Source organism: Streptopelia decaocto, assembly GCF_964273445.1.
Source record: "Streptopelia decaocto genome assembly, chromosome: 3".
In the NCBI taxonomy this organism is placed as follows: Eukaryota; Metazoa; Chordata; class Aves; order Columbiformes; family Columbidae; genus Streptopelia; species Streptopelia decaocto.
The window spans coordinates 44,768,514-44,894,679 of record NC_138656.1 but is presented as its reverse complement, the minus strand read 5'-3'; the positions used below and the strand labels follow the sequence as shown (position 1 = coordinate 44,894,679).

The 126,166-nt window shown below is 39.3% G+C and overlaps 1 protein-coding gene across 1 annotated transcript; it reads right to left on the bottom strand.

The window, feature by feature from the left end:
- Positions 1 to 21,854: 21,854 nt before the first annotated feature.
- On the bottom strand, positions 21,855 to 114,174 carry GALNT2 (polypeptide N-acetylgalactosaminyltransferase 2). Its single transcript, XM_082047840.1, has 16 exons — positions 113,979 to 114,174; positions 63,472 to 63,562; positions 56,919 to 57,072; positions 52,139 to 52,237; positions 51,493 to 51,560; positions 50,582 to 50,647; positions 47,566 to 47,687; positions 41,510 to 41,597; positions 37,748 to 37,835; positions 36,870 to 36,973; positions 33,690 to 33,816; positions 29,478 to 29,570; positions 29,198 to 29,281; positions 27,284 to 27,410; positions 23,628 to 23,747; positions 21,855 to 22,346 (listed from the first exon to the last, which is right to left on the bottom strand). The coding sequence occupies exons 1-16, from the start codon at positions 114,093 to 114,095 to the stop codon at positions 22,191 to 22,193; spliced, it is 1,704 nt and encodes a 567-aa protein (XP_081903966.1). The 5' UTR covers positions 114,096 to 114,174; the 3' UTR covers positions 21,855 to 22,190.
- Between the last annotated feature and the right edge of the window lie 11,992 nt (positions 114,175 to 126,166).

Sequence of the window (126,166 nt, the reverse complement as noted above, 5' to 3'; positions counted from 1 at the left end):
ATGTGAATTTGAGAATTCCCCAAATTTCATTGTGGTGTGATGTGCAAATGTAGAGCATGTAAATCATAACAGGAAGAATCTAGCAAAGGTTAGTAAATTACTGACTAGCCCAAAGAGCTTCCTTGCACTGACATCTGTTTCCTCCAAGTCTTATTTTTTTTGGAGTAGACTTAGAGGCAGATCTCACCTGATTACCAGGAGAGTAAAGTGGCCAACTCCATGGTGATTCTGCTCCCAGTAAAGCCTGGAGACCATCCCACATGTCTTGCTCTGCCTATAGGTTTCCTAACCATCCCTTTTCCCTTCTTAGTCCACAAGGTCTCCACCAAGGAACCATGGGAGAAAGGACGAAGCCTTGTGCAGTGGGGCCTCCTAGCCTCCAAAGGGAGGAGAGGGTCTGTACCACTCTAATCTTTGGCAATGCTGAGCTACATGGGAGCCCAAGGATGAGTTCAAAACTTGTGGCCCTGCAGAGAATGGAGACGAGCCCTCTTCAGACTGTGGGTGGTAGTTAGTTCTTGTCAGTTGTGTAAGTAAGTATTCAAAGGGGGAGAGGAGCTAGTGTGAGGCATGAAAAACAAATGTTCAGCAATATAAACCCACAGTTTCCAATTTTTTTTTTTTTTTAATGGAATTCCACAGAGGTACCTAAAGGCAAATGGTGTTCTTGTTGGTCCCTGCTTCTGACAATGCCAGCCTGTGCTGGCATATGCAACAGGAAGAGTAGCTCCAATTTCATTGTATCATGTAAATTTATACTGTATTCAAAACTGGGGCAGTAAGGAAAGGAGGTTTGGCTGGAACTTTGCTGATGTAACTGTTTGAATGAAGAGTAGCTGCTGGGAGCCCAGCTTCCTTGCAACGCCAGAGCATTTGCAAGGTGCACAGGCCCCCAGCAGAGATGGGGAGGTTTGCAAGGCCTCCTCAGAGCCACTTGGTGCTTCTGAGGAGCAAGCACAGCACTCTCCACCTCTATTGTAGCCCCTTCAGATATGTCTGAAGCCCTTGGTCAATTTCTACATTACTAAGCATGCTTAAAGGCTCAGATCTAGGCTGTCCCATACAGAAAATGCCTTTTTTTTCTGGAATGATTATTTTGCCAGTAATGTATGCTGTTAATTGTATGGATTACTTGAGCTGAAGTCATGAGGTCCTAGCTTTTTGCCTCAGGGACTTGGTCCTGAGTAGTTTTCCCTAGAATTGGTGTTGACGGGGAATTACACAGTGGCTGACTATTACAGGGAAGATGTTTTAGTCTCCTTTTTAAAGGGGAAAAAAATGAAGACAAAATTATAGCTTTGCAATGAATTTCATTTTCTTAGCCTTAACCATCCCTCATCATTTTGAACTGGTGCCCTAAACATACACAAACATTCCATAAATAAGCAAAAATATTTATATATATTTATATGTGCAAAAATGCCTACATTTGGCTCTCAAAGCCAGCGAGTGAAAGCCACCAAAGCATAGTCTATATCCACAGATGACTATTCCACCTCATCTTCTCCATTTATTGACTGGGAATGAATAGGGGAAAGTTAAGATTTCTCCTTGTTGAAAAGTATCTTGCACTTTATGTTACTACAAACAACGCAAAGTAATTAAGGAAGAAACTGAACCTTTTTTTTTTAAAAGGCAAAATTTGTTAATTGCAGCTCAGTTTCTGGAACATTTCCTTTACCACAAACTGGCATACTCAGATTTCGTTCCCCACCGTCTCACAACGTTAAAGCTTCTCCCTGTTAAAGGAAAAAAAGGGGAGGGTGGGGGGGAGTTAGTCTCAAAGTAGTGCAAGGATGCTAGTTACATAGTGTGTGATAATTGTGCAATGACTTGTGAAATGATAGCAAGTTTGCATTGTTTTGGAGATTTTTTTTTTTTTTTAGCCTTGAGACAATCTGTGTAAGAGATCTTAAACTCAGCAGTAGCTAAAATGCAGTGGAAATGCCAACCAGGTCACAGAGGAACAGCTCTACGTTTTTCAAGGGGGAGAAAAAAAAAAGTTTGAAGCTAAAGTAGACAAGGGAGCAGCAAAGCTCGTTTCTCTCCTGCTGAATTAAACTTTCATTTACACCTACTTCTGAAAACTGAAAATTACTCATTTATGGTATGCAAACCTTGTTTCAAAGAACTGGACCATCAGTAAGACATACTGACCACCTTCTATGCACAGTACTTCTTTCAAGAAATGCGTGTTGTGCCACGATCCATTCTTGAAAAGCATTTCTTTTCTCAGTGTGTAATATAACACTCACTAAAGCTTAGAAGCCACTGGGAAATGGTTGCCACTGCTGTTGTCTCAGTTGAAAAATGCTTCAAGGGCTTTCAGAAACTCTGACACTTTTTACTTCAGCCCATTTTTGTACTTGACATTAGGGCACAATTTAAAGAAATCTCGGTTTTCCATTTCTATTCTCTAGACCCAACCGTTCTACATTTACAAGGTAGTCTGAGAATCCAAATTTATAGAAGTTTCAGTGTCCCTAATGGGTACAAGTTCATTTTCTTTTGACAGTTCCTAGAGAAACATTAATTTAGCTGTTTCCAGACTGACATTAAAAACAACAACTCTCAAAACAGCATTCCCATTCTTTACTTCCAGATACACTTCTGTATTTTCTTTTCTTTTATCGACTGAAGAGGTTGGTTTCATTTTTCCTTTCAAACATTTATTTAGTAGTTTGTCTTGAGCTCGTGAGTAGTGAAAGAAGCCTCCAATATGTGAGTCTTACATGTCATTGTCCCATAGTCCTAGAACTGATTTTACTGATCACTAGGAGATTATGCTGTGCTAATAGTTCTGTGCCGATAGTTTTGTGCATCTGTGCTACTTTCCATGGCAGGATTGCAAAGTGTTTTAACAACCTCAGCACTCATGAGGCATCATTAGCTCCTAAAATAGAAGCTTCCCCTTCCCTTATCAGACACTGAGGCACAGGACAGATAAGGGAGTGATAAAACTGTAAAGTGGAGTTTGCACTCCTGCTGAAAAAGTCTGTGTTCTGCATTTTCAGTGACTTGTTCAAATGCACTTTTCCAAGCTAGAAATGAAAGCATGCCCAGCATTATTCCACCCTGAAGTAAGAGCTGTGGGATTTTGTTAGCACCGGTTCCTTACTCCATATAGGCTGATATGAGTCAAAACCAAGTTGCCCCAAAGGTAAGAGAAAACTGGATAAAACAGCAGCCCAACATGCCTGGAGGAGCTTAGAGGAGATAAACAGAGTCTGAAGCTTTGCTATAGTCCAGTAGTCAACATGAAATTGAGATAAATAATTACTGACTCGAGAAAACTCACTGAGGCTTAGGTGGAATCTGAAGTCTTCCATCCATCTCTTGTGGAGTTTGCCGTGGCACTTTCTTGTTGCTGGGACTGATGTAACATTAGTTGTTTGTAAAACAAGAGCTCATCTCAATCGGGTTGAGCACATTCAAGTGCCAAGGACTGTTAGCAATGTTTCTCAAAGGCAAGGAACTCTAAGCTCAAAACATGTATATATTTGGCCTGTCATTAACTAGGGTATTTTGCACAGACAAATCATGTCACTGTCTGCTCAAATGCAAGCCCATCACCAGTGCACCTTGATATATACTCCTTCTTGTAACAGTTGTTCCCAAACCTACCTTTGTTTCCAGAAGAATTATGAACTGGAAAACTCCCATATCATCATCTCACAGTTGGGAACAGTTGAGAATGTCTGTGCTTTGTACAAAAAGGGTCTCTTCTTCTGAGAGAAGTGTCTTCAGGAATCGAGCCCTGGAGAAGTTTCTAGCCCTGTGCTTCCCTCATTCCATGCATTTAGAGCACATCCATATCATCCCACAGGTTCTTGGTCAGTCTGGGAGAGGTGACAACACAGACTTGGCCTTTCAGTCTACTTTTATATAATTACTTTGCTGCTTCTTTCTGCTAGTTTGCAAATCTCAGATGAAACAGGGTATTGTTTCTGAAGCCTGTACTAATTGCAATCACTGTGAAGGTGTTGCCTGCTTTGCCCCATTAGTGCTGCCCGTCATGTTCGCATGGATCTAAAACAGGTATCAGTATCACCACCCCCAATGCTCCCATAAGAATGGCTGTAACATTCCTCAGCGCTGGATCACTGTCAAAGAGGAACCTTTGACATGGTCAGGGAGTTTTTGGGTAGGTTTTTTTGCTTGTTTTTTAAACCCTTCCGTTCTGATGGGTGTGGTAAGCAGCTGTTAGGTATCACATAAAGGCCTTAAGTGGTAAATTCCTTTTATATCACTTTTCTGAAGTAATAATTGCTTGTATTAGATGTCAAGGTGGTCCACACAACATGTAATGCAAAAATCTTATCCATAAAAACTTCACTCTGCAGAAGTGCTCATTTGATGTAGCTGCAACAGCCCTCGAATGCATGGGGGACCTGGATGAAGTGGGAAAGGATGGTAACACCACCCTGTAGGGCCAGAATGTGCAGCTCCTGACTGGATAAACAAAGCGGAGGGCAGGGGGATGAGTGCAGTTTGGGATCCAAGCTCCTTGAACAGACAGACTTCATAGTAGAGCTAGTGTTGTGTTAGCAGGGAAGACCCCAGGCCCATGCAAGTTTGCTCCTAGCCATGGGAACTCTGTTTCTAAAGTAAAACAGCTGGCAAATGCTTTCACCTGTCAAGTATTCACAGTGCGCTCTGGTCTTCAAACAGAGCATTTTGTCCTATTTTCACTACTTACTAATAAAAGCCTAGAAACCAAACAGCAAAACCCAGTACACGAAGTTCATCTGAACAGAACCCCAACTCACTTGGTGTCAAAGTAACTTTGTGGTCTTGTTCTTGCATTAATCCTTGCGAAGGCACATGCAAGACATGACCTCTGAACAATTTGCCCCTCTCCGTGAAACAGAGTTGCTCATTTGATGGAACACAAACTGCAAAGTCTCTTGGACTTACTTTTGCAACCCGGGTTTTTCTTCTAGCTGTAAGCCAAATCTTTGCCTGATATTTCAGTACTGAAATTAAAAATAATTTGTTCCCGTGGTCTGGGGCGAGGTTAGAGACAGCAAAACTCACATTAATGCTAGAGATCAGTCTGATCCCATGTGGGTGAGGCTAATCAGCACAGTGATACAAGGAGGAGTTTCAAGGGGAACAGCAGGTTTGAGGAGGCAGAGGCAAGTTCAGAGGTTGGGGATGCAGAGGGAGAAGAGCCAGGTGATCCCTACCAACTCTTATCCTTCCAGCATGTGTACTCCCTTCCCCTGTGGCCTTTGAGTTCAAAAGGCTGATGTTCGATACAACCAGTCGGCACAGCCGCTTTAGCGACACAAGCCCAGCGCCACCCACACGGCCGGCCCCGCTCCAGCCCTGGCCTTGTGCTGTCCCTCAGCAGCAGCCACCAGCCCCAGAGCCCGAGCACCGCTGCACGGACACGCCACAGTAGAAACGGGAGCAATGGGGATTCTGGAAAAGGAATCTCCCCCTCTACATTTACTTTTCATTTATTTTCAATATGTGCAACTTAGATGCCATCAAACGCAGTGACAGTACCAAGTGCACAGACGGGCCTTAGCTGGCTGAGGGCTTTCAGGACGACTCCATCAGGCTGTGCTCACAACATAGCGGCTGCAGTTCCGTTGCAAAGTTCCATATTCTTTATCATTCTAAAGTTTTCAGTTGAAAGTTGAAATTCCAGAGGTAAAGCATACACTGCAGTTGCCTTTCTTTTGTTTCCTTCTTTTTTTTTTTTAAAGAAAAACTTCTCAGAGCGATTTTGTAACAGCCAGGTTTTTCAGAAAGTGCAGGTGTGTGACCTCTCCGCGCTAAGAGATACACAACTGTGTTTCTGCATGGGATAGGGAACTACTTTTGTGACACCACTTTTGTTTTACACAAAGGCACGCTTGCAATAAATTTTTACAAGTTTTGTACACCATGAGCTAAATTCTGAGTTCCAAAAATGTGAAGTGTGGCAACAATAACAAAATGGATTTATAGTATCACTCTGATATCTTGTCATGTGATTTTTTTTCTTCAACAAAGTTTGTTTACAATCAACAACTTTGAAATACAGTCAGATATATTGCCGGCTGCTTTTCTGTCTCATTCTTTTCTGGAATAGGTGGGAAAGGTGTTTGGTTGCCCTCTGGGTGTCTAGGTGAAAGGATATGGAGAAAATACTGGTAGATAAAATTACAGGCTCTCACTCCAAGACCCTTAGAGGCAAAAGCCTGATATCTTTATCCAGCTGTTGAATACAGGGGCATTTCCTTTAGAAAGAACTGAGTTTAAAAAGCCTTTGAACATAGTCTGCACACAGGCCTAGGAAAGGGGGCTGGTGCCCACCTCCTGACACCCACGAGCGATGCTTCCCAGCCCCCTCAGGGCAGGGAGGGGGACACAAGGATGAGGCAGCTGTCCTGGTTCTCAGCAGTCTGAATGGTACCAGCCCTCTGTCCATACTGCTCCGACTCTTCCTGGCAAGGTTTGTACCATCAACAGTACCCACCAAAACCATGCGGCATGCGGCACCAGTGGCATTTGCAGGCAAAACCAGACACGCATCAACTGCAAATAACCACTGTGTCATAGCTCCAAGTCGACAAGTTACTACGACCTGGTTTAAACCTTAATCCAGAATGGGAGGCAGCCTTGCAGGAAAACACATAAGTGGGACTACGGGGGGTCTTTGCCAATGACCACAATAAAAATGCCCCCCACACCTTGGGCTTGTGTCCCTCCTGCCCCCGTGGCTGCAGAGCATCCTCCGGGTACCTGCTAGTGTGGCTCAACACTGACCTCTTGCTGCGGTCTGTCAGATATCTGGAGTGTCTAAGTTGCTCAGGGTATTTCTTCATAGTAACTTGTGGTTTTTTTTTCCACAGGAAGAAATCTAGTTTGCATCTAAGTTGTCCAAATAAATATCTAGATTTTCAGGGAAAATAAAACTCAGAGAAGCAACCAGCAGTGTGCTCCTTGATCTATTTAATGTGTCTATGGACCCCATCTCTAGGAGGTGAGTATTTTTCTTAAGTTGCTTAGCTAGTAACAGAACAGGGGATAGCAGGATATTCCGGCATGTTCAACATAGCCAAGCTCTCAGAAATCTTTTCAACAAATAGGTAGCTGAATTAACAACTGTAGTGTGTTGGTCTTCTAGACCCATCACACAATCAGCTCCTCTAAGAAACAGGTTCCTTTTCTCCTTTGCCTTGTATTTTTTGCACCACAACAGTCACTGCCGAGTAGCTGGGGAGCAACCCACTGGTGTCTACTTTGAGACATCACATCCAAAACCAAGAAGTGATCAAACCACGCTGCTTGCCTGCAGCACACAGCAGAGCCTGGCTCATCCCAAACGAGTGCCGAGGCTGGAAACATGCAGGTACATCATCGGGGGGATGGACTGGCACAAACACCCCCCGGCAGGTGTCAGGGCTCCCCGAGATGTGAACAGCCAAACACAGCACCTGCAGCCACGGGTGGTTTCATGCATTGCTCCACAGGCACACAGGGGCAGGAGGGACCTACAGGGATGATTACAAGCCCCTGCAGCGAGACGAGCTGCATGCCAGTCAAGAAGTTCAGCTGTGTCACAATCCAAATGAGAATTTCTCCAAGCTCGCTGTCACGGTTGGAAAGCCAAGCCCAGCAGCACGTCGCTTTGCTCCCTGGATGTACCGTGACCAGAGGTAACGCTGTGTGTAATCAGCACGATCAGAGTTGTGAGAAGCAATGCAAATCATCTTTAACACACTAATCGAATAAACAAGAAATTTAATTTGTGAAAATATGAAATCCGAGATCTCATTAACACTCAGAGACACACACACATATATACATAATCTCAGCACTGTCACTTCAAACAATGCCATCCATTCAGATCAGGGCAAGGCCTGCAGTAACTCAATCTCCTGTGAAACTATTCTCAGGAGAATTTGCAATTAATAATTCCGACGATGTAGTCATTCTTAATTAAGCCATACTTAACATTCTATTTTACGGTGTTTTCTAATATCCTGCTCCACTTGCCCCTCCGTCCCCAGAGAGGAGCAGAGCAAAAAGCATGCTGAGCCACAGCCGCTGCAGAGGGGGACACCCCCAGCCACCACCCAGTCAAAGTATCAGACGTCTTCATCCAAGACTTGAAAAAGCACTGCACACATGGGAATGAACGGCATCTCATCAAACCCCTGCAAAGCAAAGCCACCTCAATTCTCTTCAGAGACCATCTCTGTGCTCCAGTTTCCTTAAGATCACAGCAAGGGTCAGATCACAGCCAATCCCAGTGTTGTCTTTGGGAGCGAGGGTTTAAGAAGCCAAAAGGTTGTAAGGATTGAGAAGCCGGAAACCTCTCTGCCTCTTCTGCTGCTCCCAGTTCCTCAGCGGAGGCCTTGGATGGGATTCCCCAGAAACATCTGCACCAGAAATACCGGCACAGGATTCAAGTATTTTACCGATGTTAGCTTTTTTTTCATAATTTGTTTCCTGTTACAGGTTTTGCCTGTGAACCTGCAACCCCCCCTTCCTTCAGCCAAAAAGCAAGAGCAGAAACAAAACAGGTTATCAGGCTCATGGGGAATTCACAATGCACAAACCTAGATGAGCATGACCTCCCCAGATCAGTCAGGCCAACCTCCTGCAGCGCAGCCCTCGCTCCACACTGGCCCAGAGGCAGCTGCTCCCAACTGTGGCATGAACATGCTGAGGTGCAACAAGCCAAAATACACTTCTTTTCGTAATGCCACGCCTTGGGGCTGTATTGCAACCTTAAAAGAAGGGTTAGATATTCCTGCTGCCAGATTTGGCCTCCCCAAGAACAACAAGGCAGGATTTAAAATCACAGTATTGTCTCCTACCCTTTGGGGAAACAGCAAAGCAAACCGCTTCAGTTTCTTCTGGACAGACACAAAATTTAAAAAACGAACAAACCCACCACCACCAAAAACAACCACATAACAAACACAGACAGGTACAACGATGCCAAATAATAATCTACAAAAATGGAAATTTGTGAGGGGAAAATAGGGGAAGGGAGAAACATACAATTAATTTGCTGTAAATAAGATTAGTATCTGCGGCCAGCCGCACCGAAATAAACTGCAAATCACTCTCAAGAATTGGAAAAATTTATTGCCTACTACTGTACCTGTATCTCAAAGACTTTTAACATTGAAACTGTTGGAGATAAAGACAAATATATGAACTACTGTACATATGTATCTCTTGAACATTTGGACTAAAAAAACTGGTCTCCAAACATAAACAACTCTATCTCCACATGGCTACAGAAGAAAGCCCCATCCAACACTGGCAAAAAACAAATGTCATTCTGTACCTGTCAGTTTTCCTCCAGTTTGTGCATGCTGTTCCTCTTCCCATTGTCACTCTGATTCATCTTTTTTCAGTCCTCTTCATTACTGTGCCAAACAACCCACTACTGCCTAGTACTGAGCTACTTCTGAGATTGGATGTGTCACGGTTCAGCCCCAGCCGGCAAGTAAGCCCCACGCAGCTGCTCACTCACTGCCCCCACAGTGGAATGGGGAAGAGAATCAGAAGAGTAAGAGTGAAAAACACTCATGGACTGAGACAAAGACAGTTCAATAAATAAAGCAAAAGCTGTGTATGCAAGCAAAGCAAAAGAAGGGATTCAGTCACCGCTTCCCATGGGCAGGCAGGTGTTCAGCCATCTCCAGGACAGCCGGGCTCCATCACATGTAACGTTTACTTGGGAAGACAAACGCCATCGCTTTGAATACAACCCCCCCCCCCGTCCCATTCCTCCTTCTTCCCCCCCAAATGTATGCTGAGCATGACATCGTATGGTATAGGATAATCCTCTGGTCAGTTGGGGTCAGCTGTACTGGCTGTGTCCCCTCCCAGCTTCTTGTGAACCTGACATGGCATGAAAAGCTGAGAAGTCCCTGACTGCTTAGCAACAACAAAACATCAGTATGTTATCAACATTATTCTCATTCTAAATCCAAAACAAAACAGCTACTAGGAAGAAAATTAACGCTATCCCAGCTGAAATCAGGGCAGGATGGGAGAGGCATCCCAACAACTAGCTTAATATTAGCATAGCATTTTTGTGTTGAAATAATCACCTTTTCCATTCCTAATCCACGATTAATATAGAGCAGGTAGAATGCTCTGTTCAGAAAAGCAATTTTGAAAGTGCCACTGCAGAGTTCCACAGTTTGTCTTTTCAGACACCGGATAATGTCAAACATTTACTAAACTGAAGAGACATGGTGACCCACAGTCTGAAGCCAGTCTGAGCAATCAATGCTATTAAATACTGCAAAGTCAGGTTTAATAAACTTGTTGAAATAGTAGAGATATTAACACTTTTAATGAAGAAAATTCGTTACTGCTGCCAGGAGCTTGGTGCATGTTACCCTGGACTGGAAAAGCTCTGACATATTTGAAAGGAACTTTAGTAGGACTCAGACCAGCTGCTCAGCATCTGTATTCCTTACAAGGGTCTTGGCCAATGCAATAAATAGACATTAGATAGTTTAAACAAATCATCTTTATTCAGCAGCACTCTCTTGCCCGGGATAACAGCAGCCAATTTCAAGGCATTGTGCACTACAGTGATTTTAGAAGCTGCTTTTACATTGCATAAAACATACCTGCCTTCCCCTGGCAAGTATGCACAGAGCAGGTGTAGCCACTCGAGTTGAGTGCCAGCAACAGTGTTTTATTGCTCATGCAATGAGCAAATGATATTCCTGACCTTTTGTTCCCACGAGCCACCATGAACAACTTGTTTCCTTGTGATTTGCCCAATAACATCACCAGCAAATTTAAATGGGAACATCTATAGAGGCAGAGTGGTTCAGCAGACCAGTTGTAAACCACAGACCATGAACAGCTTGCAAGGTGCTGGGATGAACATTTCTTTGATCATCATCATCTCCCAAAAGAGCTGCCTGCAGGAGAGGTGACGGGGCACCCTCTGAGCAGGGGCACCAGGTACCTGACAAAACCAGGCTGCAAGGGAGCTCCCTGCTGCAGCTCAAATTGCAGTGCTAGAAATCCTGTCCTGCAGCTACATAGGTGGGGACCCAACCTCATGCCTGTGCATCAGGTTTAACCACCAGGATATGCCAGACCAGCCAGACCCAACTCTTCTCCCCATGTGCTTGCCCTACCTGTTGTCACCTCAGTTTTACAGTTCCTGGTCCCCACCAGACCTCCTTTCATGCTGCAAATAACCAAATCGCTTTGACTCTACCCAAAAGGGAGAAAACTAGAACAGGAAGAGAGAAAGATTTCCTCCTACTGTTTCTTTTCGAACACCAAGGAGTTATTTATGGTTAAGTTCATTGTTGCAGGACAGCAGAGCCTTCTCCCAGCTGACAGTGCCTCTCCGGCAGTGACAGCCTTGCAGCAGCCTGCAGGATTCTGTTGCCTGAGGTAGGTTAACCCAGTTTCTCATGTGGTTAATGAAACTCAGCAGTGGATGAGTTTTGCTGTAGCTGCTGTCCTTGGGGACCTTACACAAAGGCTGAAGCACCCAGGAATGCATGAGCGGCTCTGCCTCCTTAAGACAGTTTTGCTTAAAAATGGGTGGTTGCAAAGTCATCTTCCCCCACTGAAAACAAAGCATAACATCTTACATGGAGTCATGTCCCAAAGAAGTGGCAAGAACAGCAGATGTGTAGCTGCTCAAAGCCGTGGGGAGAAGATAGAGCAGGAGTGTTTTAGGAAAGGGTGGTAAAGGGTCAACTGTCGTGGAATGTTTTGGACCTTTGGCACCTTCACACAGGCCTTGAGTTTCATGGGGTGTTCCCTGAGCCTCTCAAGCGGAGCTCTGACCAAAAAGCTTTGCTGTAACTTTGCAGCAGCATTCGGGAAAAGACAGAGGACTTGCGTTTGGTGTGGCTGCCAAAAATTAATTAAAACAACAAAAACAAACTAAGGAGAAGACTGTGCATATGACAGGGTTCATCAGTCAAATCAGGTAGAGCTTGTGCTTATTACATGCGTCAGACCAAACTCCTGCAGCGAGCTTTCTCTACCTTTCCACCTCCTCAGGGCTAATTTAAGAGCTGTTCTTGGCAGCCCATCATAATCACAAGAAAAAAAAAAAATCAAATTCTCTTCTGCCAAAAGGAAGAAACTGGAACAGGGGAACCAGCAAGAAACTTGTCTTGCTGCCATCTCTGTCTTTCCTACAGAGACTTGTGCTCCAGGGCATCCAGTCAAAGCAAATGCAGCTGCCTGCAGGAGGGACAGCTGGAGCCCCCCAGGAGAGAAGATGTGCAAGCAGGGGCTGCTCTGCGGGGATAGGGAAAGCCCCTTCCCACAGACAAAAAACCAGCAGGGACTGGTACATATAGGTGAACACAGAAATAACCCTATCATACAGAGAAGCAGACAGACAAGCATTTTCTCTGCGGATACCTTACGCTCAGGCAGCCTTTTCTGTACCTACAGTCCCCCAATCTTTCCTGCAAGAGGCAAGAGTGGAAACCGCCCCTGCCCTGAAATTCAGGCCCTGGCAAAACAGAACGTGTCAGTTCGCTCACTGAGCTCTTCACACATTGCAACCGCAGATCGACAAAATGCTTAAAACACATCGGTGGCTACTCTTGCTCCAGCCTTTGCAGACTCAGGGAGCGAGGCCGATGTGAACGTCACCTCCAGCGCCAATAGTCAGGCAAATCCAGAGTGGAGCAAGGAGGCTAAAAGGTCGGGTTCAACTCACATGGATTTGGACCCACCCTTTATGCCCCCATGAAATGACCTTTCGTTTAACCAGGTCAAAATAAGATACGCCTTTTCCTCTCAACATTAAAGTGAATGCTTCTCTCCTCTTTTCATCTTTCCAGAAAGCTGATCGATGGTCCTTGCTTCAAGGGCATTGCTTGTTCCCAGCAGGCTCAGTTCAGCTCCACACAGGCTGGGCATACCTTCAGCTTCATTGCCAGAAATCATTTTTATCCACATTAAATGGATAACAATGGTATAGTACTGGCACTGACAAAAAACAGTGGGGCTGGTTCCCGCCAACCCCACAGTGCAGGAGTCCCCAGGCTGCAAACGCTGCTTCCCCTTTTTGTCGTCATTTCTCCAGTGATGGAGCCCAGCGTGTCTCATCTTGAACCAGGGCCCTCTTTGTGCCAGGTGAGGACATTCAGAAACTCACATAAGCCTTTCTCCAAGCACTGCTTGGAGGTCTAAATTCAGATGCAGCACAAATATTACCACACCCAGGGTAATGGAAAATTCCATGGCATGTTTTCAGGGGTCCAAAAAACTTGTTTTCTTCAGAAGTCTGTGCGAGCTCTCAAAATCTGTCCTTAGGGACTGTGCAAAGAGACACCAGAATGTCAAAGATGCTGTCTTCTACCTAAGAGGCTATTGAGAATGCTGATTCTTACTGGTTTATATCCGTAGGCATATGGAATTTAATCCCTGAAGGCACCAGATTTCTGCTATTCACAATAAAAAAGAAAATTAATTTCCTGACCTTTCCTAGGCCCATTTTTTTATGTTTAATCTTTCTAGGTGAAAGTCTGAAATTTAAGAACTGTTTGCCAATGTAGTATTGAAATAAATCAAAAACTCTTTTGGATTTTCTGCAAGACGTTAAGGAGACTGCTTGGTCAGTAAGCTGTAGCAAAGAAAGGTAATTTGACATGAGAGCTGGAGATGGAATTCTCCACCAAACGTATTAAATATCAGCTGCTCGGTAATTACTGCTGGGTGTTCTCAGCTGGCGCTGCTGCCTGGCCCATTCCTGGCAATGCTCTGTTGCTTACCCACCTGCTCTTCTCCAAGACGCTCTGTGCATCCCTGTGTGTGTCCAGCCTCAGGTTTGAGCTGCACAGAGCGGTTCAGCTGGAAACTGTCAGCCAACATGGACCAAAGGATGTGCTGACCCAGCATCCAGACTATGAAAACAGCAAATGCCTACGGAGATATCCAAGGAACAAGATCAACACCAAGTAATCTCTCCTCCACCTGCCCCACCAAGCTCCCATCAGTCTGACTTAATTAATCTCCTGGTGCATATTTTATGTGTGTGCTTGTTTTACCGCCCTTTTTTTCACTGAAAGGCTTTTCACATCCGTGAAGTAATTTGCAACAGTGTGAAGTACTTACGTTATCAACTTGGTATCAGAAAACATCTTTTTTTATGTCTTCTCATTCACTGTTTGTAAAGAACAACCAAGTTTTAACTCCCTGTCTGTATTCTCCTTACTGTTCATGATCTGACCTCTTCTTGTACAGTCACCAGGCCTTTCTAGCTCAAATGAGATGGAACAGGACAATTCCTGCTCCTTGCTGATAAAGGACTTTTAACAGGGAAATAAAATGACCTGTGGCATCCACTCTATGCCACTTGCCTTGTAGTTGAGCTACGTCTGCCTCCTTTGTTCCATTTTACCCACACCTCTTAAGATTTACCAGCATACTGTGTGCAAATACTTTGATCTATTCCAGCACATAATCCTGTTATGAAAAATGGGAACCACAACAGGTCAGAGGTCCCAGGTGGATGAACAATTTTGGGGATGTCCCCTACACAAACTGACAGATCCTCGAGAGTATCAGTTCAGATCAGTAGCCTGCAAGCACTGCTTGGGGACATCTGGATGTGTTTTGTTGTTTTCATCCCAAACCTCCCCCCTGTATTATCACCTACTGGCCCAACATTGATTTACCTCACTATGCTGGATTTGCTCTAAGTCAAGGAAGATGTAGCACCCCTCAGGATCACTGACTCAAAGCCATGTCTTTAGACCAGCTGTCTGTCTCTGCCATAGAATCATAGAATCGTTTGGGTTGGAAAGGACATTCAGAGGTCATTTAGTCCAACACCCCTGCAATGAGCAGGAACATCTTCAACTAGATCAGGTTGCTCAGAGTCCCATTCAGCCTGGCCTGGAATTTCTCCAGAGATGGGGCATCTACCAAGCCCAAAGTGCAACATGAGTGGTAACCATCAGTGGGAATCCTACTTAACTATTATAACAGCCATAAGGGCCTTATCCTATTTTTACTGGAGTTGAGAGGAGGGCCCTCATTCTCCATCATCCCTCCCTCTGCCTTGAGGACAGCTCAGGGAACAGCCATGAATGGTCTGGAAAACCTGGTTCTCAGCTATTTTAAGAGACTCAGTCTGTAAGGGGAAAAAGGTTGAGAGACAACAGAATAAAACACCAGAAGCTCTGATACAAAGAAGAATGTTTTGAGGAACAAAACTTAATTAGCAGAGAAAATGGCTGAGGGGTTGAAGCTGGACATTCAGTCTGGAACCAATTACTCATTAAAACAAACTGATTTGGAACAGCTGACAAGAAGAGAATTATTAATAGTAGATCAGCTGAAGAATAAGATGTCCTAAGTCTCAAATTCCTCAGTTTTCCATGATACTTAACTGACTACATTTTATTTTTAAAAACTGACTGTGCTAAACACTTGCACAAATTGTACCCAGTCTTTTACATGCAAGCTGAACGCTCTTTGTTGGAGGTCACATCCAGATAGAAACTTAGGAGCTAGCACAGGTATCACTGGTAAAGATGTTACAGCTTATGCTGTAGAGCACAGGACAGCCAGATCTCGTTTTACCTTAAACTAGAAATTTACTAACTTTGAAATACATTCTAAGCTGCATCTCCTTCTCCACACCCTCTCACTTCACACGTCTTTCTCTTCTACTTTACTTTTTTTTTAGAAAATCTTTTCTACATAGACATCAAGATACCAGTAACAGTTTCATCATCTTTTGTAGTTCCTACTATGAGGGAAGCCTGGACCTCGCCAGTGACCTAAAGACGCCACCCTCTCCCAAATAACTCATTCAATAGGAGAAGCAAAACCGATGCCTTCATACAATTCTGAATCCAGCTGGCAGAGCCTAACACCAGTATGGTTTGGGCCATACCACACAAAACACAAACTGCATACACAATGGAGTATTTTCTTTCTCAAGATTGTGTAAACCAAAGTGTTACGTCCCTTCCAAGTAGGGATGTCCCTATCAAACATTAGCTTGATGTTGAAACGGAGAGTTTGATGCAATTTAAAAACTAACTCCCTCCTCTCTTGCCACTACAGGCACCACGGACTTAAGACTCAGGTATCAGCAATAAAGCTCTTTTGGTATAAGCAGTAATAGTTATTATTCTTAAAGGCATCTCAACTGGAAAGCAAAATAGAACATAGCTCAGGCGCTCTCATGAAAACAAGAGGCTTTATTTTATGGCCTAGTTACGCCAAGCTCAACCAGTTTTCAGCTACTGAAAGTAACTTTTTTTCTCCAGCCTTCCTCACGTCCCACACCGGCTCACTGCCTCACCACCAGGCGCTCCTCATGCTCCTTCCAGCTGCTGCTGGCTCACAGACCAGCACAGGACAGCGACAAAACCGTGCCCCAGGTCTCACAGAGATGAGCAGGGAGGGACAATACCGTAAGCAGGTGCTGGGTCCTGCTGCTCCACAGGATGGGAAAACTGCTTTTCTGTTTCACTGGTGCTGGAGGGGGGAAGTCCAACATCATCCCCCTCACCTGCTTTTGGTTGTGAAACTCTGCCACCCTCTCTGTGCCAGCTCCAGCATTCTAAACCCTTCAAAAAGCCAACTGAGCTCTCCAAGACAGATAGAAAAAAAGTTAATATTGTCCTGATGCTTTATGGACTTGTCTAATGGAACAGGCCCCGATGCCAGCACAAGGGAGGAAAGGCAGGGTCCACGTCCCCCTCTCTTCCCAGCCGCCACACATGGGCTGGCTCAGCAAGCACGGAGCTGCCACCCAGAAATCCGCTTCAAAAACAACTCGCTGGACAGGAAGGTGGGTGGCAGAAAAGTTTTTCAGAAGTGGTGTTCACCACACAACCAGAGCACAACAGACACCTGGTTGTCATTTTCTAAACCTTTTTTTGCCACAATGCCCAGATTTGCCAAAGGTGAGGTTTAACTAATACAGGTATGGCAAAAAAACAGATGTTTGCTACTTCCAGATCCTTTTTAATTTAAAAAAACCCATATAAAACAACACAAACAAACAAGAAAAGCTAAACCACACACACAAAACAACAAAAAAGAAATCCAAAAACAACACCCCCACCCCTCAAAAACAACAACAACAAACAAACCCAAAAAACCCTTGGATTGAAAACATCTGCTGGGTAGAACTAGTGACTTTATATCGAATGGGTCCCTCTTCCTGCATACAGAGCAACAACACGCTGCTGTGCTGCAAGAAATCAAATCAAATAAAATCAAAAGGGTATTTTGCACCCATTCAGACAACCTTTGGAGGGCTGTACAGAGAGAACATCTGTGGACTGACTTTATTGCCAATTTTTAAGCTTGATTACTAGCATATCTTAAAATAGCTAGTGGATGTTAAGCCGTAAATAAAATGTGCAGTCTGACAAAAGATGCTACCCTGACATTTGTGCTCATTCTGTAATCATGGTTTATTATGCCAGACTATTTTTTTTTCAGTGGTTTCTATTAATTTGGAATCATTCTCTACAGGAACAAGCCTCTTGCTGGAGTCTTCTCTAACAAATTATTGCTATGAAATTATTCACTGTATTTCAGGCTGGATGAGGACTACATAAATTTTGTAGATTTTCTACATTTAATAGACATCTAAGTAAGTCAAAGTAGACATTGGCATTTGTATACAAAAATATAACATTTTAAAATAGCTAAGGTTATGGCAGTAGCATTTGGGCAGGAACTGGACAATGGTCTATAGGACCTATCTTAAGACAACAGTCCTTACCTCAGGCAGATTTCAGCCTTTCAATCTCTCCCAATATTTGGCTTCCTTTCCAAACACATGCAGGCATCTTCTTGAAAAAATCTGGACTTAAAATATGTTTCACTTAATCCACAGAGGAAAAATGAAACATTCCCTTACAAATGTGGTATAAATATATCTGATTTTTATGCACAGTGATAGGCAAGCAGAATAAACCCATGCATAGAAACCAGCTACAAAGCATGACCTGAAATTCCAGCAAAGAAGCTACACTGAATGGGACACTTCTTCATATCTATTTGGATATAAGGTAAAGGAAACAATGGAGTTTTGGTGAGAAGTAATGCAAAATCTGCTGGATGGTTCATTCAGTCCAAATAGTTATACTAAGAAGCTTACTGAGAAGAGTACCCACTGAAAATGCGTAAGACTCTAGGCAGAGACATAGAAGACAGACTTCTACATTTAACATTTGATTAGATTAAAAGCTTCTACTGCCAGAAGCCTGTTTTAATTATCTGTGAGCACTACCTGTCAGCCCATAGCTGTCAAAGGGCATTTCAGATGGAGAATCCTCACTTCAGTTCTCAGATACAATCTGCAAATGGAAGGTTTTTTCTTTTGTTCACTGCAGTTTGACATGGTATTTTATTTTTGCCAGCCATAAAGATCTATTTGCTTGATTTAACTTAGACTTCTTGAAACATGCCAACTAGTCACTGACTTCTGGCACACAGGCAGAGTAAGTTTGTACCCAAGAACGCTCTTTTCCTATAGCCTGATAGGTAAAAATGTTCCTGTCAATACAGAAATGTTTTAATATTTCCTATAAATGCTTCTGCACGTTATGTCAGCTGGTCACGTCCTTTGGGCTAAGTGTAAAGCTCAGTTTCATAGACCAGGAGCAAAGATCCTCGTCCCATGTGCCACGGAGAGTGGGAGAGGAGGATGTGCCCCAAGAACTGACTTGAGGCAATTCTGAAGCTGGACAAAACATCAGACAACAGATTGTTGTGGGTTTTTTTTTACTTCATTAATTCTCCTTCCCCTTCACCCTCCTGGAGAGCATCGTACCATCTCCTGTGGCAGGTGATGCTGCCATCGAGCCCCATGCCCCAACTGCAGCTGCATGGACAGATTGCACAGTTTCAGAGCTGCTCATCACCCACGGGGGAGGATTTGCTCCTTCCCCAGCTGTGCCAGTGCAAGTTCATTTGCAAGCTCTCTAAACTAGACCCATGAAGTGTTTGACTCCCCAGACACCTTTCTTCTTGTTAGAGAGTCTTTTTATGTTTTAAATATGGAGTATTTAAGATGTAGCTTCAAGTGCACCTCAGACATCTGAAGTACTACCCTGCACAATACAGAGCAGAGATACAACATGAGCAGATGAGGACAGGCACCCCCATCATCTCTGAGTCCTTCCAGGCTGCAGGAGCCCCTGCCCTGCTCAGCACGGTGGTCTCTGGCAGAGGAACAGTGGAAGCCTCAAGAAGATCTGGCCTGATGGGGCAGGAAGGAGGCTGCCTTGGCAGTATATTGTCAGTGTTAAGTCACTCCTCAAGGTAAAGCAGCTTCCAAAATAACACAATTTCCTCAAAGTTACCATACTAATTCAAATACAAATTCTCTTTTCATAAATGCAAATACACACCCACATAAACACACTTTTAGAACAGGAACTTTATGAAACAACCAAGTCAACTGAAGCATTTGAAAACTACTTCAATCTACAAGCTCCAGGCAGACTTCTTGTTTTTTCTCCATTATATTAAGCACCACACGTTTATCTATAAAGCATTCTTCTTTATTTAAGTTAAACAATTTTTCAAGGATGGTTTCCATCTATAAAATGAACAAAGTACAAGCTCTGTACAGCAGACTTTTCAAACCAACTGAAAAAACAGTTTCCAAACTATGTTTTGAAAATCTGCAAAACAAACAGTATCACCATTCTTGCTCTGAAGATGGTAAGAAAAGTTCTCAGGAGACTCCATCACAACTTGCTTCAAGGGCTCTTACTTTATCTTTCAAATGGGCGAATTTCTTGAACATTAAAAACCCCTAAGATCACAGTAAGTAACTTTGGCACACTGTCATGTAAACATAACAAAAGGATACCACTTCTTGTCTGTTCTTTCAAAGAAAAGCAACATACAGCTCCTATATTCAACCCCCTATGCACAGTATCCATGGGGAATTAGTGAAACTATTCCTATGTTATATGATGGCAGTTGACATTAAAGACATAAGAGGAGAAATATGGATTTTTTACTAGCAATTCTGATTCAGAGATAAAAGGCAGGTCAATATTCAGAGTTGCAACTGCTGATTTCACTTAGTACTACCCTTACTATCAAAGTTGCAAATACCTCCACAGTTAGAAGCTGACTGGTTGAGATTTTTCTTTTAATTTCTGTTTCTCAAAACCTCAAACAACTGACTTGCTGCTGAGCCCTTACTTCAGTGTTCATTTTTCAAGAATATGAAGAAATCTACTGCTATGTTTATGAATCACGTTCTTCAAGGTCTGAGCTAGGTTAGAAGTCTATAGATAGGGGGAGAATAAAAGCTGAAAAATAATTTATCCACTGTATGGCCTCTAAAACAGGCAAGTTGTGGAGCAAATGGATTGTGAAGAAGAAAAAAAGTGTTAATTATTCATTTAAAAAGTCACATGATGGGTAGGAGAAACTGGAATTAATGCCCCCATCCAAAAAGTACACAGGTACTTGCAAGTTGGCTTCAGACACACAAGGTATTCACAGGCATATTAACTGGCACAGTTAAAGCCATCTTGCCCAGAAGAGTACCACTTGTACACCTAACACCGAGATGCAGCCAACAGAAACTGAAAAGTCAGGAACTACTCTACTTCCAGGAACAAGGAAAGAGGGTACCAGTATACTGCAGTACAGCAGATGTTTTTCATCTCCTTAGGATCAACTGTTACATTTTTCCGAGATCTATCATCTTACAAAAACCACATCCTGGCACTGCATGTCTGCACTAATTTTTGTCCATGCTATCTCGCTTTTTAGTACTTATTTACCTTTTCATTTTAAAAGCTCATTGAAGCATTTGCTTTTAATAAAGAAAAGTATATAGTCTATGCAAACATAAGAAAGAACAGGTCAAAGTTGGATTTAACTTCGACACTCCTATTTAAATACAAAAATGACTTCAGCTGGACTGAAGCTGCAAAATGCACTGGTTCTCAGATTAAAAACACATAGGGTCTGCTGGTATCCAGGCTGATTCCCAGAGCCAAGCCTGAAACCATTCAAAAGCTCCATTTACAGAAACAAAACAGAATTCCCCAGTAGTAGGTCTATAAATTAAGCAAGTGCAATTCAGAGATATTACATAGCTGCTCATCCTTGCAAGTCAAAACTCAGATCTTGTACTGTCAACAGTGACATTAGTATTTTGTCTTACTTCTACAACTCAAAAGGGGAGTTTAAGACAACTTCTTTTCATTAGGGCCCAGAATAAAGCTGTGCTGAACCCACACAACTGCATGAAAGATCTGCATTGTTTCTATAATTTTGTAACAAAGGAGGAAGTATTTTCAAGACAAAGTACTACAGAAATGATCAACACAAATATAAAGTACAAGTTTAATGTTATCCAGAGCACATGTAATGAATTTCCAAGTTGGAATAAACAATCCGAGCAATCACCTGTGCAGATGCATTGCCTTTTTCTGCTATTTTCTTTCTCCTCCTGAGCTTCATGATCTCCAGTGAGGGTAAAGTGATAAGAAGTAGATCCAGTTTGCAAAGCAAAAGCATCCAGTGTTAGCACGGACATCATACTCAGCAGCACAAAATCTGCACCTTCATAAAGCTTCACTCACCTCCAGTTTCTGGTTATACATATGTTGATCACTTCATTGATAATTATAGGGTGATGAAAACTCATACAAATTGTTGGGAGCTGACAATATATATACTTTTATATATTTATATTTATAGTCCATCATAGAAAAGTTCATATTCAAATTACCAAGTACACACAGGAGAAAAAAAAAAACCTTTCAAAATGACACTTGTGTTTCTGGAGATGACAAACCATGACTTCTATGCAAATGGATTTTTCAAATGACCACCTCCTAGTAATTTTTCCCACCCTCCCTCCCACACTGTTCCCCACAGGTGTTTCTTCAGATCCTTTTTTTATCATACATCAGTTGTTCCTAGAGTTAATTATCTGCTGTGCAAGTACATAACTGAAGACAGAAAGGAATTGTTGAAGTCTTCACACCAAGAAGGAATTGTGCTGCAGTCATGTTCAGTGACACCTTTGCAGTGCTCCAAGCCCCCTGGATCCTTGGTGTCTGCTTCAGCACTCTCCTACTTTCAGATAAAGGTGGAATACTGAGGTATATAAGTTCCGTGGAAAGTTTTAAGAAATACATCAGTAATTCAATCAAAACTTTGCCCAACGTCTATGAATTGAAACAGCGTTTCGCTTTTAAGTCCTTCTACTGCTGCAGATTAAGTGTGAATTTCCACTGCTGTGACAAAGAAGGACTGCAGATCTCAACGGTGAGACCACCATTCTTGGCGTTTCGGCTGTCTAGACAAAGGTTGCTGCCAACGTGCCTCAGTTTAGAATTGCTTTCAATTTGTTCCCATTTCTGCAAGAGAAAATACAGTTATTGAGCTGGAAAAGCAGGGAAAGGGCGAGTTCTGCGTCCTGTCCTTTGAAGCCTCCATAAGCTTCCCTGGCTCATGCTTGGGAAAGCTGTGAAAACTGCAGTAACAGTATGCAGTTTAGGTGATCCTTGTGGTTATGGCAAGCCTTGCCAAAACAACAGTTCGTTCAACTAACACTCTGCAATAAATACAGAAGACAACAAATCATTTTCTTCTACTTCAGCACTTCTCAAATATGCTGTCACACCACATTACCTGTGTGAAACCTTCGGTCTGAAGAAAAAAAGAAAACAAACACAAAACCCGTCCACATAACACTACAATTCCGAATGTAGAGAATCAAGTAGCACAATTACTAAAGACAACTTTACAGAAATCCAGAAATCTGTCAGACACCTTTCAACTACACAGAAGACAGGCAGTCGATCCGTGCTGTCAGAAGCTCAAGGTGATGCCAAGCATAGGCTAAATCCCAAATACAGTATGTTAAAAAAAGTTTTTTCTGTTTTATTTCCAACATACTGTGCTTTTAAACCTTATCAAGAAAATCTTGCTTCCTTAGTTGCCTTTTCTGAAAAGTGGCAAGAATATTCTTCCTTCATCAAGGAACAGCATTTTAGCTTTCTGTCTGCAAAAACCAAGGTAGAAAAGCAAGGAAGCTGGCAGCCAATCTGAACTGATGACTTAGCAGAAAGAAATGAATTGTTATACGACTAGATCAAAAAGAGGGTATGACTCTGCAAATGTGATTTTCCTCAGGCATAGGAAATAGATGAAGTTGCAATGCTGCATTAATAAAAATGAACTGAAGGAGTCCTGTGCTGTTATGAACAGGTCACAGCTGAAAACAGGAAAGCCAAACCACACTCTTCTGAGACACAGTCTGCATAATCTTCAAACTTCACTGAATAAGACCTTTCAAAAATACATTGTGGAACATATATTCTATTTCAGAAAACAGACATAGCAGTTGAAGACTGTTACACATCAATGCTGTTGGACGAAACCTTTACATAAGGCCACTGTTGTGGTAAAAACTCTCTATGTTCATAAAAGATTGCTGCTGGTCTGTGAAAAGCTCGGTACACAAGCTCATTCCTGCTGCTCTGCCTGGATGTCACACAGCCTGATTTCACACACACAAACAACAGCGAGACAGAATGAAGAGCAGAACAGACAGAAGATGAGATTGCCAGTGCAGGTTCCTGCACTCCCATTTCCAGTCCTTGCTTTGCATTCATATGCACTCACGTCATACTGACCTGTCTGCTGTCATTTTCCCTACAGCCCTGAAGTTTTATTAGTGAACCAGGTGCTCTGTCCACAACAGTAAGGCACAAATCCATATGTTTCACTGACTTGTCCTTTGTTAAGGCCCATTCCTAGAAAAATGAAGAAGAAAAAGTGTACAAAATTGTGTATACTAACATATGCAGAAGGTACACAAGCTATCTCTGCATATAAAGCACAGGTTAAAATCCTGTCAATAGTATGTATGAGCATTAGAACAGTTCATTGCTTCCCTTAGAGCAGGAGAGAAAAGTCATTTTCAAACAGAGCAATTCTAATTGCTTCAGTATCCCCAAGTGTGCTCAGGACTGGGCTGGCTGTTTGCTCCCTCTGCCGGCTTTATGGAAGTACAGCATGTACTCACACGTCGTCAGGTTTAAAGTATTTGTCCAGTTGTATTTTTACCTCTGTATGTGTGTGTTACACCCTCCCCCCCCATATCTACTATGTAGGAAAGATTTATATATAAATGTAAAATATATATTTATACATTATATATATATATATATATATATATATATATATAAAAACCCTAAAACCTCGGTCTGCATCATCACTGGCCACCCTACCCACACACTAACCAAAGCACGTGTACCACAGCAAGGCAACAGTAGTTCTTAATATGATAGAGACCACCAGAAAGTAATACACAAGAAGGCCAAACTCAGGGGGGCAGCGAGAGCACATTACTTCCTATCCAGGGCATGACGTACAACAGAATTTCCTTTAAATATGCAATTTTTAGTTGGGGAGCAAAGAAAACCCCATTCTGTATGTTCTGCTGCTCAGCTTGTTTGATCTCAGTGTCCTATGTGGGGCCTGATCTTGTGCTGATGTTCAGATTCTCTCCGTGCCTTTCTCCCCAGAGTATGGCCTCTGGAATCCAGATTGCTCTTCATTTGTCTAATTATCCTTTAGGAAGGAAGCTAATCTATCAACTAAAGCCACACTAATCACCCAAATCATGCTTGTCATGACTTAAAATGGCACGATTAGCTTTTCTCCAGCAACTAAAGAGGACTTGGAGCTGTATAATACAAAACCCTAGATACACAGGCCAAAGCCTGGCCACATTTAAATGTTATTTTGCAAGCAGTGTTTCAGAAAGAAATTAAATGGCTAATAACACTCTCCCCATTTTTTTAAATTATTTTCTGATACCATAATAACCAAATTTTTGTCTTGAATAACCACTTTTAAACTCAGCAAACTTAACAATTATTAAATTCCTTTGAGAACAGATCCACATGAAACAATCAGAACTTCTAACCCATGCACTTAAACTTGATCACTGTTATACAGGTAGCAAGCTATTAGATGAATAACGACATTATGTAAAACAAAGCAGAGGCAGGACAACTCCGTATCCCTTTATTAGCCTCCCAAACCCTTAAGATGAAAAATTTTCCTTTCAACTATCAATATGTTAATCTCAGATCAAAATTACTTGCCTTCTCCATTCTGTCCAGTTCATAAGATGTCAACAAGAATCATTAATAGTTACTTTTAATAACGTAAGGAATTAGGTAAGTTATTTTCAGAGCTGATCAGGAATCACAAATGCCCCTGAAACAGATGACCCCCTTATAAGATTTATACTGAACAGAGACAGTTGAAAATACCACCAGGGAAGTGGTAAAACTTGTGTTTGAGAACCCTGAAGTCAGGGCAAGTTAGAGCCTTTAAAATATTGCTTTATACATTTTCACCCTTCCATCAAAAGGCTGCAACAGCCCCAGACACAGCAGAAATCAGGCAAGAAATTAGCACACCAAAAAGCCAAAGGTACTGCTTCACAAGAGCTCCCAGGTCTGCTGCTGGAGACATCTACATGAGGGACCTGCATGGTATGAAAACCAATGTGCCTCCAGTGATCAGGAACTCTGACCAGCTATAATGGAGACGAGCAAGTTCCACTATACCAGAAGTAAAACTGCAAGCAGTGTATGTGCTCATGGCACAAGCTGGAAATAGGATAACTCTATGTAACAATTTAAAATCAGGACATATGAAAAAACCTGTGTCATAAATCAAAAATATAAAGTTAGTAGAACACCACTAACTTGAAACCTTCCCCTTGCACCTACATGCATTTGCCTTTACCTTTAGCTCCTTATCAGAACCTTACATATTTGTACATAATTGTCAAACATATCACAATTTCTTCAGCCTGTTATAGGTGCACATCTGTCTTTTCAGTCACTGAATTCTACAAGCTTGTGAGGGGAGGCAGGGGGCAAAAACATAAAAGGTGAAATTTAAGTCAAAATGGGATTTAAGTTGTGCTGAGCATAACCCAGGGTATGCTCTTCAAATTATAGGAAATCGTCTCCACAGCCTACATCTGAGTACTCTTAATCCCAACTTCCCCCAGCCCCCTTGATAAGAACAGGTGAAAAACAGATAGCAAAGATATAAAGACTCTGGTTTGCTTCCTATCCCCTCTTCTCCCATGTTGGTCATTCCCTCCAACTCAATACAAATTCTGCTCATGGTGTTCGGAAAAGGAGCGTAGTTTCATAAAGGTAATAGAAAAAGCCTCCCCAGATACATTCTCTTTAATGATAGGGAAGAGAGGTATATATCACATATATAATGTCAATGCATTCAAATCAACATGATTCATCTTTCAGACAGTAACTTCTTAATTTTATACTTTGTCCAATTTTTGGGTTTTCCCCTTTTAATTTTAAGCAGATCGAGCAAAATTCTGATACTCATTCAACAGCAGATTTGTAATTGGCCAGCCCTCTGTTTTAACAGAGGTACTTGAAGCATTAATCATAGAATGTCCTGAGTTGGAAGGATCCATCAAGTCCAACTTCTGCCCCTGCATATGACAACCCCACAGTTCACACCATCTGTCAAATCTTACATTTGATTTATAGTCAGGTTGATTCTGGAAATAATTTAGTGACAAAGCAGCACACAAAACAATGAGCACCTATGCCTATATTCTGTGAATGATAACTGCATCACAACTGCATAAATAGATGCTTTGAAATAATTTATGCTCTCATTTGCAGATTTAACTCATTTAAGAATAGGATTATACAGGATTTGTTGAAACACTCCCTTTATTGTGAATGAATAGATGACGACATTTAAGCACCTCTGTTTTCTAGAAGAGCCAAACAGGGATTTAAGACAGATTTTTCTTTTTATACTCTACTACTGCAAACTGGAAATTACTAATAAGGCATCATAGGAAAGCATTCTTCTGTTTTGCTGACCTTATAGCATATGCTTTATACAACCCTTTTCTTAGATGAAAATAACCCCTCCAAAAAAATCAGACACACTAATTCACTGGAAAAAGACTCATGGGAAGAAAGTTACGGGCCTCTAGTATAAAAGCAAATATTAAAAGACACAAAGGAAGGGGATAATCTGATGCACGCTGAATTAATCTCTTGGGTCAGATTCCAATCTTGAAAATGCAAAATTATGTTTGAGGGAGAAGTTATTTAGCTAATTTGTTATAATAACAGACCTGCTGATTTGTGTTCATCTTCCTATCACCAGTACACAATACCTGCTCGAGTTAAAAAGTTTCACTTTTTAATTTTTTTTTTTTTTTTTTTTTTTTAAAGATCACATACTGTGGGAAAAAAAATGGCATACAGACCTGGTTTCCACCAGCATTATGACATTCATAAACTCCAACAACACCATCTGCAAAATGGCCCAAAGTGTCAAGGCAATTGGTACCCTGCTGCAAAGCCCCAAAAGCTATATCTTGATGATCAGGTACCCTAAAATAAAACCAGAAATATCTGCTTAATTCAGTTTCTTTATTTCTTTTTTTTTTTTTTTTTTCCTCCCCTTTTCTTTCTTATCTCCTTGTCTTTACTCAGAGTATTTTTAAAATGACAGATTTAAGATGAGTGATGACTACTATCTGGAAATCTCAATCATCTTCTGAGGAGAGAAGGCAATTATCTGATCATGAACTGATCAAACATGAGTAAATTTGCAAGCTTAGGACAGAATAGAAATACACTTGTACCAGAGAATGAAGATGAACATACAAACTCAGCACAAAAAGCAAATTAAAGACGACTTAACATCATAATTTAAGGTCACTCAAGCTTAATGCTATCAGTTAAAGCCATCAAACCCTCTTCATCAGTCAAGCTAGTTTGTGGCAGAAATATGACATTATACATTTTTCCCAGACTGTTTTTACTGAGGTGTTAGTAAAAGGGTTAGGAATTTAAAAAAAAATTATATATATATCTATATCTCAGTGTTTTGCTGATACCTATTTTCTAATGGTTGCACATAAAGTACACTGATACAGTATAGAAACAGCTAGGCAAAGCCATTCAACAAAGTACAGTTGTGAGGTACAGTCTATGAGTTCATGCCAAAGAGTAAAGCAAGTACACATTACTTCCTTTTAAAACTTCTGACTATAATGTGAGTATAATAATTCAACCCAGCAGAATGAGCACATGAGAGAATACAGAGTAAGATGACATTACATTGAAGTAATGCTTATGGCAGTACATTTTCCAGGAGAGCCTGCAAGACATTTTTTCTGACAAATTAAGCAAAAATAAATATCCTCTGACACTTTTAAGAGAAAATAAAGAATAACTTCCTCAGCATCATCATGGTTTATGAGACTCTTTAGTATGTGTATTTCCGTACATGTTTCACTATGGCTGTAATGGCTGGTGCTTTTGCATTCCAGCCTGTATGCCACTAGCAGTTACCTGATTCTACTGACATGAAGTGCCCCCAAGGAAAAAAAAAATATATATATATTCTTATAAGCCGTATCTTTCCATCACGCTACCAATATCAGGTTGACAGGCAGACAAACTAGTTTATAGACTCAGATCTGACAAACATACTTACTAACAGGTTATTGAAAAAAACCCTTTTTATCCTTTCAAAAAGTGTTTCTCTTTGAGGATTTTTCATTAGCTACAATGCGTTCATGTTACAGAAACTGTTAGCAATGTTACCCCTCATTTCCTCCTTCTCATACCCCCCAGAAGTTAATGACTATGCAGTGACAGGGAACAAGAGACAGAAAGAGCAGAAAACTCCGCATCTTAAGAGTCTTTGGCATCTACTCTTGTCTACCAAACACAAGAGCCTCTGGTCTGCTGCCTCCTGGTACTTGGAGTGTGCTGAGATTCAGTCCCTTCACTCGACCAGGCGTGTGCTCAGATGAAGACAAAAGCTTTGAAGGGATGACAACAGGATACAGAGCAGTGCACTTCTGAGCAAACAGCTTGTGTAGGAGACTAACTTCAGGCTCAGATGAGTTGGGTCCTTTGGACCCTCTTTTCTAAAATTTCTGCTGCTGCAGTTGCAGTAAGCAGAAAAAGCAGCTTACTAGGGAAAAATGGCTGTTTAGGAACAGAGCTAACAAAAAACAAAAGCAAATAAGCACACGTGAGGCATTGCTTTCACAACTAAATTTAAAAATATCATTTACATCCAAGAAAGGAGAAAAAAACTCAATGATTTCTGGGGAGGGCAAAAAAGAGAACTCCACACTATCTCTGACCCAGCTAAAACTCACCGTAACTCAGGATAAACATTTTCAAGATACCACTTGAAGGGTTTGCAGCTAAGTCTCTTTCTGAGTTCCATTCGGCTCTGAATACTAGAGGAGAAAAAAAAAGGAGTCGTTTTTAAAGTCAGGCTGCTGTCTTCATACATGTTAAAGAATACACAGAAAAATCAAGAACAGTAGAACTGTATATTCAAGGCATAACATGAGAGCTAGCACTACTATCACCTTGGGAGGTGCTGTCTCATGAAGAATAAATGAATAGGGCAAAGAAGCACTTGCGACTTACTTGCCATAAGGTACATTCCTGGCTGAAGGCACTGCTGCGTAATAGAAATTTTTATACTCATCCATCCAGACTTCTGCCGCCCTGCGTGTATTTCTAGAGACAATCATATGAAATACATAGGTTATATTTTAACTAGCTGCAATTAAACCATGTCATTTACCCTTGGGATGATTGTAATCCTTCCTAGTACTACACAATCAGCTGCCTCAAGCCAGGCAGAAGATTCCCTGCTAAAGCATTGATTTCAGTCATGTCTTTTTCCACACTCATCACTGCTTCAGGTTTTCATCCAGAATTTAATACACATCTTGGAGTTCTTTCTGCAAACTTAATGGAAATTATTCAGTATTACTGTGGGGTTTGTTTGCTTGTTCGTTGTTTTTTGTTGTTGTTGGTTGGTTTGTTGTTGTCCTTTGTGTTTGTTTCTGTTTGGCTGGTTGTTTTTTTGCTTTATTTTGTTTAGTTGGTTGGGTTTTCATGGCTTTTTGTTGTCTTTTTTTTTTAATAAGAGTCAGTTGAGAGAAGCCAAATTCAGTGAGTATTCAACCTGGATAAGCAAGCTAATTGGAAACATAAAAGTCTCAACAATTGGCAATATTTAAGAATGTCTTTTACCTTTCTGAAAACAGATATGCTAACATAGGTAAGTTGTATTTTCAGTCTTTCATATCCCTACCAACAGGGCACTGAAAGTTCCAAAAAGACATAAGCTGTCATGACATTTAAGGCTACGAACCAAGCAAGTCTGCTACAGCTGAGGTAACAGAGGAGAACCAGTAATCAGAAAATATTTTTAATGCTTTAAAATCTGAGAGATTAATTACCGCAATAAATGTGAAAAACACTAACCCAAATTCTTTACTTCTAATCAAACATATCTCTAACTAAAATTCCTGTATTTATGTAATTGGTGTCTTTAAGTCTCCTTCTGGACTGCAAGAGGGTAAAGCCTTTTTCCATCCCCTGGCTTCCATGTAAAACTCATTTACTTCTATTGTAATTTTAGGCTTAGAAAATTAAGTTTTATTTCACTTGCAACTGCCATGCTCTGAAGCTTATTTTACATTTGGCAGTAAATTCATCTAAAGCAAGTGGAGCAAACTAAGTGAAGCCAATAACTTAACTGGATTTGCCTATTCAAAAGACAAAAAATAGTCAAGATAAAGTGAGTTCTTCTCGCAGGTCACTGAGAAGGAAGGATGTGGGGAAGAAAAAAAAAACAACACGAGGCAGAGCTCATTAGTTTTTTTTGTTTGAGGACTGATTTTTCCTTGCAAAGATTCCTTTAAATTATCTGTAAGCAACATCCCAATCAATCCAGATCAGAAAGCTGCCTGAGTTTATCTTCGCCTGCAGCCCCTCAGGCCCGTGTGAGTGTCAGGCAGCCACCCAGCACCTGCCCTCGTTGCTCAGCAACCAGCTTGGCTGCCCACAGGCCAAACAGGTTTTGGTGGTTGGAGAGGAGATGTTCAGTTTGCCCGAATTTAATGACTCCAAAGGCACTTTCAAGGCCAGAATCCATTCCTGCATCATGCTTCCCCATCCTTGAGGAAGAACAGGTCAGGATGAATGCGACAGGAGATATATATATATATATATATATATACACAGAAACTATATAGATGCTGAGAAACTCCTAAACTAATAAAACCCTCAAGAAGGCATGGAACTGAGGAACATGGTACACCCAGCACTTAATGCTGAGTTACAGCTAATGAAACCCATCAGTGAGTGATCAGAGGCAGCTTTGCATGGAGCAGATGAAGGTCTGCAAGGTTTATCAGTTTGTCTGAAGTGGTATATTAAGGCCATGTGCACTGGTCTAACAAATCCTGCCAGACACAAGCTGTCTCTGCCCACGCCACACAGCCAGGATGTGGCCTACCCTCTCCTGAAACAGGACTCCAAGTCTCTCATCCAGAGCCACCAATTTGTTTGGCTGCCAAAAAGCAGTGCATACTGCCTAGTCAGCTGAAACCAGGGTGCTTACCCAGAGCACTCCAAAACAAACTGCACACAGTCACTGGAGAGATGATGCTATAAGCTAAACAAGTCCTGACTGCAAGACCAGCACAGATCCCAGGCACCACATTTCTTGGCACCGTGGTCCTACATATATAATACCTGTATTACAAGGTATCCCATTACCTCAGGTTCCTCATTCTGTCGTTGCTCAAATGGATATTAAGGCATTCTGTTATATTGGTTTGACACCCAAGAAAGCTGACTGAGGAGGAAACGTCAAACATATGGCAACTTGTCAAGCCTGCTTTCAAGTGATATGCAACTTTTCTAGGTCAATTCAAAAATAATTTCAATGAAACATAGAATGTTAATGGCATTTCAGAATTTGAGACATCTGGACAGCTAAGGTCACAGGTCATTAACCACTTGCAGAGAAAGGTAAATCTAGAAAGGGATCTAAGTACCCAAGACATCAGTAGTTTGCAGGCTTCAGCTATCCTCACCACTCAAGTACACATTGGATCTCTTTTCAAACTTATTTTGAACACAAATGACCGGAAAAGACAATGTGACTTTAAAAAACCTGTCCTATTAATTGTCAGGACATGTAAATGATCAAATCACAATGATGATTTGACTTCACAACAAAATTCAAAACCTGTAATTCCAGTATGAACACAGAATCCTAAGCCCCTGCTAAGATGATGCACTTCTGATGTCTGCTGTATCCTTGCACACATACAGCCACACCTTTTTCCGTTCCTTCCTACTTTTCAGCTGCATTATGTTTAAGCACCTATTTACGTAAGAAAAGCAGCATATTGAGAACAGCCCAATGACGGAAAAGTAGCAGAGGAGTGGAAAAACTACACAATTTATTTTTATTAACCATGCTTCTTGTTATGACATTGTCATTTTAAAACCTACCATGAAACTAAACCAGTCGTGTCCTAAGCCTACATAATTAATACAGTTTAACTGGTAGATCTTTCTATCCTTCTGATGTAAACTATAAATACTGGAATAAAGATATGATGTATTAAGAGAGGATATTTCATTGGTACCTTTTGTTTTCCCATAAGTACTATTATTCATTTTTCACTGTAGCATCAAATATAGATCCCAAAGAACAGGGGACCACAAAAATCCCTAGTATAACTACTGGAAGACAGCACAATGACTTTATTTTATCAAACTATTAAATTCTTCGGAGTCACCTTGGTGGCATAACCAATGTGGAAAAGAAGAAGGAGGTTCCTCAGTCTAAGGTGAAACACAAGTCCAAATATATCAGCAGCTTAGAACATGAATTCAAGTACATCTGCGCTCTCTGCACTGCTTTATGTCAAACAGAGTCTGGGCTTCATATTCCTTCAAGAACAAACAATTTTATTTGCAGCTCTTAGCTCACAGAACCCTTAGCTGAGACTTTTACTTCTTCAGCCCTGAGTATCAAGTCCAATTCTTTAAACAAAAACCTACAGTGATTCTTCAGCTACAACTGATAGAGCCTTGGTCAAAACACCTACCATATATTTATGCAATGCCTTTCACCCATATCACTTAAAATCCACTATGAAATCAGAATTGCTATTTTCATTCTATAGAGGAGAAACTAAGGAAACAGCTCAGTATTTCAGCTACTGCTGTACATTTTATCGACAGGCATGTTTATCTAAGCTCTTAATACCGCAGTTTCTTAGGACTATAGAAAAGGCATTTTAAACATAGCACAGGAAAGGCAAATATGATATAGAATGAACTTGCCAGACTGGCACAAGTGCCAGAATCACTCCACATAATTATTTGCATATCACATACTGATCATATATTAACAAAAAGCAAGCAAAGTATATTTGTACCTTAGCATATTCTGGCTCTTAGTGAATGATGAAACTTTCTATAAAATAAGGATTTATGAGATAGTTCTGAAAATAAAGCCTTCTTTACAACAAAATAAACACAAAGTTTTCAGAATTGATAGAACGCCAAGTTAAATATTTCCTTCTTTTCCAGATTCTTGGGCTGTGTCTACTAGAAGTTTCCCTTTTTAAACTCTCAGGTTCTTCCCTCAATCTGTGTAGTTGCCTCCAAGTCATTAATTTCCTTGTAATTAATATTTTTTTCATGCTAGATAACATTGAAGGTATTTTCAAATCAAAGATCCTTAAAATGAAATTACTGCCACCTGCTGATCATTTGAAGAAATCCAAACCACTGCTATTTAGCAGAATGCTTAACAGTTACCTTGCAAACACGGTACCACTCCCACCGGGAAATGTGTAAGGATGCTGTTTGCGGAATACGTGTCCCACTCTGCTGCAAGGGATAATTTCTAGGCTCCCACCACATTGCCAAACTCTGAATGAGATCTCTGAAATAAAAACATGAAAGACCACCATCAAAAAATACTGTAATTTTGTAGTATACAATTTACAGGGAAGACTTTTAGTGATTATTGCTAAGATCAATAAGATAGCTTTCTGAGAAATTCTAGGATAAACAAAGGCATATCAGAACATTTATTACAGGTTTTCAAATTAGACCCAAACCTTGTAATGGTCCACCCAGTTCTCCACTATACTCCAATCCTCCTATATTTATCAGAAAGTATTGTAAAGATCCTGAGAACTTGAGTTTACAAATTCAAGACAAGAGTGAACAAACCTTGATCCACGTTTTGCAAAACAAGCATGTGTTACCGTCAAATTTAGCAACAATATGAAAATGCACCATGGTAAGAGCTGTCTCTTAGTTAATTTAGGTAAAATACTGCAGGCCCATCTTGAAATTTGTGAAGTTGAGACCATACTAACATAAGAACAAAACTTCATATAACAGCTGCTCTGTATATGCTTGAAGAAAAAATACTAAGTTGTATAAAGCATAAATATAACATATAGAATTATTCTGCAAGTCCATCTAGCAGGTTTTTTGAACATAACATCAAGCCACTGATTCAGAGATAAGCTAGAGAATAAAGAGGCCCAACAACTATGTATGTTGAATTTTAAACTGCACATCACAGATTTCTGTTATTTTGTGCATGTGTCATTTATTGCCAATTAAATCATATGCCATGTGATTTTTACTCATCTTCAGTTAGTCTGGTAGGTATGAACACATCATTAGCTGTTTGCTGTACTGACTGACTTTGGGGTGCCTTTTCTCTGCTCCCTGAACAGGAAAAGTCTTCATCTCCTCCTTCCCATGGAGAAAGGGAAACAGAATGCAGCAGGAGAAAAACAGTTTTTCGCATGCTGTCTTCAGACCTTGAGTGAGGAGCTGTTGCTTAGGAGCTGTTGCTTATGTCCTTTCCTGCTATCAAGGCCTCAACTGTCAAAGTATAAAAGCAGTTGCTAAATTTTCAGAAAAAAAAAAAAGTCACTCAAGTACATGCTTGCAGCTAATCAGATATTTAAGTGCTCTAGTGGCAAAAGAGGTTTTCAGAGCAAATGCAAGTATTGCTGTAGTAATCAAATACTCTCTAGAACGCTAAAAAAAAAAAAAAAAAAAACTTGTAATATTAATACAGTTTAGCAATATACAGCCAAAATAGTGAGAAAACAAAAGCAAAGAAAGTAATTGTTCAAATACATAAGAGGTTTCTTCATGTGTTGCATAGAAAGGTCAGACACCGGACTGCAAGGATGTCTCTTCCAGCCTTTAAGTTCCTTACAGGAGTGTTAAACATTTTTACCAGTACAGGTTAGGGGATGAAGGGAGGAGAGCAGCCCCGCAGATAAGGACTTGGGGTTCTAGTGGATGAAAGACTGGACACAACCAGCAATGTACACTCACAGCCCAGAAGGCCAATTGTATCCTGGGCTGTATCAAAAGCAGCATGGCCAGAAATCAAGGGAGGTGATTCTGCCCCTCTGCTCTGGTGAGACCTGGAGTCCTGCGTCCAGGAAAGACACAGACCTGTTAGAGAGGGTCCAGAGGCCACCAAGATGATCAGAGGGATGGAACATCTCTCGTGTGAGGACAGGCTGGGAGAGTTGGGGTTGTTTAGTTTGGAGAAGAGAAGGCTCTGGGGAGACCTTATTGTGGCTTTTCGGTACTTAAAAGGGGCCTATTAGACGGGGACAGAGTTTTTAGAAGGGCATGTTACGACAGGGCAAGGGGTAATGGTTTTAAACTATAAGAGGGAGATTCAGGTTAGACACAAGGAAGAATTTTTTTTACAGTGAGGGTGGTAAATACTGGCCCAGGTTGCCCAGAGAGGTAGTAGATGCCCCATCCCTGGAGACATCCAAGGCCACGCTGGACAGGGCTCTGAGCAACCTGATATACATGAAAATCTCTCTGCTCATCAGAGGGTGTTGGACTAGATGACCTTTGAAAGTTCCTTCCAACCCAAATTATTCTGTGATTCTATGATTTGGTTACCATGTCTCCATACTTAGTGTGCTTCATAGAGCAAACTTTGCCTTGCGGGGCAAGCATATGCTTAATGCATGTGCATATTTCAGTGACTCAAAATACTCATGGGTTTTTACAAGTTCAAGAACTGGACCTAAAACACACTACTTAGAATGTCTGAGATGCATCTCTACCCTAAAATACTAAGTGACAGAATGGAAGTCTTGAGAAGTCACAGTTCTGCTCCTCCCAAATATTTTTTTGTTTTAATACAAGTATACTGGAGAAAAAACTTTGTACAATACTATAATGCAAAGAGAGAAAAAAACCTACTAAAGCCAGAACTAACCACCAGGTCAAAGAAGAAATGGCTAAAGCACAAGTTCTCTCAGTTGCTCCTCCTCCTTCTCTAAATCCCACTCAAACATCTGAAAATAAGGAACTAGAAAAAAAAAAGCCTTCTAAACCATAATTATCTCATAGTGCTAAATAAGGGTTTAAAATTTAAAAAATCACTAAGTTTAGATGCCAGGCAGTATTGTATTATTAATGTTAAGAAGCAGATTATTCTTCAGTCAGCTAAGTATTAATTGATTTCTTAAGACGTATGTAAGAACATTAAACTCGTGAACTCCTGTGTTCCACTTTTCAAGATTAAATTTCAGCAACATATTAAAACATACCTTAAATTGGCAGCATTTAAACATTATTTTAATCGATAACTTTAGATGAGTATGTGACTTTCAAACAAAATAGCATGTTTGAAAACAATTTCCTGTCTACGTCCTGTATTTCTTTATCACCCAACTTCCATTATGAAAAAGTTCACTGCTTAATGAACAAATACTATTATTCTCCCATATTTAGCACATAAATCCTACCTTGCTTTAATTCTTTCATTGAAATAAATCATCTGGATTTTGTTAATAATGCATGTGAAGTTTCAACTCTAGTTTTAACCCTCTTTGCTTTTAGGTCACAGAGTCATGGTCTTCCTGATTTTGTGTAATGATGAAACCTGCATTCTTTCAAGACTCATCCAAAAGTAAATAATTTACATACCTAAGTTTTCTCCACCCCAAACATCCATCATCATGTCATACTTCCCTAGTTCTTCAAAATAGGATTTGTCCATCACAAATAATCCACCAGCTATCATGGGTGTCCTAAACAGACAAGAAAAATTAAATACTTACAGAACCATAAACTGTGAGGTAATTATTATTTGCATCTCAAGGTTAATATCTCTCTGAAAAAAATGCAATACTTTCAAATGCAACTAATTTTGCATCTATCACTTTAAATGTTATGTGCATACACTTTCTATGGCACATATACCCTGTTTCCCCAAAAATAAGACCTACCCTGAAAATAAGCCCTAGCATGATTTCTCAGGATTTTTGAGGATGCTTGAAATATAAACCCTACTCCAAAAAGAAGCTCTAGTTACAGTTCACAAAAAAAGTCAATTTAAATAGTGTCCAGGCAGCTATACATGTAAAAAAGTAACATCTTTGGAGCAAAAATTAATATAAGACCCTATGTTATTTTCAGAGAAACAGGGTAACACTACAACCACCTTCTGAGGCAGTTTCCAAAGCCCCATTTGGCTCACATGCTCTTTATGTAAAGGGTCACAATTTGTACCAGTAATAAAAACATTAAAACTGATGCTGTAGTTTTAGCCCTCAAAAGGTACCAACTTAACAAAAAGCAGATTGTGCTTCATTTAAAGGGTAAATAATCTACCAGCATGCTTTAAAGTATTTTTTAAAATACAACTTATTTCTGAGAGTCTCATAATGCTACACAATAATGAAGTTTTAATATTAATGAAAGATATAGTAAAGATCCCTTTCAGAGTCAGAGAATATGATTTCTAGCTTTGTTTAGTTGCAAACTACAATCTAATAGAGGGAGAAGTGGTGGTACAGACATACTTTATGGGAGCAACTGGATTTCCTTGCCGTGCTCTTCTTTGCTCTGGTGTCATGTAATCCCACTTGAACACCAGGTTCCAATCAAAGCCTTCAAGAAGAAAAATATTAGAAAAGGACGTTAAAAAGACTCTGGTCATCATGCGACTTGTAGTAACATAATGTTGACTGAAAATACCGGGAACTGTAATTTAAATTAAAAGTTTTAAATGTGTACAAATTTCTGTGTAGAAAACAAATAAGTAGGAGTCTAGATAAATGGTAAAGAAGTTGACAGGACAATAAAAAGTAATATCTAATACAAAATAGCTTTGATCTCTCTTGCTGCCATCTACTGCACATAGTAAGAAACCCAGTCGGCAAGTGACAAAGCAAAAGCCTCATATTAATCCAATGTCTCATTTCATCAAATAGAACACCATATGATGATCTTCCAACCATTACAAATGCTCCCAAAAGTCTTTTACTGTACAACTGCATTTCAACTTGATCACATATGTTTACACAGGCTTTATGCAGCAGTTAATATTCCTTTATCAGCAGGAGCTCTCTATGGTGAAGGTCACAACAGGTTATGTAGCTCCCACTTACTAACATTCATTTATATTCCTGCTTTCCCACTACACACTTCTAAGTGCATCTTTATTTAAATCTGAGACAAGTGCTACAGAGCCAAAAATCTTACTTCCTTTATGTAAGTACCTATATGTGTGTACACACAGCAACAGCTGGTCTGGTCCTTCAGTGAGTTAAGCACAGCAGCACATAGCAACCACTAGAATAATGACCAATAGGTCACCTACAGCTATATTCTATCCAACAAGTATTTGAATCACCACCTTTAGGCAACAATGCACAGCTGGTGTAAGACAAACTTCCTATAGGAAACACTTTCATAACCCTTTTTAAGATGGGTTATGCCCAGGAGCATGAACATCTATTAAAAAGCTACACAAGGTCCATCTCCCTCTTCCAGTACACCTAGCAAACCAGCCTCATACAGACTGCCTGCTGCCAGACATTTATATCCTATGAGGTCATGTAATGAATGATTTCCAGATTTCTGGTGCACAGATGTCAATAGTTTTCTTTCTCCAGCATAAAGATAAAGCAATTACCTTGTGGGGAAGTGGGGGAAAAGTGAAGGTAGCCAGACAACAAGTACAGTCCTACAAACTGTCTGTATCCGTAAATGTGCATACTAATGATTGATGTGGAGAGTTGAAAACTAAACCGTTTTCATTTTAACTCACAAGACATTTATCACGCACAATACAGAAATTACCCTGAACAGTCTTTACAGCATGCATGCCAACTCTTTCTCTCCACAGTTAAGTATTTCATGAAGTGTTGCACTGTAAAAATGAAAGACTGTTTAACTACTCCAAAACTCCAAGTAGCAAAACCGTAAAATGACTACAATCGATAGTACCATAAAGCCTCCAGCATGAAAAGTAAAATGAGCTCCAGTATTTCCATGCAGTTAAAAAGTCGCATTTCATCATACATACCCAGCAAAATTACTTGCATCTGGGAGAACTTGAAAAAAAACTACTGTTCTCTGGCAGAAGCGGTACAGATAGAGTTACGTATACTCTAGTGAACACAAGGGGTCTCTTTTGGAACACAGCACTCTGTTACAAACTCTGAACATGTGTATAAATTGTCTACCCATAAAAACTGTCTCCATTTTCACTGACTCTGGGAAAAATCTGCAATCAGATAATATCAGTAATTCTGTAAAAGGAGTTTTTCTAAACACAAGTGCATATCCACTATGAAATTCTATCCAGTGTAAACTGCATCATAGGCATACTCTAAATTATTAGATCTCAGTTAACTACAGTTTATTCCAGAAATTAAAGTGTTTCTCAGGGCAGCATAAACACTTTTGCAAATCCCCCCTCAACAAAAAATTTGTAACACGAAGTGCATGGATTTAGTATTGGCTAGACTTGGGGAATTTTTTTAGCCCTGTCTCCTTTAAAACCTTTGTAGCATTTGCTAGGTTGCTTGTCTTGGGTGATTAAGTCCTTTCAAAACAGACCAGGCACAAATGCTGTCCCAGCTGTCTCAACCCTCCATGCTTCAGATACTGTATCTCAGGTTGAAAGCATAGCTTGGTTTTCCATGTTTAGACTTGGCCCAGCGAAAGTGTCCCATGACATCAAACGTGGTAGTGCCTCTAACATGGTAATCTGTCCTCTGGGAACTGAAAAGAAATATATTATTCATGTTTCAAGAGACACCCAAATGGCCTTAAACACTGGTATGTGCAAAATTTCTATTGTTAATATTAAAAAACAAAAAAAAAAAACAGCTTCTCACTCCTCAGGCCAGAAGTACAGAGGTTCCACGCACTTTAAAAAAAATTAAAACATCTATTTCTGTTGCATACAAGGGGAAAAAATGAGCACTAAAAATTAAGAAAAAGAAAAAAAGGGAAACATAGTTCCAAAGATAAAGCAGTAACAAGTGAAATGATCTCTCAATCTTCTTTCACTTCACTTGGGAAGAATTAAAGAGTGCAAACCTTGCAGGAACCAAGCAAAGGTTTCAGTGAAAGAACTCCTCCTCCTACTGCAGGCAACAATAAAAGCCACATAATGGTATAGAGATTTCCATGCTTGAGGCATAATGAATAGATTGGGTAAAAGCCTTAAGGTTTTAATAAAGCTGGCACTCAGATAATAGCACAGACCTATACATTAGCATACTGTGAATATATGCACTGTAGGTGTTACTTCAGGATGTTAATTAAAAGGACATAGAATCTCTCACCTCCACATCACTGACTGGAAATTGCACCCTATGTGACATTATGCAAATATTGCTTTTATTTTAGTTTACTGGAACAACACTTGGAAGCCAGTTAGAGACTAGTAACTGACAGAATAGGCTTGGAATTAGTTTTTCCTTCCATGCTCAAGAAAGCCCATTCAGAAAAAGCTGAAACGCTGCAGAAACAGCACTGCATAATTTCTGTATTGTGGCTCATTTTATATCTTTGTGCAGACAGTTCAGTCAAAAAAAGGGAGGGGAGGAAGAAGAACAGCTATTTTAAATACTAGATTCTTGCTTACAGTGAAAAAAGGGGAAGATTTTTCTTGGGGGCAGAGAGAGTTTCACAAGTCTTTTTACTATTTGCTCTCAACGGTTTACACTAGCTAGACACAGTGAAACTGTAATATTTCTAAATTCAATTTAACAGGAAATTTTGTAACTGTAAAGGTATAAACACCACAAATTTCAAGGTCACATGATACTTTCTTCACAATTACAGATCATGGCTAACAAACATTTATTTTTAAAACACATTCCAAAGCTTTCTGCTTATTCAGAAGATTTTAATTTTTTTTAAGCAAACCAGCATCTTGAAAAAGCTCATAGGCACTACATTGCTGATGGGCTTTTAAGCTAGAGAGCAATTAAAGCCTGTCTTATCTAAAAAGAGAATCATAAGCCCTGGCCATAAGCTGCTTCTGACATGTACACAGTCCTACAAACATTGGAGTGAGCACTGCACATAGGTAAAAGGCAGCACAAACTTATAAGAATTAGAATAATCAAGATGACCTGTTTTAAAGCAAAAGACAATAAGGCCAATTAAAATCCAACCCTAGAAACAACTGACCTACAGAACTTAAACCATGAGCAGGAAGAACCATATGTTAACTGCCCATTCCACAACTGCAGTGATTATGAGCTTTGATTCTTGATGCTTTTTTTTTTTTTTTTAATTTGTATTCCAGTACAGGTACATACCGCCTTTTAAATCAGCTGACGCCCCCACATACTGGAAGTTGTCCATATTAATTACATCAATAATAGGAGACACAACTCTGGTCTTGTCCTAAAATAAATATTAGAAAGTAATATTGAAATAATGAAATCAATATATAAAGATGCAGGTAGGATGAGATATTGATCAGTTCAGCATGATTTCATGAGCACATCTCCCACAGCTCTCCCCTTACTTCAGCTGATGGCTCTGAAGAGCCAGTGCTGTGAACAGCGTCGCTCAGCCCTGCTGCAGAAAACAGAAACCACACGATGTGGCTTTGAATCCCCTTTCTGATCCAGTCTACTCAGAGTAATCGCCCTCTTCTGACTTGCTCTTGAAGAAGGCAGCAAACTTGTAGTTTTAAAGGCAGTCAAGCAAACAGTGCTTCCATTCTTACTTTTAAAACCAGCTCAAAGAAAAGAAGCATCCAGGCAAGTCATATTTTCCACAGCAAATCTCTAGCCATGCGGTCTACTATGGTCTTATTGTTATTTCAACCTTTAAGGAACACTTAGGCCGCCTTCCTGCAGTCAGAAAAGTCTTAGGTTAATGCTACCCCATTTCACACTAGAAGAATCACACTTCACAATCAGATACTTAGATAGGAAAGAGAACCTAAAAAAACCCTCAAACTGCTGAATGCTCTTAATCTCCAGCAGCCAAGATTCCAGCAGTACAGACACCACATTCCTCTGACCAACCATGGTCTCGTATACTGTTCTGAGTGAGGTTAATTACCTTGGCTGATGTTTTTTGTCAAAATAGTTTAAGAAAAAAACCCAGAAGTCTCTCCAAAAACTCAACATTCATCAACCAGCAGGATCACAAGACATCAGTAGCCTAAAAAAAGCACTCATCTAATATTAGAAATGCAATATCACGGTTAAGCCAGTTTGTTTCTGTGACTTATTGCGGGGCATTTACATTTACATAGTGAGGCAAACTTCTACTCTAATTTTATGGAACATCTTGCTTGAGTTCAAAATAAAATTTTGAGCTCCATAATTTAACATAATTCAGAGAGCACAGATAACTTCGGAACAGTGTATCATCAAATCTGTGAATACAAAAAAAAAATTTGAAAAAACAGGAGATCTCAGTAACTGTTATAGAGAAACAATTGTCATGGTTAAAAAAACCCTACCAATCTAAACATTGCCATTTTAAGAATTTATTTCACAAGTTTGTCTTCAAATGACAATACATACATTCTCAACAGCAGTTCAGCAATGTATCCCCCCTTGCTAGTCAGCATTATACAGAAGAGACTGGAACCAAACTAGTATGGGAATAGCTTGAGCTCATCACAAGAGACTTAAAAGCAACTCTTATAGTCAAATTCTTTGCTTGGTCCAATAAGTACATTAAACACCTGCTTTCATTTATTTAATCTTAATTATTCAATCTGTGTTTATTTTAATAAGCTCAAATGACCTAGTAAATAACAACTAAGTAATTCGGCCTGAGTGAGCAAAAGGTCAATAACTTCTGTATTGGCCAAAAGAACCCAAGAGAATACAAACTGAAGCCAAAGCTAAAAAACAAAGGCTCACTACTGATTTCTACATTCCTTTTAAGTATCACTGCAGTTACACCACCCAGGTCAAATATCAGTTTTTATGAGCAATGCAATAGAACATCTAATCAGGTCTGCTACTAAGTATTAATTAGCTTGGTCTATGGCAAACTAGAAACACAGACAAAGATGACCCACCTGTCCTGTTTCCCCATCAGTCACACCTTTAGCTCCTGTTCTGTGAGCTGCAGCCCAAGTCCATGTTTGTAATGAATGGCAAGCATACAGTTTTGCTGTGCTCCGCTTGGGAGGCAATTATGATTTACTGCACCTTAACTGCAAAACACTAAATGTGCTTGTGTGCCCCCCTACACCACTACAGAACTTCAGGTACACCCATGACCTTATTTTAGGCATTCTATATCCAGTGATAGAATTAGAAAACGCCTTTATATAAAGACTGATGAGACAGAAGATATCCAGCCTTAACCAGTTATTCACACTACATCCATCAGCATGAAATACAAAAATGAGACCAGCTTTCCTCCTTATTCTGTCTGAAACTCAGACAGCTTACACATCGATACCCATCTCCAAAAACATTTTCTGACAAAAAAACTTGCATTTTCTCAAATGGTTCTGCTTGGCACAGCTGAATGTGGTGGTGAAAGCTGCCCAAGCTACCAGGTGTCACGTGAGATGGAGCTTCAGCTTCTCTCCCCCGTGCTGAGGCTTTTATTGCTGCTCTGATTAGTTCTGTCCATCTCAGTGCGACATCATCCTAACACCACTTGCTACACCTAACTATTACTTAAACAACTTACGGTTGTTACAACAGACAAATGCTCAGGCTGTGAGCATTCAGTTTGATGTACAACCAACGCTTTGTTGGCTTGGAAACATACTGTTCCTTCCATTATTTGAAATTATAGATTTACTCGGCAGCAAAGCAGACAAAAGATTTGTACATTCTTACAGGGATGCTTTGCAGGGCGCTACAAAGCTATTAATGCAGAGTCTGCCAAAAAGAGCTTCTGGGTCTCTGAAGTGCAGGAAATTCATTCACTTAAATACTCAAAAGCATCTGCTTCCTTTAAATTATCCTAAAGCAAGACACTTATTTATCCATAGTGTGATTAAATTAGAAATCTGACGTGCATTTTAGAAACAAAAGCACGAGCAAAAAGGAACTCTTCTTTTTGTAATCTCATTGTGTTCTGAGGGGTTGACACCATAATTTACATACATAACATACAACTGGTGAACCATGTGTTTCTTTTGTGAGGATAATGGAAAGAAATAATGTGAATACTGCAAGTATGTAGTGCCTGGAAATTAGTAGAAGACTACTTCGTTTTAATATTTCATAAGGAGGTTATGTATGCTCTAGAGAGTTAGACTATTATGTACTGTTCTCATAAATCACCAGGAATTATCCTCAAAATTCTGCATACAGTTCTTGCTCCTCCCTCTGAAAAATCTCAAGACACTTCAAAGATCAAGTTTAAGACTAAGAGAAAATAAAAATATTTTCCTTTCAGCGTTATGCCAGTTAAAAGTTGACTCATTCAAGGTCACATCTGAGACATATAAAAAAGGAATCCACATCTCATTTCTTAATCTTAGCTCTTTCTTCCTTTTAAGATCTTCTGTTTAAAAATACCTTCCTAAGAATGATATTGGATTTACAGCTATGCTATGAAAACAGATAAGTTCAGTTCTGCACCAGAATCTTCCAATTTTTATTTCTCTCATATAACTGGTATAAGAACAGAACAAAGTGACCAGAAATCATTAATGGAAAAAAGCCAAGTAAACAAGTGTTCATGAAACAGCTAGCAGTTACCAATGTTTTCAAGATTTTGTATACTTATTACTATGTTGACATTTTAGGAGAATCAAAACTCCACTGGCTCTTTATTCAGTCTCCCCATACCAACAAGCACACACACACACACAAATCTAGAGGGCATAAAAGGCAGCCTTAGGGAATCAGGCAGGAAACCATTCTCTAGGAAGGAGCAGCTACAGCAGCTCCAGGTTACACAGGTATCTGCATGTTATGAACTCATAAATATTCACCTTGTACATATGTTACTTCTGCTTTAAACCTTTGCTCGAATTGCTGAAGAAAAACCCCAGCAGTGTCAGACCCCTCTGGGAACGCTAAGCAAGCACAGTCAATAGACAAAGATAATCTAACCAGGAAATCATCTCACAGAAAACTGTGGGATGGATCATCCTTCAATTGGAGAGGAGAGCTTGATGCCTCAGGTGCTCTTAACACAAACAAGAGGTCAAAGACATGGCTCTCTAAAGTGGTTATAGCACATCAGATAGAACATTGTAGAACTGATTCAATTCAGGCTGTTTCTTGGAAGCCATACATTTTCATATTGTGACACACACAACTAATCCCACAAAACTCAAACAGAATTAAATGCCAAGTGGGCAACTCTGGAACAAAAAAGAAAAAAAAAAAGCCTTGCTCTCCACCACATACAGAAGAGATGCAGCATCACATCAGAAAACACTGTATGAATGTATAGTAGCCCTGACCTGAAAAAGTTACCTTTGAGGCCAGAGCAGAAACGAGTTCATTTTATTCAGCTTCTTGTCACTGAGACTATCAAGAAAATGCTGCCAATTAACATCAAGTAACATACTGTCTGCACTATGAACAAAACCAATTTACAATAACAAAGAACTATCATATACTATATGTAAACATTATCCATACCTTAGTTATTAGAATGAGCAGAAAGCTTAGAAGCTACTTTATCAAACCTCACACCTGTTAAATTAGGAATCTCCCCAGATGAAAATAAACTAGAATCCCACACCACTTACTTATTTAACAGTACATCAAGCTTTTAAGAATGGAAAACTGTATTCACTCAGCTGAAAACTATTAAATGGCACACATGCTTAGTGTGTATCATGCTGACAATTGTGAAGAGCAAGTATTGAAGGATCTAATAATTCATGTGCAGCTAAAAAGTAGATGCTGCACGAAGTAAAATATACACCAGTTTCACCCAAGTTATACCACATGTAATGCTGGATGTTCGCAAAATTGTTAGCAAATCAATAAGAGGTTTTACATTCTGTTATGATGAAAAGGTAGCACTTTTTCATATCCCAGATCAGTTAGAGAAAGCTAAATGAGTATGCCCTGAAATAAGTCATAGACAAGAAACAGGGTAAATGGCAAAACAGCTGTCTTGCTAAAAGCAGGGGTTTGTTGATCAAAGCTACCATTTCATTCTGATTTCTCCAACAGGTAGATGCTTCAAACCATTCACACTAAAAGGCTCAAAACCAGTTTCCACATCTTAGAATCTATTAGAGCTTTAGCTGCAAGCATTCCACGTCCTTCTGAGGTATATTTAATGCCTTCAAGTTTATTTTCCTACTTAATAAAGAAATTTCCCCAACTCTTTTGAGGTTGCAACACTTCACACAAACACAAAAATAGAAGCAAGTTCTATGTTACTCACACTCAAGGGCTATGTAGGCTCCAGGTACTTTAGTAGTGCCCAGGTTTGAGCAGATTAAAGCTATTTCTACTCCAAAATAGGATTTTAACTGCTGATATGTCTTAGGCGACTTACAGTATTTCTGGAATACGCAGTAAAGCATCATAGAATCAAACAGCATAAGGAATATCAGACATCAATTGATAGCTTCTCCATCTGCATATTGAGTAAATGGGTTTTACTTTATTTCCTCCCTGTCCTTTTTGAGGAAATGCAATGGGAAGTATAGGGACAATAAGTGAAGAACTGTGCATTTATAAGACAGAATAGCTTAGCAAAATCATTTTTTACAGAAGCATTTTGAAAGGAAGCCCTTCCAGGAAGGGGAGTTTGCCAGAAAGAAAATGAAATTAAGAAAGACTCTGTCTTGAGCATTCCCCAGTGCTTTCTGGGATCACACTTGATTCACTTTCCACTTCAACTGAGTTCCTCCAGAGCATGTTAACAAGTATAATCAACCCCTGGAGAAAACTGTATACTTTCACTCTCAATCTTCTCAATTGCTTTTCTAGGACACAAACTAAGAATTTTTACAGAAGCTAAGAGCACACAGTCCCTCCTAATTTCCATGAGAACTTTGGTTTCACAGCCCAACCTCTCTCCTATTATCACACTCAATCTTAATGGGGCATAAATACTCAAGTAAACTGAATTACATTGAGATATATTTGTTGAGGAGAACTATACTTTGCTCTAAAGATTTTCAGAACTTACTGAGGTCCCTAAAGAACCTAAGCAGCATAGTTGTGAATTGCTTGTAAAGATAATAATAAATATTAACATTTTATGCTCCTGTGTTCACAGATTAAATGAACAAAAAGTAGGTTTTAATCACAGAGCACTCCAATCATGTCTATCAACTCACTTCAGAGAAAAATCTTCCTTTGAAAAATGTATAAAATTAATGTAGTATAAACCAGATGGCTTTTAAACTTTAAAGCTACTCCTTCAGGAAATTACTTTAGAAGAACTCTTTACTAACCTCAGCTACTCTTTCCAGAAGTGGTTCCAGCCAGTGTTCGTTGCATTCACAGTGACTATCCAGGAAGGTCAGTACTTTCGCTTGTGCTGCATCTGCCCCTCTGACACGGGAGCGCATCAAGCCTGAAAGTGAAGATAAAACATTAAAGTACTTACTGAGGAAAACAGTCAACACTAGTGAGAAAATATTGCATTCCAAGTTAGTAGTGAATTAAATTACTCTAACTCAGGACAAACACACAAGTTCCATTATCAAAATGAGAATCTAGTTAACTAATTCAGTGAAATGACTTCACAGCAAACAGCCTGGAAGCTTTCAACCTACTGCACCCCAGCCTACGGGTTTCAATCTGATTTAAGTGGAAGAATTTAAGTAGCGTTTCAAAAAAGTGGTACACAAGTACAGCTGGGTCTGCATTACAATAAGTGGTATTTATACTGATGTTACTCAAGATCAGCCCTGAAATGAACACCTTTCTCCCAGTTCTACAACAGAATTGAGAAAAGCCCCATCATTAACGTATCCTACTCACCTTTTTCCTGCCCCCCTATCCTAGTTCTCATCAGAGTCTGTCCTTTTACCAACTTCTTCCAGAAATAACCATGCTTCATTAATTCATGTCTGGGAGCCTTCCCCCCAGGCCTTTCAACTGCCTTTTCCCTGTGTTTCTTGCAACTCTCGTTTTGTGGTTTGGTGGATTATTTTGGTTGTGGTTTTGTTTTGGTTTTTGTTGGTTGGTTGTTGGGTTTGTTTTTTGTGTGGTTTTTTGTTTGTTTGTTTGTGGGTTTTTGTTTGTTTGTTTGGGTTTTTTTGTTTGTGTTTTTTTTTGGGGGGTGGGGGGGGGGGCATTGTTTTTTAATCTTATCTTACAAAGATTCCTTTAGGAAGAAACTTCTGGTAAAGCCAAAAGGTACTTCTCTACATCTCACTTATTTGCCCTGTTCCTTTCCTTCCTTCCTTTTGAATATTATTTCATTGGATGATCTCGCCATTCCTTAAAGCCCCTTGCTATATTTTATAGATACCCCAGAACATCCTACCGTTTACTCCAATACAGAAAATAGCAAGCTTCCTCCCATTTCTTTGCAAATTTCCTCCCTATTTTTCTCTAGCATTTTTCAAAATGTATTTATTTAATTGTGCATTCAAGACCAAAGTCAAGTAATTACTTCCCCCATACCCCTCTTTACATTGTTTCTCACCAAGTTCCATGGAAAACACACAATGTTTATAATTTCAATTTTTTCTCCCCAAAATTTGAGGTGACCACGTAGTCATTGAGTACAAACACGTTCAGGCTTACAGAGACTTCAGAAAGTTCCCTTGAACATTTATTCACAAATTACCATGCCCCCCAAAACACATCTGTTCCCATAACAAACTCTGGTCCTACAGATAAGACCAAAATCTACCATCACACATTTCTGAAAGCAAGGCAGTCAATGTCATCCCCTACACAGACACTTCCCCTTTCTTTAACTTTTATTTAAAACACACTGCTTTCCTCTGTTGTTCATACTAACGTGGTACTCTTTGTGTCTTACACACTCGTTGATTTTACAAATTCTCTTAAATTTTAATTTATATGTATTTTAATTTATATGTATTCAAGATATCAGTATCAGCCTACGCTTGAGAATGAAAAGGAAGGTGAGTATAAAACTCAACCATAACAAGCTAACAATCAAATGAAATCTTAAAATATTTTAATTTAAAAATTATCACCTGGTTACACATATACATGCCTAGGCAAAACTTTATAAACAGTGCAGTAGATCCCACAGGTAATAATTTAATCCTAACCTCATAAAAAAAGCAAGTAAGACAGTACTGTGCCTTCAATTTGCAAATAGATTTTCTTTTCTGACACAGTAAGAGATTTATCAAAACCTGTTTCATTTTCTGATATGTTGATACATATTTTAAGTACAAATGGAAATTCATTTCATCTGTATATGCAGTACAAAGTTAATATCAATAATTATTAAAAAAAAATAATCAAAAAAGTGTTACATTATTCCATGTTTCCATTACTATTACCTCCATCTTTGAGTGCTGTATTGATCAGAACCCCACAATCACAGCATGTCATAAGAGGCCTGCTTTCCTAACAAGCCTTGTTTCACAAGTATATCCGAAATAAACTACCTAAACACTAAAAGCCCATCAGTTTGCAATAACTAATTATGGGACATCACAAGTTTTGTGCATGTCATTTCCAGTTTCTGACAATCTGATGATTCTATCTGCCCCAGCCAGGCCAGGCTGGCAGCCTAGAAGATACAGTGCCTATAAAAACAGACAAGCCCATTTCTGCTAACTCAGTCAGCTATCTCAACTGTCAACTCTCAGTTATTATTTCAAACAGCTGTAGAGTAACAGTTGCCTGTACCTAATACTTTAAGCTCCACAGCCAGGACCAAAGGGGTCAGTGATATGAGACCATAATTTACATAGCAACAAAGAAGAAAACAAAAACCTAAGATCAGTTTGTTACAGGGCACACTGGCTTCGGTAAAACACGCACACATGACCCCAGCCCTCCTGGCTGTTCAAACCCTCTCAAGTTCACCAAACTCTTTGCTGGGCGGTCCATCAATTGGATCCTTAAAATGATCTCTATAAGGGAACCAGCAAAAAAAGGGGATATTTTTAAGCTGGATGGTTTCAAACTTTCATAGCTTACAGTGAGAGCTTATATACAACGGGAGCAGCCTAACTGAAGATTCAGTACAGTAAGAGAAAGGAGAGATGGAGGGTAAAAGCCAATTTCTCAAGTTGATGAAAGCCAACAAAGGGTAAGTGCACACAAAGCAATACAGAATTAATCAGAATTACTTTTTTTACTTGTACAAATGCAGTTTAATTCCTTCCCCAACAAATTGATTTACAAAGTGAAAATTCCCCCTCCAATATGGAATATATAGCAGAATCTTCCCTGAAAAGACTTGATGCAGATTAACAGATAAGGCAGCACAGTGGAATTTGTATCATACTCTCCTCAGATTAAGCCTACCTTCTCGGCGATCATTTCGAAGAACCCGCACTTTTTCTATTTTTCCCAAGAGGGAACCATCCTCAGCTTTAAAAGATAAAATAAATTTAAAAAAAATCAATATATGAGAACAATATAATATATAAATACAGCATAAGAGAGGCTGTCTTCAAAGAAAAACAAAAACTTTGTAGTATAAAATGTTTAAGGTCATAAACAGTTAAATACAAGACATATGCTTAAAAATAAAAACCTACTTGTCTCACCAGAAATAAAGAAAAGTTACCAGGCTAAGAAATTGCTACCCTATAATGTTATTTAAAGCTAATTTAATTTTGCACTCTTGAAATATTTTTATTTAATTATGTTCTTTTTGCTTACTTTCTCCATTGCATAAGAAAAAGAACTTTCATAGGATTAAATAAATCGCTTTATTTGCATATAAGAAAGTTCACTTTTTAACTAACATTAAAGCTTAAAACTATCTTAAAGTAGCCATAAAGTAACAATGCAAATATAGACATTAAAATCCTTTAAGGAATGTTGCTCATAGGTCCATTTCAAGTGTTCCAGTTTGTATTGCGATGTCTTAGTACTTATAAAAATACATTTAAAGCAGTGCTACAAAAATATTTTGTGCAAGCATCACAGGTTTTATTTTTACATCAGATAACATACTATGTCAAGGTTGTTTTCAATTATATACTCTGCTCCTTCAGCTAGCAGGAAGTAATAAAATATATCTGAAGTATTTATCAGAACTCTTTACATTTCCACAAGGACAGGTATGACAGAAGTAAGAACTGGTTTTGGATTAGTGTCTGCAAACTCCTGTTCACGTGACCTGTTCTTAACTGAGTCACCTACTAGCACATACAGAAAGTGTTACCAGAATCAACTAAATAAAGTTACGACCCTGCAAAAGTACTTACGATCATTACTGTAGTCATCCACTAGTATGATTTCCTTAATAAGATGTGATGGGCTTTTTTTAAGGACACTGAAACATAAAAAAAAAATATTCAATACTAAGCAGTCTTAACTTTTCATAACAATGTCATAAAAGCAGTTACTTCACTAAGTCATAGTAGAACTCAGCCAAGAATCTTATCTTCAAGAACGGCTATTGACTTATTCCTACAGAAAGCATTTGTGAAGAGAGACACACGTAGGATTGTTCCCCCCCAAATTCCAGCCTCCAGAAATGGGTGGATTAGACAACTTGTAACATGGAAGTCTTGCAGGTCAAATATTCCCTGAAAACACATCATCGCTGAATTCTTCTTGAAACTAGTTATATAGCCAACCTCCAAACATCATGTACTAATTGGTTCCACACTTTCATGCATTTGTAGTTAAGGGAAGCAATTTCGTTTAATGCCACTATTTCAGCACATAAGAATTAGAGGCACAAATGAAATTAATGCTCAGCTTTCCCTCTACAAATATTTCAGAAAAGCATGATGGATTGTTACCTCCCTCCTTTATCATAAGCTATTATCTGACATGAGCAAATGGCCTTCACGGGAGAGAGAAAAAACAAAACAAAAAAATCATCAAGGTCTGTCTTAGGTGTACCTGACAACAGTTCGAAGCAAAGCAGATCTTGCCTCATTATGAAAGGTGATCACCACACTGGTGGCTGGCAAATCTATCCGCCATTGTTTCCGTTGACACCTGGAAGACATAATTTGGTAGCTGTCTTAGTACACACCAGATTGAGGTGGCAGTGTCAGATATTGGCAGGTTCAGAAGAGTCATCACTGTAGTATGTCATAAGAACCTTTCACATAAGAGTATGAAACCAGAGTGCTTATTTTAGTTTAAAAATCATTCAACAAATCTAATCAAATTAGCATATTTTCAATGAAAATGCCCAGGTTCACAGGCTACCATGTCTTCTTTAGAATGGCACATGCTCACTTCTCCCTTCATTTTTAAAGTTCCTGTATCATCCTGGTGTTGCTCATAGATAAAAACAGTTTTCTGTTCTAATAAGAAGTTGCAAGGATTGTAATATTCAGAACCTGAAAAACAAAGCTAGCTGTGACCACATTGAGCCAACTAAACACAGAACTACATCATTCTAAACCATAAAGATAATGAAAGTTTTTGTCTATATCAACTGATTTTCCATCACCTCAAGTAGCATGAAATTATTACAGAAAGCAAAAAAAAGCAAATCCCAAAATACCTCCTCAAGGACTACATAAAGTTCATCTGTTTAAGTCCACTGACAATAAACCTGAAAAAAAAGGATACTGCTCTCATTGTATTAGAAACAAACAGTACTAGAAAACACTGTAGATCAAGTTCATGCTGAAAGCATTACAGTTTGACAGGTCACAATAGTGATTTTCATTCATGCAGTAACATACACTTGTGATGTGTTTCTTCACACATCCTTTATTTAAAATTAGAGGTAGAGTTTTAACAGGCCTAGTTGCCTTCAGAGGGGATAAAACCAGCTAGTATACACATACACAATCAGCAAGTAATTCTGTATTCTGTGCAGTATTAACCAAACTAGCTCTTAAAGGAAGAGAGGCAAGTTACATTGCTATCTAAAGTTCTAAAGCCCATGCCAAGCCCACAATTGCCTTATCTAGCTTTGTTTCTCAAATGGCAGGTGTACAAGACGGCTTTGCCAGCAGCAACCAGCACTGAAGGAAGAAATCACCAAACGTGCCTGCGTTCCTGGAAAGAGTTAAGACCTTCTCTTTTGTGAGCTTCTGGCAATTCATCTAGACAGCTACAAGACATTCAGCTATTGTGCACCAAAAAAGATTGGGGTTTTTTTCCTGTTAATTTTCAAATTGCTCACAGAGGCTGGGCCTACTGTGCATGCAGTTATCATGTGAGGCACTTGCATTAGAATAATTTTTAAAGTCACATTAAACTTATAGTGATCTCTTGGCAGATGAGAGTACTTGAGCCACTCAGGGTAGAATTACTCAAGGCAATGAAGCCTCTCAATTCTAAAAAAAACTCAAGAGAAGAGCACTACTGCATATTTCTGAGGGAAAAATTAAGATTTATAAACATCCAAATAAAACTGGAAAAATGTTCCACTGAGTATTTTTGGTCTCAGCTCTTCAAAACTCCCTGCTGTAACTGACTCAGTAGCAGTCCTCCTATTTTGCTGTGTCAATAGTGCCACAGTTGAAACTCAAGCCAAAGAAACAAATGTCAGCACTTCTGGCACAGAGATTAGACCTTCCTTCTTCAAAGTTACACCACTTAATTTTACTACACAGAATAAGAAAATAGATTTGGATAAAAGAGAACTGGAACTGAAAAGTTCAGTCTAGACCTTCAAAGCTTAGCATAGGACATAAAAATCAATTAAAACATGAAAAGTACATTGTTTTCCCCAGAAATCTGTGTCACTACAGTTAACAAATTTTCTGAAATCTCTGTGGCCTGTTTAAATCATTTTTTGACAGAAATACCCACTTGAAATCAGAGAGCGAATGCCAGTGTGCTTCTTGCTTCAGTGCAAGGAGAACATTCACCTCAACAAATATGTGGGTACCAAAGAGACAGGAACATTTGCTTCTTCTCTACTCAAGAAGAAAACTTAAGTGTGAGCCCAGAAGCTTCTAATAGTTGCCAAATAAGAAAGAAAACAGGGTAATTCCCAAGAATCGTGCCAACACATCAAGTAAAGAGATGTGACCAGAAACCACAGGTCCAAAGTAACCAAGATGGACAAGGGTCCAGAAAAAACTGGAATATTTCACCCTTCATCCCACTTGGGGGACTACTTTACACTGACAGGAGGACAGCTCTGGAAGTTTCCTATTACAACTGTGACACTCTGTGGATCTCCAAAATCTACCATGACAGCAACGGCTCTCAGTTACACATCCTAAACAGACTGCAACAGAAGGAAACCCAGAGGTTTCTCAAAGCTGTTGCAAGAGGCAGCTGTGAGCATCAGCTGGAGTGAGAATATGCATTCCTGCTCAGACAACCTATCTCTGCTTCCTTTCTTATATTCTATCTGCCTGCTTCTCACTTCTTCCCGTTGCTTAAAATAAAGGCAAACAGCTCAAAAAGGTGAATCAAAGTAGTTTCTAGTACTGCTGGCAGGCTTTCACAAAAAGCAAGCAGAAAACTTTGGTCTTAACCTGATGCTAGTAAAGGTTTGTCCAGCTTGACTAAACAATCCGGTATTAAAAGATAAGCATAACTGCACACACATTTACATATCGAATGTAGAATCCTGATAAACTGCTTCTAAATAGCCTAGAAAATTCCAGCAATTAAATAGTATTATTAAATGGTTATTTTAAAGTCAAACAGGCTCTTAGACACATCAATACAAGTAATGAAAAGCTGCTTAAGCAGAAACAAGTGTTCCCTCATTCAGGTTTCTTTCCTTAAAGAAAGAGATCCTAGCAGCTCCGTAAGAGATGTCAATCTTAACCTAGTTGCCTCCAATTTTTTTGAAAATAACATGCTTCCAAGTGTCATGTGCTCAGATTTGTAACATATTCTTCTTCCCACAGCTACTGCTCTTGATCTTTCCATTGGACAGTTCCCAAACAAATATTTCATGTGATTTTTTCAGTTTCTGCAGCAAATACCCTTGCCAAAGTAGAAGGAAAACTAATTACAAAATGGCAGGAAAAGCATCATGGGCAATTTGCAGGAACGATAGCTTCAGTTTTGGATTTGGTTACTTGGTTTGGTTTTTTTTCTTTAAAAAGATGGCCATTTACAGACTGATGGGCACTTAAATCTGCTCCATGGCAAAGTCTCAGCAATAATCACAGCACAGATACAGCCTTTCCACAGAAACATCTCTCTCCCTATTGTAGGGTACTTTTCGAGTTCCATTTAGTGAAAAATCACAGGCAAGTCAGCATATAATCATGACACAGACAGTTAAAACAAACACAGCCACTGTAACATAATTTGTCTCTTCTAATCTCTCATTTGAATTCTTCTCAGAAGAGAGTATTCCTTTGTTAGAGTCCCATCAGAGGTTATTAAATACCTAGAAAAACTCCAAATTCAGCATATCTGAATCACAGAAGCTTCTGTAAGTTGGTGGCTAATCTCTGCTCTTGAGGGAAAATACCTGTTCTAAGAAGTTAGAATGTGTTTCTTGTGAAAAAATGAATAAGTGACGAAGAAAATTCAAAAGTCATTTTAAACTCCTCAGTACACCATGGGCATCAGACTTTTCACTGCTTTTATGGCAATAAGTGAAACAGTAGATTCTTCCTACTTTTCCATTCAATTAATGGCAAATTATACAATATTTGCTTTATCTACAAATCATATGCTTAAAGGAATCCAAAACCATACTATTATACTGTGTCATTTTTAAAACCCTTGTAAGTGTCTGAGTTTCTATACAGGTCTCCTCTTCTACACCATTCCTGATTAAAGAACTTTATAGAGGAAAACCAGCCACCTTCCTTTTCTCTCTCCTGGTGTCTCCTCCAGCTGCTTTTACCTACAGAGCTGCGAAGTTCATTCAAACTGCAGAATTAGTTAGGCAAATTAGCTACGCAAAGCTGGCTAATTTTATGCTTTGAGAATACGCTCACCTAGTTTTTAAAACCAAGTTCAACCTGCTTTTGTTATTTTAAAGTTATGGAAGTCCTAATGAGCAACTTTAATACTAATAATTCTGCTTAAACAAGGTTAATGTAAGTCACTTAAACCCTTTTTTAAATTTAAGTCTTCCCTACCCACAAGAAAGTAATACTTTTCCTTACTCTGAAGTATACTGTTTCCTGAATCTGCACAAGCAGCCTTACGTAGCAGAAGTTTTTAAGCATCTGAAGTGTGATTCTGTCCTGTGTTCACCAGGGTGTGCATAAATGAATTCTTTTAGGCCTGAAGTTGACAATGTCACACACTTAAAAGAACAGAATCATAGAGAGACTGAGATCAGAAGGAGCCCCATGAAATCTTGTCGTCCAAACTCCCTGCTCAGAGGAGGGCCAGCCACAGCAGGTTGCGCACTGGGCTTCGGATATCCCTGAGCCTGGGGACTTCACATCTTCTCTGGGAAACCTGCTCTACTGTTTGATCATCCTCACAGTGAAAGACACAAATGTAGAAACCAAGAAAAGCCATCAGATAAACAGGAACAAAAGACTGAAATGCAGCATCAGTTTGGATTATAGAATACACACCAACAGAAGTCATGGAAACAGAAAAACTTGAATAAGATTCATTGTTCTTTAACCCACTGTTCAGGGATTGCACCAGAGCTCACTGTTCCTGTCATTTTGAAAGCTGGAGATCTTTTGCTTTTGAAAAAACACCTGCTGCTCAAAAGCCGTAAAAACAAAAAGGTTAAGCCAAGTCAAACATGGCTCAGTTTGGCACTTACTGATCATGCCTAGTGTCAGGAATGCTTCGGTCCATTCGCAGTTTGTCACTTTCTACCTGATTGAACTTATTCCGGGCATATGGATCCTGACCAGATCGCACCATGGTAGCGCCAACATAACCATCTTGATCAAAGTCTTGCCACCGAACTTTTCCTAAAATACAAAAACCAGGAAAATATCCAATTTAATCTTTGCAATATAAAGAACAGCATTCAGCAATCCAAACATAAGTGAAGAAATAGTTTGCTTTTAAATTTTGCAACAAAGTAATTAAACCTCACCAGCATTGTTACTAACAACAGTATAGCAGTCACTTTTGTGTATTAAATTCTTCTATAACATCCTGCAAATTAATATAAAATTGAACAATTTTATGGATCTCAGTTTATACAAGTAATCACCAGACCATGCCTCATCTTGTCTGTTTTGTTTGTTGTTTTTCTTAATGCCAACTACCACAATTTCCATAAAACAAACAAACACACACAAACACAAAAAAACACACACACAAAAACCTGCACAAAAATGAACACATATTGACAGGCATTAATATGGCAGATGATCTGGCTATGAAGTTATTCAAGAAACATTTACTTTTCAAGATTCAGTCCAGGCTTCAAAGACACTACATTCTAATTTACTGTTTCATTACAGAAGTAAAAACACAGTCAGTTATAATCAAACTATTTGAGGAACAGGCTTTTTAGAAGTACAAGATCAGGTTATTCTCAAAAAACAGTATTTCATGTAGGCACAGCACTAGGTCACTCTCCAGTATGACACAACTGCAACCTTCTCTACACTCAGAACTGATTCAGAGATTAATCCCTCTTTAACAATGACTGTGGTATAATGTGACTGATTGTGGCACTGACACAGAAATGTAGTTTAATTAGCATCCAGCCCCAAGAATGAAATTTCAAGATTTTTGCCATCTTCTAGTGTAAAGCAATGGTATAGTTACCAAATATCTTTAAACTATCAGTTCTTACCTCTGTCTATTTACAAACAAATGTATGCTACCTACAGCAAACATATCATCTTTAACTAAAATCAGAGCTCAAGTTCTGAGCGCAGGGCAACAAAGATGATTAAGGGAGTGGAGCATCTCCCTTATGAGGAAAGGCTGAGGGAGCTGGGTCTCTCTAGCTTGGAGGAGACTGAGGGGGTGACCTTATTAATGTTTACAAATATATAAAGGGTGAGTGTCAGGAGGATGGAGCCAGGCTCTTGTCGGTGACAATCAATGACAGGACAACGGGTAATGGGTTCAAACTGGAACACAAGAGGTTCCACTTAAATTTGAGAAGAAACTTCTTCTCAGTGAGGGTAACAGAGCACTGGAACAGGCTGCCCAGGGGGGTTGTGGAGTCTCCTACTCTGGAGACATTCAAAACCCACCTGGACACATTCCTGTGTAACCTCATCTAGGTGTTCCTGTTCTGGCAGGGGAATTGGACTAGGTGATCTCTTGAGGTCCCTTCCAATCCCTAACATTCTGTGATTCTAATGCAATAAATACGTTCTTGTTTTAAGATGGACATGTATCAGAATCTCCTGCAAGCATGATGTGCTGAACACAGTATGCTGTTGGCATTAAAAAAAAACATACAAAGCAAAATCCATCTTTTGCGGCCACTGTTTACTACAGACGAGAGGAGTTAACATTCACTGTTTTCGTAACTACTCATACGCAGTTTGAGCTACTTTCAATTAAGGTCAGGAAGCATCAGACTGCAGACATGTCACTCCATTCAAGTTCAGCTTTTAAAGATAACTCAGGCATACCCTAAACTAAGCTGATATACATAGAGGAAATACTACTCAAGCAGCTATTCACAAGAGTCAGAGGTTGCTTGGATGTTTCAAGGTTTGTCTTTGCTCTTCTCTCTCAACCTGCACAGCATGGAAACTAAGGCAGGTGTCCCTTACAGCTTTCTATGCATAAGCCATGCCCCAACTATGGTGCATTAACTCCCACTAGAAGATTCTGATATTGAAAGAATGCTTTCCACCATTAAACAAAATACTTGTATGTTGTTTAACCAGACAAACACCACCAAATTGATTAAAAATCCCTAAAACGTCAGGATCATCCAAGGACCTCATCTACAAGAGCAACTTGGACCTAAGGTGTGATTTAGTTATCAGATGGTAGTGGAGGTTGTAAGGCAAAAATATCAAGGCTGGGGAGGAGTTGATTTGGGTTTGGCTGGTTTTTAAGAAACTTCCAACATCCAAGTCAAGTCACAGAGTAAGAAAAAAGTGCCCATAGTTTTGGATTACTGGTTTAAGAACGAGCCAGTTAATACTAAGTAACTATTTTTACATCTGAATTATCATCCCAAAGAAGTTAAAACATGCACATGCACACACGGAAGACAGACCTAGACAGTTAAACAAAAACAGACTGCAAAAGATTTAATAGACACTTGGTGAAGTACCCCAGAGGGAAAACTACAGGAAAATAACTGGATGGAGAATTACCAATTTTCCTATTCCAGTTACTGAAAGAACTCTAAAAAGGAAACTTTCCAGCTGCTGTTGGTAGCCCACAGACTGCCAAGAGTTCTTCTTAGCCTTTCAAGTTCTTTCTTCAAAGTATTTCCAGAAACTTACTTTGAAACAAGATTACATGTCAGGCAGCTACCACACTACAAATAACCCAAGCCAGAGTTATTTACAAAAATCACACCAAACCTTGCTTGCAACAAAGCTGTACAAAATGCAAGAGTGGTTTGTTTCAGGAAACTAGAAGAAACAGAGATCACAAGAACATCTACCTGTGTAACTTTCTTCCTTAGCATTTCTCAAAGCTTTTTGTAACCTCGCTGGTAACTAAACTATATTATCACCTGTGCTTCTAGTTTATAATATAGCTTCAATCTGGAACACAGGTTGAATATTTCCTAAAATACAGGACATGCCATGTCACTGTGTTTCCAGCCTACAAATAAAGATTCTACTGAATTTTACAAAACAAAATCCACACTTAAAATGCATTTATATAGGACTTTCAACTTTCAAACACTCCAACTTCCAACAGATTTTAATGCTCTGCCTGCTTCAGGACTGCCACCCCATCCACTCCTCCAGGTGCCTTCCATCCCATGGAAAGAGTAGCAAAGAGGCCATAAGGGCATCACAGAGATAAGGGTGATGGTGTCCCAGTCATTCTTATTAAACAGGTTGTTCTCTCTATGAGCTACAATGTGCAATGTGGGCTGCCTGCCCCACATGGTTACAAGTGCCAAAGGCTCAAGTTAACTGCTGGGAAATGTAAGGCTGATCCAAAGCTAAAGCAGACTGTTCAGACTTAGTTTTGCTAAAAAGCTTGTATTTCTGACAATTTGTCAACTAAATTTTGAAGTGAGAAGTGGTGTAACAAACCTTTTCCAATAATAGGTACTGTTTCTGTTGTATGGTTCCCTGAGGTACACAAATAGAAGCATGTTTGATTTAATTCCTTCTGGGGAGTTGGCTGGCTCTGTAGTTTCCCAAGTTTAAATGACTTTGCCAGGTGGAATGAGCATCAGAAAGTGCAGCTACAGTTTTTCAAACTTAAATCAAGCAAGTTTGTAACTTCAAATTCAAGCAAATGTGTGTTCAGCTGTACTAAGACCTAACATGACAATAAATGAATCTTTTAAACTCAAAAGTAAATGAACTGCAGAGTTTGCTACTAGAGTTACATGGGGGTGGGAACAAAAAACAAAACAAAAAAAATTAAAATCAGTGAACTGGCTAAGAACCTGGAACCAGGGTTATGCTGCAGGGCTAAACTTGGTTTTGACAAGCAGCACTTATTTTACAGACTGCTCTGAGACTGAGGGGCTGAATAGAAACAAGGAAAGGTGAAATCCAGTGAAGCTGCTTCTTTTTGTCCCAGGTATTTCCCAACTCTGAAGTCTTAGAGAAGGCAATCAAAAATAGTGTGATTCACTGCTATTATTTTTAATAATAAGCTGGTTGATTTCAAATAGGAAGCACATTTTGATTGTTTTTGCTCTGTAATAAGTAGCTGTATTTTTAAAATAGTGGTAGTTTGGTACTTTTTACTCCATTCCAGTTTCTATCAGAGTTTGATACAAATAATTTAAAATGTATCATTTACCATTTAACATTTCCAAAGCCTTTTAAAATCAGCAAATGAAACACTAATCCAGAAAACAGAGCATAAATTCAAGAAGAAAGGAAGGAGACAGCTTCGTAGGGCTATATTTACTGAAAAGGAGTGGCATTCCATAGAATATAAGAACAAGTGAACTTGGCTTCAGGAGCCAGGAAGGAGGCAAAGCCTGGCTCCAGCTCCAGCAGAAGGCCCTGTCGACCATGTGCAATATGAATCAGACCTTCTAGGGAAAAATCCGATAATAGTAAGAGCAGCTTGAAGTGAGATAGAAGAGAGAAAACAAAAAAAAAAAGCATAACATATCTGCATGCAACCAAGTGGAAGGCAACAAAGAATAGGAATGGATGGATACAAAAGTCTCCTAAATAGCTTGCATTCCCTTTTACTGACTCTGTACAGCTTAAAAGCAGTAGGATACTTGATATAAACACGATTATTTTTACTTACAGAAATAAGTAGAAAACTGTCATCACAGAAAACTGGTTATGTAGTTCTGTTTTAGTTACCCATATAGATAATTCAAGGCTGCTCTTTAACTATTAAACAAGACCTAACACCACTATTTTCACAAAGCAAGACAGACTTTTGCAGCGTGTAAAAAAAAAGTAACCCAATGACAAAGGATATATACACTCTGATGTACAGAAGGTAAAAAACACCACACACAAACAGTTTTATCTTTTATATAAAGCCATTTTAAAAATAGTGATAATAAACAATTACTTAACTCTGAGATGTTCTGAAAGATACTATAGTGCATAATGCTGAACCTAAAATATGGGTCTCTTAACCTCAGGGGAAAAGCAAGAAAGTTTTGAAACAAAGCCCTCCTAAAATTTGATCACTGTGTTTTAAGAGTGCATAATTCCATCTGTGTAGCCTTTGATGTTTGATTTGAGACTCTCATACTACTATACTGCAAAGATTCTCCTGCCTGTTAAATATAAAGCCATAAGAGATTCCTGACCAACAGATAAAATGAAAAAAAGGCCCTGATCTGTTCTACTTTACAATTAATTTTACTTCTAGCTTCAACTCTTCCAGCTTCTGGTATCTCTCCCTTTCAACCTGTGACACTTCCCAGTTCTTTTGATACTCAAATGGCTACTTAGGGCCACTGGGAAAGGAAGGTCTTATAGGAACTGGATTTGGCCTAGAATACATAAACATTCAAAAAGGGGAAATAAGAATAGTAGCTGGACAGTGCAAAGTTGGCTGACCTATAATCACAGTAACAATATTGACAGAGGTTTCTGTTAAGGGAAAAAAATACTTGAAAAAATCTGCCAGAAACTAAGTTAAATAAGCCAGACTCTTCAACTTCTTAGGATTTATTTCCCAATTCATACACAAAGGTTTTGCCAAAAAAGCATGTATATATAGCCAGAGTCTTGGTTCCCCTTTCCAGAAAGCAGTTAAGACAAGGTAGGCCAAAGGCTACAGGAAAAAAAGCCATGAATGTCAAACAGCTTATACTGCACAAGGAGTCTAAGACTGTAAAACAAAATCATACCTCACACATGACTGGGGATGGAAGTTTCCAGCTGCTTAAAGGAAAGTTTACCTTGGTCAGCTCTTTCTTCAAGACCTCATAGTATTTCAAATGTTTGGCTAAGACAAATTCATAAGCCAAATATTAGCATTAATAGAAGAAGACTGTAAAACATATTGTGAAGCTATCTGATCAGAGGTTGTCCTTGTATGGTAAACTTTTTCAATACAGCGTAAAATATTCAAATCCATTTTACTATTTCTGTATTCCTTAGTACCTCAGTTCCAGCTATATTAAATCTCATTGATGTGAAATAGTTCAACAGCAAAATAAGTTGATGGAAGCAGTCACATGAAATGATTCTGTAACACTTGATTTCCTAGCTCATCCTCAAGGCATTAGACCATTTCCCTCGAATAAAACAAAAATCATGTTGCTCTGTTATTTGCCAGCATGTGACAAACAGTGAGCAAGTCTGACGAAAAATTAGGTATGCCATCCCCCCCGACTCAGGAAAATCTGCCACATCAAAAGGTAGACAAAACCAAAAAAGCATGAACCTTGGCTTCAGTCAGCAGCAGAGTCTGGAATAGACTTGTCTGTTGCCTGCAAGCACCATTCATCAAGAACAACGCACCAAGTTTTGTACCAAAGGCTTACACAGCACCTCAAACATAGTGCAGCACAAGACAAATATACTAGCAAAGAGTCACTTTCTCTGTGGTTTTAAACCCAAAGAAGTGGTGAAGCAGTTAAGACTTAAGGAAGCTGAAGCTTTAAGTAAAGAGAAATACATGCTGCTAAAATAATCCTAGCAGTTCCAAACTACAAAGAATTACTCGAGTCAGAACAACTGTTGTGTTTTATGGCTTTCAAGGATAAATGTTTTACAGCTATGGATCTTTCATAACAAACAGTACTGCAATACCTGGAGGTAGTGTCTCCACACTTTGTGCTTTGTCCTCCACAACATTGCCACGCACATCTTTCCTTTTGGGGTCGATATCATTTGGGTCCTCCTGCAAAAAGTACATAATCTTTAAAATAGTCTCCTTAATCGCTTCAATTTTATGTTTTCAAAGCAAACAGCAATAACTGAGTTTCGTGGATTTTAAACTCATGAAGTGGTCCAAGAGTTGTAGCTTCAGATTTTAAGAGGAAGTATAATTATTTCCTCAATTACTTGAAAAACAAAAAAAAAAAGTACAAAAACTTAAGACAGGCTTTTGCATTTAATTTATGCATCAATTCTTATTTGGAAAATTAGATGTTCATGAAGGAAATGTATTAGCAAAGATGGAATATATATACACTTTTTTTAAAGTCAGTAATGCTTAAGTAAGCAATGCAGACACAAACATAAACAAAACCTGAAGAAAACCCTACTGTAGCAAGTAACAGCCTAAACAGGAAAGTTCCATGAAAAAGAGAAGTCAGGTTATCTAGCAGTTATATCCAGAGTGCAGCCTTACTGTAAGAAAAAAAACCTTCCAAAATATCTTCAACAGCTTTTTCATGTGTTCATTTCAGCATAGCTTATTCTGGGCTTCACAAGCAACTCCACCAGATTTGTGATTCCAGTAATATTTATAATATTTAGAGAGGGGAAAAGTTTCATCTCCCACCCACCTCCAATTTCCAACACTTATTCTGAATCTTTAAATCTCATTTTCCTTTCATCAACAGAAAACCACACATACACTCTTTTATGCTCATTACCACAAAAATACTAGATATGAAGCTTGAATTATCCCATTATACATTTGGAAGAAGCAGAGAAAAGGGTAACTTAAAAAAATGTGTGTATATACGTACACACAATTAGCAACTCTATTCTGATTTGCACACTATACTTAGCCAACTGATTAAAGTGCCAGCAACTTGTGTAGTTCTTGCACACTTGCCAAAGGAAATTCTGTTTCCTCTTCTACATCTGCACTGAACAAGTCCCAATTATAATACTGGCTGTATTTGCACAACCCTGCTCAGCAAAACACCTTTACAACATCATGTAAGAATACTATGCCTATACTAATCAATAAGCGCACCTATAAAAATTACCAGGCTCCAAAGCCAAGCAGTGCAGAACAGTTTGTATTTCTTGTAGGAATCAGAGAGTCTCCAGCACAGGGTGTACAAACTGGGTACTGCAAGCTGTCCCTGCCATCCTGGCTCCTGAGCTGCATCTGGGAATTCTTTAGGTAGAATACTAAGTAGTTGGAACAGGCCAAATGTATGTTTAGGAACATTTCAACCACAAATTATATCATTTCAGCATGTCCTCAGGCATGTCTGAATTTTCCAATGCAAATTCAGCTTAAGTATCTACACTAAGTAGGCGTTAATATTTGGAAATGTGTTGAAAAAAGGCATCAGATTTCTAAAATACTGAAATATGAAATTGAATACTGATGCTTTTCTGTTATTGTTAACCATTTTCAGAGAAAGCCAGCCATACAAGCACTAAGTCAGTTAAAAATGAAATGCCACAGATGCATGTTTTTCATAGCATCACGCATTGAGGATACCAGAGAGAATAAATTTGTCCAGATTCTTATACTACATTTCACCACGTTGGTACATGCTTTGGGCCACTGAGCCTTGTGAAGGTCAATAACTTTGCTTAAAGAAAGACTCAAAAATGGAAAAAACAAAAAACAAAACACACCAAAAAAGCACACAAGATATTCCAAGAAAATTATCATGGCTCATTCATGCTGGTGAGGGAAATTACCTGTCACTGTGCACCAAGTCCCATCAGCACATTGTAACAGAAGCTTTCTGTGGTTCCAGAAAGTTGTATTCCACTAGTTATATGGCTTTGTACACCATTTTAAAGATAGCAACACTATGGAAATGCTTAATAAGTGCCAGTATCAACTGTAGCTGGAAGAAAAATCTTCCCAATAAGAATGTTGAGCTTTGCAAAATTCCACTTGCCTACGTAAGTTGAAAAGTAAACACAAAAGATATATTGAGCAACCAAAAAAATCGCAAGGATTTTTCCTGTAACTAAAAAAAAAAAAAAAGAAAAGAATCCTTCCTCATTTTCTCCCTTCCCTTTGAGTCTTTAGGGGAAAACTCTGCCTTCTGATTGATCCTAGCTGAGGAGCATGTACCATTACACATGATTATTTATCAAGTTCTTGCACTTTGGGTTTCATTGTCATGACTTTGTTTTTTTAGTAAACAAACTACTGAAGGCAAAGTTAGATTTAGCGATCTTATAGCTAAATGCATTTTTGAATTCTTGTAAATTTGAGGCTTCTAGGAAACTACTTGGCTCCAGCCTTCAGACATGCTGAGGGGATCCAAGCTGCCAGGGTGCAGGTTTCCACCACAGATTGCTGGATGTTCAGCTTGCCTCCTGGGACTCCCTATAAAACAGCACAGTGATGGCAGAGTATCGATATTAACCTTGAACCTTTGTGTCCTAGATTAGGGCTTTGTGGTGTTTTTCTTCTCCAAAAGAAGCCTATTTTAATTCTTTATAGACTACTTGGCTAAAACTGATGTTCTGTTGTATGCACTAACTTTTCACCCAATAAAGCATCTGGAAAGTACATGTGGGAAACCCACATTTTAGGGGCAAAGAAAATGTTATATCCTTTAGTGAGAACTCAAGTTCACAAAAGGAGAACAAAGCATACACTAAAACCAAAGACATAAATACAACCAGTTTCTTTACATCTCTAGCTGTAAATTGCTTCAGCATGTTAATTTCGTGCAATACATGAATGAATCATATGGTCAAATGACATTCCTGTGTTGTCATCAAAGGAGAGAGTTGCTTTTTCAACTTGCTTGGAGTGAAACAAAATCCCAACTTCTAATGTGATCTTAAAAAGCCACTTGCACTGGATGAGTAATCTTGGTAGAAGATAATGATGCTTGTACCAACAAAAGTAATTCACACAAAAAAGCTAAGCTTAAGGCAAGACTGAAAGCAACTGAAACAGTTTAAAAGGAGGCACAGCTCTTTAATCATGAGAGCACGAAAGGGAGTTTTAATGAATAAAAATTAAAAAGAAAAGGCTAATGTCTTTTTCTATATTAAAATACTATTTATACTATAAGTACTTAATACTTAAAAAAATACCTTTTTCCTGACATACTATAAAAGCTGACAATATCAGGCTACAATCTAAACATGTAAATGCTGTAAATACACCTGGACAAACATATTGAGCTTATTAAAATGCTAGCTGGCCAACTAGCAGGGATACTAATGAAACAATAGACGCACGTGGAACACCACTAAAGTAATATATTTGTGGTTGTTATTCCTGCAGTTATTTTTCTCAGGCCAGGACACATACGGCAACATCCAATAAGTACATGCCAGCTACAATGCACATGTTGCAGGGATTTGGCATACATTCCTTTTATACATCATGTCACTGTTTCTCATTAATTCCCAATTCAGTACCAGATGACATACAAACAAAATTGGAACGTTTCAACTCCATTCAGTGGGAAATCTTTACAACAGTATTGTAGTAATCTCTATCAAGTAAACCTAAATTAAATGTAATTTTTAAATTCAATTATCTAAATACCTTTGCTACTTGAAGAGCTCAGAAGTTAAGGTGATGCACATTTATTTACCAGCTTGCTAAAAACACTTCTTGCAAGCCATAACCCCAAGTAATTACAGTTAGATTGAAAAATACAGGGTTTTTTTTAGACTGATTAATCACTGAAAAGCAGCAACATTTTATTTAAGGATATGGTAAACACTATGTCCCAGAAAGCCTACATCAGTCTACAAATCTTGCTATTATCACTTTTCCTGCTCAACCCACCCACTCCATTAAGATCATGCTGTAGACTGAATTTGAGATATGACAAAGACACCGTATGAAACTCCGTGTTGAAGAGCTAGTCTCAAAAAAATTGTTTCATGAAATGATTAGTTGCATATTTGCAGCTGCTCTGACTGGAGTGCAGAAAGGGAGGATGAGGTAGTACAAATGCAAAGCAAGATTCAAACACATTTTTATAGCATTTCCACGCATCTACAACACGACAATCATATTCACCAATAAATTTAAGATTAGTGCCATTGGAGTTTAGAAAGCTGTAATTATACGCAGATGTGCATTAGCGGATAATTCCACTACTATTACTTAGATCTTCCCAACCACTTACCCTTCTGGTCTCTGTGTATTTGTTTGCATTGAATACTATGCTCCTTACAAGCATCGCAAAGCAATTAAGGTTTTGTCAACTGGTATTTCATTTGGCCCCAAAAAAATATATTAAACTGATCCAAGTTCCTAGGTATTGCTCCTGCATAAAACACACTTAAATCACTACTGTTTTTCCTATTTCTTTCCTTCATTCCTCTTTTTTCTTTTAAAGCTTCGCGTATCACAGATTTGACATTTAACTGCTATGTATTAGATCCCATTATAGCAGAGATTTCTATCCTACACGGGCTTCCTATCAACAAGAGAACAACTTACCAACATATAACATCATTAGATATATTAAGACATCACACGCCTTACAAGTGGCAAGTCAACACAGACTTCAGCAAAGCTCTTGTGGTTGGAAACATCTGAAGTGGGAGGTGAGTGTGCTTCCCGTACCAGCTGCTCCTCTCACAGACAACCCAGATGCTGAACAACATGCAACTTCTGGGCACAGGAGGTGGTTGGGAACTGTGACTACACCACATGCTACCTGGATGGCTGCTCACCGGCTCTTCCATGGAAATGGCAGCAAGCCAGGTAAAAATATCTTACAGGCTAACGCACAGGGCTACCCAAGGGCTAACACCATCCAGCCATCCTAGACACATCAAACCAACTGCTTTGCCCATCATCATGTACCAGCACAACTTTTGAAAAAAGTTCACGCAGAATACAAAGCAGGGAATTACACAGAATAAAACACAGTTCTACTTGCCCTAGTAGCACGCACTCAGATAAAATAACTGACAAATGTGGCTTACTGGGACAAAATACACACTAAGGTTTAATATCTGTTTTGATACTTACTTTTCAAGATGTTGGCCAAGGGCCAACTGCAGACAGATTTTCTTCTACTCATCATTTTCTAAGAGGAAACTGAATACTGGCAGCATCTTCAAAGAGCATCATTTGATCCAGCTGGCCTAATACAAGACTTCACTGCATCATGGAGCACAGACCAAACCAGTTGATGATTTTGGAAGGGGTGCTCTTGCTGCAGACAACACTCCTCTCAGCACTTCATATATTTCTGATCATGTACTCGGGGCCAGACACACAGGAGCACTTTGATGTTATGTAGAGCAGCACTTGGCATTGCCACAGTTTAATGCCTGCTACACTTCAGATGCCTAAACCAAGCATGAAGGCTCCTTACAGAGCTCAGTTTTGTGAGAAAAGGACTCAGAGCCAGGCAGAGTCAGGCAGCTGCCTAAGCCACAGGTGCAGTCCCAGCCCAATCTTCTTTGCTACTGCTGGCACTTAATATCTTCCTCTTCCCACTCCACCCAATTCAGCTTACAATCTTTTAATTAGACATCACATTAGATGCTCATGGACTAGCTAAGCAGGCTCTGAAGTGCCAGTTCCTCCTAAGCCAGGAGAACCTTCAGCAGAGAACGGAGTCCGGTGCAGTGGTTTGCTTTCTGACCCAATGCTCGCTGCCTTCCAAGAGGTCTTCAGAAATGAGACTCCAACTCTCTCTTGCTGTAGCTAATGAATCCAGCTTTCTTACATGCCAGGCAAGCACTCTAGCAATTTAATATAATTACATTATGGGGCAACCACATCTTTCCTCATCAGCAAAAATGTTTTGTATGAACCTGAGATAAAATGTAATCTGAAAATGCCTGCAATGCTACCTTCTTACAGGTAATATCCCATAAACAAATGCTGACTTCCTCTGCTTGCCAACTTGCCAACTTGCTTAGCATTAGTAAAACAGACATTTCCAAGTACACCAGGAGACAAAGCATAAAAAAACCACACAAACCATTGAAAATACATATACTTTATGATATTCAATTACCACTGTCACGTGTAATGTCTGAAATTATTACACCAAAGATGATTTAATTTTCATTGTTATTCCTTTACTCAGTTTAAGTAAGCTGATGCCAAAGGTACATTCCTTTTATACGTTTGAATATTCAAAACAAAACCAGAAGCTTTCACCAGGGCGTAACAAACACACACACACACCTCATACATAAATAAAAGTAATTTTAGAATCTCAAAAAAAGAGGAAAAAGTAATAGAGATTATAGTTTGTTGGCTCCATATACAGGAAATATGTTTAGATATATTCTCCATGAATACAATCAGAATACTTTGAAAATGTCAACTACTGTAAGCTGTAGTCTCCAGACAAAATTAAATGACTTAGTGCCCTACTTGCTCTGTAAATTTTACTTAGGGGAAAGCACATATTTTAGAGCTTATGGGCACTATTTGAAGTACTGAAACAACTATAAAACCTGACATTTTATAAATCCAGAATGGACTAGACAAAAATAATGCTTTATCTGAAACTTCTGTTATTTATGTATACATATTTGCTGAGGAAGGTCTGATCTGGCTTTGTAGCAGAAGACTTATTTGTAGAGCAAATGGGATTAACTGAAGTTCTGGTTCAGCTTCATTTAAAATTTCTGGGCACAGTAAACTTATTCAACTGGCAAGAGCCAACAGGCAACAGAAACCCCCAGGTAGGGTAGGCAGGGTTATTCAGATAGTAAGCTTTTAAGTATAGGTTTGCATTTCAGTATATTTTGGGGAACTAATCAGTATTTGAAGGTAACCTAAAAATAACAGCATGACTTATTCCCCAAATCCTCACAGTAGTTTAATATACACTGAGTTAACTGATTTTCTATGAATGCTATGCAGTTTTAGACTATTTCAGTATTTTACAACTAATGATAAATTCTTCTGTAAGCATCTGACATCGTGTAACATGATCTTAAAGTTATTCTTAAAACAAACAAAAAAACAAACACCAAAAACCACACACAACTCCATGAGAATTCAGGTAGACAGCTCCAGGTGACTTCTAATAAACCATGTTCCTTTTTGCCTACAGATTTCATTCACTCTAGTAATAAATATCTCCACAAAGTGGTCAAACTTATCACCTACCAAGAAAATTGAAAACTAAACGTTACTTGTCTTACAAAACTGGCAAGCTAGTATACCTCATCAGAAAGAGGAAGCAAAAACCCCACAAAACCAAAAAACTACAACACACCCTTTGTTTTCTTCAGTTGTACACTGAAAAAAAATCTGTTGGAGTCTGAAGTGGTCAGCCTGAGAGGACAGTCAAGACAGTGCAATAACACAGCCCCACACAGATAAAGTGTAGGGGGATAAGAACACAGAGGCTACTGCGCTGACCTGCTGACAACATCAGCTACTCCAAGTCCACCACACCAAGCGCAGATCTCTGCAGAGGCCACCACAGACAGAAGCAGGACCAGCACCCTCTGTGACGTGCCCAAGGACCGCAAAGCAAAACCCAACCTTACTCTGAGTCATGGCAGAGACTGTCACGTCTCCGCAGAAACAGCAGAAGTGAGGGGAAAATCTATGCCAGAGAACACTAATGCAACTCATACACTGCAGAGGAAACACTGAAAGGCTTTGCTGTTTTTTTTCCTAAGACTATTCAATCCAATGATTCATGGAGCTGCGTAAATGTAAAGGGCGGATAGTAGGAACAAGGATGAAAAAAAAAAAAATAGGAGAAACATTTAAGGGTACTGGGACTGACAGACGGGTAAACTCTCAAGTGTACCAGTGACTTTGAAAGCAAGGGAAAACCATCTCTAAGGATGTCAGCAGGGAGTTAAAAAGACTAGCCAGTATTTCCTGTTAAATTTAACATGTCTCGGGAAAAAAAACAAACAAACAAACACCACCACACACACAAAAAAACACAACAACAAAAAAACTCCACCCCCCCACGCCCCCCCCCCCAAAAAAAAAAACCCACAAAACAAAAAAACCCACAACATGTGTCTGTACTACCTGCCACAGACTATGGAAATAAAACATCACAAAATATTTGCAATGCTTATTCAAATTCAGAATAACACCTAAGTCTATTATCACTCAATTTTAGTTCCCAAAAGAAAGACTGATGGAGACAAAATAAGGCACACTTTCAATAATCAATTCAGTGGCTTTTTAAAAATAATGTTTAAAACAGCCTTCTATTCTGAATTTGTCAGTGCAGACAATTCCACAATTTACACAGCAAGTGCACACTCAGCAGCAACACTGTTTATGTTGCTCCTTTAGTTGCTCTAGATTGGGGAAAAAAAATTCCAGTAATAACTTCATCATAAACCATCATAAATCAAAAGGAGCCAAGTGACCTGATCTGTTACACATGTGCCTCAAAAAAAAAAAAACCCACACACCACACAAAACAAAAACACACACACACACTCACACAAAACCAAACAACAACAACAAACCCCCCCCACACACAATCAAAAAAAACCACACCACAAACCAACTTCAACAGCAAAAAGAATAGTCAGGAAGATGTCACAAAACTTTACCATATGCAACCTCTTAAAAACAACTTATTGGTATGACCCTCTCCAGGGAGGTTTTGTCATCATGTCTTATATGGATTACAAAGTACTCTGAGGTACATACTCAGGCAGCACCATTAATTTTAGCAGGCCTATCTCATGCCTACTGTGTTTCCCACACTTTATACAATTTGCAAATAATATTTTAAATTTTGTTTAATTGTTTTAACTGACCAGTGTCCAGAATGAGACGAGACAAAAAAAGTGGCAACAGGTCCCAAAAAAGTAGGGCATGGCTTGATGCACAAACAGTATCTGCCCATGGTGCTTCTTTTGAAGTCCACCACTCGTTTGAGAATTACTGTGCGTACTCATTTTCTTGCTGAAGTCTGAACAGTAAAGTAGCTTAATACAAGTACAAAAACTCCACTTCAGAACCAAGAGATGTAGTGGGCACATTAGTCTTTCAAAAAATTAATGAGATTAGACTAAACTCCTGTTTAACAATCCCAGTTGATTTTACTTAGAGCAGATTACAGATACCACAGAACAACTAGTCAAGCAAGGGGAAGAAACCAGAAGGATAATATCTTAAACTGCTGCAATGCTTTGCAAAGCAAGCATGTCACTGGTGCCACTCACCCTGACAAGGCAGCTGTTCTCAGGTCCAGCTGCCGCTGCTGAAGCGGGTTGTTCACACTCCAGCTCATCTCTAGCCTGAGCTGCCGGACCATCCCCACTACTCCCCTTACAGACACTGGTGTGGTAGCCACTTGACAGGCAGCTGGGGGCGAGGATGGATGGATGGATGGATGGATTGGTTATTTCACTTGTTGAGCTTTTTTTGAACCACAACATTAGCCTATAATTTATCTAACATATTTGACACAAGGGATGCAGCAGCCAGGATAGCAGGGAAAGAAAGTGCTAAAAAGGGTGTTCCCATTGTAAGTAAAGGATTACAAGTTTAGTTACAACATTAAACCACCCATCACTCAAAACCACTACATATTTTTCTACTTGAAAGAAGGCAATTACTCCAACAAATGCTCAGGCATGATTTAATGCCATCTCTTGTTAATTCTACAATATCAGAAGTGTCTGATGAATTAGCCTGCATTTCAAAGTCCTGTCCTTAATCCTCTTTGAATTCAACTCATCACTGCTTGCTCTTAGCTCTAAGACTGACTTTCTAAAGAAAAAAAAAGCACACAATACTGAAAGCGAAGACTGTGGTGCTTTGTTTTACTCTTTATGCATATGAGAAAGTCTCCTATTTTCTGGAAGTCCAGGAAACTGGAGTTAAATAATTGAAAGAAAAGCAAAAGATTTAATAAATAAGCAGAATCCAACTTAAAATACGTATCCAATAACTTAAGTAAATTGAAGCATTCCAGTAACCCAGGTATTTCCAATTCTCCATCTATGTATTTCTGAAGGAAGTAGTAGGAATCCCTCAGCTGCAATACAAGAACAAGCAGGGGCAGAAGGGAAGAGTGGAAGAAAAAAAAACCTCCCATGCCCTTACACACATCTTGAAGCACAGAGAGAAGAAAGAAAAAGCAATCGGAACTACACCCTTTGTTTTATAGATATTTAAATGTGCAAAGGCAACTGATATCAAAAGGATATACCCATATCAGAAATGCAAGTATATGTAAAGGTAAAACTGCTGTGGCAGTCACGTCTGCAGTTTATTGGTAAAGGGAACAAGGTGACTATTATAACAAAACAACACAGAAATTGGATCCAAGAGAGCTATCTTGGATGAGGAAAAAGAAAAAAAAAAAAAAGAAAAAGAAAAAGAAGAAGAAAAAATGTGAGATGCAGTTACCAGGTCAAGTGTTTTGCTGGATCAGATCTGCAGGATTATGATGCAATAAAGCAACACAACATTGCATTGCATTTTCTCAGCCCTAACAGAAGGCTACCACAGGCATAGAATGAAACTAAGGATAGGTTGAGACAAGGGAATTAAAGTTGCTGTGTCTTGAATCTTTTCTGTAGCATGCAAAAGCATTGCTTTGTTCTCTAGGAAAACAATGGGAAAACAAAAAGTGAGATTGACTTCAAAATATTCAGTCTTTTTTAGAAGGGGAAGAGGTTAATCTTGAGATTCAGAAACTGAGACTGAGAAACAAGGGAATTATTTCCTTCTACCCCTTTCAAGGAGGTCATACACACACAGATGGAATAAATCTCAGAAGTCTGAAAAATTACTTAGTAACTCCTCTAAAGAATCTTATGACAAGCTTGCATTTGACAGATGACTTCTGCCTTCAATAACTCTACATATTTTCCTGTCCATCCCAAGACTACGATTTATAGACAAGTCTCTGCAGCTCTGGGCATGTGACAATAGTATCATGTAGTATCACTATTTAGCATCAGTGTTTAACTGCAGATTCTTATTAAAAAAAAAAAACTGTCCACAGCAAGTGTAAAGTTTTAGTACAGTCCAAAAATTGTCATAAGTGACACCTATTGATGCATTCAAACATTAAAGGCTTCATAGTACGAAATTCACACATATAATTGCCAATAACATCTTTCAGTTTTGCCAGAACATTGTTCACCTGAAATACTGTAGACTACCAAAGCAAAACTCTGACTAATAAAACAAATGCCTACCACAAACCAGACAAAAAGTGTGAAAGGCAGACCCCTGCATGAAGAGGAAGAAATACTAATCACTACAGAGATAAAGGACATCTCTACTTCCTTCAAATTCTTTCTGCCAAATTTTAGCACTAAGATTCATATCTGAAGTAGGCAATGCAGATCATTGTATCTCTGCTCAACACAGAACGAAACTATACAACCTTATACCTTTGAAAGATACCATTATGCATTAAGGCACCAACTGGGGGGAAAAAAAAGTTTGCTTTTTTTGTCTCCTAAGGTTAACACCAAAACTGATGCTACTACAGGAAACCAATGTCAGAGCACTCTATTTGTAAAATTTTGACCACACACAGAACCACAGCTACAAGGCAGGAAATCAGGCATTTCTCCTTGCTGCTACGCCTTCTGCTCCTGGCACACTGCGCTGCTTTTCCTCCCAGCTGCTCTGCCTTAGTTTGTCTGTACTTTCTGAGAAAGCACATTCCTTCCAGTTGGGATCCCGTTTGTTCAGTCCTGAGCAAAGGCAGATAGTGATGAGTGGGGGGAGCAGCAGCTTTATGCAGCTAAATTTTATACAAAGTGTACAAATGGAGCCCTTTAGATACGATTTAAGTCCTGTGTGCACTGTGTATCAGATATATCTTTGAGATGTGGGAGAACACAGCCTTCAGTTGTGAGACAAAGGCAACAATGCACAAACCCCTTCATAGGAAAACAAGTTTTTCAGGACTAAGGAAAAAATTTACTGGGCAATTTACTGAAGCATCCCAGGAATTCTGCACACTTGCAAGTAGCAAGCTGGAAGAGAATTTCACACTATAACGGCACACTGGAGTTAATCTCATTCTGAAAAGAGATGGGAAACCTCCTCCTGGATGTTAAGGCCTAGCAGAAGAGGATCTGGGCTGATGTGTGCTCAAGTTATGTCCTATTCATCTGCAGTCCTTCAGAGGAGAGGTCACCAACTGTGCACCCTTCGCAGAGATCTCACACAACCTCCACAAAGAGCCCTTATCATAGAGACTGCCCTAAAGAGCGGGAAAGCCAGAACTAAAGGCTGATCCAAGCATGACGGCTACACCAGGTGCAGTGCAGAAAGCTTTTGTGCTGCTCTCAAACCTACCAATAAGGAAAAGTCTTGGGATTTAACAACTCAAGAGACTGACAGGAAAGATGACTCACATTCCACTTTAAGGCTGCCTAACACATCAACTATTAGAAACTTCTCAAATTTGATATTTAAATCCTTCTGCAGGATTTTATCAGCTACCATTTTCTAAATCTCATTAGCTCAAACAACGGTTTTACTACCGACTTGGAAGTGGTATATTAGCCTCAACTCTAGAAAACACAAAAGATGAGGTGAATGCCATCATCTGCTTTGGAAGTCATGAATCGTATAGAACAGAGCAAAACTTCACTCCTATCATTTACTGTTTCCACAATATGTGCTACCTCACTATTTACAATGGTGATCTCTGCCTCCTCTCACTAGATATTCCTATACACTGACATTTACATCAGAAGTAATCCCAAAGTAAGTGACAAAATTAGAAAAGGATGTGTGGATAAAGACTCCTTAAATTCAGGTGGAGGCTTGCGCATATATATATTAATATATATGCACACACAAAAATACATGCACACATGCATACACACAGAGAGAAGTGCGCTTTCACATTAATGGCCAGAAGTTGACCCAAATCGCAGATTCATTTTGTGGTAGAAAAACAGGAGCAGGCACATGGTGGGAGACCAAGTGCACTTAAAGTACAACAGAAATCCTAATAAGTAATTCAAGCTACCACTAGAAGACAGAAGAAAAAAGAAATGCTCCCTAGTAAGTGAAAGAAGAGTTAAAATGCTGATCACAGCACAAGAGCAAATAACAAAATTAAGAGATACAGCAGCATTCTCAAATTTAGCCAGTGGAATAAAAGCATGTGTTCAGCTTTCTGAAAAATACATTGTCATGTGGATTAGAAAAGTTCTTAATGACAAGACAGTAAGGACTACATAATACTCAGAAAGACAATGTATGCCTATACAACAAAAGGAGCTCCAAATCACAAATTAGCTCCAGTAAGTACATAGTTACCAGTCTGATGCTTGTACTGAACTTGTACGCTTGTATGAAGTCTTGATATTAAGATAACTGCACCACTGTGAAAATTTTAATTAATCTACATGAACATACTAACTCATCATATGTTGGTGGTCAATCGAGCAAGATACAGTCAGGTAACACAGTAATTATCTAACACTACAAATCATAAAGAGCTTGTTTCATTAATAGGATGCAACTTATTCATAATTTTTTATTTCATTAACAGTCAAAACAGTAGCAGAACTGACAGAGTGATATAGCTGATGTTGTAGGAAAGGAGTGAGTATTATTTTAGAATTGTCTACTACACAAAATCTCAGGAAAAATATATATGATTTGAAACAGTGACATTTTATTTCCTTGCATCAGTCTAAAAATATGGTTTTATTTATGCCTTCGCATACACTGCAGATGTGGTCGTCAGTTTTGCACAGCAGTAACACCACTTCACACCTTAAATCTGACGCATCTACACTTTTCCAATTGTTATCTGACTAGAACATCATCTGTATGGGATAGCAACCTTCTTTCAGGCTAGAAAAGCAATCAGTCTTTAAATCAGTCTCACACTCCATTATGAAGCACCACTGTGTTGACTAAATTTATCAGACATCTCATCACACACATAAAAATAATTTTCAACACTGGACTGTGCAATCAGATTGATATGGCTGTATTTTCCACTTTAACTGATTGTAGAGACTGTTTAATCTCCCTTTTTCACAGAATCTCATTTTACATAGAACTTCAAGCAGGTTCATCCTTACAAACACACAGAACAACTGTCCAACCCCAACAGTTCAGACAACAGAGGGATGAAGGGAACAAAGAAGCAGGTGAGATATTACTCATAGATATTAAACTACTTCCTTCATCATTGTTCTTTCACATCATTGTAATTCCTCATCACAATGAGGCATTTGAAGTGTCAAGTTTCATCAGCCAGTCCTTTCCCTTCAAGGTTGAATGATAATATTTCTCAGAGCAACAGGTTTTAGCTGCAGACATCCAGTATCTCAAGCTTGAAAGCCAGATCCTCTGAGGCAAACAAAACAACAACAACCACCACACCACACTCAAATCAAAACAACTTTTCTAGATATTTCTTAAGTCCTATAACAGTTTGTTTCACCTAAAAGACTTAGAGGATAGAATATGAAACAAGCTGTTCATCAAACTTGGAGGGATCCAAATGACACAAGTCAGAAGTTCTGAGAGACTGTCTTAACTTCCTAATGACTTTTTTGAATAGCATGCATAAATAAACCAAGTATAGTCAACTGGTTTCAATTTTTAGACCAGTCATGCCATCCAAAAGCTAGAGAGTAAACAGATTTTAAAAAAAACCCACACTGCTCTACTTTCTTACCCCATTCTGTTTGTATTTTGGAAAAAAAAGCAGTAAGATATTGAGCCACAGCACACAAGTGAAACTGAGCTTCAGAGAGGTAGTCCTTAGCACAGCCATGTTTCTCACACAGACTAATAATTCAAAAGCTATTCCTAGACTAATGAGTAAATATGATCTGTCAAAATCTCTTAAGTTCTGATTCATGTAGCCAGATTAATATATAGTTGAGTTGCAGCCTAAATTCAGCTTTACCACCATTTTTAAAACTTCGGTAAGGCTAGAACAGATAACAGAACTATGCAAGTAGCAGCATTTATGAGATAAAGCCATGAGAAATTAGGCTTTGTAATCTTAACCCACAAGGAGTTACAAATATTTCAATTCACAATACAGCTTCTCCTTCAGGGAAGTTATAATCTGATCGGCCCTTATCTACTACATTGTCTAGTTTCAAAGAACTTGACACAAGATGAAATAGTGAATTTTATTTTGAATTGAACAACAGATTCAAAAGCTGGAGGAAGAAGAATAAGGAAGGAAAGAACACAACAGCCCATCAAAATAGTTTTTCGGGTCAGGAAGAAGGCTAAAATAACCTTACTGACACACGCAGATTAAAAAAAAAAAAAAAACCTCCTAAAGAAAATTAAGAAAAACGTCAGAACCGCCAAGCAACAATTCAAAGCAAGTATTTCTTTGACATTTAATTCTAGTTGCTGGATACATATGTTTCAGATAACAGCAACTTTAAAAGGCTTATTATTAAAAACACAGACCCCTTGAAAACTCATTTATTTTGCACTTGCAATGAAACACAGATAAAGACAGAGACATAGATTAGGTCACCTGCTCTTAAAGTATGTGCTGTTCTGTTCATGGATATTATTCACATGGTGCGATTGAAGTTGAAAAAATGAAGTGCTAAAGAAAATTCTAAAAGATAAAATTCCCTAAATTTACACAAGTACCAAAAGCAACATTCAGAAATAATTTAAAAGGGCAAAGGAGGAGGAGGAGATACACGTTAACTTCTCCTGCTACAGAATGCTACTTTCCAAAAGCAAGTATCTGGTACTTTTTGCCAGCCTCAAGCAATAATACTTGGGGACCACAACCTTCTTGTGCACTCACACTTCTTTCCTCTAAGAGGACGAATCAGTCCTTAAAACTAGAGTTGAATTCTTTGATGCTCAAACTGATCAGGTGCCACTGAATGAAGCTTGCACCACTAACAGGGCCAAGTTGAAGCAGTGGTTTCTTACACTGCTTTTGAAAAGCCGCCAGCTCTGCTTCCTCAGCCCAACACCAAAACCTGGGCTGATTCTGTATTTCACAGGCTGCCCCCTTCCCCTTTCTCTAAATGTTTTTTGATTGTTCGCATTATAAAAAGGAGTTGCCTACTGTCACCATTAGCTGCACCTGAAAAAGCTATATATTCTAATTTGGATGATCATACTTTGTTCTAAATAAGTGCTGAACACTGTTTACATATTTTCTGCTACTGCTTCAAAGCCACACACCCAGCAGCCACCAAATTTACAATTTCTCATGCTTGCAACGCCTTTACCATCAGCACTTAGGGCAAAACTCCCAAGAAAACATTATCAGCTACGTATCCAACACTAACCATTTGTTGCAATGACATTTATAAAGAATGCTGAGATTATGTACAAAGGTAGCCTCTAAATTTTCTTATACAGGGAGAAATAACCTTGATTAAAGCAACTGAAGTTACTGAAAACAACAACTGGCCCATTGCTAAAGATGAGATGAGATAGGTGAATTGTCAGACAGAAGTGGGAAGAATTTTAAAATCATATTTAAGTAGGTGAAAACCAATAGAATATTGAATATATGTTAACATTCATGACCCACAATGAGAACAATAGGTTTTCTGTTAAGGAACACCTTTATAAGTAAATTAGTTTTTCATCAGGCTATTAGTTTAAATGCTTTTCAGATATAATAATACAAACATCTTATTAAAACGCATGACTACAAACAACAACTTTAAGAATAATGTTGGTTCATTGCTTGGTTACAGTAAGCCTGAAGCAGTGCACACAGACAGGTTTATTGATCAGTTTTGGACACGCAAAGATCTTGAATTTATGAAATCAACGTACTTGAAGCAAAGATAAACTTACACAAAAAACTCATACACTGCAGTTTACACTTCACTTTCGTAGAAGGTATTGATTCTGTCTTAAGCATCAGTTTATTCCACTGCTGCTAGAATCACTGAAGAGAAACAAGGCAATTCAATTTTTAGACTTTCAAATACCCTTTTGCACTGTTTTTCAGACGTGCTTTAATTATTGGTAGAATGGTATTTATGGAATAATGAGATACCCTTGACACCACCGCAAATAAAAAGCAAAGTAGATTTTTTTAAGCCTAGGATACAAAGTCTTATGACAATTATTCAAGACTTGTCTAGTGAATTTAGTATTCAGAAATAGTTCGCTGGCAACAACACTAAGCCTTGTGAATAGCAAACAGCACCTTGTAATTCTTGGTGTTTCTTTACAGAGGGATGAACCTATGCCTATATCTTCTCACATTAAACACTTTCAAGTTGAAGTAGTACATTTTTCCACTCTTGTTTAATTTAGATTTCTTAGCCTAGTTTTCCTACATGTTAATGGATTTTTACTACCATCTTGCACTCCGCTAGTTTTCTGAATTGAAAATGGTTTTTGATTTATTTTTTTAAATCCACTTTTCTATACAGAGTGGCTTAAAATAAAAGAGAGACTGCCTCCATAATGTTTTTTATTTCGTATGCTTATTCTTCCTCGCCCTCCTCCCCAAAGAAAAACACTCAGTTTACAGAACTGAAGACAATTCTCAAGGATAATTTTGGGAAACACCCACCAACAACACCCCCCCCCCCCACACCAACTGAAGATCTTGACCTTCATATGAAGGAAGGTGAGCATTTGGGGCAGGAGAATTGATACCAAAGGAGAGCTGGAGAACACAACAGCCACTTGCTGTGTCTTTTCTATACAAAAGATAAAGCTTCTCATTTTTTAACCAGGTTGGTCCTTTGTATCTATTTGGATCTGTCCAGGTTAAAACCCAGGAAACTCTGTAGTGAGGGCACAGACCAAGGAATTTGAGGAAAAATGCAGAACTTGCAGAACTGACAGAAGCAGAGTCAAGATATTTTTCAGAAAAAATGGTCTGGAAGTCTCTAGAGGGGAGGGAAGGGGAAAAAAATTATATAGTATACTGTTTACTCATAAAACCCAAACACACATATCTAAGAACAGAAAAAAGAAGCTGTGTACGGAGGTTTAATTATGGAAAAGCACCTTGGGATTATTTCTACCACAAACTCCTGGAAGGCAGCAGAGAACATAAGGAATGAGCCTCCAAAATAAAAAGAAACCTAGAGATCTGCACAAGTAGGATCAAGAAAAAACAAACCTGCTCTGAAGTCCAAAATGAATCTTAATCATGAATATCTACAAACTATATAACAGTATGAATAATACATATTTCATACAGAAGTAAATATTTGTTCTCTTAATGAAATCGTTCCTTTAGAGATGAAATAAAATGCTGGTTATTTTTACTTAACTTTGTGTTCTTACATTTTCATCCTCTTAAAAGGAGAACTGCATCCCTGATGACAACAGATTTTCTTGTAGATCAGTATGAGCTGCAGGGCTCTGAACTTTCTAGGCAGTATACTGAAATCTTGTAACCTTTTCAAGAAAATAGCATCTTTATTGCCAGTCAAACACTAAAAGCATGAATTTCTGTATCTAGGGTAAAAAAAAAAATACAGCGTAGGAAGCAGGAAACACACCAAGTATCAGGGAACCCAAATGAGAGAGCTACTGGAAAAACAATATCACCTTCCTCCTCCACAATATTGATAAACTGGACATGTTTGGTTTTCAATTAAGAACTAGATTAAAATTAGCTTTCCTGCTCTTGCACCAGACTTTCTGCAGTTTGTACTCTTAATCCGCTTTCTGTGTTGGCTCAGCACACAGAAGGATGTGTTATACATGCACATTGGCAAGATGTTTAGTTACAGCTGAAATACAGTTTAAAGAAAACCTTAAAGCTTATTTCTAATGAGCTTCAGATATCTCGTTCTGCATATGTAGAAAAGCAAACCTAGTTTTCTCATATGCACAATGCCACCAAAAGATTAGTTCCTTCAAACAGTGGTCAACTCAACTAGCAAGGACTAAGGACATACATGAGATAAATGCAAAGGAGCAGAGCTGGCAGACACAGAAGACCATGTCTGTCCAGGAGCCCTTCATCAGGACTCTGCAGAACAGAGAACGAAGGAGAGCTCTGCTTTGACAGATTCTGCTCTTCTAGTAGTTACTCTAAAACTATTAGAGAATACTTTCAAGCAGAGTTTCTCATGCCTTCCATCTAGATAGCTATTTACCCCTTACAAGTGCCACTTTTCAGCGTCCAGTTTCATTTTCCACTAAAGGCAGGCTCAGGCATCTCCAAGCAACCACTGCATTACACTTTGGAGTCCAAGCTGCGCAGCGATGTTGTAACACCTACAACCCAGGTAAAAGCTGTGAAGCTCAAAAGTGTGCAAGTGCTGATGTGAACCCAGACACTCAGCAGATGCCCATTCTGCTAGAACAACTACACCAGTCCTCTTCACATGGCAGAGCCAGCACACCTGAGCAAAAGTATGATAGCCTATGTGGACAATGTATTGGGAAAACACGGTCCAGCCAAGGTAGCCTGAATCATCCAAAGGAGAACCCAGTTGTGATGACAGCCCTCTTGATTGCTCAGAGAGCTTCGAAGTAAAGGAGTTTGTACCCTGTGAAGTTTTGTTCTCCTTCGCTTCAGCCATTGGAAGAACTACTAAATCTCACCTATTAAGCTGACCCAGAAGAGGGATGAGCAACACAATTTTAAAGTACATAAGTAAATTCTATTTTCTGGTAGTGAATTCACTTGCATTTTGGTGATCCCTACTGAACGTAAAGAAGGGATGTATTTTCTCAACAGAATGTTATTCTCTACACAAAAATTGCCTTGACTTTAATTTTTTTCTTTAAATATAAACTTTAATGCACACAAGAACAATGTAAATTGAAGGGGCAGGCAGAATCAAACCACAGTACATATTTAACACTTATAAAAGGTACAAAACTTCAAAATATATCATTTGTCCTATTAAATTTCCAGGTGTCTGTCACTAACAGGCAAAGTTTCAACAGGTCTTCCTTGTAAGAGCAGTAAGTACTGAACTTTTGTAACAAAACAAGAATCTGTTGGAAACAAACTAGATTTCCATCATAAGATTTCTGCTTAAAAGTAAAAACAGGTTCCATCCCAGAAGCCTACCCTTCCAGAAACTAGCACGGGCTATGAGAAACCATTCTCAGTTGTTCTGCAGCACCTTACACAGCAACATTACCTAATTTGTCAAAAAATATAATTCTCCTTTTCTATTGGTCCCTCATAGAACTTTGATAAAGCCAAATACCACAGCAGATACATAAAAAGTCCCTGGACAACAACAAAATTTTAGATGAACAGCTTTTTTGTTGCACAGCTAGCAAACTGTAAGGTCACATTCCTTCCACAGGAAAGAGAGTTACAAGGTAGAGAACAAAAAAATGAAATAGCTGTTCTGGCAGTCAATACTTCTTTTATCCTAGAAAAACATAACACATGTCATACATCGTGAGAAATGTATTAATAAAGAAATGAAAAGTCCAGAAGCCTCAGGCTGCCAAGTTTCACTGCAGCATAAGAAAACCAAGTTTGGCTTCATCTTAACGCCTACTCATGATCTTATCAAGTTTTTGTATTAGTCTTCCAATGACTCATATCCAAACAAATCTTCATTTTTTAAATGGTTTTCAATTAAATTACTATTGATAAGTTTTATATATATGCAAACAAGAAGAAAAAGTGCATTATCAAAATAAGATAGGGAAAACGCAAGAAACATGCTAACCCTAAAGTTCCCATGCAAATGCTTATCTGTGGGTTGACAACATTCCTGTTCTGAATAATACTCTGTTTACACTAAGATTTATTAGAAGTACACTAGATATACTTCTTAGTCTACCACTTAAGGCAATGCTTGCTATGATAATTCTGTTTTATGGATGACCGAAGAATAACTTGGCAAAACTGTCAGAGTTGTCTAATTTACTACATAAAAATATTACCTAGTAACATTCCTTTACATCTTGAGAAGGTGACTGTAAAGAAAAAGATCTTCAACTTTTGTTTTTATACCCTTGGAGGAACGCATACTGACAAAGCTAATTAATATTACAGAATCATTAAATGTACAGTAGCAGCCAGTTTTTCCATGCAGTTAATACATTCTAGTTCACTTTCTCAGCACTGCGTCAAGGATTTAGGCACTTCCCCATAAAATGTTCTCAACACTGATGTGTGCACGTTTTAATACTATTTTCCTTTATTTATTTTTTTTTAACAAAGAAGAACAGATACTTCTGACATTAATTTTTTTGCGAGAGAATTTTAAGACTTTAGAACGAAGGCACGACAGCCATGTACTACGACATGATTCATATCTTTCCAAGGCATTAACTGAAGAGCAAGATCTGAATTAAATTGCTCAGCCAATTTGCCAGCACAAACAAGAGCTTGAGTAAATGGTAGTTTTCCTCTCAATTCAAAAGGCTTTGTTTTGGGCAGAATTCATCTCAGTACCTCCACAATGACCCACAGAAAAACAATTCCCAGAGCTCGCTGCTTGGCCACGGGCCCTCCCCTGCACCATGCAGTAGTTGGCACCACATGCCTGCTCCCAGCAGCCAGCTCGACCTGCGCTCTGCCAGGAGGCCAATACTCTGTGGACTCATACAAACCCATGGGAGAGAGCAACTGATAACCAATTATTCCTTAAAAATATCTTTAAATGCAACAAGCACTGTGGACTGCATTGCTCTTCTCCAGGTTTATCTTCCTACTGCTAATTTACTGCGGTCAGAAGGAGTATCAGCTTTTCCTCCACTGCTACACTTGGCATGCTCAAATCAATTACATCCAATTTTGATGACATTTAACTGTTTCAACACAGAAGAGGCTGGACATGCCGGTCCCACTTACATTTGCTGTGCAGTTTGTGCCTCTCTTGTGAGGCTATTCATGACTAATACAACTTTAGTCTGACCTCTGATCAGCTCATCAGTCACATCCGCAATAAATCACAGAATCATAGAAAAATGGTTTGTTAGAAAATACATTCCTTACTTGCAATCAATGCAACTGAATAAATATGCCTCAAAAAAGGACAACCCTTCAGTTCCCTAGTGATGGTCTTCAGATTCACCTGTTGACACGCAGAAGTTAAAAATATCTAACTAAATAGCATAAAAAGCAGCAGAAAGACTAACAGCCAGTTCTGCAATCCATCTTGCACTGTGCAGCATGTGTTCTTACACAGGGCTGTGGTCTCACCTCAAATCAGTGAAGTATCATGTCAAAAGAGGAAGGATTTTTCTTAACTTGTATTGCTATAGAATCTAAATGACATCTAAGAACATAACTGGGCCCTAAGCTCTACTGAATACTTAAATACAAAGCTACTTTGCTGGTCTTCTAGTTAGATTCACAGGCAGCCTTATTCTCATTTTTAATGGGAAACTATCCCAGAATGAGTGTGTGATAACGAAGGCAAGTCCATTTGTCAAACATCCAAAATGATTATTTTAGAAACAAATAGACATGTCCAATTTAATTTTATTTCACTTAGCAAATGCTGAAAGCCAAACAATGTGTTCATGTTGACAACAAAAGGAAATTCCCAGTCTAAAATTACTTTTCTGAAGCCAGTCTTTCCTAATAAAGGCAAAACTTCTATACTTACACAGAAATACTCTATCAAAAGATTAAAACTCCGCAGAACTGAGTTTCTGCAAATTTAGAGAAAGGTACTACAACAAAACTTTGCATTACAGTACCTCATTTACTACTTTAAAAGCTGCACAGCACTTTTAGAAGACAAAAGTCACTGTTTCATGTGACTATTAGTTCCTTGCAATGATTAATGATTTGGGGAGGCGGAACGGGTTAGCCTCATTTTCAGATCTCTTGATTACAAGAAACACCATCGCATTAAAAGACAGAGCGCTATACTGCAAATATATATGCAATACTTTCAAGGGAAAGAAATCAGATAACAGTCAAGCCAGCAGACAGGTCCCCTGATAAGAGAAAGACAAAATTAAGAAGTCAGTTAAGAACCTCTTCAACATCACACAAATGGAGACAAAAAAGTTACCCAAAGTCAGTGAAGACAGCTCCTTCTCATCTTAAACAAGTAATCCTCTCTAAGCCCCTACTTTCCTTCCCTCCCCACCAACAGTTTATCTGTACAAAACTAAGAGTCTTAATCAAACTTATTTTGACTGAGATTCAGTAAGAAGTTTGAAGCTTGAAAATCTTAATTATTTGGCTTACTGTATCATGTAAAACACAAATCAAGTTAGATGAAATTTAACAAAACAGCCTAAGGAATAAAGCTTCACGGATTTGCTACAGCTGGGCTCTTGATGAAGAGAAGTCATTTATGGAGGACATGGAAGTAAAGGCAGAGCTATAGGAATTACTCTACTTTAAAACTGTTAGCTAATGCTGAGTATTTTGGGGAAGAGTAAAGAAACCAAAGCAACTCCGGTATATAGTTAAATAGACACACACACAGAAAATCATCATCGAACGGTCTTCAGTGCCACAAAACAATAAGACACCCAAACCCTGACAGTTAGGGGAAGGGGGAAAAGAAAACGCAGCTATATAAAAAATAGCCTGTACATTAGGCCTATTTGGTATAATTTAAGATAAACCTTTTATATAAGAGCCATTCCAGACCCTACTTTGCAAGATGATTTTAAGTAATTTATCACATAAAAGCAGATCCTTTGCATAAAAGTCCTTTCAGAGATGCATGTTATCAGAAGTCTGTCATCATTAATTGTAAAGGGATTTTGAGCACTTAGGATCCACCTAATTGCTAAAGCAATATTGAAGATTAGTACAATGACATTTCTAATAACTCAGTTTTGCAGAGTTGCTCTAGGGAAAACGTGATCTCTGTGGTGCCTTCAGAGTAGTTCAAAACCTTCACGACAGAGGAACAGAAGAAAATCAGACAATTCCATGGATCCTTAGAAGGCACAGTTTCAGTATAAATACTTTGCAAAATAACCATGGAGATTTATAAGCATGCATATAAAAGATATAAGTTTCCAGTCCAGAAATGCTGAGCAGCAGTTTCATAAACTGTTTTAACTCCAGAAAGATGTCTAAAGCATTCAGCACCTACAAAGTTACAAAATACCAGTGAATAATTATCATGCTTCTACTGAGATGCAACTTCTTTTCTCCTGCAGGCACAAGTGAAAAAAGTTGCAAGTAAAAGAGTATTTCCTCCTCTACACACATTTCAAGAAACATCTTTGCAAGCAACTCACTAGAATTCAGAGTGACATTTTATGCCAGCTAACCTAGACCCCCTGAGTCTTCAAAAGTAACCACACTCCTTTCCTGTTTAAGCTAAGGAAGGAAGCTTTGTTTTAATTTATCAGTCATGCTCTGAACAAATGTTTTCATAACCAGGAATCCAAAACACTGCAGATTTCACAGCTTCAAAAAGAAACAAACTTCAAAGATATCTTTAACACTATTCCCAACAACTTTCAATAAAAGAACAGCAAGAAGTGAGATACAATAGTTCTTCCAAGTGAAGTCTTGTTCAATGGAACATCTTAAAAGTTGACCCAAAAAAAGGTTTGTTTGCAAAATGGCTCTCTGGACTAAAAGTTTTCCCTAAGTTTTTAAAATGAGAGAACAAAGCGTAGAACATCAATTTCTGGTGGTCTCAGATCTGTCAAAGGACATAGACTACGAATTGCCACATCTTAGTAAAAGGCATAGGGGAAGAGGAAAGCTCTTAAAAATAGTGCACTCTCACATAAAGCAGCAGAAAAGGTTTTTCTTTACTGAATTGTAAAGGAAGAAGTCGTTACTCATCTCACTGAACTGTTAGACTGTTTGCATCTTTTCTCCTAATTAGCTGATAACATAAACTGTCAAGCTTTTTGTTAAGTAGACGGTCTGCTTAGCCTGGAACACTATTTACACAGACACAGTAGGAATACGCTCATGTTTCTCACATATTTAATTTGTGAAAGTTTCTTTCCATCCTAAAAAATCTGACAATTCTTAGAAGTCACATCTTTCATTATTCAGGTCACCTAAATGCACTTTCAAAACCATCATTTTGCAGCTAACAGCCTTAAACATAACTTCTTTAGAGCATCATGGAAGTGGCAACCACATTAGTTCAAATAAAAGTATATTTATACAAAGTACAGGCAAGTACAGGAAAACCTGTGCATAATTTGTGGGAAATAACATATGAAAGTCTAACAGCATAAGGAACTAATACAAGGAATATTAAGCACTATGGGCATTCACATTTTGTTATGTAATAATCTTCAGCAGGTATATCATTTCTGTGACAGTTTTCAAGTACTCAGACAAATAAAGAACAAAATATGATGTAACAACTGAATTTTAGCCAAAGCAAAAATCACATATAAAGAGAGATTTCAATTGTTGTTGATTTTTAATATTAATTTGCACTGTTGACTATTTTCCTCCTCCTATTATTATCAAAGAACTTCAAATAGCTCTAGAAATTAATTTCCTACAGACGTTATTCTTCAAAGAAATTTAGAAGGCATAGAACAAGCCTTTAGCACCAAGCATTTAAACAGGGGCAAGCACATCCCTATCTTAGAGTCACTTTCAGCTAGGGCTGGCATCTAGATCACACACTATTTCCTATAAACGTCTTTCTAAAATAGCAGCAGACCACTAGGAAGAGGAGTATCACCACAAATGAAGGCAGAGAGTTTCAGGGCATTTCTCAACCTCCTTTGTGAGGGTCAGACATTAGATTTGTCCTTTCCTAAAAATAATCTTTCAGGAGTTAAGTGAAAGCAAGTTTACAGTGAAACATCCCTGCTCACATCCCAATATTCTTGCTCAAAACTTTCCCAAACAACTAGAGAAATGGGAATTTCCTTATCCCAAAAGACATTATTAGTCATCTGGAAAACTACGGAACCTACAAAAATCTGGCCACTAGGTATAGCAGCAACAGTTATAAAAAACAATGACAGAGTTTTAGATTAGAGAACTTTTTCCAGTACCCTTGAAAAAACACGCTTCCACTGTTCAGATGGAGTAGCTGCTCAGATGGATGCTACACCTGCTACCAGAGACCAGAGAAACTGTGGTGTCTGGGGAGCCCTATGGAGCCCCAGAAGGCAGGAAGTGACAGTAAAACCCATTCATGCCCAGAACAACAGTCCAGAATCAGAACACTAAACCTTTGTTTAGTACTCCGGTTACTAACAGTCTTCAGAAACATTGAGGCCGGTGAGAGATTCACTGGAGTTGGTGAGTGCAGTATCAGGGAACACAGATGCTTTTAGAGCCAATATGCTAAGCAACAACATAATCTGTCAATCAAGGGCAGAGCTGACTATAGGCATCTACCAGGCTTTTCCTGCAGTAAAAGGACAGAGAGGAAGGGATGAAGTGAGTAAGGAGAAGAGTTAAGATATCATGGAAGAAAGTAGAAGTGGTTGTAATATTAATGGAAAGACAAATTGCAATACACTGCACTAACTGTAACCTTCCAGCTTGAGAAGCTGAGAGGGCACACTAGCACTGCTCAGTTCCGGGGCAAAACACACACAGCAATGACAACAGCACAGTCAGGAGGCTGTTTATAATACAAAAAAAAAAAAAAAAAAAAGGAGCAGACCCACAGATTTTATATAGTCATCACAGAGGCATGCAGCAAGCTGCATCTCTAAATCAATTTCAAGAACAATCATCTCTAAATCAATTTCAAGAACAATCAATACTCTTCTAATGCACTAGGTAGGCTAGATAAGTAAATTTTTATTTTCACAATTGCTTGTGTGTCTTATAGTAAAACAACAAAAAAGCCAAAATCAAGATCTACTTCAGTACTAAAAATAATTTTTCTGTGGTCACTCTGCCATGAAATTACTGCAAACTCTCTATTTTCCAAGTCAACTAAAGAAGAATTATCACAAGTGCCAAGAATATTTTGCCTTATCTAAAGTTATACCCCTATATAGTCACAGTAAATGAAGAAGTGTTTTAAATCTGTAAGACTAAATGTGATACTTTTTTAGAAATTGTTACATAAATACTATGGGATATTGACTTAGTACTTAAAAAATAAGACATTCTAGCATGGTAGCTCACTACATTGTGCATGAGATACTGATGATTGAATTTCCATAAAACCTTCTTTTAGTTTAGGAGAACTAAAGGTGCATCTTAAGCAGTTTATATCTTAACACTTGAAAACACATGCCAAGTTAGGAAACAGAACATCATAGAGGTGTATTGACAAAAGCGGTATCAACTGCTATGTTCTATTCCTCTAGAGATTGACTTCATGTGAGCAAGTTAGTTATGCCAGCTGGCATATAAAAAAGCAAGTCTTGTACTCTGAAGTGCTGAAACATGTCACCACAACTTCACCCTCCTCTAGATCTCTGAAAGATGCCCTCAAACACTAATCAGTTGCTGACAGTTTCCACAGATAGCTGCTTTTCACAATAAAGTGCAATGTTACCTTGCTAACTCACAACTAGATACCTCATTTATGGTTGCTCCATATTCCAGCTTTATGCAGCACAAATTCATATGCTACTTTGTGAAATGTCACTGAACTTTACATCACTTGAATTCAGTTAGTCAACAAGTACCCTGCAGAAAATACTGATCTGTAGCAGAAAAAAAAAGTATATCTGAAATTTCAAGATTGCTGGTAGGAGAGGTTTGTCCAGTGTTTTGGGATGGCAGGGTGTAGAAAATAACATTGCTGAACTTCTGGAAGGAAACGCCACTGCATAACCACCCAATTCTCTACTAAGACTACGCTGATGGAAATTAAAATCCACTTGCTCTGGCTCAAACCTTTGCTATCCTGAACTTCAGCAAAGTGAGTGTAGAAGTGACTGGCAGGTATAAAAGAATCACTGTACAGAAAAATGTGTCCAAAAGGTACCATCATTTCAGGGCAGCTAATTCTACAGATTACTGTAGCTCAGGGCAGCCAATTACACTGTGATCCAGATTGCTTCAATTTTTGCTTAGACAGTCTCCCAGTGATATTTTAATGTGTTAAAATACAGGCTGGAAGAAGACAGCTATAATAGAACACAGATCTGCATTTTCTAAAGTAGGTTTTTGTCAGCAAAAATCTAAAGCACTATAATTAGTCAACATTTAATTACCCTGACATGCAAGAAATGAAGATGTAATCAAGAATGACTAGAAAAATTGCAACTTCAAGTTGTGTAGTTAGCAGTACCTTATAGAAATCTCAGAGTTCTAATTTCATAGAAATTAGCACAACAATTTAGTGCTAGGAAATTCTGAAGGCACAAATAAACAACAAATAAAAAAGGCACTACTTGCTTCTTCATGTAAATTTGCAAGGCTTATACTCATGTACACCCTGAGGGCTGATGAAAAAAAAAAAAACATACACATGCAGAAAAAACACCACAGATAACACGCAAGGCCTACATTCAGGGGTTTCATTAGCCACCAAGTTTGTGTTTAAGATGCAATGACATAATTAATGCAGACAGATTTCCAGCAAGGTCAATATTGAGCACTGGAATGGAATGCCTATATTGTCATACCGCAGAAGCAACTTTTAAACCTAACCAGCAACACTGTTTTGGCACCAACTTTTTGCTGACAGCTCTGGCAGATCCCAATTACCTGGATACCATTTAAATTTTGAAAGAAGACATGCGCATCTGATCCTGTTAAGTATGAATTAGCATCACGACAGTTTCTAAACTTCTGATGTGCTCCCTGTCCTCCTGCTTTACTTATGTGGAACAAATTAAGTACTCAGTAAACAGATTACAGCTGGTTGAAAACAGCAACAGTGAAGTAATAGATGTTGCTCACACCAGCTGCACCTACAATAGTGATTTAACATGCCAAAGGGGTACTGTACTCCTTGGTGTACCTTTGCTTTGTGTCTGTATCTGGAGTTCTGCAGCATTTACTAAGGCACATCTGAAGTACACTCAAAGCATCCCCTCTCCTGGTGAAACTAAAGCTGAAGCCCTACCCCAGGACCCGACCTGTAGTTTCCCACTTTTAACAGAGATGCAAGATCCTCCAACAGTTTGTTCTCTACCTAAGAACAGCGCACTCCAAGGACAGCTAATGCAAACTTTCCTGACACAAGTAATGCGAAGCAGATATGAAGTCCCACAACTGCAGCAGAACATAGACAACAGCTGCTCTTCACCACACAGATCAACAACAGAGATGCACCCAACCAACTTCTTATATCAGTACTACATACATAGTAATACTCAAATTAGTTAATTAGTTCCTCAGTTAACTAACTCCTGAACTTGTCCTATATTATAGTAAGTTGTCAGGGTTGGGGGTGTTTTCACAAAAAACTTGTTTTTCCTCAAAATACCCCATCTGTGTATGGAACAAACACAGCAGCAAATATTTTAAAAGTAAGCTGAGGTTAAGTTTTAGAAGTGAATTAACATTCAGGCTTATTTACATTTCCTGAAAAGTGATGATAAAGAACAGGTGTTTGGTCTACCCACAATCACTTTAAAGGCACAAGATCAAAAAATAACATGCTTAAATTCATTCTATGATCTACCCTCTTTTTGCGAAGACCCATCTGCTCCTTCAGCTCTACAGTGCCCACTCCCTGTGCTCTGCCAACTCTTTTCTCCTAAAGCAGAGCGACTCTTCCTACTGTGCCGTTTTGACGATACCCCATTGGCAGACATCCTTTCACATCTTCTTCTTCTGCCCATCTTCAGCTGTAACCGTTTTGGTTTGTCTGTTGGGTTTTTGTTTGTTTGAGCTTCTTTCCTGCTCTCTACCCCAGCTCTGCTTTCCTCCTTTCTTTGCTCTAGGGATTGCAAAATAGCCAAGTCTAGCAAAGTCTCTTTTACTAGCCAAGCAGTACTGGCCACTAAATTATCTGTTCTTGCCAAGTATTGATACACAGTAACTGACATCACATAAACCTATTAATGTTAATAAGCTGATTAAAAAAGGGTTCCTGCAAAAACCCAGAGGAGTTATCTCACACATGAGCTAGACTGCTCTGAGACTGACAGCCACAAGGTAAGCAGAAAATTGTCTCCTTATCAGTATTGCTTTGCTTCCAAACAATGCATTGCCTTACTAGTATTTATAGACAAAAATGAAGGGCACTGGCTCAAAACTCTTAGAAAACCACATAAGTGTCAGCAACACATGCTGTGAGGCAACAAAACTTTAACAGTGTGGCACTGTAGAGAAATGACTGCTTACCACATTCTCTTGCAGTTGTCTAATAACCCAGTTATTACATGACAGGTCTCACACACGTGCTTACTGGACCTCTAGCAAGACTAGTAACTATTTTATATCAGTAGTGCTATCCTGTACACTTTTATTTCCCCACAAAGAGCAAACATATCTTTTTATATTTGACACATGCACTTACTGCTCTGATTACCACTGCTGCTTCATTTAGCAATCTATTATACGTCTTTTAAACACATGTACCAACATCGCCTACAATAAAAATGTACGAAGTTGTCAGAGATCCCTAGTCACACTGTTAATGACACAAAAGTCTCTTATCCCCAGTCGTAGTTCCTGTGTTCAAGACAAGCTTGCCCATTTTACTACACTATAAATGTACATATGAACTATATACACCAGGATTGTTGACTACTCTCTTGCCTTGCTACCTTTCCACATTTTTAAGTTATGTCATGAGTTCCTACTCACTTAGGAGTTGGACAAGCAGAAAATTAAAAAACAACTGATTTTTACAGTGCTCTTACATGACAAAAAAAACACAAGGAAGCAGAAGAGTTGGGAGTGAAGTTGAGCCTGAGAAAGACGAAGCAGTGGGGGAAAGCATTTTTAGGTTTCGTTCTAATTTCTCACTATCCTACTCTGCTATTAACTGATAACAAATTAGTTTCCTAAGCTGAGTGTGTTTTGACCATGACAGTGTAATTGTAGAGTGATCTCCCTGTCCTTATCTCATGCCATGAGCTTTACATCATATTTTCTCCCCCTGTCCTATGAAGGAGGGAGAGTGAAAGAATGGTTTGGCTGGCACCTCATGGCCAGCCAAGGTTAACCCACCACACAGAACACAGCTGAATAAAGAGCTATAGTTGTTTGCTTGACTTGAAAATGAATAGCCCTCAAACTTCTTGTTGCTTCCAGAATCTCTCTTCTGCTCTGTGCTGCTAAGTATTTTTTCTATAATACTCTCATGCAAATACAGTCTTTTAGCATGGACTAGAGTCAAATCTTCCTGGCAGTGTAAGCCACATCCCAAAAACCTTACTGTAATCCATCCTAATGTGGTATGGAATGGCAAAATATATCCCATTCACCTCAGAAAGACAAGGCTGACAGTACTCAGTCATTCACAAGGAGGAAGAGCATATCTAATCTCCACTGCAATACAGACACACTGTTGTGTTTTTAAGGTCATAGCTATATCTGCTGCAGTGGTCCTGTGGGCTTGCACACTGCTGTGGACTCACCCCACAGTCTTTTCAATAATACAAATCTCTAAGAAAGCACAGTCAAACTTTGCAAGCAACAGCAGTGATTTTGACTTATTTCGATCTGCAACAGTCTTTCTCAATGGCACTCAGGATATTTGACAACCAACAGTAGGACAAGGGGTAATGGGTTCAAATTGGAACACAAGAGGTTCCACTTAAATTTGAGAAGAAACTTCTTCTCTGTGAGGGTGACAGAGCACTGGAACAGACTGCCCAGGGGGGTTGTGGAGTCTCTTTCTCTGGAAACATTCAAAACCTGCCTGGATGCCTTCCTGTGTAACCTCATCTAGGTGTTCCTGCTCCGGCAGGTGGATTGGACTAGATGATCTTTCGAGGTCCCTTCCAAGCCCTAACATTCTGTGATTTTGTGATTCTGTGATTTGCAGCTATGAGGGAGTTCACAGTCTATCCATACCCCAGCATCTATACGAGAATGGAAAATTGTCACATTACTCAAAAAAAGGATCTTCACAGCAAGTAGGAGCTATGAAAATAACAGAATGCTTTTATAGGCTATACGAATTGCTGTACAATACAGCAAAACCAAAGAAGAAAGGCTATTTGTATGCTTGGTTGTGAGGCTTTCTTCTTCACTACTTGCCTTTTTAGATTCAATGCAAAAGAGCTCCCAATGTAATACAAAAAAAATTAAAAAAAAAAAAAAAAAAAAAAGAAATAAAAATCACAGGGATTGTGAAGCTGTTCATAGGCTTACTCTTTGGGGTCTAACCAGACAGACTAAAACATGAGGTACAAGATGCTGCCAGTCACACTGCACACCCCCAAAGCAGGGAGGAAATGGAAATCTAGATTCCCCAGGAGGAGCTCTCAAGAGGTTCTAAACTCCCTCTATATTAGTTGCCAGATTCAGCCCTTGAATTTTGAAATTCACTACTTGGATTTAAGAAAAATAATCATATTATTGTGCTAATAAGAATATCTGCAACTATGCAGCCTCTTCCACCCCTCAAAAGAAGAGAACTCCACAGCTGCTTGTAAACACATAGTCTGTCATGCACAGCTGTCTGGGCAAGACACTGGGAAAATTTATCTGGAATCAAACACCAAATCTCCCTTTGAGTTCAGTAACACCCCTCTTCAGACTCTTATGTTCTTCCTCCTGTACGGGAAAAACCACAAAGATTTATAGCTTAAAAAAATCTGTTAAAAAGAAATCAGTTTGATCTACCTAAAAATAAGAGAGGAAGGAGGTGTGGGGGAATAACAATACTTGGGGCTGGACATGGGCACTCAAAAGAAAAACCTTCATTCAGACATAGCCTGCACTGACAAACAGCTGTTCTTGTTCCCTTAAAGGACAATATGGAGTAAAGAAAAATTTAAATATAGTGAAAATTCTCAGTCTCATAACAGTTTCCTGATTTCCCAAAACTTCAAGATGAGGATCATCCTGCCAGCAGTCTGAGCCTACCAGATGCACCTTTCTCCAGAAGTGGCCAACTACTGAACTAGTCAATCAGTAATTACAGTGAACTGGGCACATTTAAAATCTGGCTCTTAACAAAATAATGTCAGTTTATTTGCTTTGTGCACAAATTGAGGCCACTTATTCATCCATCTAACAGATAAGTACCCAGGCAGTACTTCATAAGACTTGCTTTCTCATCAGAAAACAAGCCACTCAAGAGTATGGCAATACTATTATTACAGTAACGGGAAAGAAAGACTGCTTGAAAAAATTGACCTTTTCACTGGAAAACCACACCAAAAAAAACCACCTTAACAGCAGTCACATGGATAGAGGGAGCAATAGCAGGCGAAAATTCCTGTGTGTTGCTGTTTAAAAAAAGAAGCTACCGAGTGGATTGCTTTTTTTCTTACATCAGACTAATGCTAATACTGGCTTCACTGAACAGAAGTACAAAGATACAGCTTACAGTCAAAGATATTAAAAATGTTAAATTAAGATTTTAAAATGCAGAAGCTGTTCTCAACTGCTTATAACAACCAAGTAATGTTTCTGAATCCAACTGTTGACATACAGTTTCAGCACCAGAGGCTAAATTTGAGGGGGTTTCTGCATCGTGATATTTCTACCCATACATCTGTGTTGATAATCTGCACTAACAGAGCATATTTCTCCATAGTTCACATACTGTACTGTTGTCACCAGTACCTGCCATAGACAAATCCCAGACACAAAAAGCAGAAACGTTAAGTTTTATACCCCTCTCAGTAAATACAAACTCCTGGGTTTGAACACCAGTTCTTCAAGTCAATCAACTGAAAGTGTCACAAAGGGGAAGCTTCAAGGAAAAACACTGATGGTGACATCTATTTTATGGAATGAATATATTAGAATGAGCAGAACAAAGATGGTTGATTTTGAATGCAACTAGAATAAAGAAATAGCTACATCACCACTCTTCAAAAACAAATTCCCAAGCCCTTGGAGATAAGCCATGCCACACAAACAGACTCCAAGACTGCTACCAGAGCAGATTTCTTTAGAAAAAGAAAGCCCACAATGACAACAAATTCAGATCTGGCAGAAACTGTTTTTCAAAATGTCCTTGTGAAACCATCTTTAAGTTAACTTTCATTTGAAAGCTTTGATATAAATTCATACATAAGTTCAGTTTGAAACATCAAATTGCTTGACATAGTAAATTGAAGCTTTGTCATCCACTCTCCCATCACTCACACACTCATACTAAAGAATTGCTTTTTTTGTAAATTGATTATATTCTTCGGGCTCTTGTTACCACCAGCACAGCATTGTGTCGCTTTCCCCTCCAGCAGGAAAATAACCATGCTATTTTTCTTTGTTTCTGTACTTCTCTATTTCACACTAATTTGAGGATTCTCTAAGCAAAAAGGGAAAAAAATATTATTGTTTTATGACAATGTTTTACATAATTTCCCCCCCAAGTGGTATTGGTCTGCACTGGTGGCCAAAAAACCTCAACAGGCAAGAACTTATTTTAAGTCAGTGCTTACGCCCGTGGCTTACCATCAGAAAAAGCACTACTGTAAAATATATAACCCAGTGTAATTCTACTGGCAGCCAAATTCCTTAAAACCTGGAACTATAAACCAGCATAATATTGTATGAAGATACTCAGCTACCAGATGGAAAGAAAGCCAGTCAGCACAGAAGAACCTACTCAGTGATCTTTATAAACCAAATCAAAGCTCCCTTCCTGAGGCAGAGTTGACTGTGCTCCTTGCTAATGAAATGAACTAACCCTCTGAACAGGAAAACTATTGTTTTAAGTATCATCTTCAAAATGAACATTAATTTTAACTTGTAAGTTTGGTAGCCTCTGTACTATTTTTATATAATGATTCAAAGAAAGCCTACTAAACCTTACTTGAATTTCAAGCATTAGCTATGCACCAAGATTATTTTTTTATTATGACACCTGTATATGGAAGGTGCTGTTCAGGCTCTGCAGAAGACTGTTATAAAGAACATGCTTCTCCAAGGACTCCCAGGAGCTACTTCATCTCTCAAAGGTTACCACTTACTTATGCATTAATCATGACCATATGGCCATAATATTGTACCATGAGATAGTTTGGTAACAGTGCATTTCCTCCTATAAACAAAAACAACATACAAATGACCTGTCAACGTGGATTTTACTTTGTCAGTCCTTTACAGTGGAATTTGTTACAATATCTTTATCTCTGTGACATTTCAGGTCAACATTTCTCTGGTTTGAAAAACATGTTCAACTATAACTGTCTAGTAACCCAAGATCTGGAAAATAAGGTGTTGGTCCACAGCCTTATGTAGAAGGCTGAAGGCTCTGGCACCCCTGTTGCTTCAAACTGTAGCATAAACAGTGACGTGAAAAAAGGAATCAGACACATTTTGCCATCCTCAGAAAGAAACAAGTTCCAGCATATTTAAGACTGTAAACAGTACGAAGGCAAAAATATCTCAAGTATATTAAATTAGCTTTTATTTATAAGACATAATACTTTCCATTTGCACTCAATGAAGACAGTTTATAAAGTAAAATAGTGTGGTTACATCTAATGGTAAAAATATTTTGAAAAATGGTGTTTGTTATTTCTTGTTGCAATAGCAGAAATCTCCATTCCAATTTCTTTTACAGTAATGTGACAAGATAGGTTTTGTTTTAAGTAACAAAAGGTGGATAGGGAGGGATGCTGAACACGCAATACATTCAGAATTACTGTATCTCTAAGGCAGCAGCTGCAAACCAGAGCCTTGGCAAATGAACATTGGTGTGAAATATATAGCTTTTCACAACAAACAGTCCAAGCCTACCATTGAAGCAGCATTTGAAAACCACATTGTACAACAGCAAGCAAGTTAAAATTTGTAGACACCCAACCACAGGAAAAAACTAAGTTGGCAATTTCACCTCCTTTTCATAATGGCAGCTCTCTCAAAATACTTTCTGATCAATTTGGTAATAAGCTGAAGTTGTGCAACATTAAGAAAGGCATTTACATTTCTAGTGCCAGTGCCAAGACTGAAAAATATAGAAGTTCAATGCCAACTTTTGTACTGTGGAGAGGCACTGAATGCAGTGGGAGCCATGGGCATCCCATGCTACCAAAAGTTACTACAAATTCTCAAACGGCCAATGGAAAAAAAGCAACTTCATTTTAGCTTTCATACATGTGTTCCAGCTTTAAAGATAACTTAAGCCCAGTATTTCAATGGTTGGCGACACAGTGATGGTTACAGCGTAAACTGACCCTCCTCTTATTAGATTTTCAGTACCCTAGTTTTGCCACAGTTCGAGCTATAACTTCACTTGCAGGTTCTCCCACCCAAGTGAATCTTCCCAGTGATTCTTGAAGCATGGTTTATGGCTACATAGAACTCAGATTTTTATAGATTACTGTGCCTTGATATTTTTTTAATGTGAAAAAAAAAGTGGGTAAAATCCAAATCAGCTGGCATCATAGGATGAAGCACTATGACTGTGTCTTTTCATAGTTTTGTACACCCCTACACCACAAATTTAATTTCTCTCTCTATACACCATACTTTTTAGCTGCTAAAAAAGACACTGTAGTATCACCATGGATGTGGTTTCTGTTTCTATTCACAGCCTACAAAAAAAAAAACAGTTCTCATAATTAAAACCCAAATGTGACTGAAACAGAAATAAATCAGTCAGGTTGTCAAGAAGTAATCAAACGGTCAAGTAGAGGGATACAACAGTCCAAACAAAAAAACCCCACATAAACATGAAGAGAACAGCTTCCGACTCATATTTGGTCTTAATGGGAAATAATTGGGTTTGTCTACAAATAAACTTGGTAAACAGGTATGCCCACATTGTTATTCTTAGAAGAGAGACTACTTATTGTTTTGTAAACCTCAAAGCTACATGAATTTAATAGAATTACTAAAATAATACATTGTTGCCACTAGTACAAATTAACATCAGCCAAAAAACATCTGCAGCATGGTATTTTCCCCATATTTCCTTCTGTTCAACTCGATTTGACCTTCACATAGAAACCAGGTAATACAGGCAACGTTTTATACTAATGGTAAGATAAGTAAAAAACACACTTGTTCTCTTAGGGCTTGAGATTATTTTCTGAGATAGAGAAAAGAGAAGTAAAGGCTACACTTCTTTAGCATACCTTTCTTCACTTTTTGACTCACAGCTTATCTTCACCCTGCTGCTTTATTTTCTAACACAGGATGCTTTGTTGGTGACCGATGAAAATTATGCACAACAGATACTGTGCCTTCTAAAACAAAGTCACAGCCTATACCATTAGCTTTCCCTTTTCTGTTGCACAACACTAAGTGTGTGTTGGTGTGTACCAGATAGTATTAAAATTATTAGACTCTCACAGCCCTTCTACCTCCATGGAAACACTGTTTTCAGGCACCAGAAACAAAAGCAGCCAATTCCTAGTTTAAGTTACTTACTTAAACAGAAAAACACAGAGATTTCTTTTTCATATCCTACCAGTATGCAGCTACTTAATGCTGAAATCTAGGATGACAAGAGTTCTTGTTAATGGAAAATAATCAAGTGACCATCTAACTTCATAAGCTCCTAGTTAGACAGCAGATTTCTCAAGAAGTATTCACCATACATTCTTTATTCAACAGCAGGAGTGCTGTCAGGTGAAGAGCAGCAGCTTTTTGTACTTGCAGGGAAAAGAGAATATGCAGTTTATTTACCCAGTACTTTATTTCAACTATGATATAAAGAATACAGCCACTAGAGATTCAGATACAAACCGAAGAGCACAGCATAGAAATTGGGCAAATAGAACTAATACAATTTATGCTGTACATCTTCAATCCTCAAAGGAGTAAGAAGGCAGTGTATGTTACAAACCACCTCTATTATCAGAATGGGCATTAGAGCTAGAACTGTACTTCCAGAAAATAGATAAATAAATAAATAAAAAACCCCCACAAACAGGCAGAATCAAGTTAACAGTTGAAAAACTACATGGTGCTACCTGTGAGATAGATTATACTACGGTAAGTAAACATAAAAACTGATTACTAATATTGTGGTAGGCACTAATTACTCCCACTATAAAATGCTAAAAGGCATCTGCATTTTTACTATACATGAGCTACTAATTACCATTTTTTCAACAGCAAACAGGAAAACTCTTGGATGAAGTGTTTAGGAGATTAAAGTTGACATGGACAAATTAAAACAACATACTTCGGCATGCTAGCACTCGAAGGAACAGTAGAAATACAGCCCATGAACATGTTATCCACCTATTCAAACAGTACAATTGGGATAATTCCTTTCTCAACAGTACTTCTATCCATGCTAATACTTCATTAACTGGCAACCACTGCTGTTTACTGGCAGAGATGGGAAAAGCTTTGTTTTCGCAGCAAAATCCAGAATTCAGAGAGGAAAGAAGGAAATCAACTGCTTGATCATTTAACTATGGGCAAAAAATAGCATTCAGGCATGCAATAACCACTATAACTTGCAAAACCAAAAGGGAAGCCAGCGCTAGCACTTCTGATCATTTCATTGCCATTTTCTTCGCTATTTGTATAATGGCAAAAGGCCATTCAAACACAAGAAAAAAAAAAGTTACTACAAAATCGTTATCTTAAAATGATAAGCCTGAAAAAGAAGACTAAACCATGTCACAAGAACACAAACATGCTGACATCCCAGCTGCTACAGCCTACTGCCAGTAAGAGCATGAGAACAGTCTAAATGAAAACATTGTGCCATTGCCAGAAGGATAGTTATACTGACATACTTCCAAAAAAACCCTCCCATTGGAGACTCTTCTTCCTTCAGCTAACAAAAGCACCAGCTAAACAAATTCAGGGCTGGAAAACTGATATCTGCAAGCACTAGTTGATCACAAAAAGCTAGAACAAGAATCTTTTTAATTATTCTGATAAGATGCTTATGTGAAGGTATAATACATTTTTACAGACTGATCATTTAATGGTCCCTCTCTACCACTTCCCTCCAGGAAACAGAATACATTTCCTCAACCTACAGAAGGCAAAAGCAGACAAATGTCTCCAACTCACTTAAAACTATGGATAGCAAGCTGTGTCACCGCAAAGTTCACGCTTCTAGGCAAAAAGAAGAAAGTCAGATTTGTTCAAATATTGTATGAGAAACAGTAGCAAAGTATCAGTATCTACAAAAAGGCAAGTAACTGTCTTTAGTTAAAAACATTCACACACACTTTGCAAAAACCAATTTTACATCTATCCTCACTTGTACAATAAAATAGAACTTCTACCTAAAAACCTGCCTTACCTAAGAAACGTGCTGTGATGTTCTGACAAAGTATTATGAGATTATAAAAGGAAATTGACACAATCATATAGCTAAGGGGAATTAGGGATAAACTCAAAATAAGATGTTATATAACACAAACAGAAAAGTATTAATAATCGAAACAAACTGCAGACACTTATTTGTTGTTTGTGTACGTAAATGAGTGCTTAGAGTCTTGAAGACTGCCATAATTCCAGTGCTGCTATGGATTATTTTAACAGAAATTGCCATCTTAAGTGTAGGGTCTCTCCTCAAGTTCTACTAGTCACATCTCTTTAAAAAAAAAAAAAAAGAACACAACACCTTGGAAGACAATCAAGTACATACACCCAATAACATTCAACACCTTGCTTATTCATTGATATGAACTGGCTTTCCTCAGAAACCAGGTGCACTAAAACCAGTGTTTTTTTCCATAGTTTAGAAGACTTCACAAGACTTAACAGATCATTCACCCAGCAATTCCCTTAAAAAAAAAAACAAAACACAAAAATCCTCTTCAAAGCAATTTACAGTTGTAAAGAAATCAGCTCAGGCATTGTAAAATATACAAAGGAAGTAATACCCAAACTATTCCTATACTCCAAGACTCAAACAACATCCCTAAACTGCTCTCTTTGTTTTAGTGCAGCTTTTGGAACACCAAGGACATGTCTTTAAGTTTAAAAGACAAAATAATAATAATAATTACAGGATACATAACATTCAGTGAGTAGAAGAAAGGTTTTACACCCATTTTCTTGTGTACTTATCCAGATCTGTCACTGGGAACTTTCCTCAGTAACTGGGATAACAACATCACGAGATGACAGTCACAATCACAGTTAATTTGAACAAATGCCATGATACTTCCAAACTGTTGCCTGCATCTGAGCTGTAGCTGCTTTTGGAAATACACATTAGAATATCACAATTCTAAACAAAAGTGAACATGCATGAATCGGAGGTTTCAGAAGTGGTGAACATCAACCACGCTACGATTAGACAGTAGATGAGGTTCACTGGACAGCCTGACTACCCTGTCACATCCAGACCCACAAGACATCCTGGTGAGCTTAGCAGCATGAGGTCCCATCACATTTCAATGCTGCAGACTGAAAAGCTTCAGCTTTCTATTCCATATGATGTATAACTTGGGACGTGATCACTTCTTAAAGCCCATTCAATTACTGAATTTTAATTGATAAAAGCCAATTCTCTAATACAGCTTGTTGAGCTACACATGGACAAAAAAGTTAGGTCTTCAATGAAAGGCCGCACAAAGAGATGACCACGTAAGAATTTCTACTGTAAGACCACAGCTAACACACACAGGTATCTAAAACCTACTAGAAGGAAGACCTTTTCTAAGCTCATGGTGTAGAAATAACATCTTAAAACCACTGAATCTTTAGCACAATAGAACCAGGACTCTAGACAATGTGATAATGCAAACAGTCAACATTCTCCTGAAAAAGTGGTGGTATCTTTTCACTAGACTTTCCAATACTGTCAGAAAAGTTTATCAAGAAAATAATTACTTATATACAGACAACTTAGCAAATGTGCTAGTTGAAATTATCAAAATTGTTTTATATACGCTTAAAGAACACAAGTATTTTGGCATATCACTAAATAAAGACACAATCATGGCCAAATTTGAAACATTTGCAACCATGAAGAACTAATAACAACAAATAAATTATATACATTTTTTTAAAATTATCACACCTCAAGACCATCTATGTGTATAAAACCATTTTTTGCCCAATTTCTTGCTCTTGGAATTGCAAGCACACAAGAAAAAAAAAATTAAATGAGCTTAGAATTATTTTATTATTTGATTTTCTAGCTATTTTTCCAAGAATACAGGTAGTATTTTTCCTAGAACGCCACTAAGATATGTATTAGTTATCTCAGTAGGTAACTGAAATGGATTTTTAAGCAAACAGCTTTTGCCGTGTGTAAAGGCAGGTACTTTATGTCTAGTCTAAGGTGAACATCAAGATCAATTTCTTGCTTATTATTGCTAGAGAATATTTAGAAAGCATGAGGAATATCTGAACAACTGCACTTTAACCAGACATACTACATCCTTGCTGAGTCTCTCACAAACCTGACAGTCACTGCAGGCAAGTCATTCAAAATCTTTTTCTCCCTTGATCAGTATAAGCTTCTATTTGTTCTAATCTAATTCCAGCCAATGTGATACCTCATTGGTGGTATCAACGCTCTTCTGCTCAGCTCAGTTTTCCCACTAAGAATATACCAGCCTAAACAAAACTTTTGCTTATGTTTCTGTAAAGAAAATGAAATAAAAAAGTTCCCTTAAATAAAACTTCCTGGTACACTTTTTGCTGTCATGGATTAACTACAAAGAAGCTGTGTCCCTCTCCCTTCATTTTTTGCACATTAACTCTAAATATGAAACCTAAGGATGCAAACAAGTACTACTGTTTGCTAGGCCACTGACCATTATTTTTAGTTGAAATACCTCTTTCAGACTCCAAATGCCTTTTTATTTCACTACCAAGACCTGCAAGTTCTTAGGACATGCTTATTAAGCTGTGTGTTAGCTATTAGCAAATGGGGTGGGGGGATTGTCTTTGATAGACATTTATCAGTTTAAGAGGTATTAAAAATGGTTCTTAAGAGTGCACCAAGTAAGAGAGCCAAGGTCCAGCTCTCTCAAGGGGTCTTTATGGCACTTGCTACAATTACTGTTCACCATCAGCACCTACAAAGAACACCAAAAGCAAGCCAGATGCTGCATCAGTGGAATGAAAAAGAACATTTCCTTAATTAAAACTTTTAAAAGTATAAACGTAGTGTTTACGGGCAATAAGTATTCCATATACTAAAACAGTCAGTTACCAATTTGCCAAGGGTCAATGACACAGTACATCTTCCTGTCAGTGACTGTTGGCAAAGCAACACAGTAAAACCCCACACTGTGCTGAGAGCACACAGGTCAGATGACTAAAGAACACCCCTGTTTGCTCCAAATAGATAATGCAGGAGAAAATGAGCAAGGTTGCTGTTGATGGATGGTCTGTGTGATAACCAGGAGGACCAATGCATTTGACTGTAGCAGAAGGTACGTCACCAACCATAACAAGACCTGGACAACATACGCAACCCTGACTTTGTGAAACACCCCAGCAGATAAGTACTGTAATTGAATTGCCCCCACATTTTTGTCACTCTGCCTACAGCCGTAGCAGTATTGTGATAAGGATGTTTTCCAATGGTTGTGCACAGACCTGTAAGTTTACAGGCTGGCCACCATTAGTTGGTAGCAGTTTGCTACCAAACGAAATTATGAGAAGGAAATTTTCCTTTTCTTTAACAAGGTCTGGAAAGAACTTAGTGTACTTAAATGAACAGACTTTTCCATTTCACATAAGAAAAGCAAGAAAAAGAAAAGCCAAGCTAACTAAAACCCTTAACATTTCATCTCACTACAGCCTATACCCATATATGCACACATATATTTATAGACCATCCTTAAACCAATGGGCCAGCTAGAGGAAATTTATTTCAGCAACCAAATCTAATTTCAGCTGTGCTGATTATTTCCAGGGTGGCTAAACATTTGGAACTTCATACAAGGAGAAAACATTTTCTCCTCATCAAGTCATAGCTCTTTGAGGAGTTGTACACAATAGTATTAGTTGGGTGCCAATTCTTTGCATGATCTTTTCTTGGCTAAAGTGTTTCTGTTTCAAGCAGATCTGTTACCCAGTACAGACAGACTACTGCGCTTTGCTAATGCCCAAACTCAGCAGAATCTCTGGTTATTCTCTGCTCTCCTTAAAAAAGCACCCAGGTTTTATGACAATTTTACAACTTCAGAAGAGTTATTTAACAACTGAATCTGCAACCATTTCATTAGGCTCCTTTTTTTCCCCACATAAGAGGCATAGTTATAAAGAAGACAAATTCAAATTATTGCCTTTGATACCCACTACCTAACAGTTGGGGGGATATACAGAATGCTCTAAAATTCACTCTTTTTCCACTGTTTCATTCCTTTCCTTTTGAATTTCATAAGCTGAGCTCAAAACTAAACATCTGCCTGGATAGTTCCTTCACACAGATGTGCTGTCAGGTGGTGGAGCTATTTGAACTAGCATATTTTAATTTGTTTAAATGACAATAAAGGTATCCTGGGCAATTAATAAAACCAATGTATAAAAAAAAGAGATGGTGAGGCAAATGAACAGTTTAGACAGAGGTGAAAAGGAAACTCTGAAAAAAAAAAAAAAAGCTTTGATAGTGATTTGCACAAGCTACACTGGAAGGCTTTGCATTACATGGTGGCAGCAAAACAACCTGCTCAGCGCTTCCTTCTGTAATGCCCATGCTGATACGCTCTTTCCACACTATTCCAATATATTTGGGCAATGACATTCAGCCCCATATCACCCCCCCCAAAAAAAAAAAAAATTGCAAACATCTCACTGTTTCCTGTACATTCATTATTAGAATTCAAATGTATTGCCAACACATTAGCAATAAACAGCTTGTCCACTAAGTCCTAATAAAAATCCCATTCAGAAACAAGTTAACAACCAGGCAGTTAAAAACCTGCATAACAGCTAGCTATACATTGATTTGTACCGCTAGAGATAAACTACTACCTCTAACTGATTTAAGAGAAGATTTAAGTGGACGAAAACAATTTAAACACAAGTTTATATTTACCATTTGCATTGGCTTCATTTGAGCACCTTACATTCATCACCTGAGTTTCCCAGAATCAGCTGTGTCCTAATGCTTTCTTTTCAAACAGATTTAATTTAGTCAGAAGTACTGTATATTAAATTATATCTAAATTATAAGTAGTTACCAAAAAGCCAACAAAAAACATTTTCTAGGCTGTCTGCTGGAATTATTATTTCCAAACCATTTCTAGGCATGCAACAAGGGTTACTCTCTCACGATAGCCAGTACTGATATAAAGGCGTCTCTTCTATTCTGTAGTATCGTGAGCAGCTTTCTAGCAGACAATAGCACATCTCTCATCTGTCCTACCATCATCTAAAGAAAATATTATCAGTTACACCAAGTAATTGGACACCACATAACATCGTAAAATGAAAAGGACTAAAAGAACAGACAAGACAAGAGAGGAAACTATAAGCAGGATTTCTAAGGGAAAAAAAGTGGAATTATCATGTAATTTTGAAAAATGAGATTAAAGTTCTCTAATGTATGTTTAAATTATTTACATTTTGGGTTTTTTTAGGTTGGTCTAAAGATCAAGTGATGATAATTGCATTTTGGTAATCACCACTGAGATAGATCTTTAATATTTTTTTTTTATATGAATTAATATTGTGCCTTTTCTAAATCAGAAAAAAGTGCTATCACTTTTCATGTTGTATTTTTGGAATGATACAGAACACATGGAAAGAAAGATTAGCATCTATTTGCAATACACCTCAAAACACAAGACTAACAAAACAGAACAGGTAGAGTACATGGCACACTTCATTAGTGTGCTACGTAATTTTTGAACTGTATCTGTTAAAAGACATCACTACAACTTTTAAACTTTGTATGCAGAGATCACAGTAAGCAGCAAACCACAGCAGCAACAGGATAACACGGAAAAGCACAGCAAGCTACTACAATACCCACATGAAAGTAAAAAACTAAGGGAAGAGCTGGTTAACTACCCTGTTTCACATGAAACTACAGAAGTAATTTTTGTTTCCCCAATCCCTTCTGCCATCACTACAGCCCTGCTCCACTTCTCCATTTATGAAACAAAATAGTTGTCAGTAATCTAAGAGCAGTAGTATCTCCACCAAAGCCAGATTCGTCAGTTTCTAATCTGGCAGGCTGCGGAGGACAACACAGTCTTTTAGCTAAGAATTAATTTCTCACTACCCCTCTACATCAGCACCAAAGCCTCCACTGAAGCATTCCAAATAGCAGGGAAGAAAAAGGGAAGAGCCCAATACAACCACAGACCTCAACAAACTGCAAAAAAAATGCATTTAACTGTCTTTTCATTGCACTCCAAGTTAAATTTTATGAAGTATTCCACAAAAAATAAGTGAATGAATTGCCAAGACAGTCATTTTGTCAAGTGACATGTGTCAGATTAAGAAAACATACATGTATGACAAACTTCAGAGATTCATTTGTACATTTAGTGAGAGGAGGACAGCTCTATTGCTGGAGTGCCTGGGCATTTAATTTCTTGACCATTTATTATAGAATTCTATAAATGAAAAACATCTATTAGAAGTAACATTTAACTGTTACATAGAGGAACATCCTTTTCCATCTCCTTGCACCTTCCAGGAAGTGAATGCCACAGAAAGGACACATGATAATTTAACCTTTGATACCTTCACTTGCCTAAAGATCAAGATATCAGAAATCATATCCAGTGTCACATCATTGTAGGGACTGAAGTTACATTTAAAACTAACGCAGCAAACTAAACTTAGTATTTACCAATTAAAACAGGCAATGCCTTCCTCAGGCAAAAGAAAACAACATAACTAGGAAGGTTACTTTTAACCCCCTTCCAAAAAGCAGCTCTCTACTGCCTTCATGCTCCTTGAGAGAAACAGTCAAAAGAAATTACACACCACAGTGTGTAAACAGACAAAAAAGGGTTAATGGACCCAAAGTTATAGCACATTTCTTTTTCCTCCTACTTAAACCTTAAAAAGAAACTTAAGTACACTGAATCTGTAGTATACATATATGCTCTTGCTCTCCTATGTACATCACCATGTATAATGACAATAAGAGCCTCATTTTACAGTAACTGAAACAGTTCATGAGTTCCAAAAAAGGAGAGGAGGAAAAGAAAGCTTAGCGTATGCTGAAAGGAGTTATTCTGAAGTTTTTTCCTTGTAGAACAAGAACTTACAAAGCTTGTTTCTTTTTCCCCTGCTTTCTCCAAAGTGATCAAGTTACTTCTAATCAGTCACACACTCAAAGCAAAATATCACCTTTTACCTTTGGATTAATTTCATCTCAGCTAGCTCCATGGTACAGCAACCTATCAAAAGCCTGCTCAAAAAGAAAATAATAATAATAATAAAAACACTAGAATATGGAAAGAAAAAAATAACACTGTACACAGGGCAATAACCAGTTCCACAGGAGACGCCTGCCTCCTTGTGGCTCAACTAACTGTAAATTAGATTTCTCCAATTTGTTCCATTACACCCAGTAAATCTGGTGAGCTAAGAAAGTAACAAGCTTCTAGCTCAAGGTGGTTTTGCAGCTTAGTTTCTGTTTGGTTGGTTAGGTTGGGGTTTTTTTTTGGGGGGCAGGGGTGAAAAAGAAACATTATCATAATTTTACAAAGCACTGGCAAAAGTTATCCACCTCTCTTTACTGAAAGATTGCCTTTAGCCTCCTCCTCTAAACAGCAAAGACAGTGTGGGAGGGGACAGAGGTCCAACTTAAAAACCACCAACATTCTTCACATGGCAACAAAAGCAAAGACCTGTCAGCACTCTGGCACCTACATCTAGAAGGTTCCAAACCTCGGCTCATCTGAAGCTTAACCTAGCAAGCCTCTCTTGATGCCTTTGCTTTCAAAGGTACATCCCGTTTCTGCCCACAAGTCTCCTTCAGGGTATGCCTAGGAGGATTGCACTCTCGGCAGGGATGAAGCATTTGGTGCTTTCAACAAGATGCAGACATTCTTCTGTCCTGCCTCAAAGGCTCAATTACACAGGGCTACTTTAAGGCCTAAAAGAGTAAATTCTTTAGAAAATAGCTGCAGTTTTTGGCTACGTTGTTGGGGTTTTTTTTTCCCCCAATCCAGTCACTCTATTGTGCAAGAACTTAGTGGTTAAAGAAATCAAAACTTGTGTGACAAATACAAAAAAATCAAATTCACACCAGTCTCAGGAAGGGATCACATCATCAGGATGACTTTGGTGTGGGATGATATGAGTAGCTTTCTAACCATCTTACAGAGGCAGCTCTGTTTATGCAAGTCCGAGGCATAGAGGTTAGGAAATTCATCCACAAAAAGAAGGGAAGTGCCAGTCTCCACTCCAAAGGCTTTTTAATACAAAATACATTAACTGAACACAAAAGTAGCCCACATTTTTCGCTAGAGAGAATGAAAAAATAAAATAATTAAGAAAAAAGACATTGCCCCCTCCAAGTACATCTTGAATGAAAGGCTTCAACTCTACCCTTTCCTTCTTTTAGACAAAACAAAAACAAACAAACAAAAAATTAAAAAATTGACACACCCTGGACATGGAAGATGTAATTTCTTTCTACTACAGTTTTTATGCCTAGGTCCAGGATGAGAAGCTTTGCACTTCTCGATATTTTCTCCTTTTATTATTTACACAGATACCAATGAGACAGCTTCTACATTATGTGCTTTAGCCCCATTCATGCCTGCTCAGCTCCTACCAGGCCAGAGCACGGCACACCCGGCCATGGATTCTACCACTGTTGCCAGGGGCCAAAAACTTGAGCGAAGCTGCACCTTACACTGCAATATCTAAAGAGCTCCATAGATCCCATTAGAAAGGTTGCAAATGGAGAATCAAAATAAGTAAATGCTTACATTAGCTCTACCACTACTCTAATAAATAAAGAAAGAAGAAAAAAAAATTAAAAAAAATCACTCTTTCCTCTTACTCAGGTGCAATCGTGCCAAAGGGCAAGCACATTCAACTCCACTAAAGAGAAAGGGAATTGGTGGTGTTCATCACATCACTGGACTGGCTGCTGTACTGCTGTACCACACAAGTCCAGTATGTCTGGATAACACACTAGGTCTGTGTATGGAACAAAAAAATCATCCTTACATAAAAAAACATTGTTTATACAACCAGGTCTGTAATTAACATGCAAATTACTTACTCAAACAAATTAAGAACTATCCTCTCCCAGTTTTTGTAATTTTATAGACTGAACATGGCAGAGACTTCAATTTATTAAAAGTCAAGTTCTTCTGTAAGCAACTCTGCTTCCATTACATGGAAATAGTGGGCAAGTAATAAGGACTACATGAAGTCATACGCACACAGAAATTTACTACAGTAGGTTTTCTGCTTGTACTTTTAAGACAGTTCATGTTTGTGTTTTACACCAGGGTCTGACACTAAGTTAATAAGCCTTTTATTGAGATTCAGAAGCTATTACATTACACGCATCTTGCTCTACTTGCATTTGCTAACCTATGCTGAGGCCTAGGATTAAATTTTACGCTTCACTGACAGAAAATAGAATCCTAAATCACCAATCCGCACATAATTGTTAATTTCCCCACTTGTTTCTTGTGGTCACAATACCTATGTTCTTCCTTACCACAGACTTACTTTAAACTTTCATATTTTTAAACCTAGCACTGAGCTTCAACTCAGGCCTATGAAATGCCTCGTTTTCTTTTAATTATCCTTACTACACTCTCCCTATTACCTAGACTAGTAAAGGTTTACTAAATTTTTTACAGAATGATAACAAACTATACTATCAAAGCAAGTATCATGGTCACAGACCCCTTGAAACAATAATAAAACCTCCTACTAATATGAATAATAAACAGCAGAAGGTTCTAGTAGATTAAGTACCAGACTCACACTTGGAAAAACTCATATCTTTCCTATTTTATTCTCACCCAGTCTTCTAGATGACCTTGGGTAAATCACTATCCTCACACTGCAGTTTCCCCAGCACTAAAAATTAATCAAACTGAGTTGCAAATCTGTCTGGAAACCCCAAATGAAACACACCATAAGAATTAAAAATATATTTCCCTGTCTACAGATACATTTGCCTGCATAGCTTTTCTTTATCCCATTACACATCAGCAACAGTGTAAGATTGCTTTTACTTTCTAAATACACTCTAGTGGTTCTTCAAGAAAGGCTTTACACTACTGCCTTACTTTTTATCACATGCTTGATCTATTTCTGCTACCTATCTACTTTGAAGGATGAAGAGCTTGTATTTAGCAATACACAGTTAACACTTACTTTAATACATTACATCAAAAGCTGCTGTTGAATACATTCCTAAGCTACATGGGGAAAATAAAACAGGACATATCAGAACAGAGAGCAAATTATCATCGAGAAGCAACTCATTCTCTAGACTCTTGCTCACATAAGTAATCTTCTAAATAATCATGCAAGTATTTGCTTCCACAACCTGCCATGGGAACCAGTCATCAGCAGATTTTTACTGAAAATACATGCGTTAATGAACCAAACTGCATCAAAGCAATACAAAAAGATTCCTCTTCTTACACAGCACTAGACTCAATAAACACTTCTTTTCATTTAACAGGAGACTGACATTTATTAGCAAAGAACACTGTCTAACTGTGGAGCACTTTGCTCACTTGCTTTCTTCCCATTTCTGAGTTGGTTTGTTTGGGTTTTTAGAAAAATTATGCCATTATGAGATGCCTTTTCACCTTTCCTATTCCAAAATATAAGGCTTAAACAAGAGTTCCTAAAAGCTCTTGGTTTTGCTAGTCTTTGGGGGTGGGGGAAAGTCCACCAAAAAAAAAAGCACTCATTCATAAGTAATTTTTCTAAACAGAGTTTGCAGATAAAGTTGCCATTTCCAGCATCATGCCATAAAAACCTGCTTTGATCGACAGAAAACTTGAACTATGACATAGTTAACTTCCAGCTGTTTTCCTGATCAATGAATTACTACAACACACTGAAAAATGGACTGTATATGTTGATCAGCAGAATAAAGAAAAAATATTCCTGTACTGTCAATAGACAACTTCTTGAACCTTACTAACGGAGCCGATTAAAAAAAAAAAAAAAAAAAGAAGACAGACCTTCCACACCACAGACGTGGAACGTGACAAATCCAGCTATTTCCCGAAATATTGCAAAACCGATCATAAAAGGGCATCTTGCAGGCGTAGCGAGAGGAAATCACCGTGCATCCCAGAGAGAAAACGCATTTGCATCTCGGATCCCCGCGCACTCCCGAGGAGGGCACACGAGCCCGGGCGACTCCGGTGCCGGCGGGGAAGGACGGGGCAGCCGCTCTGTGCCGGGAGCGGAGACCAGGCGGGGCCCCCCCGCCCCGGAGCGCAGCCCCGGCCCCCCCGCCACCCGCCCTACTCTCCCCTCCCACACCAACTTCCCCCGGCCCGGGACGTGGCCGGCCGCAGTTGGGCAGGGAGCGACGTGACGAGGCTGAAACCGGTCTGAAGTCCACAAAGAAGCCATCTGCCTCCGGGAAACGGGCTAGTGGGGAAAGAAGAAGCCCGGGGGAGCTTCACCCCGCCTGCAAACGAGCACCTCCCCGCCGCCCCCGCCCCGAGGACCGGGCAGCGCCGCCCCGAGCCGCCCCGCCGCCGGGACACGGAGCGGGCGCACCTTCACCGCCCGCCCCGCGCGGTCTCCGGGCTGGGTTCTTACCTTCCTCCCGCCGCCGCCGCCGGCCAGCGCGGCGCTGCCGCCCGAGTACATGTAGTAGGCGATGCCCAGCACCCAGAGGAAGGCGAAGCAGAGCAGCAGCCGAGACCTGCGCCGCATCCTCCCTCCCGCGCCGCCGCCAGGCCACCAGGAAACGGCCAGCAGCAGCAGCCTCCGCTCCTGCCGCCGCCGCCGCGCAGGGTCAGGGGGCAGAGGGCGAACGCCCGCCCCCCGACCAATCCCGCGCCGCCCGGCCCCACGGGGGGCGGAGCGGGGCGGGGCGGAGCGGGGCGACCAGCGTCGCCATGGCTGCAGCACGCCGGGCCGCCGCCCCCTCCCGCCCGGGCCGAGGGCTGCGCGACCCCCGCGGCGGCGGGACGGCCCGACCTCGCCCGCCCGTCCCTCCCTCCCGCGCCCGGTGCCCCGGCCCCGCGCCGCCCTGCCGACCGCCGCCGCGCTCCCCAGCGCCTGCCTGAGGGGCGCGCGCTGCCGCCGCCCGATGAGGCGGTTGCCGCGCCTCGTGGCCAACGGCCGGGACGTGACGGGCGACAGCGGGGCCGCCCCGGCTGCGCCTGCCGAAGGGCGGGCGGGACAGCAGCCGGGCCGCGCCCGGAGCGGCGGCCAGCAGTGCCGCGGGGCCGTGGGGTTTCGGAGCTGCTCGGGCGCCCGGCCCGCCGCCTCCCACCCCCGCCTGCCTCCGGCCGAAAGTGTCTGTGACCGCACTTCTGTGGGCTGGGGCATGGGCAGCGCCGGGAGCGGCACCTCTGACGTGAGGGGTGATCCCGGCTGCGGCTGCACCCCGTTCAGCGCACTCTCCATACTGCGCCACTGGTGGGTTGAGCACGCCTCAGCCCATATTGGCTCGTTATATAGGGATCCCAGGTGCACAGAAGCTCCAAGCTGGCCACCAGAAGTCGTTTCTGTGTCTCCCTGGTGTTCCCACTGAACAGCAGGGAACAAACAATATGCTTTGTGAAGGTGGTGTCCTTGCGGTCACTTGGGGCAAGTGGTGAGGCTGGTCTTCATTAAACCTCAAAGGTGAGAAAGCAAACTCGTGCTGGATGATGTCCAGTGTTCTCTGCGTGACAGGTATCCACATCTCATTTGATAAGTCTCTGCCTTACATTATTTAAGAGATTCTTCTGTGGCCTCGTGGGAGACATCAAGGTCTTGACAAACCCACCCTCCCACTGACGTCACACATCTGCTCCCCTCACCCTTCTGAGGTCACTGCATTACTCGGACAGCAGTGCCCAGTCTGGAAGCACGGTTGCCCCCACACAGGCCTAAGGGGACTCTTCCCAGGTTGACCCAAGTGGGCGTCTACTCTTAGAGGCTGATCTGTTGATATGAGGTCATGGCCTGGTAAAATTACCTTTCCTTCTGCTTACCCAGTTCCACCGTTAAACATCCCAGGACAGACACTAGACTGCTGCCAGCCCTCAGTGTGGTTCACTGACTTGTGCGTGCACAGTTCATGCTGTCCTTTTTCCACACCACTGACTTTCCTCTTGTCCAACATTTGCTGCTGTCTCATTCCACTCTGAGATATCAAAAAAGGAGAGCACAAAACTGAGACACATTCCCTAGCAATTAAAAAGCACCTTTATTTCAGAGCCACGGTATCCACTCAAAGCAGAACATTCCTGGGTTTTAAAGGTTTTCTCTGTCATCTCACCGTTGGTTTGTTGTTTTTTTTTTTTAATATGCTGCTTTACGGCTGCCCATTCTGACTGCACTGCATGTTTTTGTGCTCCTTCTGTCTATACCTATGTCAGACCTCTGCCAGTCCAGCAGCACTGGTGGCTACAGAGCCTCTGTAGAAGACTGCTCACCAAGCTGTGCCAGGCTGTGGCAGGGGTCTGGCAGAAATTCTGTTGCATGAGCAGGAAAAGAGCCAGCCGCTGAAAGAAGTGGCATCAAAAGCTCACCTGCTCACCAGCACAGTGACTCCGCTGACAGTCTTGTCAAGAAGTTGATTCATGTCAGCGTTGGCACTGCCTGGGCAGAAGTTGTCTGGCATGCAAAGATTTCAGCGAACAACTGCATACCTTCCCAGCTGCCAGAGCCCTGATGGAGAGACAGGATGGGTGAAAAGAAAAAGGAAGAAACCCCAAATAAGCATTTGTATAGGGAGTGTAAAACAGAGATCTCTTCACATAATATGACTCCTTCAATAAGCTCAGCATTATGATTCTTGGTTTTGGAGGGAGCTGGAGAGAGGCACCCAATTTGTGCAGAATACAAGTTTTGGAATCAAATAACTGGCATCTATTAAGTGAGATACACTGGAGAGCACAGGCTGCCAGGAGAAACACAGATGTTCTGGATGAGAGTTTTTGATTTGTCCAAAGTGTGTTTGATGCAAGTGACAGCAGTTCCTGCAAAAGCACTGATTGTGCCTAAAAAGAGACACACACACCACCTCAGAGGCTAAAGTTTAATTAGCAATATTTTCTGTGTAATTCAGAGCAGTCTCAGCAGCCCAAGATTGTGAACATTGTGATAAACTCCTGCCACTTAAGCTCTACCCTCAGCTAGAAGGGAGATGAAGGAGGAGCTTCCCTGCTGCTGGGGGATTCCTTCACAGGGCAGATCTGCCAACAGAGAGCATGTTGTATGTGATGTGCTTCCCCACAGAAAACATCACATACTTGGCATGTATAAAGTGCCCAGTTCTGGAACCGTGATCCCATTTGACCTTGCAAAATCTCTAGGCCACTTACTCTTAAACATCTTGCAAAGCCTACAGAATCTTTTCTTGCCTTTTTCATAGACTAAAGTATTTTGAGACAGTCTTCAAAGGTCTCCCTGAAGCCCCAGGTATTTTCACTGATTTGAGCAATGTGCTTAGATAGATTTTTTCCTTTCCAGCAAAATTAGCCGGCCATGCATGTACAGAAATCCTTCTGTAGCTGCACATTTCACAAGCTTACTGAAATAATCCACTGCACATGCTCAAACACAGTTTCCAAAGGTTTATAACTCAGTCAAATCAAAACTAATTTCTTCTCGAACAAGCAAATACATGTCTACTTCAAGGAAGGCTGCTTCCATGTCAGAGTTCATTTTTCAGCCTTCTGCTGATAAAGATACAGAAATGCTTAAAAAATGCTGTAAGAAACTATTTAGCTTGAGAAACACTTTTTTTTTTTTTTTCTTCTCACTCCCCTGATATTCTGAACTGGCTGAATCAGTTTTGTTCAAATCTTTCCAAAAGATTCACATTTGGACAAAGTCCCAATCCGGCAGATTTCATCCTGAATCATTTATATTTCATAGACCACAGAAAACACAGAGGTTTGGAATGGAAAATGTTACATCGCTTTAACTCGAGGAAAAGCTGCCTGTTCTATTACAACGTATTCGCGTGCACATACCTCTTTGCCTCAAAAGTCCTAATGCGTTTAGTCAGTGAAGCAAAACTGAAAATAAACCACTTCAATTAAAGCAAAGAATTCAAGGGAAATGCAATATATTTTTAGATGGTTTTTTTTCCAGTGCATTTCAAAAGAAAATATTAGCATTTTTTAAGAGCAGCATTGCTAGAATGATTCACAGAGTATAAATGCTTCTGTACCAACCACAGCCCTTTAAACAAGAGAGAGATCAAGCATGTAAGAGTACAAATAGGAGTGAAATTTGCAGAAGGAATCATCAAAACTTTGCCTTTGATCTCTAATGCAGACACCTAGATTTGATGGGCCAAATTCTGATCTAGTTAGCTAGGGTGTAAACCAGAGGGAATTTCACCAAATTTGTTTGAGAGCAGGTATAAAACCAGACACAACTCTGACGACAGTCTAATTCAAAGTGTTAGTGTTCATCTTCTTGTAACTAAAGAGTACAAAAGTTGCTTATCCTTTTCTGGATTTAAATGACCTAGTCAGAGGTGAATGAATCTTCCAACTGTGCGAATGGAAAGTAGTCCTCACCTTTAGGAATAAGTGAGTCAATCCCTTACTCACGCAAGCAACTTTATCCTTGCAAAGACAGGAAGGAGGATTTTCAGATCAGGTCTAAACCACATAAAATAGTTTTAAAAATCTTTAAAAGGCCAGAAGTCCAATCAAGATGCCTGAACCCCTTTGACACACGGAAGCTAGTATGTTGCTGATCCAGTTCAGATTACATTCTTTCAAAACTATGCAGTTATGTCAGAAAGTATATCATTCCTCCTCTCTCATGAGAGAGATTACTCATTAGCCTAATGTAAGATGGTTTGTAACATAGAAATCACGTATTAATGTGAAATTTTAAATACATCTGTAGAAGACGTAGGTTTGTTAATGCTTTGAGAGCTTGAGCTGAATACTCAGCCCGAGCCGAGTTCGTGCTTGTAGTGCAAGAATTGTGTTTGTAATGAAAGATCCTGATCCTACAAACGTTTATGCAAATGTTTAACTTCATTCAGTGCGTATTCCCATTGGAGTCAGTCAGACGACTCAGATGTTTAAAATTATACGCTCATGGCTGAGTACTTGCAGGATTAAAGGTTAAGTGCAGCTAGCAGGTCTGAAAATCTATGTGGGTGTTTTGCAATTCCTCACTGCACAATGGTAACAATGAGAAACAGACTACCTCCTCAGCTAAAGACTTGGGAGTCAACATGTCCTTTCCCATCTGTTTAGATGCCAAGAACTATGTTTGTTTAATTTTTTAGCAGACTTTCTGATGCTACCCAGAGTAGGCAGACATGCTGGCAATAGCGTTTGAAAGTGGCTCACTTCCAGAAAATCTTGTTACCCTCCAAGAGTATTTTTTGAGCTGTTAAAACCCCAAGTCACAAATATTGTATCATGAACATTTTACCTTGAAAATAGTGTGTCACCCTGCCTGACTTGTACAGGGTTTGCCATGCAAGGTCTGAATCCCTTCAGGCCTTTTAGAACTTAAACTCTCTTGTCCTAGACTTTAATATCGAGAAGATAGTATCTTCACTTTAAAAGCATAAAGCAATGGCTATTTCCTCTGATAGCAGTTCTTTATGCTATTTCCCCATTAGAGATCGATCAACACATTACATCATGCAATACAGATATTGTAAACGCTGCATTTTCTCACAAAGATTTGCAGTATCAGCTTAAGCCCTTGTGCTTCCAAGTCAAATGATCCAAATCTGGAAGCCTTTCCTCTCTATTAAATAAAGTTTAAGGTTCAACATTCCTTGGAGTTGCTCAGTTCTGCAAAGAGAGGAAACAGATTCTTTTCCTATGGGTGGTGAAGACAAAGAAAGAACAACTCAGCCTTTGGTTGGCCTCCCGCTAAAGATGGCAGAAGCCAGTACAAACTGCAGTCCCATTGCCAACTATTCTTCCCAAGCTGAGTCACTTAGTGTGTTGGACTGAACTTCAGCAGCACAAAACAAACCTCTTGTGGCATTCTGTAGGCTGGTGATCAGATTTCAAAATGTGATACGGCTCAGAAGCATCTCTTATAGGAGAGTGATGATAGATGAAAGAGAGAATCGGCTGTGGAGAGAGAATTGCTGAAACGATGACCTCACCTTTGATTGAGGTAATTTGATCCCCTTTCATTGCATTTATCTGAATTCTGAGGGTCATGCTGGATTCTTCATAGCTGGCAGGAGTGGTAAAGACTGATGATCTATGGTCTGAGGCAGGGCAGGAAATTCCATGCTTTCCTCTCAAGCAAGACTATGTTGCAGTGGTGTGCAACTGTAGTACTGTAAGTCATCTGAGGCTAGGGTTAAACACTGTGTGCTAATGCATAATACAAAAGTCTATTTTTGAGCAACAAAGGCAAATGTGAATACATCACACAATGGTGCTGTAATCTCAACTGGTACTTTGTCTATTCAAACTCATAATCCAGATCAGTAAGGCTCCAGCCAAGTAATTTGAGGCTATCAATCTATGATACAGCTAGAAAATACAGCTAAATTAGCCTACAATAACATTCATGGCGATCAAGAAAGATGTTTCAGAAGTTGAAGTGTTCTGCCAGAAGAAGGTTTCGCTTATCTCTTTAAATAAAGTCTTCCCTAGCTAATTGCACCCTCATCAGTTCACCACAGGGAATGTGAAGGAAAGGGGAAAAAGAAAGAACGAATGTAAAAATGAATGAAGGAGATATGGTAGGAAGGGAGGTGAAAGAACAAGGAAGCAACACAAGCCTCTCCTTCCAAAGTCTTCCAGAGTCTCTCTCTGCACTGATAAGCGATTCAGATCACCAGCTCCCCAGGAGATCAGACCCTGGCTTCTTATACAGATGACAGGGAGAAGCTGATGCTAAGCAAGTGCTCAAGCTAGGTATTGTAAATGCCTCTCTGCATTGACGTATATGATTCAGAGGGCCAGAGAGAGAAAATCTTTCCTTGCTATACAATATTTTAGTTTCAGCTGGACAGTAGAAAGCACCTCCATACTTCTTCTCCACTTCCCTTACAATAGGAGGTAAAGAAACTGCTTTTGATTTGAGACAAGGAAAGCAGATCTCCAGTTTTCTGCAGAAGCATCCTAATAATTGACAATGATAAGTTACTTTGAGAGGTGCTACGGTGGACAGGCTGAATACAGCTCAGATGCCTTTGAATAATGTTTTTTTTATTTAAAATTTATCATTATTCCATGTTCACACTGTTGACTCCCACTCAGATGCACACAGTGCACTCTGTGCCTCAGAAGTGATGTGCTGCACATAGCAACTATCTGCGCCATTCCTCCTGTGCACAGAGCAGTCAGCACACAGTCAGCAGTGCTCTGCATCCCCAGAGACTCCTCTGTGCCAGGTGAAGGACACCCCTCCACACACTGGCACCCCCTGGCACCTCCTCTGCTTTTTGCATTACAACTGCGGCTAAACAAATACACTCCAGTAATGTATTTTTATCAATGCTATAGATTGTACTCCCAGATATTGCTCAAGAATATTTTGCGTTGTGCAATTAAAAGTAGGAGGTTTTGCACAGCATATATCATCAATAAATATGTTACTTTATCACATCCACTTGCAAAATTTGGTGTTTGGATCCCACAATCATTATAACAAATTACACAGGTATTCTGTATTGCACTCAGGAGCATATTTCATGTAAGAGGGAAAGAGATGCTCGCAGCTATTTCAGTTCACATACCCTCTAGAAGTCATCTATTGATTTCTCCCAAATTTAATCTTTCAGTTCTTTGGAACAGACAGTAAATAGGCTCACTTACCACAGGGGATGGAAATTGACCCCGTTTGTAGTCTTCATGACCCTTTCGGCTTCAAACCTGTGCTATCATCTGTTGAAATCATGAAAGACGCTTTCTGAAAACAAGACCAAAATCAGCAAATCTGGAGAAACTAGTTTTACACTGTTCCTCTTCTGACAGATGTAGCCAGATCCACCTCCTGTGTAACACAACTGAACCATGATGAACTTGGCCCTGACACCTATCACACAAACATAACAGTTTGAAAGAGAAACTGGGATTGCCCTGCAGAGACCATGTATTTTCCATCCCCTTTTTTCTTTCAAGAGTTTCAGGTAGAGGAGCAAGTGTTTACTTCCAAGAAGTCCAATGGCAAATAAAAGAACTTTCTGTCCTATTTCTATAAGCTGGATCTGTGTGTTTGCGAACTGAGATTAAGATCCTTTTTCCTTTCTCATTCTACCACAGTATCGCTCACTGTTTCCTCTAGCTTTCAAAACTACTTCTGAACTGAGAGACACATGAACCTCGTGGAGAGATGGTCAAAGAATGACTTTACTTTTACTTTTAAATTAGATTCTTCCAGTGCATACAGGTGATAATGAGGCCTTCCGTATTGAAATAACATTTTTGGCCTCAGGAATTCCCCAGCGAAGTTATTCCTTACATAAGTCTAAGAGAGAGATATTTTGTCCAATTGTCATCTCCCATGCACTGGTGTAAACTGGGAGTAACTGTGTAGAAAACCATGTAACTACAACAGGTTAAAACTGATGTAAGTTGAGAAAAATAATGAGGTCGCTCATACAGCTCCTTCTCTCATTGAATGGTGGTAATATACAGAGGAGAAAAAAAAAAAGGCATTTGCATAGAGTACTGCACTTCTACCTATACTTTTGCACAGAACAGCTCTAAAAACTTTCACCACAGGAGACTTTGTGTGTAGAAATGCTCACAGGGCCACTGATGGCCCCAAAGGCTTGTGTGCTTGGATGGGGGAGTGGCAGGGGAGGCACAGGTGAGGAAGGCATGGGAAGAGGAAGAGGAGAACCAGAAAAGAGAGGACATGCGCTCTGCTTGGTTATGTATGGACATATACTGGTGGTGTCGGGAAGCCCAGCATGAGGGACATGCCTTCTCAGTGTAGCCTTTCACACATCATTTCTTAAGAAGGGAGAACCCCACATTTTAGGAAATGTTTCCTACCATGATTCTAGGAATAGAAAACTCTGTGATGTTGAATATGAAAAAAACTGTTTCTGGTATCGCATCTTTATAAGCGGTATTTCTACTGTACACTTATTTTTCTTTTGCACTGCCTAAGTCGTCCCCACTAGATGGATGTCCCAGGACAATCTGACAGGAACAAACATCCTTGGCTGTGCTGCACAGTATAAAACATCTACCAGCTATTCTCTGTGAGTCCTTGTTGCAGAAAACCTCACTAAATACTTGCCTAGGGACACAGATGTACCCACAGAGGTACTGAGTGACAGTGGCGAGACAAATGTGCATACACAATATTGACCTTGGCGGCTGCACGCCATGTGGAGCACCAGCAGAAATCCTAGCAGCCCGCTGGCAGAAATCCTGCCTTTAAACAGTACAGCCCCTGCTTGGCTTAGCAGTGCCTCACCTAAACCATTATTTGTCTGAGTCACCTGCCCTTTCAGGATCCTGCCTGCTCTGTGCCCTGAGCAGCTGAGACCCAGAGCTCTTGCTGACAGGAGCACAGAGTGGATGGTGGCTCAACACTACAAACACTGTCACACCTGAAGGCAAGGATCCCATCAGGAAGGGGGCCATGTCACTGCACGTTAGCCAGGCACACACCTACACACTGCAGAGAAACCCTATACTCCAGAAATTTATCCCCCTGTGCTCCCACACTTCCCTGGGGCTCCATCAAGCCACTGGTACAGGGTTTCAGCCAGAAAAAAAAGCAACATCCTCTCTACATGGGTGTCACGGTTTTCCCTGCTTTCTGAAGGGACCTTGCTAGGGGCTGAATGCAATGGGGAGCCTCACCTGCTGCAGGACCACGGTTAGCTTTTATCTTGCTCTTTCCTGCTTCTGTTTCATTTTATCAGATTCACAAATTTTGTCTTTCATCCTGGCAGGCAGATTTCTTTTAATTTGACAAAGGGCAGTGCTTTTTCTTGCTGCAATTAATCACATGTTTTCTCTCATGTGACTAAATTACAATAATTATCCCGGCGGTTGGAGTTTCCCCGGGTTAGATCACAATGCTCTGTGCTGGCTCTCTGTAGCATTTGCTTGCTGTTGATGCTGCTTTCTTGGCTGGGTTATCTTCAGGCCTACTACATTCTTGAGTAACAATAACAAACAGGGAAAATGAGGCAGTTCATAAGATTACTATTTTAGTTAGATTTTCTGTTCTAAAAGCCAATAAAAACTATCAGCAGGCCCAATGCACTAAGGAGAGCTGTTTTTTCCCTCTACTCACTGAAACATTGAGCTGTTGTATAGCTATATCAAAGAATTTGATGGGTCACCAAATCAGGATCCCACTAGTACTTCAGCTACTGAATTTCATCAGCCATTATCTCGTATCACAGCTCATGAAGAGAGAGAGAGGAAAGGTGGGGAGTTTGCATTTGAAAGACCTGAACAGATTCAGATCTTGAGCACTTGTCAGGGTCAGTCTGCACATCATTCTTTTACTTCTTGCAAACTTGTACTGTGCTGCTGCACAGGGAAAAGGACTTGAAATAAAGAGCCTCCAAGAACCAGAAGAGGTCCTGACAGGACTCCCTCACCCCGTTCCCCCAGCCAAAGAAACAGGGTCCTGGTGGGAACTTGAGGCAGTAGCTGATACATGTCTGAAAGGAGTCAATGTGCTTCTCATGTCCCAAGAAATGCAGAACCAAAAGGCTCACACCAACAAACACAACAGAGATCTGCACTTGCAATTTACTAGGCGGAGGAGTTTCTCCTTCCAAGGGAAATAAAGTCTTCAGAGAGGAACCTCTTCAATGTAGGGAACCCTGCCAGAGCTGTGCTTTTATTCTGCGTGCCCCATGGGGAGTGATGTTACCTAGAGCCGAGAAAAATTTGAGTAAATATATCTGGTGTGCCAAGGCCTCTTTTCAGTATGTAACCCATTACCCCCTTTCCATGTAGATCTCCTTGCCAAGATTTTCCTCTGCTTCCTAGAGAAAAGCCCAAAAGCATCCAGACTGATCCTGCCACATGAAGACTCTCCACACATCTGCTGGTATAGCTGGCAGCCTCAGGCAGCTGTTAACAGCACATGGAGCTCCCAGTGCCCATCAGAGAGACCTGGCCGGGCTGCTCAGCTCCCTGAAGTCATCCCATAGCTGTCTGTGAAACGATCTGTCTCAGGCCGGTCATGGTGGACACACTCCAGCAAGGAAGCCTTAGCAAAGCCAGCACCAATCCTGTACCTGCTCTATTGAGAAGAAAGGGAACAGCAATACAGAGGCTGTTGATCTGGCACTGTTCAGAACCATTAAATTCACTAAAACCAGCCATACAAAAAGAACAGGTGAAATTGGAATTCAATATATTTTCAGCTCATTGTTCCAGTTAGATCTCCACCCTACAAAGAAAAAGCAGCATCAAGTAAAAGCAGGATTAATACCTTCTGGAGGCAAAAAGATGTATTTTGTCAATTGATTACACAGACGGGAAAATCATACAAGCAGTGGCAAGGTTAACAGCAACTTGAGAGAACTGGCAACATCCCAAAGGCTAAGGAAAGTATCCTCTTCGTCCAATGCTTCTTGACATTTCCTCAGAGAGCAAGTTCACAAATTGTTCATTTCTGAGTTCAGACAAAACCACCCAGGCTTGTCAAAAGTATAGATGGTGCAATTGCCAAGCCAGGGCTGTAAGACTTCTCTAGGTGTTACTATTTCTTTCTTTCCTTTCTTTTTTTTCTTTTTTTTTTTTTTTTGTGCTAGAGATGGCTCTTGCAACATCTTGACTCCTGAGCAAGATGAATTCTGTCACTGCGCCAGTTCTTAGCACCAGGCAATGGAGGGCAAAGATAAGGCTTCAGATGTGTCCCACTTATATGTCAAAATACTGCAACACTGACAAGTATTTTAGTGCTGTACATTCCCTGAATACTAAACTTCTTTTTGGTACTATCTTGTGCTATACAGTATGGCTCTTTTTATACTTCAGTTTACCAGTGTCCTTTTTCATTTACCTTTAGGCTGGTAGGGTAAGAAAGCTCCTCTCAAAAATTAGTATTTTGTTTTTCCAATCTTTACTCAAGTATGTAGCACATACGAACTATTTACACAAACCAGGATTAGAAGTCCTACAGCTAAGATATATTTACACCTTTTTCATCCTGAAGTGTTCTTTATCAGAACTTAACTCACTATTTATCTTTGCAAGGTTTAAAAGTAATGTTTTATTACCTAGCTCAGTATCTTCTTGCCATCCTCAGAGATGATGGAGTGGAGAGTGCACTTATAAAATCTGTGGATGACACCAAGGTGGGAGGGGATGCAAGCACTTCAGAGGATGGGATCAGAATTCAAAATTATCTCAATACGTTAGAGAAGTGGCTAAAACTAGCGAGACAGAATTTAGTAACAACACGTACAAAGCACTACACGAAGAAATGAAAGATCAAATATACAAATATAAAATGAGGAATCAGAGAAGAAGTGGAAGGAGTGAAAAAAAAAGGATGTGAGAGCTACAGCCAGACCCAAAGCAAATATGAGCAAAGCAGGTAAATCTCCTGAAAGACAAATCTCATACTCAGATGTATTATTACAGGATTGTCATATGCAACAGTGAATTATTCAGCTCTGCAAGGCACTGGTGAAGACCCAGCTGTAGTATTGGATCTAGTTCTGGGTAGCTTTTAAAAGAGCAAAAGGAATATAAGACATTTAGAGAATGTGGCCTATCAGAAACAGCTCAGATAATTAGGCTGGTCACTTTAGAAGCTCCAAAGGGAGATGTTATAATAGTTTTCCAGTATGCAAAAGACTGTCCAAGAAAAGACAATAATCATTTATTCCCTGTGCC

Coding starts and splice junctions, on each gene's coding strand:
- GALNT2 (XM_082047840.1), bottom strand. CDS start 114,095: ATGCGGCGCAGGTCTCGGCTGCTGCTCTGCTTCGCCTTCCTCTGGGTG. Junction 51,561..52,138: donor TTGCTTCGAACTGTTGTCAG/GTACACCTAAGA, acceptor TTTATGTTTCAG/TGTCCTTAAAAAAAGCCCAT. Junction 33,817..36,869: donor TTGGGGTGGAGAAAACTTAG/GTATGTAAATTA, acceptor TTTTTATTTCAG/AGATCTCATTCAGAGTTTGG.